We start from the raw sequence: 143,279 nt of genomic DNA, 5'->3' as shown, positions 1-143,279 counted from the left end.
GTCCAATCTAGGGAACAGCACTAGTCCCAAGAACCAGCAGCTCAGACAAGTATCCAGCCACTTGGACACGTCTAGCCCGATTCCTGCAGCAGGCACTTCACTCAACCACCTGTTGCCAAATCACTGAAAGCATTTGTTTGACTCACTCGTGGTGTGAGATCTCTGAGATCATTCAGATCACTGCAGATCTGAGAGCCGACATCAGCAGATGATGAGGATGCAGCGGCACTCGCACATCTTTCCAGCCCTTATCCTTGCGGTCTTCATCTTTAGGATAGCTCTGTCTGGTCCTTCTGTGGTCAGAGGTAGGTGGTCTTTGCATTTGTCTTACTGTCTTGCGCTTAAAAATCAGCGACGGGGAAAACTACTGATTGCATTACAAGTGAGGTATTTGTTACATATTTTAATGAGTGGTCATTGTGGGTTTTCTTCATTGTAGTTCTCCTTCTATAGTTTAAGATCCATGCAAGTGAAAATGACTGTAACTCTTTCTGTGTTAGTTGGACTGTTGTCTTTTTCCAATTGCATGCTGAGAAAGGCTTAGAAAGACAATTTGATTTTGTTAGGAAGATGGATATTTGTTTCAAGGATGAATGACAGAAGGACTTATAACAATACTGAGTCAACCTCTCACTGCAAATCACCCTAAGTGATAGATACTCCTGTTTAAAGTGCCATGATAGTTTTTGAATAACAATTAAAGAAACTAACAAAAAAGGGTGAAGCTGATAAGTGATAAATTAGATAAGAGTTTTAAAATGCTGTTGAACCCTAGCTCTAGATTGGGAACATAAATCAACCTGTCATGTAAACTGATTAGATGCTGTGTGTGCCTTTTTTAGGTCTGTGGTTTGTCCACATTCTTAATATAATGTGTCCAAGTTTGGGGTCATGGTTACACTTGTAGAAAAACTAAGCACATCTCAGTAGTGCAGAAATTGCCCAGTTACTTGCATACATTGTCCCTGGCAAAAGATTTTTTTAAATTAATTTTTTCTCATTAGAGGATTATTACCAGCCTCCCTGAAGACACCACTTAAAATTAAATATATACAAACTCTTCAGATTTAAAAAACCTGCTGATAAAAATATTTTTGCTAAAGTGCTTCCACTCTGACATCTACAAAAATCAGTTTGAGGTCTCCAACTCGTCAACACCACCCCGTGTATTGAGTCTTATGTCTGATTGGATTCTTGCAACATTCTTGGAAAAACACGCAAATGTTTTACATGTTATGTAATTATCCAGAAACCAAAGTACACACACAAAGTAAAGCAACAACTTTGAGTCCGTGCTTCATAGCCTTGATGTATTTTGTGACTAAAACTTGGGTGAAGATTTGGATGGTACTAAAAGTGATTTGGGGTGAGAGGGCTGGAGTTGGTGAAAAAAAGGGGCTGCTTCCAGTGTGTAATCTGCTCACTGAAGTTGGCTTACAGACAAATCTCAGTGTGCAGCTTTGGCAGCTAGATGAAAGGGGCTGTGTGTATTGATGCTATGGGAAGAGAGGGGTAAATGTCTGTATCGCTGTTCTGCTTGGACCAAAGATAAAACCTGGTTTGCTGCAAAATTAGTTTGCTTTATTGTCTGACAGATAGAGCAAAATATATGGATGTCAGTCTACTTTCCAGTGCTTTTAATTCTTAGTTATGCATTTGTGCTCTTAAACATTTTTTCCATCTGTATCTGAACAAGTGAAATCTCTGCTAATGCTAAAATTATTTACCACTATCCCACTCGAGGACAATATATTGTATAGGATGCTAACTGCAGCTGTGCCAGACCAAACATGGCCTGGTGCCATGTGGAGATTAATGAGAGAGAAATATGGCAGGAGAGAGGAAAGTGGACGAGATTCGAAGACAAGACAGATGAATTCAAAGCACTTTAGGAAGTTAAAAAGAAGATGGAAAGATGGCTGTTGAGTCATGCAGGATGGCAGAGATGGAGAAAAGGCGGTGAAGGACGAGATGGAGCAATGCCATAGGAACAAGGGAAAACAGCTGTTCCTTGCAGTTGAATCTGACAGGGGGGGATATTAAATGTGAGCGCGGCGAGACCTGCATGGAAGCCAAAGTTGGGGTAAAAAGCAGGAGTCAAATTCCAGGCACAATGATCTGCTGCTAGGCCGCAAGGTACGGTCTCCTGCTGATTGACAGTGGATATTCTCTGGGCTGAATTACGCTGGTCTGGAGTGATTCTCATTAGAGCCATTATAGGTCAGTTTTTCAAACCCCTGCTGCTTTGGCTGGCACAGGGCTCTGAGAAATGTTAACACTCCATTTTGTTAAATGAAAGTGACTGTTGTACCAAGCTCCATAAAACATCTGTCTGTCCTCACAGGAAAAGGAAGCCAAGTCTCTCTACGTCTTTACTTCCAGGACAGAAACCTGAGAGGCCAAAATACTCTACACCAGATTAGAGCATATTGGGAAGGATAACATGTTTGTCTATATAGTTAATGTGGGCTTCAGAGCAATAATCATAAGCATTGTATTGAAATTTGGTTAGCTGTGGTGTTCGGCTGCTCCGACTCAAGACAAACTAACATGAAACCACTGTTCTGTGTCACTTCCATCCACCAAAACTACCACATTAATTCAAACAAAAAGAGCAACATTTCTTTTCCATTGCATTTTGAAAACAAAACAAGCCTCGTAGCCTCCTTCAGATTTGTTTTAATGGGGAGGTTGTGTTGGGTTTTGCATCTGTATTTATCATCCATTGGTTCTCAAATCAGCATGAGTGGAAAAATCAGTCTATTTGTTCTCATTTAGTACAATCTACTACATCAAGAGAGGGCTGCTCATGGTGAAGATTTGTGGTTTGATCATGTCAGACATTTAATCATAATGTTTTAAAGCCAACAAGCCACATGTTATGCAAATCCATGTCGCAATGTTTAATTTTAATGACCAAACATAAAAATATCACGTTGCACTCAGGTTGAAACTTAGGAGAGCAACTGACAACCCAATTAACCTACTCTCTTCACTGCAGGATCATCCATCAGTGATCCAACACGGCCTCTCTGCAGAGCCAAGATTAAGTTTCCCATTTGAGGGTGTTTCTCTATATCCAGCCAGCAGGATTACGTTGTCTTGATATCGGTCCAGGGTGACTACGAGCCGAATTGTTTGTTGTGTGATGTGGCAAAGTTTATTGCATAATCCGACAAGTTTATTGGCCAACTCCCAGTGTTATGATTGATGTGCTTATACAGTATTCAGTGATGAATGGGCTTCACCCCCCAGTGCGTGTTTGTGTGTGTGTGCAACATACAGATGAAACTGATTAAAACAGGTTGGCAGAGTAGCAGTTTTTTTAAACAGTTTTCTTTCATTCTTTTTGCAATTATGACATTTTCTCTTCTTCTCAGCATTGATCGTTATCATTTTCAGACTCTTATCCTTCCTCAGAACATGGATTTTTCTTTTTAACATCACGATCTTTTCTTCAACGTTTCCTTAAGTCTTTCTGCCATAATCTCCACCATACTCCTAGCTGGTGTAGCATGCTCTGCGTGTGTTGGTCTGCTCCTTCAGCTAAGGCAAACTAATCATTGCTCGCTGAAGTGAAATACCTACTGGCGTACCAGCACAGAAATGATACTTTAACACTCTAGGATATTGCCAAGAGATTTACTCAGTGCTGGATTAATCAACATCGGGTTAACTTATTTGGCAAAAGGTTCATGTTCATACAAAAGTCCCACTCTCCTGCTTTAATATGGACCGATTATGTGACTCTTATTATTGATCCCCTGGGCAGAGCTGCAAAAGCTCCTCCAGCCCGCTTATGTAACAGGTCACAGATCTAAACAGGAAAAAATGAATTTGTTGTTTTAGTTCCCTTTTTTGACCCTCCTTTTGGCCTGTTCAGTACTCCCTCCTTGGTTATTAGGGGTGAGATTTTAATTTCAGCTCTGAACTCTTCTAGGTGCATCTGAGAACACTAATGTCTCACACTGTTTGACATTAAATGGTCCATAACTTGCCAGCTCTCTGTGTGATGATGGTTTGCGCTGATTTAAGAGAAGCACAGGTAATGATGGTCTGCTGTATTCAGAGCTTATGAGTGGCTGTCCTGTGTCCCGCCCCCCTCTGCTTTATTCGGGCTACACCCTTGCCTAAATCAAAACAAGTATTTTACAGCAGCAAACGTAAAAGTAAAAGTAAAAGTTACATTTCATGTGTAAAAACAGCTTGAACATCAGTGCGTTTCCTTTTCACTGTACTTGATTTATTGTCAGCACTTTGACTGGATTCATTCCTAAACCTTTATTCATTTTTCTCTGGAAATACAGATAAGCCTTAACAGTGTGTAAGCGTTGCATGGGCCAGATGACCGGGCTTTGGGCAGGTTGTCATGGGGCAGATTCGATGTTTGCTTGTTCTGGAGTTTAAAATGCGTTGCCAGAAGTTTCCTAATATTTTATGCACTCTGAGCCCATCTCCCCCTGCGCCAGTTTCTTGTTTTTATCGGAAATACTGATGTGAGAATCGAAATAAATGCAGATTTGATAGGAAACACATCGCTGGAAAAGCATAAGGGTATTTTTCAAATCCAGGGCTTCCCCCTCTTTCACTGTCAGTGTCTCTTTTGGCGTTTGGCTGCTTCCTGGCAGTATTCCTCCTGCAAAGTTCCACTATTTCATTCAGCACTGAAATATGAGCCAAGGACATGTGCTGTGGAGACTATGATACAAGTGGTAATCCAAGCAGAAAGTCCATTGTTTCAAACCTTGTAGACTACGAGCAATTTAGTGCATGTAGGCTCATTTGTGAGATCCACTGCAAAAACATATTTAAAGATGCAGAGGATAACGTCACTGAATTAAAGCAGACTGGCAGCCTTTCCATCATTATGCTCACAGCGTATTATCCAAGTGTGCACTGGTTTTTTTGCTTTACATGTGCATCAGGCAGGATCAGTCACACTCCCAGAGCAGCTGCACTTGTCTCAGTTCTCTGATGTTTATTAGTATTCCTATTGTAAATTGGCTAATTGTTAGCATTCCTAGTTATTGGCTAGTGTGATGGGCCACATGAGAGAGGTAAATAATGAGAAAAGGTAAACAAACTTTTCCACATATTGTGTTTGAAGACACGGAGATTTCCTTTTCCACTGACTTTATGATGACGCCAACTTTTTCATGAATTTATGACACCATTTAATATAGATAAGCAGATTGTTTTAAAGTCAACACAGATCATTTTCCATGGGACGTGTCAACCCCGAAGGTTTGTTCTAGGTCACCATGAAAATACAGCCATGGTATGCATTCTGGGGAAGCTCTCCTCCTCTCTAGTGCCTGTTCTCATCTAACATTTGTCCTAACTGACTTGGACTGTATTCTTTGTGTTTGCCAGTTTTCATTTCAATACAAGCATGTTCCAGCTATGCTGATCTTCTTTTTGATATCTGAAATGATCAAAGATTGGATATGCACTGTTGTTTTTAAAAGCCGCTTCAGAGCACTTCAAAGTCCTTGATCACTGCAACAAGCTGCAACAAGCTGCAGTATATACAGTTTATGATGTTTATAGTTTGCAGAAAACAATAATGTTCTTATCAATTTGGAAAGCAAGCAGACGTGTGCCTGCTTATGAAATCACAACTATTGGCTTGTACCTCGGTTGAACTCCAACCAGACAAATGTCTGCTTTTACTGTACTTACTACTTTGTTGCTTTTGAAGTAGTGGACAGCAGAAAAGTCTGAGAAGGTGTAGGTACTGAAAATGACAGTTTTTGGACCCTTTGCAGAATAAAATAAATAAATAAATAAAATAAAATAAAATGCATAAATCTTATGCTGCTTCCTCAGTGAGACGCCAAAACATGAAAGTCCGCATCAGCACCACAGGAGACACCATTGTGATGAAGTTCTTGCGTCCCAACACTGACACCAGGCTGGAGGGATACATCCTGGGATACGGTGGCAGCATGTTCTCCAAACAGTTCATTCAGCTGCCAGAAGATGGACAACCATATGAGACAGAGTTTGGTAAGAAAGCCTGGTGATGTGCCCTGCAGGACCAGGTGTTTATCAATACATTGTGTTTGCTGCTGAGGCTCAGAGGAAATATAACCTGGAGTTTGTTCTTCTGCTTTTAGATGCTGAGCCCAAGTACCTCATAGCTGTCCAGCCTATTCCTGCTAACGAGGTGAAGAAGCAGTGCACAGGTATATCTGCTTAAAGCAAAAGAAGTTATCACCAATGTGACTTGCTGTAAGTGTTTTTTGCACATTTAGTAAGATGCAAACCTTTTCTCAGGTAAAGTGGAATTGCAGAAGCCGCTGCACCTGGTCATTGGGTCGGTGACGCCCACCTCAGTTCTTCTGTCCTGGGGGACGCTGCTGAAAACCCCTTATGAAGGCAACGTCATGAATGACTGTCTAGAGGATGGGTGAGTTTAAATGTGTCATTGCGCAAAGCAGGTTTTTCTTTAAAAAATGAGACAGAATCGTTAGACCTTTATGGACACAGTGAAGCTTATTCTTTGTCTGGCTTTCATTTAGGAGATAAACATGTGTTGGAACAGCTCTCTGTGACTTTGGTAATATAAACACAATATAATGTTAATATCTTGTCGTTTAGTTTTGTTGAATGTTTATATCATGTGGACATCAGAAATATCCATATTTGGGAGGTATTAGTTGGAGTGATTTTAAAAATGTGTTAAGTTTGCCAGTTCACAGGCTTTGAAGACAGAAAAAGTAGATGTTTTTAAGCAAATTGGAGCAATCAGTTGAGCTTTGTGCAGTTATTGCTATCAATCCCACTGACCCACCCCCTCAGAGGTGAATGAGGGCATTTGTTATTCTAAGGATATAATATGCACCTGTCCCTTTTCCCATTTGCAATATATTTACTGCTTACCGGTGACATAGCTGTCACTGCAGCCAAACGAGACTAAATGCTCATACTTTTTTCCTAAAGTACCAGTCTAGTGTTTTGAGATTTTTTTGTGCCAATGCTGTACTGTTGTTACGATGAGCTCAGTAACAGCTGGTGGAATAAATCTTTCTCTGTCCAATCTCTATCCTCACACACACACACACACACACACACACACACACACACACACACACACACACACACACACACACACACACACACACACACATTTGCTGCAGAGAGTCTGGAATAAGTGCATAAACAGTAAATGAGTCCCTGAAGCCTCTCATGTTACTTAGCAGTGGATCCAGGGCAGCCTGTGCACACAGGTGTTTAGGAGTCAACCCACACAACAGTGTGACACAGATTTTGTTTGATGAAGTACTACTTTTTTTTTAAGTGACGGTTCTGTTGTTTGCAACAAATCTTCCAGTGGTTAAATATTATTTTCATATGTGTGTCTTATATAAAGATTAATAACCATGTGTTTGTTGGTTCTGTTAAAGGAAAGAAACTAAGTTGTGCCACAGACTCAAGTCAAGTCAAATCACGACCTCACTGTGCAGTTCAGATGATGGCAGTGATACACAGCAATAAATTTGATTGAACCATTTTCAGAGGGATTTCTGATTTTGACTTTTAAGAAGATGGGTTCAAGGCGCCCCGTGTAGCCGAGGGAAATCCAAGAGAAATGGAAACGTGGCATGGAAAGATTCATTTGTCACTTTGTTTAATAAAACGGAATTAATTGACAGCATTGTTAGCACATGAGGTTTCGCTAAAGAGAAAATGAAAAAAGATTACGACAGTAGCATCGTATTCTTCTTGTACTTCTTGCATCATGCCTCCAGATGTGCTCATTAGTGGATGCATTGTGTGTGAGTTGTTCTGTCTATTCTGTGTCTTGTTCTCAGACACTACACAGTGCGTTACCGTGAGAAGAACAGGAGGTGGAACTACCAGACCTGTCCAACAAGCGATACAGTCATTGACAAACTGAAGCCAAACACAGTCTATGAGTTTGGTGTCCAGCCAAACTCCAAGGATGGCACCGGTATGTGGAGCAGGCCGGTTGTTCACAACATCAGCCTGCCAGGAATTGAAGGCAAGTTTGACTTCTTTGCTTAGCCGTAATATCACCTTCTGTAGCAAATACCTCAAATCTGACTATAATTATTTTAACATCCTAATAAAAACATGGATTGACAGGTAGTGCTAGGAAAAAGGTAGAAATTGCTGGGACAAATGCAACAACTCATTTTCACACAAGAACAGTGTCGTAAGAATCTGGTTGAGAGCAGGTTAAAGACAATTCAGCATTCAGTCTGACATGTGCAATCCCAAAATCTGCTCTGTTAAAGACTAGAGGATTTCAGGGCTGCAGTGCATGTGTAGATAGGGCTTCAGTCTTTACCGATTATGTGAGCATGACAAGGCTACACTGCAGTATTGCATTTCCAGTTACTGAATCGAACCATTTTTTTCTTTTACATTCTTTCTTCCACTGAAGTCACTTATTTACTGATTCTTCTCTTGTGTTTCTAGAGAAGGTCATCAGGAAAATCTTTAGGCCTCCAGTCAGCCCTCCGGTATGTAATGGATACAGCCAGTTTGTTATTGAAACAAACCTAAATATTCAGTGTTTTATTCTATTATTATGTGGATACACGTGCTACTAGAGGTCGAATATGCTCAGTATTGCAGTAAACAAGTGTATGTAATGAAATGGCACAGGTATACTTCCATTTATCAAAGAAAACAAAAAGAAACTGGCTGTGCATTTGGAACGGGCAATCTGCTTTAGAGTCCTTGTACACTTTGGTGAGCTTATGCTATTCTCAGGGTTGTTTGCCTCATTAATTTTCCATCCAACTGCTGAATGGAAACGGCATCGATGCAGCCAGGACTGAGAGAGCAGTCAAGCCAAAGAGAGCAGTCTGCAGCTACAGCTAACTTGAGTGGGGATTAAAAAAAAAGAAGATGAGTTGGAGGCACAAGGGAGGAGGGATAATAATGCTGAAAAGAGTTCAGAGAAGAAAAGTGGCACAAATTTTCTAACAGCGCAGCTCTGCTCTGTCATGCCGACCTCATAAAACAGCACAGCTGTTGAGATTTAGCCTCAGGACTTGCCCTTAAAGGAAAGCTTTGAATAACAAGAGTCTCACTAGGGACTTTACCAACTTGACATGGTGTAAAGAGGCTATAGGTTATAGGTTATGCAACAAAGGAAAAGACATGGTACAGCCCAAATACTAATTCTTTTCACCTGTTATGATAGTCATAGACTAACACCCACTTTTTCTTCATGTCTTTTTTGCCTTTCACCCATCAGAAACCTGTACCTTCAGGTCCACATTCCCTGCCCTTATTTCCTCACCCCGCTTCCTCAGGTAAGCAAACAAAGAGACACTGCTGAGTTGAATTTGATACAGAAGGCAGAATCTATTGCTGCTTAGAGATCTCTGTTTGAATTCCTTTCCACTGACCCCTACCTTAAGATTTAACACTGGAAATATTAATAAAGCCATAATTTATTGTTCTGCAGACAGGATTTCCCCATATACCTCCAGCTTCTAAAATAATTTTACTTAGCTGGACATGCAAAGTACAGTTTTTAACAGTACTCAGCACTGTAGTGTATTCCAAACACCTACAAAAACTTTCCACGGGTTTTCCATCTCTTCTAGCTCTTCTGTCTCTTCAAGTAATGCCTGAGTGACTCAATAAAGTTATGAAGAATTTTCTGTGGGGGTGATATCATCCGTTGGACTTTGTGTTCCTTAAAGTGATTTGTCTTTAATGTGATTATATGTTTGAGGTTGTTGTCATACCACAGGATGAATTAATCTCTCTGATAATAAACAAGATACTCAAATGCTTAACACAATTCCACTGAATCCAAAAAGATTAGTTTGGATTTGGTAAATCAACTATTTGTACTTTCTAAAGCAATTATGATGGTGTTGTTAGGCGGTGTACAGTAATGTCAAAAGGGTTGCTATTCGCTTCTACATTTTAAAAGACGGTAAAGAGCATTAATACGACAGAGGGATGAAACGTCAGCATTGCATTTACAAATTGTTTCTGTTGACATCAAAATCAATTAATGCACATTTGAATTATTTCCTGATTTTAGCCTTCAGATACCACGTTTGACATTGGAGGACTAAACCAGCGCTAAACATTTTTGTGCAAAACATTTAGTGAACTGACTCTTTCAAAACACATTTTGCTGTTCTTAAATGACTGACTAATCATGATCATTTACCGCTTTTCAGAAGTGAAAATGAAGCCATTGTAAGTTTTCTCTCCTTGACTTTAATCTCTGCTTTGTCCTTGTCAGTCCAAAACAAGACCAGGGGCAGACTGCCCCTCTCCAGGAACATAGCCCCACAGACGACTCTTGGTAATGATTTTTGTGACCTAAAATTGAGTTCAGAGGTCAGAAAGATCTCTGGACCTCATGTCTGACACTGACTTCTTTATCACTGTCGTGAAAGCTAATTTTTATTATACAAACAATATTGCCCTGTACATTCTACAGCAGGGGTCCCCAATCCCAGTCCGCGAGGGCCGGTGTCCCTGCAGGTTTTAGATCTCACCCTGGGTCAACACACCTGAATCACATGATTAGTTCATTACCAGACCTCTGGAGAACTTCAAGACATGTTGAGAAGGTAATTTATCCATTTAAATCAGCTGTGATGGATCAAGGACACATCTAAAACCTGCAGGACACCGGCTCTTGTGGACTGGGATTGGGGACCCCTGTTCTACAGGATGTAGACCCATACCTTTTCTCTTGCTTATACTAACGTACACTATTTTTCTTAGCTCCAACCACAACCACAACCACAACCACAACCAAAACCACAACTACTACTAAGGAAACCCTGTCTACTCCTGGACCTGCACCTGCTGTGATCAACAAACAGCCAATTGGTAAACAGAGAATCATGGTTCTTTTTGAACAGCTTCATGGCTCTCATTTCAGCTGTGTAAAATGATGGACTAAATTGCACTAGTTGCATGAGCAGCTGTTTGGGTTGCAATAATGTGGGTGATCTTGGATGCATGGGATTTTAGGAAAACAACAAAGCTTGCATAGATTGTTGATGATGTTCTCAGGGTTCAGTTGTTGAAAGTTAGTTGAACAAGCCTGCAAGCCAAAATGATTTTATATTCCTGAGACATTAGTGACTTTTAATGAGCTCTGAGAACCTCATTAACTGCTGCTCATTCAAAAAAATTGATTTCAGGCATATCACACAGATTCCAAATTATATCTCAGATATATCCACTGTATTTTATTTTATTTTTTGTATTTCCATGTCTAGCATTTTTTTTGTTGGTATGTTAAACTCTTTATTTTTATTTCAGGATTTACAGTGTGGTTATTACCATTTTTGGATGATTAGAGGCTTTTGCTTTTAATGCAGTGGAGTTGGTGGCAGTGGAAATCTGCATGAATAAACTGCATGATGGAATTGTTTCTCTTCTTCCAACAGGAACTTCAACAAACTATGTTATTCCTTTTACTTCCCTGTATTTCACTGTCGTCTGTCCCCCCTCTTTTACATTTATCTTCTCAAACACAGGGATCTGCAGAAACACAGTGCTGGATATGTATTTTGAAACCATGAAGGTAGACACTGAAACACAAAATGGAATATAGTCAGTTCCTCTAGTAAATGGAGTTCATTCCAAAATTTTGGCCATGTACGCCACCATAGTTTAAAATTGGATAAAATTAATCTGTTACTGAAGTTGTGCTCTTGTAGCTTTAATTCAAGGGGCTAACTATAATTCGAAATTACATCCATTTTCTACACAGCTCCCTGTGTTTTCAGGATATGCCAAATGTTAATGGGAGCAGTACAGAGCAAAAGAGCAGAGACTTAGGTGTATGACCAAATAACTGTTTTTTGTTGTTTGTTTTGTTTAAATCCATGAATCAAAGCTGAACGGCATTAACATCACTGTTTGTGCTGAGATCCACTGAGGTGGTGTATTGATTTAAAGCTGTGAAAATGGTTTAAGTACATGGTACTTAAAATGAAATGATGAAATGACTGATTCTTTTTGGGGGGGATACGTCCTAACATTTAACTTTAAAACAATACTATTGTTTTCTTCGTTTCCTTCTCTTATTTTTTGACTTCCTCTTTTTCTTCATTCTCGTTCATTGATGGGAACATCTCATTAGATTGAACAACCAGGTTAGAATGGTCTATCAAACTTCCACACTAAGTCATCATAACCAGTGAATTTAGATGCTCATCACACTTAACCACAATAGCCTTTCCTGTCATAACACATAATACCTGCACAAGCTCTATCTGCCATTGAAATGGCACTTGGCCTATGAGACAAACATAGGGCAGTGTTGCTTGTTTTTTTTCAATAATTGCTCTGAGTAGCACATCAGTGGGTCTAAACTGTTGGCTCTCTTGCTTTTATGTCTTTCCTGGATGATGAAAAAAATATATATGTATATATTTTTTTTACATTTTGTAAATGGAACAGAAGATTATATTTGAAATTTTACAGTACACAACTGTGGCTTCATGGCCATCTTTTCTTTTTCTCACATAACCCAGGAGGAGGAGACCTCTCCAGATCTGAGGTCCCATTAACTCCCAAGCTCCATCCTTTACTACATATAACAACCACCATGGTACCTGTGCCAGTAGTCCAGGCAAATGTGGAGAATCATGGAGGGCATGTACAACCTCAACCTAACTTGAAGCTCCAGCATCAGTATTCAGTACTACCAAAGCCCAAACCCCAACAGTCTCAAGTGAAGCCCAGAGTTAATGCTCAACGTCCAAAGCCCCATGACCAAACTGTGACACAACCCCACAGAACCTCCCAGCCCAAAATCCAGACGCAACCACAACCCCGGACAACACCCCAGTCCATAATTCAGATCCAACCACAACCCCACACAACACCCCAATTCGAAGTCCAAACCAAACCAAAACTCCACACAACACCCCAGTCGAAAATTCAGACACAACCCCACACAACACCCCAATTCATAGTCCAAACCAAACCACAACCCCACACAATGCCCCAGTCCAAAATTCAAATGCAACCACAACCCCACACAACACCCCAATTCAAAGTCCAAACCAAACCACAACCCCACACAACACCCCAGTCGAAAATTCAGTTGCAACCACAACCCCACACAACACCCCAATTCAAAGTCCAAACCAAACCACAACCCCACACAACACCCCAGTCGAAAATTCAGTTGCAACCACAACCCCACACAACACCCCAATTCAAAGTCCAAACCAAACCACAACCCCACACAATGCCCCAGTCCAAAATTCAAATGCAACCACAACCCCACACAACACCCCAATTCATAGTCCAAACCAAACCACAACCCCACACAACACCCCGGTCGAAAATTCAGTTGCAACCACAACCCCACACAACACCCCAGCAGAAAGTCCCGATCCAACTACAACCCCACACAACAGCCCGTACTAAGCTCCATGCACAGCCAAAACCCCTATCAACAGCCCAGCCTATATTTCAAACAAAACCTCAACTGCAAATCCAAACAACAGTCCAGCCCAAACTCCACACCCAACCTCAACAACACCTGGCAGTATCCCAGCCTACAGAGCATACCCATCCCCATTCACTGCCTCAGACAAAACCAAAACCCCAATCACATCTTCAAACCACACCACATCTTGAATCAGAACCACAGCCTCAGCCAACACCCTACACCAAACACCAGGGCCAACCTCTAACACAAGAGCAACATAAGACCCAGACACAGCCTCAGAGACAAGATCAACCAAGTTCCCAAACTACTCCTGTGTCATCCATTCAGCCCACTTATCCAACACCCCAGCACATTCCCTATACCAAGAAAAGACCACTAAAGACTCATACTCAACCTCAACCTCATCCACAAAATAAATCTCCAAATTCACCACATAAACAAAAACAGATTAAACCAAAGACACCACAACAACAGCCAGGTGTAAGTACCAAGCCCAATTCTGGAATCCAACCAGCATCAAAACCAAGCATAATTTCTTCCCATTCCAAACCCTCAACACAACCCAAACCCAAGAACCAGACCAAGCCCCAACCACTCTCTCAACCAATAAGGCAGCCCAAGCTTCACCCATCAACTCAACTGAAAAAGCTTCCAAAAAGTCCTTCAAAGCCAATAATTAGGGATAAGCAAAACTCTACACCAAAAATTCTGCCACAGTTAAAATTACAACCTCCAAAAAATACCCAGGACCATGTTGTACCTCAACCCATTACCAAGCCACAGTTTCCTTCAAAGGCCCAGTCACAACGTAAACCTAACCCCCAACTTCCATCTAAGCCCCAACCTAAACCTCAAGCTGGGCTTCAGCCTCATTCCAGGACCTACTCTGATCCCACCAAGGTCACCTCAAAGCAGGCAGTCCGTACGGGTAAAGACCCTACTTTTCAATCCACAATTTGTAATCCGCAATTTAAGCATTAAAACCTTAGCTATTAATTGTTATTATTTAATTTTTAATGGGGGCATAAGTTTAGAATTAGTTTATGAAGAAACTGTTTTAAAGAAAGAGTTCTACATCTCTTATCTCAGAAGTAGCTAGAATGTATCTTTTAGTAAGCTACATATTTTGATGGTAATCCATACCTTAGTTAAACCCAAGAGGATGACTGAATGACATGTGTATGAGTTAATTCTTAAATATCATGATCACAACAACTTTTGTCAATGCATTCATTTTTGAAACCAACAATTGGCAAATAGTAGTAGGGTAAGCCCCCTTTAAAAAAAAAAAACAACTAAAAAACTAAAACTATGTTCACAAGCATCTTATACCAGATATAAAGTGAGTTTTCTTTCACACAGCTCCTAGTCCACAAGAAGAGGGCAAGCCTCTACCAAGACCTGCCCTGGCTACAGAGAAGGCTGGTAGATACAATCATGGTAAACACCATGACAAGTTTGTCCCATTACCATCTCTGCTTTTTTGTCAAGCCACACAGAGAATGGTGCTTTGAGTTGTATTTCAAACCATTTGACAATGTCACTGCTTCCCCATCTCCATCTCCATCCAATCACCCCACACACCCTGTCCTGTTGTTGTTCCTGTCTCCATGTGTGGCTCCATCTTCAGTGCAGCACACTTCACCTCACCCCTGCCCATTCGCAAACCAATTAGTCTGGCTAGCTTTGGATCTCATTTATGGCACTCTGTCATTTCATCCAGTGTCTGCTCCTCTGCATTCTTTTTCACGTACATGCTTTACCATTTATCCCAACTAGGTCAAACCTTCCAGCTCCCAACTAACTAACTTCCAGTTGCCTCTCTACTCATCTAGGTCCTGGTGTTCTCGAGTCCTCTGAAGTTCCTCGTTCTCCCATTAGCTCATCTGTTCCTACAGCAGGAAGAAACACCACCCTGCATCGCACATGGGTTCCTTCTCATTCCACTAATCATGTTGCCAGACCATTCTCACCATCCAGGACAGTCACTTCCTCTCACAGTTCCAGCACACCTGGCGGTAATGGAGTACTCACTTTCCCTTCACTTATTTCTTTTTCCAAGCAGCTACCTCAGGTTATTACCTTCTCTTAGCACGCTTACACACACTACAGCTACAGAAGACAAACAAACTCATGACTAGTGATTTTAGCTACACGATATGTGGTGAGAGCATACCGTAGTCAATCAATTTTGTCCTCTCCACATTCTGCCACATGTGCTTGGTGTGTATTTAACACTTTTACCATGAGCAGCAGTGGCGTCTATGGTGTAAGGATCGTTAACATGATTCACGGTCCCTCTCCCTGGCCAGGTGGGAAGTCTGGCCACAGCACTGGCCAGGACACATCACATTTTACACCACCAATGCCAAGCCAAGTGCTGTGCCGACAGCACAGCCACCACAGTCCTTCTTTCTCTTTCTGTATCTCTTTCTCTTTTAAACATACGCTCCTGTTCACTACCCAGATATCTTGGCTTTCTTCTTATTTGGTACTGGTATGTTTTTCCTCAGTGGCACAAAACATTATATAACAGACCTTTCTCTCCCTCCAGCAGCCAGTGGGGCGCATCATAGGGGCAATACTCTTCCTAGACGTAAGGTGTGGCCCAAAGAAAAACCCGGTAAAGACAAACCAAGATAATTGCCTTCCAGTGTTCCTAACTCACTAACCTCAGAGGCACTGTCACGCCCCATCCCACTTCATCACACTGATCTGTGCTTTTTGTCACAATGCACTTCCGCTCTGTGACTTTCAGCTTACCCGTCAATGTGACACGGTCTGTGTTGTCCAATGTGTCCAGTCCCAGAGGCTTTCACTTGACTGAGACTGAAGCCACATATTATGAAATCTATTATACAACTGTCTTCATATTATCAAGTCTACAGCACATATGGACTGGTTTACGTTAGTCTGAGAGTGCTAGCTGGGAAAGGTGAATGTGGGTTGCCCCTTTTTTTGGTGATTCACATTGTTTCCATTCTGCCAGGCAGGCTCAGTTAATTAGAATAATTGAATCCATCTCAAATAGTAATGCAAACCACGTCTGGACCGCATGTATTAATGGTGGCGCTCTGCTCACTCCTTGTTGTCGGGAGTTGTGTAGAGCGGTTCAATGCTTCAGTCCCATGTCACAGCTGTTATGTGTTATTTCTGGAAACTTGGACAGTTTCAGAGGTCTTCAAGGAGTCGCAAGGCTCTCTGGAAGCAACTCTACAAAAAAAGGGACATTTATTTTGCCTGCTGCTCTGCTCATCTAAGTAGAAATCTCCCACTGACTTTGTTTAAAGGACAGCATCTACACATAGTTCACCTTCCTGCCTTTATAAAGTAACTAAGTTGTTCATGTTGATATCAAAAGCTTTGCATACTACACTAGCAGCTGGTACAGAGTGTGTGCTTTTAATGAAACTAAGAATTAGAGCGTGTCCACAATAGCTTTATAGAGCCGAGTTTCACACTGGCACTTAAACTTGAAATTGTTTTTGAAAGCTGTGCTTATAGTTGGATGCACGTGTCCGTTATTGAATCACATCCATGAAACCCATGAAATCTGAGTGTGTGTTGCAAAAGTAATAACCCCGGTGTTGTGAGACGCTGGTATGTACTTCACTGGGAATATTTGTCTGGCCTGACCGTAAATCTTGGTGTTTTGGTTGCATATATTTTCACATTCTAACCTCAAAGAAGATAAAGTTATCTGACAGAAACCAGCGCTCACACCGCTGTTGCTGTTTTAAATCACAGATCTGAGTCAGATGTTTTTGGCATATTACAGGCTCAATGTGGTGTTTTAGTGGTTTTATTGTGAAACATCAAACCAAACTCACCTGCTGTAGAAACTGTAGAGCAGCTCTCATCATGTCATACACTTTGCAGACATATTCTTGACTTTCCACTTTACACCTTGATGGCTCATTTCTTGTTCAGTTAACCATGACAGCGCCGTCAGAGCTGTCAGTTCTTCATATTACACATACCCAATCGACATAATTTGTGATTTTATGAGCTATTTTTGGTAATAGTTGGACAACTATAGTCATTGTAAAAACAAAATATGCCCTCTTTCAGTTCCAGGATTTTATGTGTCAGGAAAAACCTGGTACAAGCCAATTTCTAATAGTCCTGAAATACAACCTCAGATGAACAACAACACATGGCATATTACACTGTGTCATTATTAATTTAACAGAAACTGTGCCAAAATTCAGAAGCAGTTTGCGAAATACTAACTGCATAATTTAGTAGCTTGCAGAATCACCTTTAGCAGTAGTAAGTTACTGTAGGAAGTAATCATTTCCTGTATGACTTGTAAGTTGTAGAAGTTTGTCCTGCTCTTCTTTACAACATTACTTCAGTCCATTGAGGTTTGCAGGCATTGGTTTATGAGGAGGTTGAGGTCTGGACTTTGACTAGGTCATTGCATTGTTGTAGATTTCCTGCCGTGTTTGGTATCATTGTCCTGTTGCATGAACCAGTTTTGCCCAAGCTTTAACTGTTGGACAGGTGGCCTCATATTTGACTCTATAATACTTTGGTATGCAGAGGAGTCCAGGTGTGGCTGCAAAACAAGCCCAAATCATCACCTCTCCACCACCATGCCTGACAGTTGGTATCAGCTGATTGTGCTGCCATGTTCTTTTTAAAGAGTTATTTTCCGGCAACCTTTTGGAACCAGTCACATTTGTTCAGTCTTTTTTTAATTGTACTATCATGGACTTTAACATTTAACATGTTAACCAAGACCTGTAGAGGTGCTCAGCTCTTTGGTTTTTTGCAGTTTATCTAAGCATTGCACGGTCTGACCTTGCGCTGTATTTGCTGGGACATCTACTCCTGGGAAGATTGGCCAGTGTTTGGAATCTTTTCTACTATTGAATAATTTTTCTCCTTGTAGAGTAATGGAATTCACATTATTTGGAAATGGCCTTATAATCCAGCCTGCAAACCACTAAAATGTCTGCTTTTATGGAGGCGCACATATGCTGATGATCAGTTAATCAAGTGAATATGATTAGCAGCACTGGGCTGCCACTGGCCCTCTTAATTCCTATGGAACCAGTAAGGGTGTACTTAGTTTTTTACACACTGGGTTTTGTTAAATAAATCATGACATGGTCTAATATGTCATATGTTGTTGTACTGAAATAATCTTAAAACCTTCTAAGGACCAGATTATTTTTCATTATGTCCTTATATGTAAAATCTTAGAATTGATGAAAGTGTACTTTCTTTTTACCATGGCTGTACACTACATGTGAGTCAGATGTCCTCCTAGATTATATTTTCAGTGTTAATCATATTGATTCAGTTTGTTTTGCCTCGCTGATTCATACTGACCATGGAGAAGTCAACTCCAGACAAACCCAAATTAAATGTTTTTTTGGCCTCTATATATAGACAATTATTTTTTTATCTTGTTGCCAGAGCGACCATTAATGAATATCCAAGATAAGAGATGACAAATGGCTCTGGAAATGAAACACAAACTTTAAAGCAGGTTTTCTTTAAAGAAGTCAAATATGAAACACGTAAAGGCATTTTTATGTGTCAAGCCTCCCAGAGTTTCTCTACCTCCTCTGTGATACAACGACATTAATCAAGGATGATTTTGCTTTTTGCAAAAGCATAAAGTCAGAGCAGAATCTTCCCGATAAGAAAACTGAGTTTGACAGTTTGTAGCTGAGGTGTTTTCGTTACAGAACCTTACACTTCTTTGTGATCACTTATCCAAAACCACAAAAGCCAGTTCATTCCTCGTGTTCATTTAAGCAGCTCAGACTGAAATGATGCGATACTGATTTCACTGTTTGGTCCGATTGTTACTATTATTATTATTTATTTATTTTGCATTCTTTGTGGAACATTTTTATGGTCGATCAACATCAAATCCCAAACATTTTTCTAGTGGAAATGAGTCAAAAAATGCTTCATTACCCCAGAATTTGGCCTGCCTTGGTTTAAGTATTGGCTTTATTTTTTTCGTTTCCTCACTTCTCAGTTCTGTAGATTTTAGGATGAGTGGTTCAAACTTTTATTTCCAGTTTTCACACCGACTTTACATAAGCTACAGTTCGTGGTACTCCTCTGTGGCAGGATTTTACCAAGGAGCTTTTAGGCATGTCACATGCAACCTGTCTGGCTGCTGCATTGTTGCTTTTATTATGTTTATGTTGTATTATGTGTCTGTGCTCTTTTTATTTTCTTTTAGTGCAAGTATTTCTGCGTACGTCTGCTCTGATCCATCTCCCCTTTGAAATTTGACATTCTTCATTATTTTTGCACTCTTACATTAATCAACAATTGTTTTCAGTTTAGTATCTGTTCTCCAGTGCTGACCACATTCTGCTTTGCTTCTCTTGTGAATTTTATTCTGAAAGAGACTCTGTTTCCCACAATTCCTTGCAGTTCTGCGTCCCTCTGTTTCTGGCAACAAGAAGCCCAACCTGGTGGGAAAGCCTAGCAGTCATGGTGAGGGCAACAGATGAGTGAATGCAACTGCACCTCACCCAGTGTACACACACACACACACACACACACACACACACACACACACACACACACACACACACATTCAGAGTCTCCCGAGTGTTAAAAAAGAGTATGGCAGAAAAATAATTCTATTCAAGTTTAAGTACTAGTTTGTCATAGGTAAACAAGCTGATGTTTTTCTAACATATCAAGTTTTGAGTTAGAGGGAGAGGTTCTGGAAGACCGTTTCGTCCAGTCTTTATGTCTTTATCCTGCGTTTCATGCTGAGCAGACAGATATCAGTCTTTTTATCTGTCAGTACGAACATCTCCAAATCTGTTTCCAAAGATATCCAAACTATTGCTTTAAACTTCTTCCAGAGTGCCAAAGTTTGAAGTCTGCTTAACTGCTACATCTCCTGCACGAGCATCACTTGCTATCCTCTCTTCCCTGTAAAATAATCTCTTGTTCAGTGTCTGCGTAATGCTTTCAGAACTAAATTTCAATAGGCTTGCAAGTGTGAAAGCATTTTTTTAAAGTACACTTTTTCCTGCTACACCCACCATATGTTTTACTTAAATTCATGATTTTTATTTTTTATTTTTCTGAGTCAGTCACAGCTGTTATGCTTTTATGTCCTTTACAGTTTGAGAACCACCATCTTAAGCCATCTATTATATTACTAACGCACAAAACTGCAATTATGCTGTATTCATCTCACCTTTTACATCTCAGCTGTCTCCCTGCTTAGTTTCTCTCACCGATTTCATATAAATGCACTTATGAGCATTAAGTAAGTGTTTTTGTGTGCATGTGAGTGCATCTGGGCACCCTCGGTCTCAGCAGTATGCATTCTGGCAGCGCTCTTTCCCCTTTAAAGAACACTAGAGAGATTACTCGACGATCAATCTCTGAACTTTCAGCAGCCAGGAAAAGGCCACTGAGTTGCTCGGTGAGGATGGCCAGAGCAGATGGATTGCAACTGTGTGTGACTGTGAGTCAGACAATGAGGGAGAAGAACTGAACTCTTCTCCTGCTGTTTTGTCCTCAGATAAACTCATGGATCTGAAACAAGGAGAAAAGGCGTCTATCTTGAAGCCGTTCCCGCTGGTCACAGCCAGACCCAAGCAACAGCCCAAACAGCAGACGACCACCACAGCCCCTGCGCTAAACAGTACGAGCAGCACATTTTTGCAGTGTTTCTTCTGAGGAACATCATCACATGCATGCAAAATCACCTCCCTATAAAAGGATAGAGACTGAATGAGCTTTGCAGACATTGCGTTAACAAAGACAATGCGTCGGTGATGCAGCTGGCAGATGTGTATAGTGGGGAGATAAAGAGAAAAGCAAACTTAAAAAGCAGCAAGAAGCAGACAAAGAGTCTGAATGCAGGCCAGAGCAGGTGCTGGGCTAGCTGGTCACTGACCTGGGCCAAAGCTGTAAAACTAAAAGAGGGAGAGCTGCCAGGGACTCCTGGCTCATCAAACTAACCCCATCTCCTCTAAACTGTTTCCTTTCCAGCCAGCCGTTTTGACATATATGAAAACTCCTCCATATTCAGGCCCCTGCCTAAGTCAGAGGTAGACAGCATGGGCAACCCGCGCTTTATAGGTAAGATTTTAAAGTATTTGTCGTCAATGATTTAATCAGTTCTCTAGCAGCACCAATTAGGGTCTTAATGTGACATGAATAAAATAAATTCTTAACATACCCACATACAGCTCCCCACGTCATCTACAAGACGGATAAGCCGCCAGAAGAGCCGTGCTCTATCACCTCCTCCCTTGCTTACTTCCCCGATGAGGAAGGCAGCGATCAGAATGTGACCGGTCCTCCCCGCCTACCTCCATCCAACCTCACTGTGGTCACCGTGGAAGGTTGCCCGTCCTTTGTCATTCTTGACTGGCAGAAAACCGACAACGAAACCAGAGGTATGCAGAGAAAAGGCTGACATTTACGAATGACTGGACGGAGGTTGAAACTGCCTCCCGGTGGCCTGAGTTGTTTGAGTTGGCTGGATTTCATTATAGTTGTTTGCAAGTCTTGATTAAGAGTTTAGGTTGACTAAGTTGTAAACTCTTTTTATTAACCACGTGTGGCCTTGTGGATATTACCCTAGATCATTCTATAAAATATTAAGATGGTTTCTTAAGCTGTCTTATAAAGACGTGCAACAAGTGAATCCAAGGTCTGCGTCCAGTGACACATCACAACAACAAAAAGACGTGCTCTGCCTCCGGTTCTCATGTGTCTCTTATTAAGATATGTCACTGTTTTCGGAACGATTTCATGAATAGATGGAGGTGAAATGTTTTGATAAAAAGCACTACGTGAGTTCTCCCTTTCCTCTTTTTCTCAGAGTATGAAGTTGTGTCCACCACCACAGGCCCGAACGGAAGGGAGACGTCAGTACTGACAACCAACCAGACCCACACAGCTGTGGAGAATCTCAAACCAGAGAGCAGGTCCGCACCCCACAGACGTCCTGATATAATCCTTAATCTCGTTTGGGATCGAACACCAGATTTGTTCATATAAATCTGTAGATGAACAAATACAGCCCGGCTGAACTAAAATGACTGACTGCATTAATAAAGTTCACCGCTGATGGTATTAAGAAAGGCGTATTAAATTGCACTGAAGTGCTCCGAGTTTGCGTCACTTAAAGTTAATTCCAGATTCTCCTGAACTCCTGCGCTCGTGCAGTGAGTCACATTTGGTTTTGCTCACACAAAATGGCCAAAGTGACACCAAAAAAAAACAAGACAAAAAACTGAGGAAATCTGGGTGGAGTGGGTCACTGAGTTTTCAATTAGATCTCAGCATCTGGAGTCTCAAGGCTCACCAGAACCCTCCCTGGGGCTGGGTTTGCTGCATGAACAATTGCCAGCACATCTGAGCACACCAGAGCACACCACGTGGAAGAACCATCAGCTCTGTGTGTGTTATTCTAAGTGTGAACCCAAACTCAGCTGTCAAACACTGCTGTTTATTTTCATCTTTCAGCGTATAATTATTATTATTGTTGCCCTTAATATGCATTTCTTTTCAGTTATGAATTCACAGTAACACCGAGGAATGAGCTGGGAACGGGACCCTCCTCCGATCCTGTAACTTTTAGCACAGAGTCAGGCAAGTTTTACAGACCATCTAATGCAGGTCAAATCCACCATAAACCCTCACAGAAGAAACTCATTACTTGCATGTAAATGCCACTGTACATGTTACTTTCCAAGCTGTGATTAGCATTAATTCTCTTGTACTATTAGGCGGTTGCTAGTCTAATCATTTCAGCATGGCACTGGGGAGCAAGCTGATTAAGGATCAAATCTTGAGTCTTGTCAAGCTCACCAGATGTCCTCTGAGGCTCATTTCTAACACATCATGCACCTGGTGATCACAGCGTTAAGCTGAATTTGCTCCATCCATTAAGCAGCTGAAATGTGTCCTCGCATTGATCAGCTCTTATGTTTTTAATTCAAAATGACAACGCAGAGGGCTGAGTGGTTAGCTTAATTGGCCTCCTGCCCTTCTGCAATCAAAGCCCATCCTGTTGGGGTTGTACACTGTAAATAATATGCTAGACACTCTGATGCAAGTCTGGATTTGTTTAACACAGTGTTTCAGGACATCTCATGGCTGCCTGTTATATCTGAAATGTCTTAATGATGTTGTTCATTACAACTTTCCCTCCTGTCTGCAGCGGACCCTCGAGTGAGCGAGTATGTTTCAGGTGATTTGTTTCCCCCCTCTCTTCACAATATTTTAGCCAGCTCGACAAGTCGTGAATCAATATTTCAGATTCTCTTGATATTTTGAACAAACCCCACAGGCAAAGATGCCATCTGGACTCAGTTTCCGTTTAAATCTGATGCCTACTCTGAATGCAATGGAAAGCAGTTCGTGAAGAGAACCTGGTACCGAAAGTTTGTGGGCATCCAGCTCTGCAACTCCTTAAGATACAAGATCTACCTGAGCGATTCTCTCAATGGTAATTACGCAAACAAATCAGTGAACAGGAACAGCCACAAGCACATTACAAATCACTTGCAAACACAATGTTATCCTTAACAGGCTTGACTGGACAGCAGTACAGCCTTTTCTTTATCGTAAAAGCATAAAATTGGCCTCAACACCTAATTATTGATTTTTTTTTTTAATTTAATGTGTCTGTTAATAAATTTGAAGCAGTAGATTAGATTAGTTTAAAAGTTGATGCATGGAAATGAAACGTTTCCTCATAATTCTAAGAGGACATTGACTTGGGAGCTGAACAGGAGCTGTTTGTATGACTGTGTAATGAGAAAAGGTGAACCAAAACTGATTTCCAAAAAAAACCCAGCAATAAATGTGAAACAAGAAATGGAAATAATGTAAAAGAAAGTAGTACTGTCTATATCCAAGAAAACATGTATGGAACATGAAAAAGCTCAAAAGATTCGATCTGCAAAGCGTCTTAGCATCGCACACCACTCAAACACCAAAGAAGAGAACGATGGTTCACATGCTTCTCTTGGTTCTTTCAAATTCATTTGCAATGAACTGGGAGTTAACTCGTTATGCGGTAACTAAACAATGACTTCTGTTCTCCCCACTGTAGGGAAGTTTTACAACATAGGGGATCAGACGGGATACGGCGAGGACCACTGTCAGTTTGTGGATTCTTTCTTGGATGGCAGGACTGGCAGCCATTTTCTGGCTGACCAGCTTCCAAGCAGACAAGGTATTTTGGTTAGCTGTAAACAACCGCTGATTATTTAATGCCTTGAATTTAGCAGAGTCTCATCTTTCCTCCGTTTGTTGCCAGGCTTCTACAGAGCACTGAGACAAGAGCCCGTTTCCTTTGGAGAGATCGGAGGAAAGTCGCACGCGACTTACGTAGGCTGGTATGAGTGTGGCACGCCCATACCTGGAAAGTGGTAAGGACCCACAGGACTGTCCAGGAGGATGGACTTATCATGGACTGAGTAGTGAGGAAGAAGATGGACATCAAAGACGCCTGAGTGAACCTGAAGGGAGGTGGGCTTTTCTTTCGTGGACTCTGTAGACGGCTCTATCTGTTTAAAATCACACTTCTGTCCTGGACGTGGACTTCTACAGAACTATTAGGCGTCACAAAACTCTCTAGAGTGCATTTCTTGATCAAAAATGTCCCTAGGGACAAAAGAATGCAGAAGTTGGAGTGATCCAAAATGTTGAACATACAATTAATCACAATGGAAAATGTTGGGAAGCTGGCTCCCAAAGTGTAATAACTTGATATAAAGTATGATAATATTTATCAAGAATATTGAATTGTGTGTGTTCGGGCTTTTGAGATAAACTAAAAACACGTGCCCAGTATTTGTATTGAGTGCCCGCACTGGTCATGTGTATACAGACAGGTGCCAATCATATGTTCATTGTACAGGTGGACTGTAAAATACACAAACACACAGAGATGCAGAAGTGACCTTCTGCTGGCTCTAAGGGATTATTAACAGTTGCAGTTTGCACAGTATTAAACATCTGCTCATATATGTATATGGTGTCAAATACAGTTTATTAAGTGTCTGACAGATGGTGGCACATTTCAGGTAAAAGAGAATAATCAGTGGTTCAGGCCAGCATTTCTATGGGAGCATTTAGAAACGAGGCTTGATGCCATTAATGTCACCTTGTCCTGTATTTTACAGAGTAAAAATATAATACGAGCTTCAAAGTGGAAACTCCACAAGTAGAATGTGTTCTCTAGTCTTAGCTGTGCAAAAGGTTATTCGATGCATTGTGTATAATTCCAGCAACCGAAACGAAGGAACAGAAGATGCCAACCTTTTATTCTTATTGGCAAACAGACAGAGAAAGTCGGCATAGTTAGGGATATTATCTCCCTCGAGCACCACAGACTGACTGATGTGTGTGTAAATATATATATTATAGAGACATGGCTGAATAAATGGCATTAAAAAAAGACTTTAGATTTGCAATTAAACCATTAACTCATTATGAGAGTGTTCAAGTGAGGTCAAAGGTAAGAGAGCGTAAGTTGTTTTGTCATAGAGGTAAATGTATCCTGGGGTCTCACCCCCTGCTGGCTAACAGAAAAAAGTGCAGCCTAAAAGCACTAACACGTTGGCTTCACTTTCAGAGCCGGAAGCTCCTTACATCTTTTATGTACAGTCTTTACTTAGCACAAAAAAGTAATATAAAGGAGAAACATCTGACCTGTTACTTTCAAGCACCTTTAAATCCCACAAATCAACAGGTTATGTGATTTAACTTGTACAAAAATATATAAATTTAAAAAAAAGATAAGACCATTCACAATTTAAGGTTATGTGTACAGTTAACTACACCGTAACAGGTTGTAACAAGTCATTGCCTCTCAACCTGAGAAGACTGAAGTAAAGTTACCAGTCCTATCGGGAAATGGTCTGGTATAATATATATGTTACATATATGTATGTATCTTTGTAATAAATGTGCAAACCAATGAAAACAGTTGTTTCTTTTTGCAGACTTGATGAATTTCAATCCCTTGCTTTTTCTTGTTAAATGAATGCTAATGCATTACGCTTTAAATGGCGTGATCTTGCCAGCCCTCTTTCAGTAAGAAAGCAACTCATTGCAACATCAGCTTTGCACACATGAGCACGCTTGGCATCATTGCTATAACAGAGGCACACACAAAACCCTAACACTGTGCTATCAATAACTGCGGATCATTTACAGTGGACAAAGACATCTAGAAAGCAATCTCCTCTGGCACGCAGCAGGTGGTGAGAAATATTACACACCCTTGTCTAAATGTTATTAGCTCGGTGCGCTCAGTTCCTCTCACTCGCTGAGACAGTTTGACATGAAAGGCTAACCACATCCCACATGCAGGAAAATGAAATGGGAATACCAGCATTACCACGGTTTTCCAAATCCGGGCAGGGGAGAAGAATAAGAGACGAGCCAAACTTAAGAGAGACATGAACTCATAAAAACCACAGACAGTCAGTGTGTTGAAGAAAAGACTGCAAGACATCACAGGACCAAGAGTACCACAACCAAAACATTAAAAAAAAAAAGGGGACTCCAAATGGGTCTCAATCATTTATTAGGTCAAAGAAATAAATGTTACAGTTTATACATAAACAACTAATCTCACTTGAAGGAGCAATTTGATTTGATATTAGTAAAAACCAGTGATAAGAGAAAGAGAAAGGAATAGCTAGCTTTACTGGAGGTGATATTAGAAGCTAAACAAAAAAAAAGTCCTCTTCATGACACAGGGATCTATACCTCCCATAGGCCATCACTTAGCTAGTGTTCCCCACCATCACTGACACATCATTAATACCGACAAGGTGGTGAAATTGATCAAAAAGAATAAAATAAAACATGACTAAGGGGTAACTTTTCATCAAGATAGTGTTTTATGAACGCATCTATGTTGAGGAAATTCAAGACAAATGTGGAGACTTTTGCTGTAAATGCAGACTGAATGCTGATCTTTCTCTCGAAATGAAGCGTTACCATGGAAAGGACAAACAGTTTGTGCAACAGCCTGTTTTGGTTTTCCATGTGTGTGCATACAGACTGGTTACATTTTTTACCATGGCAGACACAAGAGGGCCGAGCAGACAGCGGAACTGGAGGGAAAAGACGGGAAAAATAACACAAGGAGCATACACCGGGGCCAGAACAGAGTGGTGTGTTGGAGCGACAGCGTACAAACACTAACCATCAGACTCGGGATGGGGGTGCTTTTTTAAATTTGGATTTGATATTTGTACAAGGGTAGGGGAAGAGGGAAGGTGCAGGGCAGTAAACCAGATTTCTGCACCCACTTCAAACAGTTGGAGCCACATTTAGGATGATGATGGGATCAGTAACATCTGCTATCTTATTTTACCGGTACCCAGGCCCCGGTTGAGTGTAGCCCTGGCCATAAGGGGGGCGGTTTCGGGCATAGGGGTTGGCAGCTCCAGGTGGAGGGGTGACAGTGTTGCCTGGAGGCGGGGTATATCCTGGGCGTGGCTGGAACCCTGAGCCGGGCTGGGAGTTGGGCGGCATGGTGTAGTTAGCAGGTTGGGAGGCCTGGGAGGTGTAGTTTTGTGGTGGGAATGCTCCTGGTGGGTACTGCTGGGCTCCCTGAGATGGATGGGTCTGCTGCTGCTGCCCACCCTGGAATCCTGGTGCTGGCGCTGCACCAGGAGCTGGAGCCTGCGAGGAGGGAGGAGCGTAGTTCTGGAACTGCTGCTGCGGCTGTGGAGGGGCTCCGGGCTGAGGGCTGTATCCAGCTGCGAGAGGGGAGAGAGAATCTTTAATTCTCTCCAGACATAAAAGAAATCGGCTACACAGAACAGCAGCTACCCGTTTGTCTGCTAGCATCACTTTTATTCTTACCAGGGTACTGCATACCATACTGCTGCTGAGGTGGGGCACCTGGCTGCTGAGGAGGGTATCCACCTGGAGCTTGGTATTGCTGGTACACTTGACCTGAAAAGGTGGGGACGATCATGATCAGTGCCAAAGAATTTAATTTTGTCCAACAGCAATATGACCACTGCCTATTGGATTTGTATCCTCATCACCAGCAAGCGTGGAGAAAATATTGGACTGAACAGTGATGTTTAACCTTTATACTACGAACACTGCAAGCTGGCTTTCAAATCAGCTTCATGTTTTTTTAAGAGCATCTTTTCAACAGCTAATTTTGGTGTAATAGTGTAATTCTAACCACCATTATCACCAGGATACCTCCACAGACATTTGGGAGGATTAAAGATTACGATAGACCTCAGATAATTGGATGCATTTACAACAGCTCGAAAGCCCCTTGGTTGCATTTACACTTGGCTTTTTTTTTTTTTTTTTTGAGATCCAATATTATCTGATCCACCCCAGACACATGTGGGACTATCTTCACGGAAACACCTGTGCATTGGGATAGAATAACACTCAACTCCTTTAATGAAAACAGCTGGAACCACTTTGATAGAAGTATCTGTTGTTAATCTACCACAGAGATTGCTCTGTGGCACATTACAGTAAAATCTGGCTTCGAGCGAGAGAGAGAAGCATGCACGTGCAGGAGCAGGCATAAAATAAATAAATAAATAACACTGCAGGCTTGCAGACATAACCCTGGATTTTTTTTTGCAAGAAAGAAGACGTGTCTGTGTTTGCAGACAGTGACTTCATCAGTTTGCACCGCCTACGGACAAATGAGGAGAATGATCAAGTCTAAAGGTCCAATCATCCCAATACTTTACTTTAAATAGTAATTCTTACGAGGCCTTTAAACCTGGAGCATCGTCATGCTACACCATTTAATACAGTCAGTAATCAGGAGTATATCTTTCATGACAGGGAAAGGTCTTTTTGTTATTGTTACTTTCATTTGCTCATTACATTTTCCATCGAATGCCTTAGAGTTCAGCAAACGTGCAAAGACTTGGCGAACTGTTCTCTCCCTTAACAAGGCCTAAATACTACCCCCAAATCTTTGGCCTGGCAAATAAGTAGGGTGACGATGCATGAAAAGCACAGAGAGAGAAGGCATAATGAAAGAGGGCTGGGTTCACTGGATTATTAAGTGCTGGTAAAAACTGGTGCTTATTTTCCACAGTTCTTAGAGAATCTACACTAAAGGAAAGCTCACAGGAGATTTTAAGCACCTATCAGATTGTTCTGTACTGTCTGCATTCAAAAGTAAATCCATATATAACGACATGCTCCAGGCGAATCACTCCACAAAAAACACATTCCATACAGTACAAAGTAATGTCTGCTGGAATATTCAGCCTGAAAACTTTGGACTGGTTTGGGAGACACCTGACAGCTAAATGCTTAGAAAGACTACCTCTTTGATGTCTCTGTAAACACCTCAGTGGTGTGGCAACCATGTGTTATCTTCTTACATGAATCTTACATGTGTGGCGAGGCATGTGTGTGAAATTGGCTTCTCCTGTTCTCCTCGCCTGTAATCCATCATCAGAGTTATGTAACAGAGATGGAAAGATGCATGCCTGTCTGACCTCTCTTGCCTGGAAGTTCATTTCACTCCAGTGTAGCCAAGAGGTCAACCATCAGGGGTGAAAGATGTGATAGGTAGGCTGAAGAATGACTTTCACTTTGGCTGCAGGCCTGCTGACCTCTCCACTTGTCTTTAGGAGGAATAATGAGGTCCTATTTTTAAATAAACATTTCACATTGAACACACATCTGCCCATCTGATTAAGAGTCTCGTGTAACTGTTCTGAGTCACTGTTACATGCGCACGTGTTTACAGTTTCTTTCTTTCTTGCAAAGATGTAAAAAAATTTTGCCAAGTGTCCATCAGAGGATAGCGTAAAATCTTTACCATCTGCTTATGGATCTTGTTAGCAGAATTCTTATGGTAACAAGTAACCTAAGCTTGCATTAAAAGTGAGCTTGAGGCTACTTTTAAAAAGGCCACACATGCTCAGTTGGCATCTAGTCTCACAGATCACCGTTTTACAAACTCTTGTGCATTGACAGGCTGCTCTGATTTGCCTTGAGGCTTTCATACTAGTCTGCAACCGAGGACAGGAATAGCGTGAGAGAAAGGGTCAACCGAAGGAAAAGAACCTGCTGCACGCTGGGCATAAAGACAGGGTTTGGAAGATCATTTCTGCAGCTGTTTAACAGTTATTCTTTACTGATCTATGGAAGCTTTCTCCCTGCACAGCAAAGTTAGAGTGCAGCATGGTTAAAGTTTGCTTAACTACGTGTGACGTGGTGAATGAATCTCTTATAACTACCTACATCCAGTATATAGCTACACAACATCTAAAACATTTTTGTTTGATGCACTTCAGTGACAGGCCTTCAGTGACACAACAATACACTAAAGCCCCATCCTTGCGTTTGCTTTGGTCACTAGTAGATTACTCATAGTATGTATGGAAGATTCTGACTTTAAAAAGTTTGAACCAAACTAGAAACGGAGAACGACTTCAAAGGAAAAGTCGTGGCTTGTTCTGAAACCAGGACCTTTTGTATGCATGCTATTGGCGACCAAAGCACTTGACTCCTCTCTTAATCTTCCTTTGACAAAAGGACAAAGAAATCCTGATCTTTCTGTTCGGTCTTCTGAATAAAACATAGTGTGCTGCTGCTGCTGCTGGCTAACCATCCCCACTCTCTCTCTTTTGGACCAGCTAAACTCTTATTATGCCCTCTGGATAGGTTCTGGTGCTCTAACCAGGCCAAACCGCAAACCACCAGCTAAATGGAAGTCATACAACTCGTGTGCTGATCTTCAGCGTAGCAGGTGTGGTCAGGAGTCTGTGGAGTGACTGTTCAGAGTGAAAGTTACAGCTCTCACAGGGTGCAACATGACGCTATTTCGCTGCTCTACTGGCCTGCACATTCAGCTGAGCCAAACCACAAGCTAAAAAACAACCCAGCACACTCACAGCAATAAGTGAAACGATACAAAATGCTTGACCTCTGTGGCTGCACCTGTCTGGCTGCCTTTTATAACAAAAAATAGGCCAGAAAGTGTTAAGTGAAAAGTTTGAATATGGCGTGTCAATGAGAACAAGACAGATTGGCATGTAAAACCAAATCCCCGAGAGCTTGATGCTAGAATGCAGTTCTGTTAACAAAATACTTTTCCCCCCAAACAAACTGCCTGGTATGTTTTGTTCATTTGTCTTTATCAAGGATGATTCAGAGTTAAAGACTGCACCCAAGGGAAAGCTACGATAAGGCGTGTTGAAAGATGAATATTAATTACATGGGGATGCTCATTGTTACACTGTGTTTAAGATTACACTAAATGTTAATTAGTCATTATAAAAAATACGCTATTTCAACTGCAGAATGGGTCTGATTGCCAAAAAAAACAAGGTCAGAGTACACGCAATAATGGAGAAAATGTATTATATGTCAATGTGAAGCACACCTAAGGCACAGTACAGTCAACCTATGCAATGAAATCAGTGGGGCTCATTCACTAATGTGAGTGCAAAAAAAGATATAATAGTGTTATAGGCCCTATACTCCTTGTATAGGGCAAACAATAGTGATGCCCTATACAAGGCATGCTTTTATTCTTGCCCAAGATCAGCTACATATGCAATACATGTGTGTAACCCTGCTCCAGCCCAGCCCTGAAATAGATAAGTGGTTAGGAGCTTCAGGCTGCTAACTGGGCTAGTGTATGCTCCATCACCCGAGACAGTGAAAGCAGTTTTAACAAAGTACGCCTTTAAATTTGATCCATGATCACAAATGTGCACCAAGTGTCAAGAAAGTTTCTGGTTTCTATTTAGCCTGAACTGGTGACATGTAGGCAAAACCGTTGCTTATTAGAAGATGTTTAAAGAAAACAGCACATTAAAGGCTTTTCTTGGCTAAATATATTTCTTTTTTTATGTGCCTGTTTTTTGGTTTGTGTTGGAAAACTGTTAAATATGACAGAAATTAAATTACTTGTCATTTGTGCCTGCAGTGCATGTTGCTGCACTGTTGGATGTTATTGTAATCACCCACACTGCAGGGCCTCTGACACCCTGTGCTCTGAGGTCATTTTTGCTTTGTACAAACAAATTTGTGAAAGGAAAAGTCTGATGAATTCCACATTTGTGTGTGAAACGCTCCTACATGCAGTTTAAAGACAAATTTGTGCACACACACTGTGAATGAGGCCCAGTGTGCTCTTTTAAATTCAATCATATTTCTCTCCATTTGATCTGTTCTGATCCAAACAATCTTCCTCAATTCCATAAATTTCCACTAGCTCTGGTCTACTGCGTTTCTCTGGCAGGATGAAAGATAAAAGCTTAGTGAGCCACAACGGCAGCAGTAACAGCTGGTGCATCCTTCCTACTCTACAGCTTTACTTATTGGTAGATTACACACACATAACTCAAATCAATGAAGGTAGACTAAAAAGTAGTTCAACACCACAAAGTGGGATTGGGAGGACTTTTGTATTTAAACAAAGCAGTTAAAACACAATGTACATAATAAACTGACAACTGTGTGCATTTCCTTTTGCTTGGAAAACCTGCTATATCCTTTCTTCAGTTTCATATTTTAGTCAGAACTACTCTTTGGAAAAGAAATACTCCTGGATGAGCTTTTGTCAACATAGTGGCTCAGCAGGCAGTCACATTTTTGTAACGCTACTTTGGTGGCAAATTTGGAAAAACATTCTGTTTAACAGCACCACTGTAAAAACTAATTGCTTAATCCGCCACACTGCAGGGCCTCTGACACCCCTGTGCTTATAAAGACATTATGTAACTGTGTTTACTTTTTTGGAGGACACATATCTCCGTCAAAGGATGTGTATACTTTTTTTATTTGTGTATTTTCTACAGTAAGTGTGTGTGCACACATCTCACCATCCATGCCCGCTGGGGGTGCCTGCTGGACTCCATATGGAGCCTGTGGCTGAGGGGGCACTCCTGGCTGAGGCGCTGCAGATGAGGAAGAAGCAATGCTGTCAGGGGTTCCTGAACGCTCCTCTGCTGCAACCGCTGGGGGAGCTAAACAAACGGCACAGAAATGCACAGACGATCAGAAGAGACACAGATGCCTGATAAAGATTTATTTAATTGTCTAGTTTCTATTTTAAAAGACAGCATTTGCACTTCAGCTCTACCTGGGGCCTGGTCCTCGCTCAGGCCAAAAGAGGAGATGACATTCTTGTTGACCTCATCCTGGTTTTTTAATGGATCAAAGGCTGACATACTGGCTGCACTGACTGGAGTGGCCTGTTTCACTGTGGGGTCAGCTGTCACAACTTTTCCTTCGCGCCCATCCACTGATTCTGGAAAGGGAAGAGGAAATGTGATGCTAAGACAACATTTTAGCTTGTTAAGATGCCATGGAGACAAAAGTGTAATAAAACAAATAAGGGTCTGGGTGTTTCTGACAAACTGCAAGTTTTCCAGATTACCCTTTTATATTTAACTCAGTTGATCCTTAAAGGCCAAAAATTATATGAGCATATTTGTTAAGAAGTAATGAGAAATATTTTAAAAACTTTTAATGTAACAGCTACAATATCAAAGCTTTGGTCACAGCTATGATTAGTAAGAAAGACCTTGTTTTTGCTCAACATGTGCGCATATGTGGGTGCGAGTGACCACACTCGAGCTGGACTGATCTAGCGTGTAACAAATTTAGAGTCAAACTGCAGACAAATATTTGTTTTTTAAAAAAAAAAATGCGTTCAATTAATCCAACAGTTACTGACTCCAGTAAACCGTCTCAGTTTGGTGCCAATGTCTTTGCGGGATACAGCTCTTATAACTCCAACTACAATACTGTGGACTATGAACCAGTTTTATTAGTTAAGGAGGTCAAGCAGTCCACATTACCAAGATTATAGTGAGTCCCAGAGATCTAAAAGTAGAAACTATAACAAAAAGAATCACAGAACCACCCGGCTGTAGAGTTGCTAACGACCCAGTGAATTGTTCATAATATGAATTCGTGTACATGTTTAATTGTTTTTTCTATGACTACATTATACTGCATTTGGCAAAAAGCTTATATTGAATAATAAGCTTATATATAGTCTAGTGTGTGAGTGAGTGTGCTTACCACTGTCTGGGGCTGTAGCAGCCAGACCAGGCTCCGTCGGGGGCTCCAGGGTATCAAGGAGGTTGTTGACTTTATTCCTGAGCTCAATGAGCTCCCTGCGCAGGTACTTTACCTGACTGGACTCCAAAGGCCGCGGCTGACCATTAACTGCAGGTAATAAGATGAAGAGAGGAATCCCATGAACGCAAATCAGAAAACGGTAAAATCTTCTCAATCCGCACTCCTGTGGAGCACTTTTAAACTACAAAACTCCCATCGATTTTGTAAACTACTGGAACTGCATCTCATTCATTGTGATATCTTACTGTCTAGAACTGCTTGGTCACATAAATCATGGCTTGGCTGATAATCGAGAGTAGAATATCTGGGTCAGAGTGGACTCTGATGCAGCAGCTGAATCAAACAGTATTGGCTCACACTCTCAGAAACACCTCAGTTCCTCCAGACTTATTAATAAAACTGTTTATAGGGATTGACGCCTGACAATAAACTCATGTGGTGAACTTCACATTATGCACTGGACAGAAAATCACACTGGAAATAAATAATTAAAAAATGCCTGGCAGCTAAGAGGCCGGTCAAAATAGCTCAGCACATAATGGTAAATTTAAAACTAACTGGCTTCTGCACTCCAGTTGTTTGGAAGCCAATAAGGTATCTGCATGTTGTGAGTGATGATCTGTTGGCTCCATAATCTAAATACCTGGGATTACTGGGATCATCTATCACATGGTTACTTCCACAAAAGCCATTCACAACGGCTGCTGAGCCGAGCAGGAATCGCTGTCACCGCGCCCTGACAGCCAAGTATTTAACTAAGAATGGAGCCGGGTTGTTGGCAATAAACTGAAACCTGCTAATCTGCAGGAAACATGTGACAAACCTCTTCAAAATAGTCAACTCTATATGCCCTGTACCACATCTTCTCACTGACCAAAGAGTGAAATTTCCACTGCAAAAGGAATGAAATGGAGGTCGCTCCACATTCCTCTCTCACACAAGTTTCCCTGTCTGACTGAATAATGCTGAACAGAGACGGATGGGCTCACGAGGCACTGTGCTGAGACGCAGGCTGTCATGGGATTCCAGCTCCTCTCCCTGCCTCTGAATATCAACACATGTTGGACGGTGTAATTTCCACGTGAGGTCAAGACATGCGATTACGAGCCAGGGCTCTGTTTTGATTTGTAGGAAGTTAAACAACTTTTTTCTCTTTTTTTTGAGAAGAAAAAAAAATCTTTCAGCCTCCAGCCTAATAACAGAGGCTACAGCAGGAGTGACTGAGAGCAGAGCACAGGAAACAACATCATGTTGTTAATACAGTTTAGACAGTAGAGAATGTGTTTTTTAATGACAGATTTGATGCTGGTTTGCTATGGTTACGAGTCACACTTCTTCGTAGCTGTAGGTAATGTTCTACCTACTAAACAGCCTAAAGTTGGACTGTGACTTAAAGCATGCTTAAGGTGGTACCCAATCATAACTATTCCAATATTTTCATTGGATTTTTAAAACACTTCAGTTCACAGCACTACTGAAAACTTACTGACTTTTCATTGCCCTTGAGCAACTTTTTCACAAAAAAAGTACTTATCGCAAAAACATAGACAGTACTGCTATACAGTCCACTGAGATGAGACATGCCTTCCTGTCTACAATTCAGTTAGCGAGCAGGCAGTTAGACACTGAAGCACAATCAGGTGCTCCAAGCTTCAAATATTTGCTGGTTGTTACAGTCCAATCTCCAGAGCCCAAAAATGGTATTGGTATGCTATCTGTTTCTAAACTGACAGAACTCCAACACTATTTAGTTACAGCCAGGAAAGACAATCCTCTAAAACACAAGCCAAACACTGGACACAGTCTCAGCTGTTGTGTTAACAGAATAACAAAACACCTGTACTGTAAAAATGGCCTCCCAGAAAGTTTGATTAGTGAAAGAATCAACTTAAAATTTCACAGGCTCAGAATATTTCTTCTCTTACCACCTAGCATTAATATACAGCTTTGCTGTGACTGAAAGAAAAATAAATCTGAAAATGTGGTATATCTGATCATATATATTTCAGTCAGCAAGGATTATCAATACACTTCAGTGTAAGCAAAAGTGTACCTTTTTCCTTAGACATAAGAATAATTAACTGATGGCCTATTTAAAAATAATGCATTTTTATATGTAGTGTTTCATTATGGCTTTAAAAACATTTTTTCCATGCATTCATCGGTTTTCTACTACTAATCCGGGTTAACGGTCTAAGACCTCTCTATCCAGTTCTCCAAGGAGGCACTGAGGTGTTCTCAAGCAAAGCAAGGGCCATCATCTCTTCAGCATGTCCTAGGATCTTCTACCAGTTGGGCATGCTGGAAACACCTCACTTAGAGGCATCCTAAAAAGAGACAGCTCCTCACCCCACCACTAAGGGAGGGAACCCATTTTGAACACTTCTATCTTCAGTCTCATTCTTTCAGTCACTATCCAAAGCAAGTGGCAATAGGAGAATATAGATCGACTATTATGATTGTAAAATATTAAATATTACAAATAAAATGTATAATTTAAATGTTAAGCCTCCTATTAACCACAAACCTGTAAACAATGAGGCTAAAACGTGTACAGCAAAAGCATGGTTGACACAGCCAGGCTTTCTTAACCCTAAAACTCCAATCCTTCTGCTTCAGAGAGGAATAACAGCCAAATCATACTCTGAGCTTGATTCTTGGGAAAAAAATACTTAGGAAAATTATGATCCTTACAGCTGATTTGAAATTTAGAACTCTGAACATAACCTGCTTAAGGTTATGTGTTCAGCATATTCACTATAGTGATATATTATAGCGAAATAGCCAAGGGCCCTGTGATAGGCTGGCAACATGTCCAGGGTGAACCCTGCCTGTTACCTACTTGTAACCCCGCACTGAAAAAAGGATGGATGGATGTAGCCCAGTCACAAACAAAACAAACTTGCCTAAGCCCATTAATCTCAATGTTGAGTACACCTCTTTGATCAAAGTCCACTTTTTTACCATTTCATTTATCTTAATCATACTTTAGGAAAACTAACATACTAAGTCCTATGAAATCCCAGAAATTTCATCACGATGTTTTTACTACCGACAGCAACAAGGCTCGAATAACATGTTAGGGTGAGGCATATTGGCTGGTCAGGTAACTGATTATTCAGCGAGTTACACCTGCTGAGCTATTGAATGACTGTGGAATTATCTGGGCGGTGCAATGGTTTAGCCCAAGAGGTTGAGGTGGCGACCCATAAGCTCTAAGGTCTTTGCAGAGGTTCTGGTTCGAACCTGCTCCAAGCTTTTTTCTGTCCTGAATGTCCAGAATAACTGGTACAAAATACACACATCTACTACCTGTCATAGTGTTTGTTTGTTAAATTGGTGCTAAGAAACAGCGAATCCAAAACAAATTAGTCAGAAGGGAGTGTAGATCATTTTCATTTGGACAGTAACGATGTTTGCTCTGTGGAAAATTAAGCTAGACTGCCCTCCAGTGACTGGCTGCTGTAACAGCTGAAATAAGAGACTAAACATCTACAGCAGGGGTCCCCAATCTCAGTCCACGAGGGCCGGTGTCCCTGCAGGTTTTAGATGTGTCCTTGATCCATCACAGCTGATTTAAATGGATAAATTACCTTCTCAACATGTCTTGAAGTTCTCCAGAGGCCTGGTAATGAGCTAATCATGTGATTCAGGTGTGTTGACCCAGGGTGAGATCTAAAACCTGCAGGGACACCGGCCCTCGTGGACTGAGATTGGGGACCCCTGATCTACAGCCTTGAATTCATCAAGGCAAAAACATGCATACAGTCCGTAAGAGGAAATGTGTTAATTTCTTACCAAACAAAGTCAGTTTGAGTATTCTACTACACTGGATGGCGAATGAGAGGTCAGAGCTGTCAAAAATGGTAATGAGGTCATCATCTGTAAACAGGAAACGGGGACAAAAGATGATTAACTGTACAGCAAATTGCCACTTTCAAAGAAAATATGCTGAGATTACCATCATGAAGTACACTTGTCACCAGAGGACAACCGGACCCTCACAGGCCTTTTCTGTGTCCTGACTCACCTTCATCCTTGTATTTGATAGTGACCTCGTCGTTACTCTGCAGCTTTCCCCTGAAGACACGCTGCATCATGAGCACCAGCTCATCATAGGTAATGTCTTCATTATGGATGGGAATGCGTCGGATGTCGTCACCCAACTGGGCTTTGATGATCAGCTTCCCGCTCAGGTCCAGCTGGCCGTTCATGGTGCCGTCTGACCTCTTCTGCTCCCAGCACTTGACAAAGGTAGAAGAGAGGTGTTCACAATTTCAGTGCAGCCCTGAACTCTTCTAGGCATTACCCAACAGGGGGTGACACACAGTCACACTGAACACTGGCCACTCTTTAACCTTCCAGCTCCTTAGTACCAAGTAGGGTTGTATAATTACTCAAGTTTGATTTGCAATTACGATTTCTTCTACAGTTTTTAGTGATTATCAAAGGCTAATTCAGATAAAATAATTATTATTACTACTTAGGAGGTATGCATACTGCAGTGCCAGGGCACCACTAGTCAGCAAAATGACAGTTAAAAGAACAGCAATAAGTGTGCATGGCATTCAAAGCGACATGTATGTCTATCTTACAGAACAGAATATATAATTATTAAATTAAGCCCCTTTTAAAACAGTGGAAAATGCTAGGTCAGAATAAGTAGGTCAACAGGTCAGCTGCTGTGAGAACAGTCCTATGATTACATTAATATGCCGAAATTAACAGCTTGTCTTCACTGTCACAAAGCTCTCATAATGTTGACTGAAGCCTGTATGGGATTACACACAGAACAGGAGCGCTCCTCCCTTGACTTAAATTATTTAATCAAACACAGCAACGAAACCATGTCACTCCAGAGTCTAAGGGTCAAACATCTTCATGTGAGGTGGCACAGGCTATAGAATAACAGACCTCCTTGTAGACTTTGACCCAAAATATCATCTCTTCTGATAGGAGAAAAACGCTTTCAAAGCCATTTGGCGAATCATATAAATGATTACAAAGTAATCGCAAATTAAAACCCATTTTACTCAGATCATACCGGTAAAACGGATATTTCTTTGGGGGGAGGGGGGTATGTAATAACAGGCCTGCACTCATCAAACAAGGTGGGGTTAACATACTGTGTTAAGTTAACGTAAACCTCATCGTTCGTGTACAGTCACGAGTTGGATTAACTCTGACGTTACCTCCTGATGTTGTAAGCTCAGCAATATACTCTTTCTGTCCGGGCCAGATGAGTAATTGGCTGGATGCTAGGGATTGGGTGGTAGCTAACGTTTAGCGTACAGTAACATTCAATGATTACGACTGGGAAAAAAAATTAAACCGAAACGGAGTCTAACAAGTTAATTTCTAGAGCTCTGGAAACAAATCTTAAAATATCACAGAAGCGAAAGTAAAACTTTTATATAATAGCAAAAGTCGCAGTCATTCATCAGTGGCCCATCAACAAACAGAACTGACTGCTAACGCTTGTTAGGCCGTTTCACCACTGCCATTGCAGTGTTTACTGTATACGTTACATACACTTAAAAAAATGAATAATCTGTTTAATTTCCTGATGTATATCTGAAAAATCTGGAATAATAACACTTAGCTTTTACTTTATGACAATGAGTCGTCAACAAGCTGTTTCCTGTGTAACTTATAACAGCTCTACCTATAATAGAGCTACGTAAGAAGGTATAAACTGATCATTTCCCTACTTCACCTTACATAGACTCGATCAGATCAGTTAATTGACGAATCTTTTGTTAAACAACTCCCTCTGTATCACTCTCGACACCTGTTTGGACGAGCTAGCGTAGCGTTAGCTCCCTGCGTAGCTAGCTAGCACCACAACAGTACGTAATAGCATAGAAACTGCTTTGTAGTTAAATTATAACATAACTCGAAGTAATGTTTATACCTGAACCAGACGACTTGACCACGATGTATTTCACGGGTTTCCCCAAACCGTGAAAATCTAATCTATTAGCTAGCCTAGCTAGACCCGGGCAGCAGCATCAGGAAGTGTCCTCCAGACTGTCAACGTCAACCAGTACGTGGCATTCAGTGTGCGCAGCCGCAGACCGACTGGAACAAAGTGCGTTGAGAGCGTTCACAGAATTTCAGCCATCATGTTGAATAGCGTTTATTTATTTATCTTTTGAACACTGGATAGCTAAGCACGCACAGAGTCTGCAGTAAAGCGAAGCTGGTGTTCTCGTGCTGCAAGAGAATATCTTAAAAACAGCAGTGCATGCAGATACTGTGAATGCGCCCATTACAAAAACCAAACAAATATCATAAGAGGTAGACTTAACATACTGAACAAATAAACACATGGCAAAGCATATAGTTTAACAGTTTGTAAGTGTGTGTGTGTATGAATAATTGCTTCAATACTGTAAGTATGAACTTCACATTTTCTTTAAATCATAGGAAGACTTTTTGAGAGAGACACCAACATTATTCTTTTTTCTTTGATTGGAGAAGGGCTGAATTCACAGTGACTGGACTCCATTTTTATCGCTGGTGCTTTGGATCCCAATCCCAACCTAACTGTGTGTGCAAGAAATCAATCTGCTGCTTTAAATAAATAAGTTTATTGAAATGAACAATCATTAGCTTTAAATTAAAATCAGGGATGCAGGATGAATCATATTACATAATCATGAAGACTAAGGAGACAGAACTCACGTATAAAAGAAAAGAAAATGAAAAACAAGAGTTTTGTCCATTCACAGATTAAAAAAAAAAACCTCCATTATTTGTTCTTCTTCTCTTGAGTAGCATCAAACCATGAATCCAGCAGTTTTTTCATGTAGTACAACTGCCAGCCATGCACTTGAGCAGCAACCACTATAACGATGTACGCAGCAGTCACTGCAGAGCAGCCAAAAATGAAGCGGAAGGCTTTTCCTTGACGGAAGAGCTGCTTTGCTACAGGAAACATCTCCATGCCACCATATATAAGAGGTGCAAAAGAGAAGAGCCCTGCACTGATCATTGACAGGACCAGGTAGCTGATGTTGTTCTTTGGGAGGGACAGGCTGCTGAAGAGCAGAGGGAAGATGCTGAGCAAGTAGGGGTACTCCCACTGGTACGGCATGGACACAGTGTCCTGTGACACAATGTTGAAGTGGCTGACGGTCACTTGCGCGGCCACCAGCAGCCAGATGAGAAAGTGGACCACATTTAACTTCCGTATCTCTGACTTCAGAGAAGCGCTGCAAAACAGAAAAACAGACCATCAGACTGCAACTCAGAGACAATGTTCATATTTATTGACAAATGCCAAACATAGATACTTGCTTCATCTGGTACTGTGGGGCCATCCTTAGTTTGTTTTTCATGTTTGGAGAAACCTGTTAATGCACAAGACAAATAATGTAACATGCAAATGACTGCAACCAAAGAGCATACACTGCTAAAAAAAATTGTGATTTCATCAAATTTCATTGGAATATTTAAAATCCAGAAGACAATCAGGGTATTAAAAGACATTTAATATTTAAAGCTGCAAAAGGACAGTTTCTTACATTCGAAAGCTGGAACTAACTGGTCAACCAAGCAATATGACAGATTTAACCTGCTAATGTCCCAGTGTGCGAAGAATCAGCCTGGTAAATGCAAGGACACCGTGAGGAGAGAGATAATAGAGGATACAGATTCAGCCATAGTAATATTAAACGTCACCGTTTCCCAGCTGTCACAACATGATGCAAACAGCGATTTAAACAGAAAACGGCCGTTTTCGCGCAGACTAGTCGTGCTGGGATTTGAAGCATTAGCTGCTACTGGCTAACCTAGTTTAGCGTTTACTTTGGACAGATACGTTTTGTACGTTAGTCTAGCATTTTTATTTATTTCTTTGTTATCGCCAGTAACGATAGTAGCAGAGTGAACTTGGCTTACCAATGATGTTTACACCTGACTTTTTCAACGTTTGGCCGAGCTCCTTGTTTAAATTTCAATCCAAAGGAGATGTGCTGAGTGAACATCAACGACAGCTTTAAGCATGCGCACTGACGACCGACATCCCTCGGCAGCATCAGCATCTTCTTTTCACATCACAATCAATAGTTCTGTTATCGTATACTGTTTATTTGGTAGTATTAATTAAGTTGATTAAGCATGGTTGTCACACTCTACAGGGCTAAAATGCCAATTTTTAATGTTTTTCTGCAAAAACGAAAAAGATGCTGACTTTAAGAAATTTGATTACATGTAAAGTTTTTAGGTAATTTTGTTACATAAGTACAATTGAAAACGTCAAATTAAATGGAAATTGGTCAAATGAAATGTACTTGATTAGTATAGGTTCATTTAATTCATTTTAAGCATATAATGATTGATTATCTAAATATAAATTGTTTAATATAAATGTAAACAAATATTTACAGACTGGAAACCTGTCTAGAGTGTACCCTGCCTCTGTGTTTTTGTTTGTCTGTTTGTTTTATTGTTTTTAAATCACACTATTAGATCGAAATTCAGTGCTACAAAGCATACTTAATATCGATATTGATTTTCAGGCAACAGTTCTTGATGAATACACTTAAGGCATCCTGATATATGTTTATTAAACCATGAGGGTCAAGTGGGTCAGATATGTTAAGCCTATAAAACCAGATCTCATGGAGGTGTTAAGTGAATGGCAGTGTGATTTTTTTTTTACTCATTCTTCTCTTCAAACTCCCTCTGATCTCTTCCAAAAAAAATACAAATTTTAAAGGATAGACAAAGGATATGACACTCTTGTTGTTCATTCGTCCTTTTAAATATAAACTGCTTTCTGAAAACAAAGAATTAAGAAATGTTTCATGACATATGTTGTCTTGGGTTAATGAATAAATACTGCTACTATGGCTAGTGCTTACTGCTATTCACCTGCTTTGCATAATGGAATATTATCAAGTTGGTGGATTTAACATTATTTAACAGGAGTTTAATAAGACATGTGTGACAATCCTATCAAAATTTTTACTAAGTAGTCTTCCAGTGCTTTCTTATTGTTTGCTCTTTAAAAGTGCCATAACAGCTTTAGTCAAATGGGTTTCAGCGAAGCTCAAAATGATATCTGTGGCAATTCTTTTAATCAAACAATTTTTATTTAGAAAAACATCACAAACAATAACAACAAACTTGAAACATTGATACACATAATTTGATTACAATGACAATATTGGCACCACAGTCATTTTCTTTTCCCATGGTTTTTTGCTCTTTATTGCATGCAAGTCATCAGCAGTAAAAATTACAATAACAACAATAATAATAATAAATTAATGACATAACTGTTAATCATTCGCCACAGCATTCAACACTTGCTTTAAGTCCATTAATGAATACAGAAAAACATTTAAAGGAAACACACTGCAGATACAGGAAACTTAATTTGGTTATCGCTCTTTTAAACATCTATAAACTGTGTTCCACATATTATGCCATCAACTGTAATGCACTGTGATATGCTTCTGTGGAAAAAAAAAAAGGCCTGCAAAACAGTCAAAGAATATAATCAGTTGATTGTTATGTAAAAGAAGTAAATAAAAATATTAACGGGTAACACTGGTTTTGACTTTAAAGGAAGACTCAGCGACTTGTAGTTCGGAGACTTGTTACCTATCAGTGGGACTGGTTCTGGAGTATTGTTTTGCACTATAAACCATCTGTAAACATGCAACTTTGTGTTTGTTTTCAAATAACACTGACATATAATTCAACTGTTTAGTTGGTGATAAAGAATTTTTGTTAAGTGTGAAATTTAAGATGATAATGTACCAATATTTATTAGAATATACTGAGTGGTTTTAATAGATCAGAGCAAAATTGTGTCCTATTTCCAATTCTAATACAGCACAATAACCACAAACCTACCTCAAAAAATAAAACATAAAACTTATGATACATTCTTAAACTTTAAACCTCACTCAAGACCAATAATAAGCCAGCAACACACTCAGGTTATTGACTTAATTTTGACAATCTATGCCTTATGTAGCATCTTTCTAAAGAAGAGTACACTTACTGCTGTTTCAGCTCACCAACCAGTACCAGTCGTCCCTTATACATACCATTCCTTCACTGAAGTCTTGTTCATAACAGTCCAGTCTACTGAAAATTAGAATTAAAATGATCTTTACCCCCAAGTTTAGTCCTCTGCAACCCAACGTAGATACCAACACAAATAGAAATATATTTATCTAAAAAACAAAAACAAAAATAAAAAATGGCAATGTGCAGACTGCTGTAATGCAAACTTTGCTCCAGTCTGCACTCTCATTTGAAAGAGATTTTTTTTCATACTAGAGAAAAGTCATTGATTATACAAATATATGCATGCAAAAAAATATATTTCCTGTTGAAATGAATGCTATCTTACTATTTTATACTTTCACATTATATGTTGCCACATGGGGTAGCTACCAATTTTAAAGACATACAGGGACCAAATCTGACACAGCTGCAACAGTGTGACTATCATTATACCATCTCTTTTACCCTCATTTACTTATACTTCCCTTCTATGTTTATACTAATAACTTCCACTCTTAAAAGTCGTGTATGAAAGTACCTTTGTAGCCATTTCTAAATTCTGTTTTTTCTTTTTTACATTCTTTTATACTATCCAGTGCTGTAAAAGAAAGATTTTTGCTCTCCCAATTAAACCATCTCTTTGGCTTCGTACAGATTTAATTCACCAGATTAAATATCTTCTTTAAAATATTTTATCTTGTCTTGTCTGTTGACGAGACTATTTGCTTGCTGACTTTGTATTAAAAGTACGCTTAGTGTAAGGTAATCTGTGTTTTATGTCATACAAAAATAAGCTCTTGTGTTCTTCTTACCAAAGCCTCTCTCTCTCTGCAGTTTGTGGTTTTACATTGGATATAACAAGTACCCAGTGAAGGAGGAATGCACATACTGTTCAGCATAAAGTCCTGAAGCCTGATCTGAGGGCAGCTGAATATACACAGTGTCCCCTAGCTGTAGAGGTAATACTGCACTCCCTGATGCTTGGTCTAGGAAACCCTTTTTGTATTCATCGTATGTATACATTACAGGCTCGTTGTTTCTCATCAAAGCGACCCAAACATTAGTTCCTTTGCAATGAATGTGGTAGGCAAAGTAATAAATGCCAGGTACTTCACAAGTGAAAATTCCTGTCTGGGGGTTGTAGTTTTGGCGACCATTGTACAAAAGCTTGTCAAAGATGACTGGAGTGCCGACAGGTGGAAAAGGAGTCATTGCTACAGCTGTGAATGCTGGCATTTCCAGCCCACTGGGACCCATTACTTCTGCCCCATTGCCTCCATACTTGCCCTTCTTGCCATAACTTCCAGCTTTAACACCGTCTAGTCCTGGGCCCATCTCAGAAAGCACTCCTGCCATTTCAGGTGACACACTAGGTATTCCAGGTGGACCTGGTGGTCCAGGAGGGCCAGGCAGACCTCGTTGCCCAGGGGGTCCTGATGGGCCCTCTTTTCCTGGGGGTCCTATGGGACCAGGTAGACCTGGACTTCCTTCAACTGCAATGCCTGGTGGACCAGGAGGACCATAATCTCCTTTTGATCCTTGAAGACCAGGGGGCCCAATTGGTCCTGCTGCACCATCCATTCCTGGGATTCCTTTAGGGCCTTGGGGTCCCACTTCACCTGGTTCACCTCTTTCTCCTTTGGGACCAGGAGGTCCTGAAGAACCAGGAACACCAGGTACACCTTCAGGTCCAATGTCTCCTTTGGCACCAATTGGTCCTGGTGGGCCTCTTGGTCCTGGCTCGCCCTGGTCTCCTGGCAGGCCATCCTTTCCAGGTAACCCTTGAGGACCAGGCTCACCCTGGGCTCCATCAAAACCTTTAGGTCCTTCTTCTCCACAGTCTCCTTTAGGACCAGGTGCACCCATAGGCCCTGGGGGTCCAGTAGGGCCTGGATGACCTTCAGGACCTTTTGGTCCAGAAGGTCCAGGCATACCAGGTGGACCGCTGTAACCCTTATCTCCCTTTGGTCCAGGTGATCCAGGTGGCCCGCTCATACCTTTATCACCCTTTGGTCCTGGGAGTCCCGGTTTACCAAATCCTGGCAATCCTGGCTTTCCTGGCAAACCTGGTGGTCCTGGATGACCTTTCGCACCTGGTGTGCCTGGTTGTCCTGGTAGACCATTTTGACCTGGCTTCCCTTGACCAGGTAGACCTGCTGGGCCAGGCTGTCCTTTTTCACCTGGTGGTCCAGCTGGCCCTTGATGTCCTGGATGTCCCTTTTCACCTGGTGGTCCCTGTGGTCCTGGTGTGCCATTCAATCCAGGTTTACCAAAACCAGGCAATCCTCTTGGACCAGCAGGCCCAGGGAGCCCTGGAAGCCCTTTGTGTCCAGGTGGTCCTGGCAGCCCCATCCCTTTGTCTCCTTTGGGTCCCGGCAGTCCTGGTAAACCTGGAAGACCTTTGTGACCTGGCTCACCTTTGGGCCCCACTTGACCTGGTAAACCTTGAACACCTGGTTTACCTATTCCTGGAAGTCCAGGTGGTCCTGGGGGTCCTTGAGGCCCTGACTGTCCTGGTGGTCCTTCTTCACCCCTAGGGCCAATTTCTCCTTGAGGGCCAGCAATACCAGTTCCTCCAGGTTTTCCAGGAAGCCCAGGAAAGCCTGGTTTTCCAACTCCTGGAATTCCAGGTGGACCAGGAGGTCCAGGGCGTCCTGCAGGTCCTGGCAACCCATTCCCCGGAGGCCCAGGAGGTCCTGGAGGTCCCTGTGGTCCAGGTGGCCCAGGTGGCCCAGCAGGGCCTGGCTCTCCTTGGGGAATTCCCTCAGCACCACTAGGAATTGTCTGGCCTGTGAGAAATTAGTACATTATCCACAGAGAAATTATAAATCTAAAAATTTACAGACACATATTGTTTATGAAGTTTTAAAATGACACATACAAATGAATATTTGTTTCAATTTCTTTAGTTTAATATAAAAAATGCCAATGATGACAGGTTGGCAGATATAAAATAATATTTTTGCAGCAACAAGTTGATTCCCAAAGGCCTGAAAACTTGGCTGAAAACTTGGTGTGGTGTGCAGTGTGTCCCTTAAAGTTTTGAGGAAACTGGAAAAGTGAAGGACAAAAAGGTAAAAAGGTGTGATATCATCTTGACAGAGAACAGATCAAAAGGCAGCCAACATACAAAGAAGAGCTTTAAATGTCCTTCAAGAATCCTGGAGAACTATTCCTGCAGATTACGTAGAGAAATTACAAGAAATCTTTTTTGAGAGAGTTGAGGCTGTGTTGAAAAATAAAGGAGGCCAAATACTGACTTTCATCCTCTTTATAAATGTACAAACTCTGTTTTTGCCTTATATAGTGTATTTCGATTTATGACTGTACATGCTTTAATAAACTGCTGCACCTGTTTCCATTTTCATAGCAAAATGTAAAGAAATAAGGGTGACTCAGGACCTTTTCATAGTACCGTGTAACTAAGCACTTATAATATAAACTTAAGAGACATTTGTTTACTGGTCATTCTTTAGCTCGATAGTAGGGGTTCAAAATCCACATTTATGTATTGCTAAAGTTGGTGGTATAGGTCATTAAAACTGTTTTCTTACCTTTGTCTTTGCCACCATTGTAGCTTCCCCCCTTATGAGCATTTTCCTTTCCCTTGTGCATGGGCATTGGTGGGAGCTCCTTGCTGTAATGGGGATACTGCACATAGGGCATGTCTTTGCCCAGGTACTGCTGCTGAGGAAAGCCACCTTTACCCATGCCAATATGTTGGATATGCTGCATCGGTTGGTATGGCTGAGGATGCTGCTTGTGACCGTAGTATGCTCCTCCACTCACAAAGGTAAGAACTACAAGCTGTAGCAGGAAGAGGGGGGCAAGAAGGGGAGGCATGGCCAAGGCCTGTATGGTGGGTAGAGAAGACAAGATTTGATGAAGCTCCAGATGTTTTTACAACTTTTTTTTTTGATGGTATGCAGCTAAGTATTTCTTGCAATATCATGAAGCTCAAGTGGATAGCTCTATCTGCAAAGTGGAGGCAGTGTACAACCACACTCTGTCTCCCTCTGCTGGATATACAGGGACAATAGACTTGAACCTGATGTGAGTCTCAGTACCTCAGATATAACATTGTTATTGGCAGACAAAAAGTTTGAGTTTTTAATTTGTTTTCAGGATCATCTTGATAAGTAGAAACACAATAGATTAGGGAAGTGAGCTTGGCAAAAAGCTAGGTTATTTTATTCCTTTTGCAGCTCAGCAGTTAGCAACCAAGCCTAACATTAAAAAAGTGATTAGGTTTGACAATTTTACTTAGGATATTTTAGAAAAGCACAATCATTATTATGACCCTCTAGAAACATTTTTTTCATTAAACAAAAAATGATAAATGCCTTCAATGTCCTAATATTACAATTGATCTTCAAATCTCTTATTTTTACCCTCTTATAAGAAAGCTTTTACATTAGCAAACAGGTTTTATGAAGAAAAAAGCACAAATGAAATATAACAATCAAATGGAAAATTTTAAGATGATATATGTCCTTTTGATTCATAAAAATGCTTAACATTAATATGATTTTAATATGATTTTCTAAATATTTTTCTTTGATTTCCCTTCACTTGTGCTTTTTGCAGTTTAAATCTGACACTCAAATTTACAATTTTTACATAAAAACCACATATTTTTTAAAAAGTATTGATACAAGTTGTCTGGATTTCTGCAGCAAAGAATCTCAGTTTTTCAGAGTTCATGTCCTGGAAATGATCATAATTAAGCAGTAACACAGAAGTACCTTGGATATTTGCAGAGGTGACATGTGCAATACTATAGCATTATTATTATTATTGTTATTATTATTATTATTATTGTGATGATGATGTAGATTTATACAGCCTGAATGAACTAGTAGATTGTTAAGAGGAAGTAACACTTGTGCGAACATTTGTTTTTTATCTTGTTTTTAGAAGTGGGTGAAGTATTTCTGCCACCTCTAAGCTAACTCACTGGTATGCACACCCCTCCTGTTGGTGTTAATGAAATCATTCCTGTCGTTCCAGCATCACAGAATTTTCAGCCTTTTTTTAACAGTGCCTCGGACTGTTAAACAAGGCTGAAAATTCTCAATAATGATGCAAAAATGGCAGAGAGAAAGATTCTGCCATCTGTGTTTGACATAAGTTGACTTGCGTTGCCATTATATTGGGTTTTGTCCTCTCAGACTGAGTGTGCTGAGGTAGGATCTGTTCATTTTACACTCAGGTCCAACAAGTACATCTTTCAGCAAATAAAGTTGAAGCCCAACTGTGCAGCTTTTACCACCTTTTAATGTCCTACAGTATATCCATTATTTCAACCTTAAACTGCTTTAAACAGATAACTAAAAAAAAGCAAGTAAAAGTAACTTTTCTTGGCTCCACTGAATATAAAAATGGTTTTAAGCTGCTCCTCTGAGTATATACTTATCTGATTCAGTCTTTCTTACGAGTATCTTTTTCATCTCAGGCTCAGTCCTCTTCCCTACTCCATGCACAGCTTCAAACACAGTCCTGGTCCAAATTTTATTGCAGCCAACTCATCTCTAGCTTCACATCCTAAACCACATCCTTTATGTCCTCTTCATCACCGGCACTTTGGATCTTTCCTGCACTTTGACCTTTTCTCAGCTGTCTGGTGATTTTGACATGGCAATGCCACTGTCTCCCCCAATGAGAGCTTGCCTTTGAACAGAGCCCACCAAGTTTCTGCGGTGACAGAGGCCAGACGTGGCGAAGAGTCCACAGGGATGCCACTGACGTCTCTCAACAGGAACTGGGACTCTTTCTTTTTTTTCCACATGCGATTTGGAAGCTGTTCAGTATTTCCATTATTCTTATCGGTGGCATGAAGCCTGAAGACGTTACACACAATTATAAATGTAATGACTGAAAGGTGTGATTGGGTGAGTGGGTTAGAAAAAAGACATTAACTGATCCTAAAATATTTCTTAGATTAAAATATTCAGATGCATTTTTGCAGTGGTGATATCAGTGATGGGTATTTAATACTGTGTAATGATTTTGACCAAACACCATATATGTGTGAAACAAGCAAAGAAAGCAAATGTGGCAGTTTTACTGCCTTTCAGGTACGTCCCAGCTCACTGTTGGTATGTGGGTATATGTGCGTGTGTGTGTCTGTATAGATGCTTTTAAAGTGGTGGAAATATTCTGACAAAACTTGCAGATCAGAGGCACCACACAACGAAGGTCTGTTCAGTGTCACATAGCAACACTAAAGAGTTGTTATGGTGCCTGCAGAGAGATGGAAATACCTCCTGTCTTTACCTCGCGTGCTTTTCTCCAGCACATTATTCTACATAGGTGTTGCCTCCCTACAGACTTATTCATACACCAAGGCCACTTTCAGACTTTGACATAAACATTAGGCAGCAATTTCCATGTGTCAACTTGTTATTAGAGAAAACAGAAAGAGAGAACCCTGGGTTTATAACAAAGTGCCTCTAAAGGATTCTGTTATACAGACTAAGTGCTAATATCATTCTTCTGTGTCCACACAGATGGCAGACATGGAGTCCCGTATAAATGTGGCACAGATGTGAGAAGACACGATGGCGTGAGTAACGTGTTGTGCCGTTTCTCACACCTTTAGGATTTACAGTTTAATTCTTCAAGTGCTGGTGTAAAACAATCCGACTACCTCAGTGATGACTCTCTGACAGGCAATCATTTGTAACAGGAACAGCAACCATGTTTTTCATTTCCATGCCAGGCAGATGCCACCCGTGTGTCATTCGGTTCACACTCCTCTCACAGATATTTGTTTCAAAGACAGTGAAGAAAAATTAGATTTTCTATATTAATATTAGTATCATAAATTGGAATCGCAATTGTGTGGTTGCATTTTCCTTTGCAATTGTATTTTCTACACTGCATACGCAGACGTTTATGGTCATTCAAGCGGCTTTGGGAGAGTGTACTTTGACGCAGAAAGGTTTGAGTGGCAATCTTAAAACAATTAGCTTGGTGGGAACACTCAGTAAAAGACACCAACACTATAGTCAACCATGCATTTATCTCCAAAGCCCCTCTGCATTGAGCAAAAACATGTTGATGTTTAGCCGCTACCTTTGCATGGGTAGTCGAAGTCATGAATGTCAAATTCATCACAAACCAAATTTTAAAAATGTAAGCTGGTTATGGAGCTAGACACAAGCTTCATCTTGTATATTTTATGAGATGGAAACAGTCTCTGAATCTAGGCAATGAAAGCCACGCACAAGCGCTTTCATCTTGCATTCTTTCTCATGGCCAGCAGGGGGTGACTTCTTTGACCATGAGAAGTGAGACTGCATTTAAGCTTATGAGAGAATAACTGTAATGCTCACTTAATATATGTCCAAAGTAAATACTTTCCAGATAACTTAATGGTCTCAATTACTGGATTGAAGTCCTAATTAATACAGTATGATGTTAATTTTGTGAATTATGTTTCCATTTAGAAAAAAGTAGATGATAAATCAGGGTGTGTTTTAGGGTGTGGCTAAAGTGATTCACAATATTCTACTGTTTAATCTCTTCTTTTCTCGGTCAGATCCATCTCTGATTTGATAACCCTATCTTCAAAATAGTAAGACATCCATCCATCCATCCATCCATCCATCCTCTTCCACTCCAGGATCATAGGAAGGATGGACTCTGTCTGTGGTGTCATAGTGAGAGTGAGAGTAGGGTGCACTCAAGATAGCAGCAAATCAGCAATAATCAAAATATTTCACACAGTCTGTCATTGAGAAAACACCACAAACAGTTACCTCAGGACAGCATTAAAAGAGATTTATTTCTAAAGCTGTGTCATTAGCTATAACAAAAGCTTATCCAAACACATTTGTTGAAATTTCTCTCAGGAATTCTCAGGTGTTACAGAATGAGTATTATATTCTATCAACCTGGCTCCTATAGTTGGATAATTAATCTTCATTGAGCATTACTTAAAATGAGACGTCAGCCTTTGGAGACAAGGAGTTACAAATGTCTGCTTTAACAACCCTGTTTGTTCAGCATCTGCTGCCAAGCTCATATGTGGCTCGTCACACACTACTGGGCTCTCTGCATGAGCTGCTGCTCAGGCACTTCTAAAAATAAGCAGGCAAAAGTAGTCTACCTTGTACGCCCATCTGTCATGTAGGTATTTGAATTAGTATCTGTCTGTTGAGTGTGAATCCTCTTCCTTAAATACTTCCAGATGTCCATCTTCTTGACATTTTACACAAGCGAAACACAGTAAATTCATCAGGGGTGGGGAAAAAAAAGAAAGGACTCGTGGTCATCATATGGGTGTAACATGTCAGTTTTGCTTAGTCAACCCACACTTGGTGCACATCGAGGTGTGGGCTAGTGCAGGTCATACAAGTGGCAATCATTGGAATCTCATTAAAATTACAACAGCTGCACAAATCCCTGTAGACAAATATGTAAAGAAAAAGGCAGGCTGCCACTAAACTGCAGTGGGTCTAAATGACCTTACATCTTGAGTTTACCTTCAGATGTCATTGATTAGAATCAGATTAGATCAGTTTTTGTCAGTGATAGAGAAGCAGTTAGGAAGCGATGTGAGGACAAAAAGTGTCCTTATATATAAATAATATAGAAGTCTGCATCATCAGTTTCAATACAAAACAACTGGAAAGAATTACACAGATGACCACGACTAGTCACAGCTGATCGACTACTCTGGCACATGTGCACATAACGATTGAGGCTGATGGATGAGACAGCCAACTAGGCGGTGTGGCACATTTTTACACAAACGCACGTTCTTCTTTTGCTTTACACTGAGATGGAAATATTAGCACTGTCTCCCACCCTCACAGCTTCAGACACATCTGTCTCTGACATCTGTCTGTCTACCCTGTCTGACAGACTTTTCTCACTGTCTCCCTTTCTCTCTGTGCCTGCACAGAGACACGTCTGTTCTTCAGCATCAGTCGCGTTTCTTTCCTTGATGTCTTCTCCTGTCCGTTTGCTCCTACTGACCTTTTTCCTCCCTTTGGAAACATACAGGCTCAGCGACCTGAGACCACTCAGTCACCTCCCAGACTGTGGTGGAGGTCAGAGGACAAGACAGCATGTTTCAGGAAACCACAGCGGGGAAAGTTTAGTGCACACAATATTCACTTAGAATGTGAATGTGACAAAAACAGTTTAATCCCCACTGAAATTGCTTGACAAACCACACTGCCTTCCTCTCTTCACCGCAAACCAGCTGCAGATTCATACTTAATGCCAGCAGTACCCTTGCACTCAATCTTGGTAACTGCCCTGGTGTTGGTTGTGGTTTCTCGGCGAAAGGGAAAGACATTTGCAGCTCCTCGGCTCCCTAAATGCAGCTTTTATCACAAAGCACACCTTGTAAAATTAACACCTCCTAGAGTCAAGCTGCAAAAGTCCTCATTCAAACAAACCCTATACACAAACCACAGCAACACAGCTACACACACACTGCCACAGCTGTGCAGCTAAATGACCAAACTGTTTACCTCTTTCCCTCTGCTTTACTCAACCATCATTCTGGGTTTTCACAGCATTCTTTTGTCTCTTTGTCCAATGCATTCCTGAAGTTTGGTGTTGTGGGGTACAGCTATGCTGTGCCTGCACACACTCACTGTTTAAAAAAGTTTTGTTTTGTGCACAAGGCTGACTGAATCTGTTGCACAGTAAGGTCACAGGCCACACACCGATTCTATACTACGATGTCACATGCAAGTCAATAAAGAAGGACGAGAGAGGATCACTGAAACATTGGAGGCCTTCAGAAAAATCTCGTAACACTTGAAATAATTGCATAAAAATTCAAATTTTTTGAAAATGTAGTGTTTATTTAACCTTCTAATGAAATACTTAATCACACTGATCAAAAACTCACAAAAATGCATGTGTCAAATATGATACACTTGGCTTTAAAGGCTTAATAAATTATGTTCCCCTGAACATCATGTGCAAAAACAAAACATATGTACAAACCAATGTAAATGGTTAGTGTTAGATTATTAATTTAAAAGTGTTTACTGCTGTTGTTGTTATTATTTTATGTTGAAACTGTATGTGATGTGGTTTCCACTGAATGTGTGACCAAGAACAGTTTTAAGGTTTAGTTGCCAAAGAGCCACCATCACTCAGACTTTATAGAGTTTATCTAAATCGTTCATCTTTAGGTTAGTTGCTGAAATGTTTAATACAACAGCCTTTGCTAACTGGGTAACGCAAGCAATGAGAATTCTGATGTGCCATACTTTAGCAATATAAATGTTATTTTTCACAGTAATATAGAACTGTATTTTTTTTTATTATAAGAAAATAGTGACACTGTTGCATTTTTGTATTGCTGTGCTGTTTTAATTAAAAGTCACACAGCTTAAAAAAATGTTGTCTCTTCAGTGTGCTGTTCACTGGAAGTAGCCTACCAGCTATTGTACATAGTCATAATCACAGACTTTAAGTGAGAATATAAATTTATCATTGCTTAGACTCAACCTTTCCTCAGTTTGGACTCTCCTCCTACATGTCTGATCAGGTGGTTTGATCCTAATAGGAAATAGCCAAATCACGATCCTCTTACTGACAATGAGCCAAACCAAACTATGGAGAAACGTCAGAGATAGAAAGCATTACAAAGCAAATCGGACCGCAGAGACAGAGCTGCTGTGGACCAAAGGCGGTGTTTGCTCCACAGTCTCTTCTCACCAAACTGCTGCTCTTACCCCCATCACATGCGTCTGCAAGTTTGGCTTCAGCCTTTCTGCACACAAGCATGCACACAAAGCATTTGAATGGATATTTGCGTTCGGCGCTGGGTTTACTGAGAAGCTCAGAGTGATGCCATCCATCTAACTTAAGGGATGCTCAGCTTCTCAGCAGGATAATGGTGTGTCACAATATTAATTATATTAATTACAATATTAATTACACAACACATAAGTTAGACAACAACATAATGGAAGATTAATATTTCTGGAACTTTAAAAAAATTTTTTTATCTGTAATATAATTTTATTCCTTAATAAAAGGATGCTTAAAAAATCACAGACAGAAGTGGATACCTTAAAATGAATGTCATTTCTAGTGTTATTAAAAAATATGCCGTAAACAAACAAAAACAAACAAGAAGAAAAAAGTATTTAAAAGATAAGATACAAAATTTCAATAATTCCTTACCTTTGTGAATAACTTTACTGGGAAAAAATCAGACTCTCAGACAGAATAGCAGACAGCCACGCAAAGAGAACTCTAGCAAGTGAGCTCATAACACATGCACACCTTGAGGACTCAGCTTTTTATCTGCTGCAGGGTGGAGTCACTGGGGTGAGAGAGAAAGAGGAAAAGGGAGAGAGAAAGGGGAAGGGTGGGATGGAGGAAGCAATGGAGCGACTGAGATTTGACTGAGAGTAAATATCACTTTGCAAAAGGTTATGCCAGAATTCATAGTGGCAAAACATCCTCACATCCCCCTGCTGAGTGTCAGCAGTGGATGACAATGATGAAACAGGAATGTTTCCCTCATTAATGCTGTGATATGCTTGATGCAGTAACAAGCAGAGTAATTAATTAATCTATGTGAGCTCAGACACGGTGCAGCTGGCTGTTTGCAACCACCTGTTCTGGTACACACCTGGGAAAAAAACACCTTTAAAACAGTTGAGCCTATATATAAGTTAAACATTACTGTACCTGCAAATTAATGAACTTCTAAGGAAATTGGAACTGGTATTGTCCTCTTTACGTTTAATGTACTTTTAATCTATGATCTGCACCTACATTAGTATTTAAAATAGTGTTTTTTGTACATAGAAAGTTTTTCTGATTAGGTAGATCTGCTTCCACTATTTGACTGTATTTCAGTGGTAATACCTTCCAACCCCATGTGCAGTTCACTGAAACACATCCTATGTTGCCAGGAGCTTTGGTTTTACTCATGACGATCGCATTTCATCATCAGTGTTTATTCAACATTTGTCCAAAACAGAGGGGAAAAATAACATCCTGGTGTGAATGCCTGTGCGTGCAAAAGTGTGAACACGTAAGTCAGCATCGAGTGCGGTGGAAAGCTTGCTGATGAGTACCTGGAGGGAGCATTCAGTCACAGCCTCACACTAAAAATACTCTTTTTCTCAGAGTTTCTTTGTCCGTCTGTGACGACAGATGCTTTCCAGGACAGTTTTGACACGTGTGTTCGACAAGTTTCTTATAACAACCCAGTAACTCTGACGTGTCTCGCCACCTAAATATATACAGCATGTACACAAAGTGTGACTCTGTTCTTCAGCTCTGACTGCGCGTTGGCATTTATTTCCTTTGCGTAAACTGCCGTGCTCTTTGCTCGTGAGATTTTAGATGCTGAACAGAGACCAGCAGTGTGTCTTTCCTGAGGGTAAATTGAAAGCATCTGTATATAAGGGACAGCTCGTGTGTGCGGTTCCAAAGTGACACAGTGGTGTAAAAGGGTGGATGTCCTGTTGAATCTCCAACAGCCAAGTGTCAGTTAAGTCAGCTTACTGGTTCAGGGCTGATTTGGTTGCCAAGGACTGTTAATGTGGATGATGTTCTCATTGGTATCAAATATTTATGGCAAATATGTAACACAGTAAAAAGAAAAATGCTCTAATTGCTCTAAAAAGGTTATCCTTCATTAAAGAGATTATCAGCTCAAACCATCTTTTTTTAAAAAAAAAATAAACACTGCTGTGATGTTTGTAGATGTTGTGTAGGCCTGGTCTTAAGTCTAAACACCTCATGGCAGTTTTGATCTCTAAGGACCTTTGCTTGTAATTGTTCTCTTCCCTCCCACACAAACAGATAACTCATATAAATGCAATAAATGCGCCACGCACACACGCACGCACAGACACGGACACACACTTTGAGTTGCAGTGTGAACCGTACACGATAGCCAGGGGGTAATGAGTTGTGTGTGTGTTTGCCCTCGTGCTTTAACTCTCTTCCTGTTCCATTAATGAAGCCTCAATGGGCCCTCCTGACTGCTGCTCACTGTCCGAACTCCTCCTTTTTGCATCCTGCAGCAAGTGAAAGTAGGCTCGGTGTCTTTGGCTAGTGCAACCAAATAGCCAAAGAAAACATTGTTGAAGCTTTAACAGATAGATACTATAGTCTCTTTCAAAAGAGAAAAAAATAAATTATTCCTGGTTACTTGCTCTGTTTCATTTGAAGTAGGTAGTCGGAAGAGCTGGGCTCCGAGCCATAATGTTCAGCTGGAACGCCCCCCATAGGTGGACTCCACGCTCAGAAAGACAGACTAGTCACATGAACCCCAACTTTGCTATTCAAGATGGCAGCAGTGTGCATAAACAGCAGTAAAACTCAAGAATGTGTACTTTATGCTACCAGTGTTGTGTATTATTAATTTACTAAATAATCCACACAGGAAACTTTAAATAAGTCCCAGTACATTCATAAACTGCTCACGTATATGTTTCATATTTTGAAACTCACACTCAACTTGCCACGTGAAAGCCATAAAAGATAAGAGATGAGACTAAAGTAAATCTGGATGTTTTGCACATAATATATAATAAGTTAATAAAAAACCTGAATTTTGCAGAGTGAGCTATTAGGAGACTCACTGCTCAGACAAACACTGACTTGCATGCAGTATATATGATAGAGTGGCTTTGTTTTTCCACCAGCTGGCAAGCTCCCTCTGTGCTCTGAGAAAGTTTATGATGCATATTATGCACGCCATAGAAAAAAAAGCCCCTGATGAGAGTTACACTGAGTATTTGTGTTTCTGCCTAAAAGAGTTCCAGAGGGATGAGCACCTAGACAATTAATTAAAAGACTCATTTGGTCCAAATATAGGATATAGTTTATGAACAGTCTAAGCGAGTAGATTGCACATAGAATGGTAGCTAGACAGAAGACACAGTAGTATTGTGTGGAAATGTGCTGTCCTTAAATATTAGATGTAACCAATGTATGCCCATTCTGCCATTCATTCTCACTTCTTGTCTATTATGTGTGACCTCTACTCTTCAAATCGTGAATAGTTGTGTTTAGTTCATGCACAGTGCAAATACATCCCACCAACTGAGTTCAACATGGCAACTGTCGATGCATTTTTAAATATTTGAAGGGCTGCAAGTGTACCTTTTACAGTTATAAAGCCCATCACCATAGGAACTGACTGTTAAAAAGCTGCTTTTAACAGTTTAACAGTTGCCGTCCCATAGCTTGGTCACAATTTTAGATGAGTTTATGGCATCTGAGTTTGTAAGGCAGCCACATTCTTTACTCCTTCCCTCTTCACCATGAGGCAATCTTGGAATTTGCAGTGCAAACAGGAGTAAACATCTGAAAGTGTCCATGTCACCTCATCCATTGGGACAAAGAGTTGTGGAATTTAGACCTGCTAGAAGCACCCCAAAATACTTGTGATCACTAGGCATCACCAACATGTGATCAGCAAGCTATGTTTATCAATCTTGTTGGCATGGAACCAGTTCTATGCTTTCTATGAAAAAAAGTTCCTCCGCGATTACACTTAGATACCCTAATATAGACCTAAAGTCTTAAAACACATGGCCCTTTGCTGATTCTGATCTCACAGTAAGCTAATATTTACCTCTTTGTGATGTCACCGGGCTACCGAGGGATTCTTTAAGAGGTCAGCATGTAAATCAAGGTGATACAAAGCTTTTCAGCAAGCGTGTGAGCCTCTTTCATTTTAGACTTTTATTATTTTGACCCTTTGCCCTCAGTGGCCAGAGCTTTGAACCTTTACCATCCTTTCCTCACACTGAACATTCCCTGGAGATATTTTAGGACACATTGCTTGAGAACCTAAACTATGTCAGGAATAACCATCACTATAGTACATGAGGCAGTTAGGTCTTGACTGATTGCTATACATTTATTTACAGACCTGTTGCATCACAGCTACTTTGGTTAGTGATAAAGACCAACACCAATGACATCACTATTAGCTTCAGCAGTACTGTGTGCTGTGCTGATTACATCTCCTAAACGTCAGTGCTTTAACATCATTGGCTTGAGCATGTAGCAAGCACGGTGTAAGTTGTGGTCTTATCTGTTAGTGGGCTGTTAAATCTAATTTTTTTTTTAACAATTAAAAAAAAGACATGTCAGCTTTGTGAGTTTATTTCTCAAAATCTACTTGCTTTAGAAACTTTTTGGATACTAGTGACACAATATTGCTTTATTCATTCTTCTTTTAAGCTAAAAACCTTAATGTCTACATGTGTTTGGAAGAAACACAAGGTTTTTGTTGATGGCCTTAAAGAGCTTCCAATGCCCTAAAGTCAGAAAGCAGCTATCACGTTAGCACCTAGTGCTTATGGCTCCTTATTGCATTGTGGGTTGGGCAAAGTTATTATATGGTGGCCCCGAGAGGTCAAATGGACTGTAACTAGCAAATACAAAAATGCTGGAAAAACTAAAAAAGTATGAAAAAAAAATCATGAAGTCAATTCAATTCAATTCAATTCAATTTTATTTATATAGCGCCAAATCACAACAAAAGTCGCCTCAAGGCGCTTTATATTGTACAGTAGATAGCACAATAATAAATACAGAGAAAAACCCAACAATCATATGACCCCTATGAGCAAGCACTTTGGCGACAGTGGGAAGAAAAACTCCCTTTAACAGGAAGAAACCTCCGGCAGAACCAGGCTCAGGGAGGGGCGGCCATCTGCTGCGACGGTTGGGGTGAAAGAAGGAAAACAGGATGAAAGACATGCTGTGGAAGAGAGACAGAGATTAATAACAGATATGATTCGATGCAGAGAGGTCTATTAGCACATAGTGAGTGAGAAAGGTGACTGGAAGGAAAAACTCAATGCATCATGGGAATCCCCGGCAGCCTACGTCTATTGCAGCATAACTAAGGGAGGATTCAGGGTCACCTGGTCCAGCCCTAACTATATGCTTTAGCAAAAGGAAAGTTTTAAGCCTAATCTTGAAAGTAGAGATAGTGTCTGTCTCCGAATCCAAACTGGAAGTTGGTTCCACAGAAGAGGGGCCTGAAAACTGAAGGCTCTGCCTCCCATTCTACTTTTAAATACTCTAGGAACAACAAGTAGGCCTGCAGTGCAAGAGCGAAGTGCTCTAATAGGGTGATATGGTACTACAAGGTCATTAAGATAAGATGGGGCCTGATTATTTAAGACCTTGTATGTGAGGAGCAGGATTTTGAAATCAATTCTGGATTTAACAGGAAGCCAATGAAGGAAGCCAAAACAGGAGAAATATGCTCTCTCTTTCTAGTCCCTGTCAGGACTCTTGCTGCAGCATTTTGGATTAGCTGAAGGCTTCTCAGCGAGTTTTAGGACTTCCTGATAATAGTGAATTACAGTAGTCCAGCCTGGAAGTAATAAATGCATGAACTAGTTTTTCAGCATCACTCTGAGACAGGATATTTCTAATTTTAGAGATGTTGCGCAAATGGAAGAAAGCAGTCTTACATATTTGTTTAATATGTGCATTGAAGGACATGTCCTGGTCAAAAATGACTCAAGGTTTCTCACAGTGTTACTGGAGGCCAAGGTAATGCCATCCAGAGTAAGAATCTGCTTAGATACCATATTTCTAAGATTTTCAGGGCCGAGTACAATAACCTCAGTTTTATCTGAATTAAGAAGCAGAAAGTTAGCGGCCATCCAGGTCTTTATGTCTTTAAGACATTCCTGCAGTTTAACTAATTGGTGTGTGTTACCTGGCTTCATGGATAGATAGAGCTGCGTGTCATCTGCATAGCAGTGAAAATTTATGCTATGTCTTCTAATGATGTTGCCTAGGGAAGCATGTATAATGTAAATAGAATTGGTCCTAGCACTGAACCCTGTGGAACACCATAATTGACCTTAGTGTCTGAAGAGGACTCTCCATTTACATGTACAAACTGGAGTCTATTAGATAGATATGATACAAACCACTGCAGTGCAGTACCTGTAATACCTACAGCATGTTCTAATCGCTCTAATAGGATATTATGGTCAACAGTATCGAACGCAGCACTGAGGTCTAGCAGGACAAGCACAGAGATGAGTCCACTGTCAGAGGCCATAAGAAGATCATTTGTAACCTTCACTAAAGCTGTTTCTGTGCTGTGATGAGCTCTGAAACCTGACTGAAACGCTTCAAATAAGCCATTCCTCTGCAGATGATCAGTTAGCTGTTTGACAACTACTCTTTCAAGGATTTTTGATATGAAAGGAAGGTTGGAGATTGGCCTATAATTAGCTAAGACAGCTGGGTCTAGAGATGGCTTTTTAAGTAAAGGTTTAACTACAGCCAGCTTGAAGGCCTGTGGTACATAGCCGATTATTAGAGATAGGTTGATCATATTTAAGATTGAAGAATTAATTAATGGCAGGACTTCTTTGAGCAGTTTTGTAGGAATGGGGTCTAAAAGACACGTTGATGGTTTGGAGGAAGTAATTATTGAAGTTAACTCAGAAAGATCAATTGGAGAAAAAGAGTCTAACTTAACATCGATGGTACTAAGAGTAGCTGTAGATAATATTACATCTGTGGGATGATTATTGGTAATTTTTTCTCTAATGATAAAAATTTTATTTGTGAAGAAGTTCATGAAGTCATTACTAGTTAACGTTAAAGGGATGGTTGGCTCAGTAGAGCTCTGACTTTTTGTCAGCCTGGCTACAGTGCTGAAGAGAAACCTGGGGTTGTTCTTATTTTCTTCAATCAGTGACGAATAGTAAGATGTTCTGGCTTTTATGGAGGGCTTTCTTATAAAGCAGCAAACTATTTCTCCAGGCTAAATGATGATCCTCTAAATTTGTGACACGCCATTTCCTCTCCAGCTTACGAGTTATCTGCTTTAGGCTACGTGTTTGAGAATTATACCACGGAGTCAGGGACTTTGGATTTGAGGCCTTAGTTTTCACAGGAGCTACAGTATCCAGAGTCGCACGTAGTGAGGAGGTAAAATTATTAACAAGATAATCGACCTCTGTTGGAGTAGCGTTCAGATAGCTGCTCTGCTCTATGTTGGTACAGGGCATTGAAGATGATAACAGTGGGTGGATTATATTCTTAAACTTAGTTACAGCACTTTCAGAAAGACATCTACTTTGATAAAGTCTACTCTCCACTGCTGTGTAATCAATTATTGTAAATGTAAATGTTATCAGGAAATGATCAGACAGCAGAGGGTTTTCAGGAAACACTGTTAAATATTCAGTTTCTATGCCATATGTTAAAACAAGATCTAGAGTGTGATTAAAGTGGTGGGTGGGTTCTTTTACATTTTGAGAGAAGCCAATTGAGTCTAGTAACAACAAGTCAAAGTTGAGTATTTAGGACTACGTAAAAGGATGGACGACAGAAGCGACAGAAACCAAAACATGCAAAGAAATGCACTATGACACGTTACTGTGTTTTAATCACACACATCATATGTATATAATTTTAATCATTATATGATTCATATAAAGCTGCAGATACATGTTTGCTATTAGCTGTTTACTGTTAGCTTGTCACTTCTGCTCCATCACATTATTGTGCCTCCAGAAACACAGAAACACTATCAATGTGAAGCGACCACACCTGGAAACAATAGTGGAGAAGTTATCAACTAAGTTAGCTTGTTACCTGCTAATCACTATTTCAGCAAACTTCATTTTTTCACCTTCAGAATTTGTTGCCAGGTTTTCTCCCAGGCAATGTTGTAAATGTCAACTAAAGAGCGTACTGAAAATGAACCACTGCATTATATTTTCATTAGGTTTAATTTCCCGACAGGCAATTAGTGTAATATGGTTTTTCCATCTGTATATCATTAGCATTTTAACAGTTAACAAAACTATAGATTCAGCCAGTTAAATACAAGGTATCCCTGCACAGCCTGCTGGTTTCCACATTTACTATACATCCACAGTTGCCACAGTTAAATCCCTTCCCCCCCCATCCTTGCTTGTGATGATCGAACTGTTGAAGCCTTTCATCCCACACCTGCCATGCTCAGAACATACTTCTTCTTTCTTGCCCCCTACCATGTGTTCTAGCAATGAATCATTGACTTTAGGAGCCCCCTGTGCCATTTAAAACCACCCCTCTCGCCACCAACAAGGTTAGAGGTTTGTTATTGAGTTTTTTAAGAAAACAAGCTTGTCTCTCACAAATTTTAGGCTGCCAGGGCTTGTACTGCCACATCCCTCGCACACAGAGTTCAATCTCATCACTGGTGATAAAGAGAGAGCCATTCTAACAAGGTCAAAACTCTTTAACCTTGTTTTGTTACTTGAGCTGGTAGCACCAGGCATCTGTCATGTGTACAGTGTACACATGTACACACAGGAAAGCATTTTTTTTCACCGTGGAACTAAATGTGTAATGTATCACAGGCCTGACCACCATAGCCATTCATCATCACCTCAAACAACAGAGTCTCCACTCAGTCTGGTAGACTGACCAGGCTAATGGTACAAGCAATACAAACCATTTGGTAACAGTCCAGCTATACCTGTACCTGTGCCTGTAATGTTTAGCTTTGGGAGTTTGCTGTGAATGTACAGGAGGCCCACAGGCTCCCCCACTCACAGCTGGCATTCACCGTCTTCACACAGCAGTGTCGCAGCAAAGCCTCATACATGATATTTAAAGGTAAAAAACACACACATACAGCATCTGTCCCACAAACCTTTGCGTCAATCAGCAGACTGTAACATTGTAACTCTCACCAAGGACTATCCAATTATCACTGTGCCAAAAGAGACGTTTACAATGCATGAGGTATTTTTTGGGGAGTCAACAGTTATACAAAAGGCTTTTTCCCCATTAAAATAGATTAGATATCTTAGAGGAAGCACCTGAATGACTCACATGTGCACTTAATATGCAAAACAACATGTTTTTAAGGCATTTTGTGCTCTTATAAAGAGGTTAGTACAGCAAAAATGTAAAACTGACACTTGAGCAATTTTTTTGGGGGGGGGATACAATTTTTAAAAAACAAAGCCTGTATATAAAAGACAGATGCACCCATTGGGCCTGAACAGTTAAGCCACAGAGAAAGTGTCTCAAGTTGACACTTCTTTCAAATGGCCAACAAAGGGTGGCACCCTATGAATGCTGAGTGCTGACATGATTTATTTTTGCTCATATTATTTGTCCCAGTTTCTGTTTTTTCTGTCCTGTGGTTTCACTGCCGCGTTCCTATTCAGCATCCACAACTTGACAAACAGACGGCGTCTCATGAGCGTTACGTTGTATGACATGTCAGACGGAGACAGGCAGTCTGCAGATTTCTGCCATGCTTGGTGTTCTTCAAGATATTTTAGGTGGGTGGGAAAAACAAGTGAGTGATAGATAAAAATATTTGCATCTGAATACGGGATTATAATACAGGTCTGAAAAATATGAGAATAGAGGGTCAGAATATTTCACTCTTCAATTACATGTTCTTAAATTCTGGTCTGCTTTCTTTTCCTTTAATATCATTCTTGCCTTTTCTTTTCCCACAGGTTTCCCACACGCTTCAGATATTTGATGAGTTTTACTCACTTGTTTTACCTTTGACATGACACTGGGTTATTTTCTTTAACTTTCTTTATTAATTTTGGATAATAAAGAGATTTATAGCATGGAGCCAGTCAGACACACATAATCAAATGGACGTCACAACTGCATTTTTTTTTTAAACGTTGGCCTCATGTGATTAATGCGTTTCATAGCTTTGTGCGAATTCTTACACACTGTTTTTACCTCTAACCCACAATCTGATTTATTAACTGCTTGTGTGAGTGTGTTTCTCCTGCTGAAGAAGAATTTAAAACCAAAAGGCTGCCTTTAAATGACATCTATTATCTATGAGGAGACTTTTTTTTTTCTCAGTTGACAGGCAGGCAAACTACCTTTTTAACGACAATATTCTCAGTCTACTCTGTAAACAGGTATTGTTCATGTGTATTCCTCCCCCCCCCCCAAAAAAAAGGCATAAGTGACTTTGTGGCTTGCTTTTACAGACTGATAATTCATAATAAACAGCTGCATTGCAATCAGGAGTTAGGGCTGCACAGTGATGTAGAATAAGGCATCTCTTAGCAACAAAGCTAATTCAAGTGTGATCAGAAACAGGATGATTGCCCTGGTGACTGATTTTGATGTAATTATAGTGGACTGCAACTTCATGATGCATCAGTGAGCATCAGGGTGATTAAGGTGGTAGTGCAGGGGAAAAACAGATTCTACAATCTTGGGATTTTGCATTTTTTATCTTCAATTTGTGAAAGTTAAGACAAATACAACATGAAGGAGAGGGCTATAGTGTCAGATATATGCAGTTATGGTCAGAGGTTTAGGCATAAGGCTCATGGTAAGTTTGGGCTTTTAATGATTTCTTTGAACGCTTCTTTTTCCACGCCTGACTGACTGCACAGCATGCATCTTCAACTGACTTTAAAAAAATAAAAACAAGAATTGGGTGCACAAGATCAGGATTTACGAAAACCAGTAGATAAAATGTAGATTTCTATAAAATGGCCTGTATTTATATAGCGCCTTTCTGGTCCCTAAGGACCCCAAAGCGCTTTACATATCCAGTCACTCACCCATTCACACACTGGTGATGGCAAGCTACGTTGTAGCCACAGCCACCCTGGGGCGCACTGACAGAGGCGAGGCTGCCGGACACTGGCGCCACCAGGCCCTCTGACCACCACCAGTAGGCAACGGGTGAAGTGTCTTGCCCAAGGACACAACAACCGAGACTGTCCGAGCCGGGGCTCGAACCGGTAACCTTCCAATTACAAGGCGAACTCCCAACTCTTGAGCCACGATCGCCCGATATAAAGTTATGTTTATGTTTGACTGATGTGTGAAAATAAAACACAGAGTCATTCAGGAAGGAAAAGAATGGAAATACAAAAGGGGAACCAGACAACCATGGTGACATGACTGGGGAACGGGATAACTGAATATTACAAAACCGGGAGGACGAACTAGAATATAAACAGGGACTATAGAGGGTATAATAAATGCTCAAGGAAACTATCAACCAAACAAATATACATAAAGAGCCAAACTAAAACACAAGAAATCACGTAACTCATAGAAAAACACAAACCGACCCTGACGACTATGACATGTTATGGGAGGATGTACGGCTGCCAGTGGAACAGGGCTACTAGTGTTTACAGATGATGTCACTGCTAACAGAATCAGCAGGACGAATTCTGGATCTGCTCAGATTCAGCCAAACGCTGACACATAATTTAGATTCATCTTGCACACACTCACATACACCCTTAATCTTACTGCCTGCACTTGCTTTCGACCTTTATTTTAGTCCTGTATTTATCTGTGTGCAAAAATAGCACTACATTCACCTCCAGGTTAATTGGTTTGGTATTGTGCCATAAACACATGCTTTCTGAAATGCATTATAGGGTATTCTGCAGTGAGGTGTTAGTATGTGTGGAATGCTCATAGGACTCAGTGTTGACTCGGGACAAACACAGAGCAATCTGAGATACAGCATGTGGGTAGACAGTTGGCCCAGCCTCCCATGTGGTAACTAAAGTGAAGCCTGAATCATAGTTAAAGAGAGTGTGCTTACTGCACACTGAACAAAAAAGTTTTTATGCATCTGTTGCACTCAAAACAAGAGGAAATTTCAAAAGGAGGAGAAAATATGTGCAAAAATATTTATGTAATTAAAATGTGCCCCTGAAGCAACATTCAGCTTTAGTGCATAATAAAAAACAAGAAGATATCATAAATCAGTTTTTATATTCTACTCGTCTCTGCTAACGAGTCAGGAGCAGTGCCACATGCAGACAACACGTAATTAATGAGTTTGCAGTCTGCTTCACTTTATTTCAAGCATTTTATGCTCTACAATCAAAGTCAATCAGGGCTCAGCACACACAAAAGAACTATTTAATATCTGCCCATGTGAGTGACAACACACTGGAATAATCTCTATAATAACTATGAATGTTGGCACTGATCAGGTAGCCTATATAGCTAATGTGGAGTCCACACAGTCCCAAAGGGCCTATATGTTAGGCAGCCAGCTACACTACTCTGTGTTATTCCTCCAAACACAGCTACCATTATTAAATATTACATTTCTGACATGGCAGGTCAGATATGTGTTAAACATAAATGACATCAGCCAAAACTTGTAGATATAAACTGAAGGTTTCTTTCTACCAAAATTACCACATATGTTCTCAGAGCATTTGCACTGCCAAGACAGAAATTTCTTCTGAAACCACTGACAGATTATCCTTGATCTCCCTGAAAGAAACTCAAAACAACCAAAAGAGATGCAAATGAGAAGAAATTAAAGAGACATAAAATGAAGGGAAGAGTAATGAACATAATATCTTAAAGAGGCATCAAACAAAGAGAGGCTTAGCAACCAAGATGAGATGAAAAAGACACACGCAGAGATACAAACATACAACAAAAAGATGCAGATTTGTCAAAATGAAATCCAGAACGACCAGAATGAAATGCAACCGCCCACAAAGCGATGCTAAAATGACCAGTATGTGATACAAGACAAAAAAACAAGCGTATAGAGACCTGCTTTATGGTTGTTTCTGTCTTGCTTCTCACTGGCTTAAGTTGGGAGGGCTTAACACACTTGAGCCCATGGCCCATTTTTCTATAATCTATCCATGACCAAATGCATTAACTTTGTATCTCCAATCATACATGTTGACAAATGTGGATCAGGAATGTATCATCACCAGGAGCAGGAGGCTACTGTCTGATTCACCTCTGTATTGTTCCTCAGCAGGAAGATGATTACAAATGTCTTCTTGTGCTGCATAGTTGCTACTTTAAAATAATACCTGTCATGTAAACAGGATGGTCTGGAGCCTATGTGAAATGCAAATGCAAACATTAGACCACACACATACACACAAATATGCTCCATATACTGTACAAGGAAGTTGCCTGTGGTTATAGGGACCTCCTACAAGTTGACCTTTGAACCCCAGAATACGGTATCTACTGCAGTTTATTTATCTTGTCTTGGAAGATAAAATATCTATAAAATTCATTTTTTTTCCACCATTTAAAACTGCCACAACATCCTATAGTCTCTAAAAATGGTACTCTGGTAACATCAGGGAAAAACATATAATATTTATTTTCTTGTTTCCTCTGAAACAGGGTAAATGAGCAGAGGGTTTTACGGGAATATCTTAACAAGATAAATTTAAGGGCTCATCGGCAAAGAGATTAAACTTCTTTTATTGCGTGCTTCATTAATGAATGAATTTGGCCAGGGATGGTTTACATGGAGGGCTCATGAAGAATAAAAAGAAAATACACAGCACATGGACAAGGAATGTGTTCTGACACCCAACAAAGCATTCTGGGTAGTGAACAAGCTAGCCCAATTCAGCTCCAGCCACATTTCAGCCACAAGACAAGCTCCAGGCCTTCAACCAAGACTACATATTACTGAACGCTTGCATTAGAACATCACAAGCCTTAATGAGGGCCACAAAACTGAAGCCTCACTGCTCCAGGACACTGTTAATAACAAGCTAAAATCATACGCAGTCACTGTAAAAGGAAAGCACACCTACTTTCATTTCTACGATTTGATATATCTGGAGATAATAAAAATAGGTCAAGCAGCAGCTAGGTGCTGCTAATCAAATGAACTTGATTAAATGATCATCAGGAAGTGTGAGCACCTCTATAAAGGTTTAGGAAGTTAACACATTCAGGTGTGTTAACACAAGGATCAATTGTTTCTCTCTGTTAATCTGGGAATTGTTATGAGGCCATTTCCAAACAATCTTGAGTCCTTTAATCTACAGTGAGTAAGATTCACAGATTGGAAACATTCAAGACAGTCAACAGTCCTCCCGGGAGTGGACATCTCAGAAAATTCACCCAAACTTTAGACCCATTCAATCCTTAGAGAAACTGGAGAAAAGCGAAGAGCTGCATCTCTACAGGCCTGAGTTAGTAGTTTAAGTGTTCATGACAATATCATTTGAAAAATACTGAACAAATATGTTTTGTTTGGAAGGGTTGACAGGAAAAAGTCTCTTTTCTCTAAAACGAACATGTCGGCATGACTTAGTTTTACAAATATGCATCTGAACAAACCAGAGACTTCTGGAGCACTGTTCTTTGTATAGATGAGGCCAAAGTAGAGATTCTTGTCTATAACGCACAGTGACACAACACAACATCTCATTTAACTTCATTTTTGTTAAATAAAAAAGGACACAGTATAATATGTTGTGTGTGCTGTTCATCTGTGTTTTTATTATTATGTCTTATTATGTATACAATTATGCGTTGCAGAGGGTGTACTTTCTTTTTACCATGGCTGTACTTAACGAACCATTTATTTTTATGAAAAGGTGTTTCTATTATTTTGAGCACTGTTGTTATGTTAGTAATATACAGAGTTTGACAATAACATATATGGCAACGTGATTGGAGCCCTGATGCCTCTTGTTTACACTCCGTACAATGATTTACTGGGACACTTAGCATAAATATGAATAATTGGCAGCAGGAAACAGTTGAAGGCTGAAATAAATGACATAAATCACCACATATGAGAACCAGATTACATGTGGTATTGATATTAAATGAAACAAACACAACGCAACACATGAATATTCCCCTTGTTTCAGTAAGAGCAAACAAATGAAAAGAGGCATCAGAGGTCATGCAGGGATTATACACCCCGTGCATGAGTCACGAATCATTTTACTAATTATACAAACTGTTTCTTATAGTTGCATTTTCATCTGCTTTAAAAAAACTCCAGGAGGAAATAAAAAACACTTGTAGAATAACGGAAGGAACAGGTTTGGGTTTTATGATTGACAAAAAAGACTTTGCCTGGGGTGACATTTTTCGCTGCTATGTTGTGGACTGAGCAGTTGATTTGTGTATTTGGATTCTTCTTGGTTGAAAAGGCAGCAGTGTATATAACCCTGATGAACAAACGCAATTTGTCTATGCCGGCAATAAATAGTAGGGGACAACCAGAGGTCAGAAAAGCAACTAAAGAAGGGGAGAAAGAGAGGGAGGAAGCCAAAAATGAAAGTAATAAAAACTGATATTAAGTAAAGAAATACAGAAAACAAAGTTCAAGATAGGCAGATGTGTATTATAGGATGTCTTAGTTTCAGTCATTATTCTAGCTAGATCATTCTAAACCATTTGGCAATTAGTATCATATAATACAAAACAAAGCCACGATGAGTTCCGTATTAGCAGAAAAAGATGTGTGTGATCCATTAAATAAAAATGGAAAAAAGTTCATCTTTAAAACACCGTGCTTTCAAACGTCATACCATTGTTCATAGCAACCTAAACAAATATTCAGAGTTCCTGGTATCTATGTGACTGAGGAGAGCCTAGATTTTATTAATTTCAGAATTAGGTACAAAAAATTATTATTAAAAAAGAGTATTATCAGAGGAGTAATAGAAACGTATCACATTTTTGTATTATTTTTACTAAGAAGTTAAATAGGCCAAGAACAGAGCCTTGATGTACTCCTTATTGCACATCGCAATATTGAGGGTGAGAATCAAGTGATATATACTATCAAAAGGATCAGAGACTGAATGCCGCTAAGAGTATCTACATATACAAGGAAAGGTTAGACAGATAAATAATTATTAAGAGAGAATGAACCAAGTTTAATTATATGAATGTGGATGTGGACAGCACTTAATAGGAAGTAGCCAATGATTACACACAAGTAATAAGTAATAAAGTGATCCAACCAAACCATATCTCCTGCATGTACCTGATAAATCGTTATAGGATATTTTATTATTTCTGTGCATGAATGAGTGAGCTCCTTGTTCAGGTGTTTAATGTGTTATTCTTCCAGTAAATATGTGACCCATGTGGAGGCAAAGGACACCCCTCAGTTACACTCATCTCTGGTTTGGTTTGGAAGTCCTGGAATTATTTAGTCAAAGAATTTGTTTCCAAGGTTCCCATAAAAAAACTACAGCGAATTCGTCAAGCTAAAGACAGCCATCTGTGCACTGGGTCTTATTACCACTGTTGGTTTGTCTGCCATAAACTGTCTGTTTGAATGAGGAGGCATGTAGGAAGCTCAGTATGTGATGCATGTATTTGTGTTGAGTGTCCCTGGAGGGTGCTGTGGTGTGAGCAGACACCGGTCATACATAGGTGGACCACCAGCCATGACGCCCATAAGACCATAGACAGGATACTGACTCATCAGGTCATGTATGTTTGTTTAATGGAAGAAAAAATATTAGTAGAAACCACGTTTCCTTCCACAAAACCACGAACCCTCGGATACTTAAGCTGTCCTGTTCTTCTGCCCAACATCTGTAATGATGGATGAAGAAAGACATATCATGCACATGAACACACAAACACAAGTGCAAACACACTGAAAACACTGAAGAATTAAATAAATTAAACCTCAGGTGTCTTTCAAAGCTACATTTATTTTGGTGAACATAAATCTGAAGGAAACAAAATTTATTTGAATATTGAAACTAAAGCATGTTTAGCGTGGTCATAATACATCACCCAATAGCCTTTTAAGTCTCTTAATAAGTCTTTTAGCACTTCACCGTACAATTATTTTGTACATCTACAATGACACTAAAGGGCTATTCTATTCTATTCTAGTGATCAGATTAATATGGCTCTTAATGACATTTGAAATAATCTTCTCTTATCATCTAATGACAAAAATCCATAAAATGTCATGTCACACAAACACCAGATCTACACAATAGCAAGAAATGTATAAGACTCAAAAATATCACTATAATTTCCCTTTATAGTTTTATAAAAGGGTTTAATAATGTAGTTTTCATTTCCCAAACAATAGTAATACAAGTATTATTTGCTAAACATGTTTTACATATCTTCAGAACATATATCTGTATATATAAAATAATATGGTGTCATTGCGTATGTCCCACAGGTTGGATGTTCGTAAAAGAGGAAAAAGAATTCTGGAGTTGGATGAAGTTGTAGAGTGGATTGGACTTGGGTTAAGGGAACACGGGTGATGCCAGTAATTGTTGGGTAGATATTATGTTAAGGAGAGGAATGCAGAAGGACGCACGTTAGTGGATTTTGAGAAAATGATGAAAATGGCTGTGGTGAACACATATTTCAAGGATAAGGAGAAACGTAAACTTAGGATGACGTACAAGAGTGGAGGAAGGTACACATGTAGACTACATCTTATGCAACCTGAAGGAGATGGGAAACTGGAAGACAGCAGGGGAGAATGAAGCTAAGCAGCACTGGACGATAGTCTATAGGACGACTTTGGAAATCAAGAATTTCATGGGTGAATTGTGGCAGAAGGATAGCAGCAACGGATTGCAGTGAAAGGGAATGGTAGTGAGACCTGCACAGTTGAAGATGTTAAGCTATTGGATGTTGGGAGTGACCAGAATGATAGTGTATATATGGGTCAAAGGATGCTGAATATGGAAGTGCCAGGCAGGAGGAGAAGGAGGAGGAGAAGATAAAGAAAAAGATGGCTTTATTTGTCAGGACGAACAGAGAAATGAGAATGAAAATGAGTAAAGGCCAAACCATCTGAACTCTCTGCTTATTATATTTTAACCCATACCACTCCATAGGATATCAACCTTCAGGTCACACTTAAATTTAATTTTACTGCTTTTGTCAGAATGGATTTTAACTTCACAAGCTGTAACACTGTGTGAATACAAATGTCCCATTTTATCTTGTACTTATATTTTTATGTCACACGTGATGCTGTAACCTTATAATATCTTCTAATTAACACAGTGAGAAAATGTATCTTTTTTCTTCACATAGCTGCATTCATGCAACATTTAACAGCTCTAAGTCTAATTTGTATTCCTTGTAGTCAAAAATTATGAAGCATTGCTGATAAATTGTCACTTTGGAACATAACAACATAAGTATGCTATTAATAAATATCTTTATATTTCCAGCACGTTTTAACATGTTTGTAGCATAGTATGCTAAAACACGTCTCGTGCCCTATGCTGACTCCCAGTGGAGATGTTATGAAGTGCATGGAACTTCATGTAAAGCACAGGTGTCGAACTCCAGGCCTCGAGGACCAGTGTCCTGCAGGTTTTAGATGTATCCTTGATCCAACACAGCTGATTTAAATGGCTAAATGACCTCCTAAACATGTCTTGATATTCTCCAGAGGCCTGGTAATGAACTAATAATTTGATTCAGGTGTGTTGGCCCAGGGTGAGCTCTAAAACCTGCAGGACACCGGCCCTTGAGGCCTGGAGTTCGACGCCCCTGATAGGGACTGAAACAGATAACTTTAGACAGGAAGGTTTGTCAACACAAAGGACTAAATAAAATGAATTTCTTATTATGGATTTCATATACCAATGTGATTTTTACTGGTGGTTTATCATGACATTTCTATGTAAACCTATAAGCTTTGCATCACAGTGCCCTGAGGCTAGGGTCACTGGAAACATGTGACCCTGTGGTCAGTATAGCTTCCTGGTTGAATTCTTTAAAATTCAAAGCCTCCTTTTACAGCTGAGTGTGTTAGAACACCATCAGGTTTCTACTGCATCTGCTGACATTTTTCAGCTCAGTGGGCGAGAATGGCAACATGCTGAGACTTCAAATATCTGGAGGGAATTCCATGAACTTCCCTCAACAAATAGATCAATATCACATAGAAACATGCAGACATGAATTGACTTGAATACAACAGCAAACATATTAGTTTTACAATATAAGTAAAACGACTTACTATGCAGAATAACCTTATAAGTTATCTTTAAGCACTGAAAATGTAGAAATATTATATTAACTGAATGTGTGAATTATGCTAGTTCTCAGCTTCTGATTCTAACATTTATATACTTACAGTATTTGCTCAGTTTTGATAATAAAACATTTTAATCTTAGTGTTGGCAATTCTGATCATGAGCTTTCTTTTCAAACAGACAGCCTGTACAGACAGGAGCCTTACATGTGATGACTCACTTCCTTGTGAACTGGTTTCCCCCCCTCAATAATGGCTTGCCAAGGCCTCATTACATTGTCTGACATGGAAAAGAAAAGAAAGAAAAGAAAAGAAAAGAAAAAGAAGGATCAAACTTCCACAGAACTCTATCATTATATTCACAGGCTATTTCTAGGCTAGGTAAACAAAATCATCTGCTTGTTGTCCAAATATCTAATCAGACATTCAGATGGAAGCAACTCTGTGGTTTTGGGCCTGTAGACATTGGTCAAGATGATGGTGAAGAAAGGTGACTTAATGTGGCATTGATTGTAGGTGTCATACGGCCTGAGTATTTCAGAAACTGCTGACCTACTGGGATTTTCCTGCACAAGCATCTTAGAGTTTCCAGAGAACGATCTAAAAAACAGAAAATACTCAGAGAGCGGCAGTTCTCTGAGTGAAAATGCATTGTCCAGACTGCTTTGAGCTGAAAAGAAGGCAATAATAACTCAAATCACCATTTATTACAACCAAGATATAAAAGCATCTGAATGCACACAACACATCAAACCTTGAAGCAGATGTGCAACAGCAGCAGAAGACCACATCGGATATTATGGACTCATCAAACATGTGGGTGATGTCAAGGTGGCTACTGTCATGTTTTATGCACAGTCTGAACATCCTGTATGGCATACAGCTGGCTGTATAAGTATTTGGATACTTCAAATATATCCTGATTGTTCAGATTGTTGTGATTTTAAATGTACTGTGGTCGTTTACAGAGGTAACATAGTACAAAATTGTTATTCAGAAAAGTTTTTGTTTTTTGTGTTTTTGCCCCTGTGCACTGTCATTGCTGTATTTATAAATGTATCAGTTTAAATTCTGCATTTATAGATTTTAATTCTTAACAACCACCTACTGGCTTGCTCTTTTGGATAAAGTACTATTCAGTGATGAGTAAATGTCATGTGATGTGATGACAGGATATCATCCTATACCAATATGATATAGAGCAGTAAAAGAATTAGCCAGAGAAATATCACCGAAAATGTAACTTTTCCACAGGGAAAAATCCAAACACAAAAAGGCAACTGTTGCCAACTTGTTATAATACTATGTGACCACAAGGTGGCGCAATCATTTCAGTAGTTGGACTGTGGATGAGCCTTCTCTCAAAATATGCAGTTTTCCAGCAGGGGTCCTCTCCGTAGCAGTTTATCAGTGTTTTTATAATACCAGCCGGTTAAAATAACTAATGTTTGATGGCTCTTTAAACAAGCTCAGCAGTGCAGAAATCCAGGAAACACTAGTGCAGCTCCAAGGAACAGAAAGTACCATGCATGTTTACTTCCAGTCGAGTAAATCATATACTTAGCAATCTCTGGTCTACAGAAAGATGACATTTTGTCCATACAGAACTACATATTTACATCAAGTGTGGAAACAAGCTATCATTAATTTTATTGATATATAAAATGTTATGAACGGTAATGTGTACAATAAATACCACCAAAACTCTGGACCAGAAATCACCAGACTGCACAGTTAAGTCAACACGTGTCACACTTCTCACCCCTGTTATATTGCTTTATTCGGGATACTTCCTGACTTCTGCTAAGCTTATGCAAATAAACATGATTTTGAGAAGATAACACAATGCAGGGAGAGGGAAAAAAAGACGCATTGCATAGGGTGCTGTTAAAGTCACATTTTAATTAGATTGCTGTGCCAATAATCTATTTGTATATTTGTTGTTGGACTTTTGAATTTGCTTGTCAGATGCTGAAAATGGAGTTTGTTTCTCTTTTTTTTCTGTGAAAGACATTTTTAAAGCAACAAAAGTAACGCACACTTAGTGAGATTTTTAGAAGACATGCCAGCAAACTACCACAACCCAATACAAGAACTCAAATATCCAACCTATAGAGAAAAAATAAAGTTCAGTGATGTTATGTGATGTGAGAGGTGTTGCTTTTAGGCTCACTGTTGGTTATTTAGTAGTGGTGTTGAACTGGACTGCCTATTATTAGAAAAATTGTAGAAACACATTTCAGTATCATATCCAGCAAACCCTCTGTAATGGTATTAAAGGGCTGCTGCACCTCACAGTCAATTATACATGTTTATTTTTCCCCCTCTGGCCAATGAATCCATTTAGACTGTACCGATGTTGGTGACCCAATTTTTTTAGACTAAATTGGACTAAATTGCTCTCTCGCTGTGACGCTCAAAGAGTAAAACAACACAAAACATTTGAGCAATTTCATGTAGAAATTATTTTCTTTCCGTACATCTGCCAACCAAAAGGAGTACGCAGCTAGGCAACATTACAGTGGGGTGAATTAAAAATCAGAAGTGCACTGAGGTTTATGAAGCCCAAGTATGAATCATGGGTTAAAATCTATTTTCTATAAATATGCTGTTTGCTGCATGGATATTCTACTGGTTTGAATTATTCACCTTCCAGCCTCAATCTTCATATAGCATGTAATCTATATTGAGCTTTTAGGGAAATTTGTAAGCATGTCCCTCTAAGGGACAGCTCGATAAGTCTGCCACCGAGAATATACTGGAATTCCCCCTTGTGCACAAATGTCTCACAGAAAAACAGATAAGGAATGCAAAGGAGAAAGCGGGTGGGCCATGTGTAGAAGAAATGGACATAGAAGTCCACTTCATTTACCCACAGAAATGAATAATTTCAGCGTAAGGGTCTATCTAGCTATTGTATACTTTTATACGCCCTCAATGATATCTGCCTGTGGTCTACGGCACACACAGACACCCACATGGGCCCATCCAGCCAGAGGGGGAAGAAATAATTCTGAATCATCCAACATATTACTCACATGCTACAGGCTAAAAACTGTGTTTGTTGCTAAATGTAACTATTGGTTACTCTGACAATTGCTTCACATTTGAGCTCTCTGCCAAGTGAGGGTGTATTGGAGAACAATGATAAGTGGATATTTCTTAATTCTCTGCAGTGTCCAGCCAAAGCCTGGGCGTATGATACAGTATGTGCTACCCACCCATTAATCAACCTTAATCAGTGTCTTTCTATAAAGTCTCCTTGATAATCGGATTTCCCATTATGTAAATTATCGTGTGGGATCTGGGTTTTCAGACAATACACTAATGGTGTAATAAATAATGGGTAAATGGGTAAAAAGACAGTAAGGTCATTTGCTCACACAGATCCAGGAAAACACAGGACCCCTTAAGTCCCAGAAATTGCATCAAAGGTTAGATTACTTCTGATTCACCAGCAATGCATATTCAGTGGAGTGCTTTATTATTTTCTTTGTTTACATTGTGCATAAAAATGCAGTTTAACTTCCTTGTAATTATGTCAATTGTAGTGTTTAGTTTATGGAAAAGGAAAAAAACAGGAAGTGTGAGGCACCCTGTATTAGTTTCATAGCAAAAATACATAAAATTTACCATTATGTCATTTTGAATTTCCATCTGCTAATTCTACTATTTTGTGTTATTGCATATACATGAGGTATAATATGCTTCCTAGAAGGTGGACCCCTTCTTTGCTGCATTCCCCCATTTTTATTTATTTATTTTTATTATTTCTTTCACCACCACCATAAGGATAGACGGTGATTTTTTAATTAATTGGACAACAGATTTAGTGATATAGAATTGATATTACATTAATGTATGTACAGGTGTACAGTCACATGCAGTCACCTGTACATCCCCATTTTGCTAGCAAATTGTGCTAATTGACTGCATTTTACTAATTCATTGTCACTGAATGTTGCCATCTCACTGAAAGCAGAAGTTCTCACAGTTTGGTGGTCTCGAGCTTTCAGGTGTGTGTTAACACAATACTGCAATCTTTGCAGGAGTTGACATCCCAGCAAGGTCAAACCGAGCAACACTCAGAGAAACTGCAAATAACCAAGACATATATCTCTGACTTTAGGGGCCTCAGCTAACATGTTAAATACTAAAGTTCACAGCAGTAAAATTAGAAAAAAGCTGAATATGTATACTGTTATATTTAGAAGGGTTGCCAAGAGAAAGCCTGTTTTCTTTAAAAACAACATGGCAGGACAGCTGACTTTTGTTCAAATGCAAACTTGCATTTGAGCAAACCACGAGACTGCTGTAACAAAGTCAATAACACACAGTGTCGTGATTGGTGATAACCAAACATAACATATTAACACAAACACCTGATACGAACTGTCAAGCATGGCGGTGGAGGGATGATGAGTAGGGGCTGTTTTGCATTGACAGGACCTGGACGCCTTGCTGTCACTGAGTCGACCATGAACTCCGACAGCTTAAACTCCATTTCCAAGCATTATTACTTTGTTTTCATTTAGATTATTAGTATTGTCATATATACTGCTTTATTGCAGTTACAATCACAGTATCCTAAACATTAGTATTATTTACTCTGTAAAAAGAAGACTAAGATGAACGGGGAGACTAAAAAATAAAATCACAGTGAGATGTGAAATAAAAAGCGTGTAAAAAATGAATAAAATGTTAAAAGCAGTAAATTCTACCATTTCATTGTCTATCTTTTTTTTTTTTTTTTTTAAATAGCACCTTCTTTGTGTTGAACTCTTTAATCCGTAAAACCCAGCATGATTTGGTCCTGTTTCAACTTTAAAATCCTATTCAGTGTTTTAATAATGGAATAGAACAATATGGCTTTATACGGCAGATCCTCTGACTTGCCCTTGCAGGATGTGATCAGTTATTATTGACACCTGTGCTGTTCCTGCTCTGACATGTCCAGACGTGTGCGAAAAAGAGATTCTCACAAAGACAGCTTTTGTTTTTGAAACATGAGTAGACTACTCTCTGCAGGACTTTTACCTGAATAAAGGATTTCATTTCGCATTGACTAAGACTGGGAGAGTGTGGTTTAAGAAGCAAACAGAAGCACGGATTGTGGGGTCTGCAGGGTGCTGTTTAAGTGTTTCCTTTTGGTGACCAGGTGGATTTTTTGGGGGTGGACGTTTTTATTATATGAGTGTAGCAGGTGCTGAAGGTTGGGGTGGGGGGTGCTTGCGGGCAGTACAGGACCATTTAGACCACTTGGGGGACTCGGGTATCCCAGTCCAGGAGGAGGAGCCTCGGTGGAGTGGAGGAAGTAGCTCCACAGATTGGATATGTGTGTGTGCGAGTGGAGCGTTTACCTCCATAGTGTGTTTGTCGCAAACCACTGGACTGTTGAGCGATAAGCCAAAAGAAAAGAGAAGAAAAGAAGAAAAAATCCTCAGGAAGACACCACCCGCGGACTGTATCTCGAAGAGATGAAGGGTTGCCTTTCTTTTTATTTCCACGGTACAGGTTGAAGCAGCCGGCCAGGAAGCGAGCATTATGCATTCAGACTGCAGGCTGCTATGGGCAGAGCGGTAATGGTGGGCAGGGGACCGACAGGGGCCGGGGTTCTCGTCCTGTCGATACTCATCATTCTCACCACGGAGAGCTGTGGAGGGCAGAAAGGTTTGTACCAGTCGGCAGTGCAGTGACAACTGGACGGGCTGTGTGTGACCGCGGAAACCCGCGGCCATGCCGATTTAAAGTGTAAACACAGACGTGTCGATGTTTCGTGGGATGTTTAAAGTGTGTTGTCATGGTCAACCAAACTTAAACCTACCTTACATGGCCCTGTGTGTGCGCGTGTACGTGGAGTTGAGCACAGCTCGCCACCGCCCGTCGTGATGTTTTTCTTTTTTGGTGGGAGACGGTTGTAGTAAAACCAGGCAAACCGGTTCCTAAAAAACTGATACTGTTGGGAAATAACTGCCGCCTTATAAAATGGGTGCTTACTGAATTAACGTGCTGCTTGAAATGTTTTGCCTAACGTTGAAGCAACAGTATGTTGCTTATGTGCTTTCCCCTGTGCCCCTGTTCTCTTTAAATTGACAGATTTTTTAATGGAGTCTGGTTTTTGAGGTCTCTGTACGAGAGGATAGCACGTTTGGGTGCTTGTGGCCTTGTTGCCTTTTTCAGGTAGCCCAATTTTTACTTTAAAGCTAGCATAACAACCCCGGGTAACAATATATTTTGGTTGGAGAATGCTAACCTGACGCTATATTATAGCTAAATACAAATATATAAGTATATATATTTTAAAGTCAACAGTCCTCAGGTGGCCACAGATTGGGGGTGGGGTAGCAGTGGGGGTAATGCTGTAAACACGTGGACATGGTGTGTCATAACTTGCATTTCACGTTAACTAACATTCACATTAATAGATGGGTGTGATGATAGACATTTGCTTTTAGTATTGTTTCTTGAGCCTGAGAGCTCTCCTTTTATGAAGGTAATCTGCACTCCTGTTAAACACCATACAGTTGCTCGGTAACTTTTGTGAGTCAGGGTGAGGGAAGCTGCTTTGTTTTTGTCCTGTTCATCTGGATAATGTCCACTGAGAGGCTCTTACGTAACTGCAGGTCCACAGAACATCGAGTTAGCACCATGAAGCGTGACTGCTTAGTGTTATCTCAGAGCCACACACAACATCCACAGACTCAGTCTTTGCTTTCTCTCTCTCACACACGCTCTATTAAAACACAGCTTTTAATTTTTGAAAAAGTCTCTAAATCATCTCACATGTAATCGTTAACTTTCAGGTTCATGTGTTGCTCTCTGGAGAACAGCCAACGTTTTGTTTTATTGTCTATAAAAACTAAACAAGAAGTAATACTTAGCCCTTCACTGAACACCATTACTGCATTGGATTACATAATTTAACAGGCACTGTTATTAAAAGTATGGCAGCATCAAACATTTTGTTTTTGTCGTTGTCCAAATGCTATAATTTTTCTAGATTAATGAAAAGTGTGTAAACTTTACTGCTAGTTTTCAAAAAGTAAGAAGTTCAAGTGTCATTACATCTGAATTTCTTGTGTATAGATTTTGCATAAAGTATGGCAGATATGTTAAAGTGAGAAACTGGTCATTCCATAAGTGTTTCACAAGCTAGTGGGCGACTTACTGTGAAATCCCTGCTGGACTCAGCAGCACTGGACACTTCTGCATGTGCCAGAAAGGTCATTATAAACAACAGGAATCAGTCGCTCTGGAAAGCAAGCTGCATATGTGAGGACACCCTCACTAAATTAGCCAAACATCTTTTTCTGTATTATGCTCTGCTTAAAAAAGAAAAAAAAGATACTAGTGCATATCGGTCAACATACACTCACCAGCCACAACATTTAGTTACAGCTTGCACTAAGTACTCGATTAGACCCCTGGCTTAATTCTTTATGGCATAGCTAAACCAAGGAAGCATTCCTGAGAGATCTTGGTCCATATTGACATGATTGAGATCTATCAACTGTTCAGCCTGTTTGAGTACAGTGAACTCATTGTCATGTTATAGAGTCCAGTATGAGATGATTTGAGCTTTGCGACATGGCGGTTTATCTTGCTGGAGGAAGCCATCAGCAGATGGCTACACTGTCACTGATGTCATAGGTAGTACTCAGGTAGACTGTGGTATTTACATGATGCTCAGTTGGCGCTGAGGTGGCAGTGAACAAAAAAAACATCCCCCACACCATTACACCACCAACAGCCTGAACTGTTGATACAAGGCAGGATGGATCATTTATTTCCTGACGTTTAGGCCAAATTCTGATCCTACCTCTTATCAAGACTCATCAGACCAGGCATAATTTTGTGAGTCTGTGAGTTGTAGCCTCAGTTTCCTGCCCCTAGCTGATAGCTGTGGCATTCAGTGTGGTCTTCTGCTTCTGTAGCCCAGCTACTTCAAGGTTTCATGTGTCATGCATTCAGAGATGCTCTTCTGTACATCTTGGTTGTAATAAGTGGTTATTTGAATTACTGTTGCTTTCCTGTCAGGTCAAACCTCTGACATCATCTGGGCATTTTTGCCCACAGAACTGCCACCCACTGGATAATTTTCTCTTTTACTGGTCATTCTCTATATTCCCAAGAAATGGATCTCAGGAAAATTGGAGTACATCAGAAGTTTCTGAAATATTCAATTCAGTCCAGTCCATCTGGCAACAAAAAGAACAAAAAGTCACTAAAATCACGTTTCTTCCTCATTATGATTCTTGGCTTGGTCAACTTTACAATTTCTATATGTCTAAATGCACTGAGCTGCAGTCAAGTGATTGCCTGATAATGGCGTTATCGATATGTTGAACAGGACCGCTTTTGACATTTTACATGGTTCACATGCATTGTCATTGTTAGACCCTTTTAAAGGCGACGCTTGCTTCGAGTTCTTCACCTTTTTCTCAAAGACACCCTTTGAAGGAAGCTCATTTGCATTGCTTGTATGCAACCTCATTGTTTCAGTCACTACCCACTGTTTGTGTCCATACCACAAGGTAGGAATGTAGACAGACAAGCAAATCAACAGTTTTGCTGTCGCATCTACATTACTGAGTTCTTCCGTTTCGTGCTGCACAACGCCCCAGTGTGAGGTCGAGGGCATCACCTGACGAAGTCAAGAGAGCCATATTGTGAGGTGATCCTGAGACCAGCAAAGTCGAGCCTTCCCTACTTGGCTGCTCCTAGAAATTCTGTCCATAAAAATCAGAGAATCGCCTCAGGACTTTTCTGACCAGTTTATGATGTCATTGTGGTTAGACCGTATTTAAAAGATGTCTCTATGGATGTAAACATTTTATGTATAACAACTATTTTGTTTCCTTATTCAAAATGCTAATTCAGTTTGAGCAGACTGAAGGTAAAGCCCCAGCCAGATGTGAAGCAATAAACTGCTAGCTCGTTGCCTGTTTATACTTGTATTGGGGATCATTTTGAACTGCGGGGTGACTCAGCAGGACAGTGCAAGTTGAATTGACTTAAAATAAACCTTAAATATCTTTGCTTATTTTAAGTGAAACTGAGTAACTCTATCCTCTATTGCTAAAAGATCTCAGCGACCATGAACACAAAATGAACACAAAATCAACAAAAGCTAGTGTTTGCCCAATAACCAAGAGATGTGGTGTTACTTTTATACTTTACATGGTGTAAATCACACCCACTCTTTGCTTGCGTTTCCTGAAACTGTGTGTTTTTGTTGTTCCACAGGTGATGGCTGTGGCCCCAGTGTACTTGGCCCCGAGAGTGGGACTCTGTCCTCTCTGGGGTACCCAAGGACGTACCCGAACAACACTGTGTGCGAGTGGGAGATCAGTGTGCCGCGTGACAAGAGGATCCATTTTCTCTTTGCTTTATTGGACATAGAAGACAGCGACTGCCAGGTCAACTACCTCCGCCTGTACAACGGCATCGGACCAAACAGGAGCGAGATTGGTGAGGGTGACAGGCGGATGTTAAACTGGACTTAATGTTTTGTAGAGGGCAAATCCATGTCGTTGTTAATAATAAACATGCAGTAAACGATACAGAGTAAGGGAATCATGCTTGTTTCAATATAAAGCAGCAGATCAGTCTGTGATAGGTTTTTGTCAGGTTTTGGACTGATCTCTGGAAAGCCCTTCTCTGTGCGTCATTCTAACACTGCCTATTGGGTGTCAGAGTCTAACAATTTTCTGAAATCGACAGTTCAACATTCACACCCACTCTGTGTCATGATTGGCCGGTGTTCAAAGATGAGAGCGACTGTACCCACAGTTTGATTATTTTTTTCTCTAGCTTTCCTTTCTTCTGTCACTCTTCTTACAAATAATTAACTACCACACTACTGAAGAGACTGTGTTGTTGTTATTAACCCATTATCTTCATTCTGTTGCATCTTCCTTTTCTTGATGATGTCTGGCTTTTCACTTCAGTGTTGTGTGCAGACGTTTGAAATGCCTGCAAACGCCTCTTCTTTCAGATGAGCTTGGAAAGCGTGTCTTATGAGCAGATAATGAACATTATCTGTTTATAGGCACAGGAGAAATGTGGTTATTACATTAAAGGAGTTAAATGTCAGGAAATTGGAGGACATATTGTCTTTCACTGTTATAACCTCGCCGTTGTAAGTTATTAGGCAGATTTCGCCCTGATCTCAGCCAAGGGTGGATTATTTTAAGCTATGGGTGTTTTTGGGCAGTTTAATACGCTAAAGCTAGAGTCACTGCATGATGCATAGTGAATATAAAGCCTGCTAAGGTCATGTGTATGTTTCCAACATTTGTCTTTGCTAATACAAGGTGCTAATACATACTACTAATACAGATTATGCACAGCAGCCTCTCTGAGCCTTTTTATTGTGAAGTTTCTCATATTTTTGCAGTCAGACGTCTAGTTTTGGTACATCAGAAGCTATCAGAGCAATAAGAAAAATTTGACCTATTATTACAAGTGTTATATTTAGTATAAACTGAGCAAAATTCATTTTCATTGCCAAAACCATCCACCTAACTTCCAGAATCTAGGTCAAGATTTTTTACTTTCCTATTTTTGAAAAGGTTAGAACACTGTATATCTTATTATAATGATTGGAGTGTATGTATGTACAAGTACGTACACATGCAGCGATTATAAACATCTATACGTTTAAAAAATATTTATTGTAAATACCAATTCTTTGGGTTTTTTTGTATATATTTTACTTTCATCACTCCCATCTGAATGCGATGTTACGTTTGTGATGTTTGTATCACGTGTCATGTTGTGCGTACGTCGCCCGTACGTAACTTAACAGTTGTGAAAATTTCTATCTGCGACAGAATTTTGTTTGAATTGTGTCGCTATATCAGAGTTAAAGTAACATCTGCTTAAAATACTCAGTTGTAACATTTCTTATGATGTCTTTGTGCTATTTCCAATTAAATATTGGCTTTAAATGATTTACAAAATACTGCACTCTGCTTTCATCTCACACAGCCTTAGCAACAAGTTTATGCCTCCTAGAATATTGGTCAAATTCTAGTGAAATGTGCACATGTAGATGTTGAATAGGTCTTTACCTGAACTGCGCTCACGGTCAAGGTCACATTTGTCATTTTACGTGCAATAACCTGTGAATTGAGCCGGACGAGCTGCTGCCTGATTGTCAATCTGGTTATTGAAAATTTTCAATAACCAGATTGACAATGCCCCAAGGTTTTTTGGAAACAATGTTGCCTTATATCAATCTAAAATATTGCTATGTGTGGATGTAAAGCATTGGAAAGTGTATTATAATAAATGATGGTGCACATTAATATTTCAACAAATATCAGTCTGTGGCTGATGACTCTGCATCATATTTATATTATCATTTAGGCCCTTATGACCATGAAGGAGGTGTTAGGTTGCTCTTTATCAGAAGGTTCTTATAAAGACCTGCATTTAACTTGGTGAATCCTGCAGAAAGAAAATTAGATTGACTTTTCCCAGAATATATCCGAAACACTCCTCTAGTCCATCTTACTTAATGAAACTGATGAAATCTTGTTTTTGTGGTTTTATGTTGGGTTTTTTTGTTTTGTTTTTTGGGGCATTAATTTGTGTAACTGACCGGCCTCTTTGTGTCCCTGTTCTTGCTTAACAGTCAAGCTCTGCGGGTTGGGTCTGAAGGTTGAACATCTGATCAATTCCACTGGCAACGAGGCCACTGTGCAGTTTATGAGTGGGACCCACCATACTGGACGTGGTTTCTACCTGTCCTACTCCACCACTGAACACGCAGGTAACGGCAGACTCTCAGCTCACCCACGCGCAAAGTCTCTCATCGTCGTCTTATCATCCCAGCCTGCAGTAACGGTCGTGTGGTTCAGAAATCTCAAGTTTGAGCTTGTGTGCATGTCTGCTTCGGCCCCGGGGGTGGGGGAATAGGACTTGATTCAGCGATTGTGAGTTTGGGTTAATCACAGCTATTTCGTTCTGCACCTTCACATTATTTTAACAGCTCTGAAGTAATCTGGGTGTTCTGGAAAAGTCTTGCACGCAGATCAGTAACACATGGGTTTGTCTAAAAGCTGGCAACCTGTTACTGTTGGTGTGTGAGAACTGCATATCTCCCTCCTGTTGGGTCATCCAGTTTTCTCCATGTTTGTCAAAAAATCCTGCCGGTGTTAGTGGATGAAAACGTCAGTCGATCAGTCTGGGCAAAAGTGATACACCTAACACCTAATTGGCCAACACTGCAACCTCTAGACCGGTCTGTCTAAGTTTTCTGTTTCTTATGGGTAAAGTTGGAACAGGTCTGACTTTCTAGGGCTGCCTTAAACATCTTTTTGAGGATTGTGCATGCAGTTTTTCCACTGGGCCGATTCAGATTGTGTCCAAACACTTGGAACCAAGAGAATCTTTAATGGGGCTGGGCAGGGAGGGTGACTTGTCATTTTATTTTGCTAATTTAATCATCTGCCTCTTAAAGAATTCAGTTTGGTAAATAACAAACTGATGTAATGGAGTTGAAAGCACGCGCTAATAAATAGATATTCGGCCATTGTGCACATTCTTGCTGCTAGTTTCTGGGAAATAACCCTTCTTCAATGTTCACTATGCTTAAAAACAATGTCACTCTAAGTCATATTTGAAAACTAGTGCTTTTGTGTCGCCTGGATATTTAATATCATATATTAGTTGCAACAAATTAGTCAATTAGAAGCTGCAGAACATCCTTTCATCTGATTGCTCGATTTAGATCCTTTGGCTTTTTTCCCCCCGGTTTAAAACGAAAATGGTTCTAAATATTTGTGTGTTTGTGCAAAAAGCCCCTTCACACACAACGGCTAATATGTTCTCATACTGACAGTGTTATATGTATGTTGAATGTTTTTATGCTCAGGACCAATGTAGATGACATGCATGCCTCATTATCCTATAAGCAAACGATATCCATGGTAATAAAAAGACCAAAAAAAACCCCCAGAAAGGTGGGAGTTGAATAGAGAACTGTGTGTTCACTTCTGTGGCGACGACGCTCGAGGCCGCATGAGAGGCTTTTTACGATGTGGTGTTTGCTCACCGCTGAATACGAATTTAAACACGCAGCAAAGATAAGGAGCTGCTCTGCTGTGAATGTGATGTTCTCATCAGCCACATGTCTGGAATTCCAGCTGCTGTATGTGCAGGGCGATCATGCTAGTGGGCATAGTTTCAAATGGTTGTTTTTCTTACATAAATGCGAGAACAGCGAGGGGTGGCATGAGCAGATGAATGTGCACAATTTTGGGTTTAGTCAGATTGAAAATTAGCAGCATACCATGACTGGGGAAAAAAGTAAATCTACTGTTTTCTTACTGGATGCGTTCCCACTGGGCTCTGATGGTTAAAGTTGAGTGTAGTAATGAAAGTAGCAGGGAGGGGGGTGAAGGAAAATCCAGACTTTTTGGGAAGTGGAAAAGGGGCAAAGCCACAGTGAAGCCACAATGGCAATGAGGGGTGAGAGGAAGTGAGAGTAATTGAAAAAATATTCATGGTTTGTGGTTTTATTGTAAGACTTGCATCCTGTGAGAAAGTCCTAATTGAGCTCAACTGTGATATATTACACAGTAGTGAGGTTGCAGGATTAGATGAATTCTGACGGACATGAGAAACAGCCGGTGGCAGCTCGATCCAAGGCACTCATGTTGGAGTTCTGCACAGGGACAATGGGGACAAAGCTGTACGTTAGCTTAATTACCAAGGATTTAAAATGAGAGATTTGTTTCCTTAGTAAGCATGTCCCTTGTTTCTGAAGACGTGCCTCGTCATGTGGATGCTTTGGAGATAAATGGATAATTGGAGCCACAAGAAGAAAGCCGCAGCAGTGACGTGTGTGCAGCGCAGTAATATTTTTGTCTTGGCGGTTATCTCAGCTCGACTGAATCACACTGCAAGGCAAACAAGGCCATCAGCCACTTTTTCCACAAAGGCGCTGATGTGCGTGATGTCGTCTTGTAACTGATGCGTGCAGATGAGCGTGGGCGGACAGTTTGCACAGCTAAGTAACCGAGTAACCATGGTGACCTGTGGCGATTGGGGGTGTTTGTCATTTTTTTGACTCATTGGTTGGTCTGCCAGATAAAGGGGTTTTTCTTCTCTTTGTAATGTGGTGAAGACTCCCACACACTGACCATCTCCACGAGGTTTATTTACACTTCTCAGTAGCCCACATCATCCTGTTGGACTTCACGTCCACACCCAGCTCACATACCCCTCCAATAACACACATCCTTCACCGGATGACTTTAACGTGTTCGACCTGGATGTGAAAAACAACCAAAATTGCCCCAAAATGAACTGATTCCAGCTACTCAATGCGATTACTTTACTGTGTTTATTTGTCTGCTGTGATCCGGTGAGAGTGAACTGAACATCTGCTCGCTTGAACAACACAAAATAAATAAAAAAACATTTCAACCTGAGTGCTCTGGATGGTTGCTTTTAGCCATTCTAGCAGCGGTGCACTCTGTTGAATGGTCCATCTCACCACTTTGCTCCACAGCTGTTTAATGTTTAATGTACCCACCCTCATGGCACTCCGAGGAATCCCAGTGGGGCCAAATTGAGTCCGAATGTTGGATTTGTCGAACTTTATGTTTAACATTAATCAGCGATTACGATTATGATTAGCTGGATATGGTAAACTGTTCAAAAGGTAAAGAAACCGAAAGGGTGGATTTTTTTTTTAAAGTGGGTGATAGTTTATCAAGAACATGCAGAGAAACCAGTTCTGACGGTGTTTATTTGCCTTTGCAGATCTAATCACCTGCGTGGACAAGGGAATGAACTTCACCGAGGCAGCGTACAGGTAAACAGAGTTTGCTTTTTGTGGATGCCGGCGCACTGATTACACTGGTGGATATAAATTGTACACGTGTCACTCTCTTTTTAGGAAATACTGTCCGGCAGGCTGCTTGACATCTACAGAGGAGATTTCTGGAACTATACCCAATGGTTACAGAGAGGTGGGTACGCGCCCCGTGTATGCACAGACATACACGTGCATCGCTTTTATTTATGTTTTCTTAGCTACAAGTTATCTTTGTGAAGGAGGCAAAAGGAGCAGTGGCTCAAACGTGTCTTGGATTGATGACCTCACAGCACCCCTGCTGCGTGTGAGGTCACAGGCACTAAGTCTCTGGTTGATGACCTCATGTTTAGAGCTTGAGGATGTCTCATAAAGAGGGAAGGGAGGAAGGGAGCGAGAGAGGGAGTGGTGTTGCTGGCCGACGGGAGGATAGGGAGGAGCGTGGGGTTGAGCTTCAGGGAACGAGGCGCCCCACAGGAACAGAGGAGGGGCAGGGTCAGCGGGTGAAAGGGAGGTGAGATAATAGTTTGGCCGAAAATAATAACCTTGTAATCCAGTCCAGCTGCAGGAGGGTGCTGAGCAGGGCTGTGTGTGTGTATGTGGAGTGTTTGTGGAGAGCAAAAAGTCTGAAGAGTGAATCAGTGTGATTAGAAGTTGGAGAAAACCTTTGTGTGCGTGCATGCCTGAGCCGCTTTTGCTTGTGTGCGTGTGATTCATTCATGATTGTGTCTTTGTGTGTGGAATATGATGGTGAGTGTGTGTGTGTCTCTCACAAGGATCAGTTTCTACACCCAGATCGTAATCCTGCAGCTAACTTTAGTTTTTTAAAATAATTTTACTTCAGATTTATTCGGTGATCCATGTTCTACTATTTATTTATTTATTAAAATTTCCATCTTCCACTTATAACACGTGTTAGTCTTGTGTGTTAGTGTGGTTTCCTCTGCTGGAGGCAGGGAACTGTGGTTTGGAGCATTACTTTGTGTTTGTGTTAGTGGTTTTGGCTGGCTCTCTTAAGGATGCGGTATGTGTTTTTGTGGAAGTTTAAGAGTCACAGGGAAAGTGTTGATTGCTTGTGGCAGCCTCTAACTGCTGTGCATGTGCGTGTTTGTGAATACATGCGTGGGCTTGTCACTATTTTTTTTTATTTTTTTTATTTTTTTTTTCCCCCCCCACAATGCCAGCGTGGGTCTTTCCCGTAAGACGATTTTCCCCCCTCGCACCACCAGCTGCTCATCGGAAGGAGCTCGTGGCCAGAGCGGGATCAGGTTTTGTCAGTTTCTCAGTGATGTGGCACCAGGTTTTGACAGGAATGCAGCCGGGAGGGAATCATTACCTTCAATGCCACTTATTATCCTCTGTGCACAGAAGTGACATCATCCTGACTCATCAGCCTTTATCTCCCTCGGTTTGAAGGTTAAGCGATTATGCTGCAAAGCGGTACTGCCTGTTTCCACTCAGCAACTTGAAAATAGAGCAAATTTGCAACGGCACAACATGTGTGCCACATAGGAACGCCACTACTACTCAGATTTTCTTTCCTTTCCCAAAACTTCATGATTCCAAAAAGTTTAACTTTTCAAAGTCTGTGTTTGTGAGGTAGTAAAGATATGGCTTTCAATCTTTTTAGCAAAGACACATAAAATGAAGCATTTTTCTTTCTTCTTGTGGGTTCTCTGTTTGGGGGGGGGGGCATCCATTCTCTACCTATTCAACTAAGTATCACGGGGGGCTGGAACCTGTCCCAGCTATCACAGGGGGAGAGGCGGGGTACATCTAAAAGCCTTTTTCTAGTCTGTTTCTACTCTATATTCAGACTTCTTCAGAAAATCTATGCAAACTAATATGACCAGTCGTACATTAACAACATCAGTGACAATGGCCCAACACACTACAAGTCACAAGACTACAACATGTGGTCAGCATTCATGCAGACAGGAACGACTGGTAGAAAACAGAAATATCAAGACTGGATGTTTCTCTTGTGACCTGCCGGGTCTGATAAGGTGAAAGAAGTGGACTTTTTAGGTGATTTGAAGTGATTACTGTAGTTTAAATTTTTCTTCTTAACTGATTTAGAAAGAACAACAGTTTTTTTTCTTATCTCGTGAAAAAAGTGCAGTTCAGACAGTAGTTGTACCTTTTATTTTGGTGAATCAGGTCTGATTCACCTACTCTTTAGTTAATCAGATCTGGTTTGTAACAACAACAGGACATATTGATAAGAATATATCAGTTTAATCCTTTGTTCCTTTCGTTCTACAGTCTTCCCCTCTGTGTGTGGCAGCAATCCATGCAGGTGTGGTGTCCAATGCAGCAGGCGGGAATATCAGTGTGGTCAACAGCAAAGGCATCTCTCACTATGAGGGCACACTGGCTAACAATGTCACTTCCACTGTGTAAGACATTCACCACAGTACACACATGTTCTTCTTCTCTGTTTGCTCCTCTTATTAAACCAACTGTACTTGGTCTCTGTCCTAGAGAAGGTTAAATATATATGTAAATCTAAACGATTCTGACAGTTTGGTAAATAATATTTGCTGGATCTTCTTTCTTACTCCTCAGAGGAACTCGGTCAGACAGCCTGTTCACCTTCACGACCAACGGTGAGTCATCCAGGGTCTTTGCTGTATTGTTTTTCCTATTAAGGACGTGATTTTCAGATTCTGTTCACTTGCTGTCGATGACATGTTTTTGTGACAAATACAAGATACAATTTAAAATTGATTTGTTAATAAGTTGCTTAAATGATTTATAGGTTGCTTAAGAAACATCCTCAGTTTATCAAACGGGGGAAAAACAAGGAAAGAGACACTTGTTTAAAGAATTATGATGAATTTCGCTTCCTTACTGTCATTATTTTTGACCCCTACCATCATTCATTGAATGATAGTAGGGGTGTTTTTAGGTGTTTATATGGCATTATTTTGTCAGGGGGCTTGATGTGATTACAGACAATCACATTGTCTGTAAAGAAAATATCAATGTCCGAGCTGGAAAATTCTAATTCTCCAAATCTAATGCCAGAGACTGGACATCCAAATATTTTGGGGGACTTTAAGCATCCATCATTCTGAGAGCCCACATTCATAAAGCCATATTACTTGGTATTCACTGGGAAAAACACCCCTGACTGCCTTATTATTGAGAAGTTTCTTCCCCCTGGAATTTCTCAGGCAAACCTGTGATGTTCACTGCTGTCATTCATCAAAGATGCTTCTATGTTAACTGAAAAGGGAGCCAAAGTTAACTGGTTAACTGATGACGGGCTGCACATTTCAGACTGTCAGTTACTCCAAAATGGGCCACTTCCTGGGTTTAACGTATACTCCATTATTAAAACAGCCTTTGCTTTTCCCATCAGTTGCTGCAGGCGTCATCAACTACGTAAATCTTGAAGATTACCTTTTAATGAAATGCAATCCAAGCTTTATTTCATGTCTTAAATGAGTTTCTATTCTTATTAATGAAGCTAAGGGTCTGTTTGTGCTTTCAGGCTGCTATGGAACGCTGGGTTTGGCATCGGGGGGCGTTGCTGATACTCAGCTCAGTGCTTCGTCTGCGTTGGACTGGAGCACTCGTGTGTGGGCACCATCAGGGGCACGGCTCAAAAAGGAGGGACTGCCATGGGCCCCTTCTCAGAGTGACCAGCTGCAGTGGCTGCAGGTAGATCTCAAGAAGGAGAAGCGGATCACAGGTAAACAAAATTCTAATAACAAAGTTATGTTCATTCAATAAACACAACACATACACAGGCTGGTGATTCTCTGACGTTGTGTCTTGTGACACCTTCCTTTACACAAACGTCGACGTCATCCTCAGGTTAAACTGCGACCACATACTTAATCTGTACCTTTACAAAACAAGGTCACCTTCAGGCGAGCTGATAAAGTTCGCAAACCTTTATGAGCAGTGGCTTCAGTGTTAAAGGAAGTTTGGCAGCTTTTGAGTTACATATCTGTAAATTTCTCTTTTCTTATATGCCATGCATTGTTGCTTTGTAATATTATCACAAGTCAGTTAGATCAGTTTATTTCAAACATTTAACAGACTAAAGTACAGTTGACATATACGGACATTCAACAAAATAAAACACCAACTATTTTAATCAACTGTATACAAGTAACTCAGATTTAATGTTTGAGTAGAAAGAAGTATTAACATATTCGATCCTTCCCCCTCCTGTCTAGTGAACGATCACAATAATATCTTAATTTCAAATCGCATACCCGTGAGCCATATACACATACAGGTGCATTTATACCTACCGATTGATATATGCATGTAAAGAGTGAACGTATTAATATATTCATATACACATATGTACATACACTCACATGCATATGTGCATATACACCTTCGAATGCCTATATGGACATTCAGATACCACTCGGACCTTCCTCATCAGTATTTTAGGAAGATGTTTGAACATTTCTGTGTATATGTAGTGTGCATGTCATGGGCACAGTTATAGCCCCTTCCAGACATTTGTGTTATGAGTCATTATTGTTTTTCTGAATTCAGAAGACAGTTGTTTCCCTCTGAGCCTCTATAAAAGGGGCGGGGCAGTTGCACCACTGGCAGGCCACAAGTGTTTGGTTGATGCTTAAAAAAAATCATTCAAAAAATTTATATCAAAAATAGAATTCAAACTGGTCGTAGCAAATGGCTGCACTTCCCTGAACCGTTGGGTTCTTCCTGTAAAAAGGGAGTTTTTCCTCCCCACTGTTGCAAAGCGCTAACTCAAAGGGGATCGTCTGATTGTTGGCCTTTCTCTTTATTATTTTACGGCTTTTACCTTACAATATAAAGTGCCTTGAGGAAGTGTTGTTGTGATTTGGCACTATATACATAGGATAGAGTAAAATCAAAAACCTTTTACAAATGGATGAAACCAACAATTTTACAATATCCATGAGATTTTACTACTTATGTTATAATATAATTTCTATATAGTGAGGTGAGGTACGCCATCTCATTTACAACAGAGGCACAGACTTGATCATAGCTGAGATGATGGTTGCATAAAAACAGATCTAAGAGATACCAGAGCTCAAGCTTCAAAACCAGTGCATTCCATGTAAACCATTTACTGTGTGTGGCGCTTGAGAATGCCTGATGCAAGACTGTGGTTTCCATATAGCTCAGTATCTCTTCTCATCTCTGATAAACACGGCAGACGGTAAATACAGGATGTAGTAAATGGGGAGTGATTCTGGACACAGCCGCAGTCCTGAGCTTTCAGTCGAGTCAGCTGTACGTCATCTTCCTGTTTCCTCTCTCTGTGCATGCATCCAGGAATCATCACCACTGGTTCTGCCCTCAGCGAGGAAAAGTGCTATGTTTCAGCGTACCGGGTCCTGTACAGTAACGACGGCAAACAGTGGTCCGGCTACAAAGAATCAAATTCTGTACAAGACAAGGTAATCAATAAACCCTGCTCGCTCAACAGTTACAAAAAAAAAAAGAGAGTGCAAAGCAAAATGACGTAACCCCCTTCTTCAAATTGGTGCAGATGGACCAAAATATCACTTTAGAAGTCTGCAGAGACACTTATATGGATTGTTACCAGAGCAGCTACTATTGACTAAGAGATGTTTATGGCAGGAAATTGGAGCAGTCAGTGGTTTCAGTTAAGTGCTGTGGTAGACAAGTCTGGACACTCGGGCATTAATAATGGATGGATATAGATTTAGTGGCAGAGTTCTTGGGCTGAAACTGCTGTCTCCCAGTTCCTTTCTACTGGGATTCTCACAGTCTCATATTGTGTTGGAGGAAAGTAATTATTAGCTTGCCAAGTTGGAAAGTAATCAGCTTATAGTGCATTTGTCCTCAAAGTGAATTGTTCCTGCAGCTGTTACTACAGTTGGGTTCAAACCTCTGACACAAATAAGAGAGCTTGTTATTATTTTGTGTTAGATTTTCCAAGGCAACAACAACTACGGAGACGAGGTGAGGAATAACTTCATTCCACCAATCGTGGCCCGGTTTGTGAGGATCAATCCCATCTCGTGGTACAAGAGAATTGCACTCAAGTTGGAGCTGCTTGGCTGCCAAGTTCCTTCAGGTAAATGGAGTGTTTACTGGCAGGTCAGCAAAGTGAGCTGATCAACACAGATGTATGTATTGTGCAAAAGTTTTGAGACATTTCTTTATATTTTGCTCCTCTGGAGCCAGGCTTTCTCTCCAAAGTTTTTCTTGTACCTGATTATTATTCAACTACTTAACACTGACCTATGAATCATTCAAGCAACCCCCGCCAAAACAAAACAAAACAAAAAAAACCGGCACCAAACTCGGATGAACTAGGATTGTCTCCCCATGTAACAGACAAACTAAGCAAAGAGCCAACTTTCAATTTAGATTTAAATTTTAAATCTTTGTTACTAGTTACTAGATGGTCTCAGTGGAAGAGTGGTTGGCACGAAACCAGTCTTAAAGAAGGGAAACATGGAGAAAAGAGATGCCAAATTACAGAATAACAAAACTAAAAAAATCAGTGGGAGGGGAGGTCAAAAAACAGTGAGCATGTACAGCTACATGTAAAACATGGTGGAGGTGCTTTCATGGTTTGGGGCTGTATTTCAGCCAGTGGTGTTGTCAAAGTTGGTGCAGTACCATCTGGAAAGCAGTAAAAACATATCTGAATAGGAAAAAAACACAATGAAACGCCTCTCAGTCATGGATTGGGCTCCCAGGGCTTGGATCTCAACATTACTGAAGGAGTGTTGAATCATCTTGACATGGAACAGAACAAAAGGCAGCCAACATCCAAAGAAGAGGTTTGAATGTCTTTTAAGATGGAGAACTATGCTCCTTAAATAGAGTGCTCAAATAAAGAAATGCAGGGTGGCTTGAGGCATTTGCACCGTGCTGGAAGTACATTTGTATTCATGTATTTGCAGAAAGGCGAACGTCAGATTTGAGGCCAAGGATGTCCCCTCCCCGTCATACTCCAGGAGCTGCCGGCACAAAACATCCACCTCACCTTGGCCAAACAACACCTACCCCGAACATCAGAAACACCACCATGCCTCCCCACACTGGTAAAGGTGCGTGCAGTTTTTAACAACAACACACACACACAAAAAGTATTTTATATTATAATAACTTTGTGCATTTTCCCCCATTTTAGATGTGACTCTGGCAGCAGTCCTGGTTCCCGTGTTGGTCATGGTCCTGACTCTCATCCTGATTGTGGTTTGTGCTTGTCACTGGAAGAACAGGTATTCATCTTCTTCTTTCTTCAAGTTTTTGTTTCGTTTTTGGGTTTTTTGCCCATTTGACTTTACTCGTCTCTGACAGGAAAAAGACTTCTGAAGGAACGTATGATCTTCCTCACTTGGATGGCACAGGTATGTCATCGCCGTGCAGGACAGCTCAGTTTACCTGGATGTGTTTTGTGGACTTGCTGTTGCATCTCTGTGCATCTGTAGCAGACTGGTGGAAAAGCATGAAGCAGCTACTGCCCTCCAAGATGGTGGAGACGGAGGATTCGGTGCGATACAGCAGCAGTGAAGTCAGCCGGCTAACGGGGAGGGGTGTCGTACCAGGGCTACATGCTGAGCCTGCAGGTAAATGCTGTCGCCTGCAGTAGCTGCTGAAGTAACCGGGCGTTCTTAGTACAGGGTACTGTGTTGATCTGTTTGCATATTAACCTACACTTGAAAGATGCCTCCAGTATGTTAACATAAAACATAAAACGCATCTGCAGCCATCCTGATTTCTTTTTTTAAAATATTGATTTTATGCATATTTCTTACACTTATACATTTCAGATCATTAACCTAATTTTAATATTAGACAAAGAAAACCAGACTAAACACACAGTGCAGATTTTAAATGATGATTTCTTTTATTGAGGGGGGAAAAAGTGATTCAGACCTACCTGGCCCTGCGCGAAAATGTAATTGCCCCCTAAACCTAATAACAGGTTGTGCCACCCTTGGCAGCAAAAACTGTAATCAAATGTTTGCAGTAACACAACGATGAATCTTTGACATCACTGCAGAGGAATTTAGGACCGCTCTTCTTTGCAGAATTGTTTTAATTTAGACACATTGGAAGCTTTTCCCAGCATGAACAGCTTGTTTAAGGTCTCCTCATTGTCCTGCTGCGTAACCCAGGTGTGCTTGAGCTTCAAGGACTTCAGGGTTTTCTGGAAAAGAGCAGAATTCAGGATTCCACCAGTTATTGCAATTAAGTTATCTTGAAGCAGCAAAGCAGCCCTAGGTCATGACACTACCACCACCATGTTTGACCTCCTGGATGAGTTGTCGATTTGCCCGTGGGGTGATTCTGGTAGGCCGTCCACTCCAGGGAAGGTTCACCACTAAGTTTTCTCCTATTGTGGACTGTGTGGTTCACTTGAACCTTAGAAATGGTTTTGTAGCCATTTTCTACTTTAGCTCCAGACTGATAGGTGTCAGTGACTTTGTTTCACAGCTGTTTCTTTAGCTTGTAGCATGATGTGTCACTTTTGAGATGCTTTAGCCTGCTTCAGGTTTGACAGGTACAACGGGTTCTATTTGAGTGATTTATTGATTTAACAGGTCTTACAGTAATCAGGTCTGGGTGTGGAGAGGGACATTTACCACACGTTTCCAAAAAATGTCATTAATCACAGTTAAGAGGGGGAAATAGTATTTTTTTTTCCCCACTTAATGAATGAAATAATTTAAAAACTTCAAATTTTGTGCTTACTTGGGTTAACCGTGTCTAATATTAAAACTGGCTATGTCTGAACCATTTAGGCGTGACAAATATGCAAAAAAAATAACAATTAGATATCCAATTAGTTTTCCACTAATTGCAGGGTTAGCGGTTTGATTCCCCACATCCTGGATTGCTGCTATAAACCTCTGTGCAGCTGCAGATTGCTTCTATAAAATTATAAAGTTATAGGCTTTTGTAACATAGAAATCCAATTGTTAATCAGTTTTCTTAGTTGCTTAGCATTCTAGAAACAGGACTTCTAGAGAATTTGGGAGCAATTTCAAGAGGTAAACTGGTATCTGTAAGATGCCCTTGATTTTTAATATTTCTTTACTGTACACTTTCCTTTCAGAATATGCCCAACCGCTCGTAAGTGGCGTAACAACGCTAGGAGCAAGGTCAACCTTTAAACCAGATGATGGGCCTTCCCCAGGATACTCTGATCCAGACCTGTATGACGCCCCCATCTCTTCAGGTTTATGCCACGCCTACGCCGAACCCCTGCCATCTTCAGGATCTGAATACGCTACGCCCATTGTGGTTGACATGGGTTTGAAGCAGCCCTCGACTTTGTGTAATTTCATGGGCGCCAGGCCTGGCTCACTGAATCCATGGACAGACAGTGGCCAGTCAGGGAGCATGGCATACGATAGACCCAAAACTTCCACTGAACTTGCCACGCCCACTGAGGATCTGACTTATCAGGTACCTCAAAAAAGCACTCAAAAGCCAACAGGACAGGGCTGAAAAGCTTGAATGCACATGGCCTTAATCTGCCCCTCACTACCAACACGACCCAGAGGATAAAGATGGGGTTGAGTTGAGAGCCGTTGAGCTTTGGGCTGGAGTCTTGAATGAACGCTACCTTCGCTTTAGATTCATCCGGAGATGTTTGTTTCCTAATTGTTTCTGCATGGCCACAAACAGCTTGTGTAGTGCCATTAGAGTCCTATCACTGAAATCACAAAGATGAATGTGCTCGTGCCAGGCGTGAGTCGGAAATGGATGAACGGAAAGCGTGGAGGGTGAAAAAGAAGAAAGCTGACTACTATTTGATAAAGACTTTGTCCCTGTTTTGTGATTTTTATTTTTTTTCTCTTTTTAAAGGTCCTGCATCCTGTGAAACTGTGATTTCCATTCTGCCGCTGTCTGTTACACACTAAACTAGATCCAACTGAAATGTACCCGATGATTTACATCCATCGAATCTGAGGGTTTTCGTACTGAATTAATTGCATGTTGAGGAGTTCCTCGTTTGCAGCGAGACTCTTGCTTTCCACGGTACGTCGTTGTCTTATTTTGTTTTAAAAGCATGACTTGAAATTGTGTATAGTTCTAGTAATTCCATTACTGCAATCCTGTTTAAAAACTCAAATGATTTATGAATATTTATTTTTTATTTCACATCCTGCTGATAAGGAGAGAGTCTTTTAATAGTAAGCATCCCGCCACTCAGTAACGCGCTATTGTGGATACCTGACTGACAGTAAATTTTGTTTTATAGACGTATAAAAGAAAAGGTCAGGAGAATCAACCCAGTGAACTTCCAAAAATCCTTTGAAAATACTCGTTTTGTATTGGGAGACCAAATGTTGCCTTTTCTGTGTTTATGCAATGTTGACTCAAAACAGAGCCGACTTTCACAATCGTGCCAACATCCCAAGTTTAGCCAAATAAACATTTGCGCAGTCTTAAAACTGATTTTTTTTTTTTTTTCCTGTTTTCTACATTGTTGGATGAAACAAAAAAGGTACAAGTAAAAAGCGGTAGATGAGCAAACATGTTACAGCTGTGATAACTTTATAGATTGTGTGTTTCTTAGATCGTGTTTTGTGGATCGTGGTGATTGTCTGGTGATGAAATTGGGTGTTGTGACTTGTTCCATTATTCGTATCTCTGTGCATCAGTGTCTGTACGTGCGTAAAGCTGTCGTCATATTTCGGCCTTGTGGGTTTTTGGACAATTTACAGTGTGGCTTATAGTAGGACGTCGTCTGTAGCACCAATAGACCTGCGCTCCTCTCCTTCGCCTGTGCTACTCATGTAGAGGTGGAGGACAAATGCAGAACAAGCTGCTTCATATCTTTTACAAGAACAGCAACCTGATCCTAAAGGTGTTGTTCCAACAGCTGTGCCACTGTCACGCTTTGATCGTGCTCAGTAACCAGTTTTCCAGAGCTCCAGGTGCTCCCTGGTCACAGAAGGGTTGAGTTTATGTGGCTCTCACTGATTGTATATAGAAATAAAGAGTTTTTAAAAGAAATTGTTGAGTACTTAGTATTTTTCAAGATTAACTAATTATTTTTCTGTTTCTGATTAATGTGGGTTTGGTGAAGAAGGTTCTGGGTTGAATCCAGCCTGGCGGCCTTTCTGTGGAGTTCGGATGTTCTCGTTGTCTGTGTGGGTTCTCTGGGTTTTTCTGCAGCTATTCCAACTTCTTCCCACAGTGCAAAGACATGCATGAGGTTAGGTTAATTGGTAACTCTGAATTGACCATAGGTGTGAATGTGGGTGTTGGAGGGTTAACCCTCCAACAGATTGGTGGCCTGTCCTGGGTGTTCTCTCCCTCTTGCCCTATGACAGCTTGGATTGCCTCTAGCCCACCTATAACCCTGAGTTAGATAAGTGGAAGAGAATGGATGGATGTTTTTCTTTTTTTTGTGAAAGCTTTTTAACTTGACAACCCCTTACCATAAAAGATGCCTACCCCTTTATTCTGGACTGTGAGCTATCAACTTGCTAATTACTGCCACGTTTTATGTTCATGTTCTCTCCCCACCCCAGAAAGAATAACATGGGTATCAAACTACTTCCTCAGGATTTGCTTGTCCAGTGTGTTGGACTGCCAGTGTAGTAGTTAACACATGGAAGACTGGCAGGAGACAAAATCCCAGTCTCAGAAGCTAGAGTACTCCCAGCCCCAAGCCTGGATAAACGGGATTGTGTAAAATGATCTACAATCAAATGTGGCTCAATCTGCTGTGGTGACCCGTTGGGAAATAAGAGAGGGGCCAAAGTACCTTCAGTACTTCTATTTGACTAAAACTGCAAAACTACACCCACTTCCTTCAACCACGCCCAGTCTTAATTTGCAACTTAGTATAGCAAAAAACTGAACCTTTAAATGTTTGCATTTAGCTAGGCTGCAGATTCTTAGTACTGTCAAATGATGGTGTGGTGTGAAGTAGCTATAGCCAAGACATAGAAACACTCGATTCAACAGGTCATCTTAATTACAATCCTTTATTCAATTGTAAGATGTGGCACTTTGACGGTTTTTGCACACAAGGATGCAAGAATACGCTTTGCATTAGAAATGTTAATGTAATAATTCTAATAAATATACATATTAACAGTACATGAGAAATGGTGTGTGTATTATAAAAGCAAACTTCAGCAAGTAAAAATCAAGTAAACACAGCTCAGATGTGTAAACACACCAGCTTTCACGGCAGCACCACAATAAACCCGTCACACACGTGGATCTGAAAAAGCAGCTTTTCCAGTTTTCCTGCACATGCTGCTGTGAAATCGAACACAATTAACATTCCTTTTTAAACCATTTTCCCCATTCATCATTTACTCACAAATGTTCGTCATTTAGCATTTGTTGTCCCTTTTTAAAAAAAAAAAAAAAAACAAAAAAAAAACCTCCATATCAACCCAGCAATAATCTCTTTTAATCTGCTTGTAAGTTTTTTCCCAGCATTCCTCTGTTTCCTCAAGCACCTCTTCCTCTTCACTCCTTCATGTTCTTCCCATCTTTTCCAAACTTCCACCAGACCACCGTGAGGACGACGGCTGTCAGGAGGATCAGGCTGCTGGTTACGAGGTAAGCAATAGGCAGGAAATGGTTCTGACCTCCAAACCAGGTCACCGTTGTCAGCACCACTTCCTTTCTGCCTCGAAAATACTGCACGGGAAAGTCTGAAAGAGCAGGAGGTCAAGGCCAAAAATATCTGATCAAAGAGAAGCTCAAAGGAAAACGGTCAGCCTGTAGTCTGTATGCATGTTTAAATTGAATAACAAAATATGGAGGGAACGTGCATTTGGGAGTTAAGACACCTCTAATACGGTGAAAGGATACTGTAGGATATATCGATGCTGTAATTGCCTGCTGGAAGCCCCTTCGTGAAGGGGTTGTCGTTTCGGAATAAGATTCCATAAAGTTTCTTGAAGTTGGGGAAAGCTGCCTCCCTCATCCATACAATGAAATCGTCATTGATGAAACCGTTGTTCATGGGATTGGAAGGATCGAGCTTGTACACGGGTTTCTGCCAGTATGGAGGTGGCGCCGTTCCTGTGGAGAAAGCATTTAAAACGTGACACAAAATGATTTCTGAGGGGGGAAAAAAAAAAGACATTCCTTCTTTACCTTCAAACACTTGCGCTAGAGTCAAGTTGTCAGTTGTTGGGTTGCGGAATTTGATGTATTTGTCCGTGTACCACGTGAGGCCTTCCCGCAACAAAGGAACCTCACCTATGCCGTTGGAATAATGATACCGCAGGGTGAAGGAGTCTGGGAAAACACATGCAAGTTAAGAGCGACAGGAAGGGTAGAGCAGCTATCTGCTAACTAATGCTGTGTGTTTTGAGTTGTGTTTACCGTTGAAGATGCTATTGGCCACAGCGCCACAGGGAGCAATCGGGCGTCCGCTGGGATCTTTCAAAAATGGCTCACAATATGAACTTGGGTCCTAGGGAAGATGTGATATTTAATCAAGTCGAGTATTCAAGTAAAATTCAAGCTTCTTCAGCTTTAAACACTACAGCGCATGTCTGGTAGCTGAAGATTCATGCATGTGGGCTCCCAAAACACATGAAACACACTAAAATAAGGTCTATTATCATAGATGAAACTACCAAAGGTTAATTTTAACTCCACCAACAACATGAAAACGCTGCTTACAGTAATCACCCAGCATTATCAGGGGTGTGGCTCATCTGTACTTCAGTTTTTTTAATCTTCACAAACCAAGTACAACAGATGGCATGACTTAGCCTTAGTGACCATAAAAGTCAAAGTTTCTGCATGATTAGTGTGGCCTTTTTTCTATAACGGCTCTTTGGAGCTGAAAATCTCAGAAGCCGTGTTTGGGAGGAGATGAGATTCTCCTAATGCTGCCCAGCTTCTTCTTTAACCTCTGGAATTAGAGAGATACATCCCTTTACTCAGAACTGTCACTCCATGCATAAGGTGACCCAGCAGCTTTATGCATCACACACTGGGGGGAAAAAAAAAAAAAAAAAGTGGGCACGTCTTTTTTTTCTTCTTTTCCTGAATTCTGAGAAAAAAAGTCAGAATCCTGACTTTTTTCTCAGAATTCTGGAAAAGAAAAAAAAGATGTGCACTTTTTTTTCCCCCCCAGTGGCCCTAATCCTCTTCCGTATCAGAGTGTCAAATGAAGTTGGCCACTGAAATAAAACAGCAGGTAGTGCCCAGTGCACGCTGTCAGATTTATATACAGGCAGTACTCTTTACACCCAAAATAACTTCAACTTCAACTTTTTTCAACTACGCCCATCAGGATGCAGCTGATTTAAAAAATTTAAAAAAAGGAGAAATGATGTGCTTTTTCCCCACATGAACAAGTATGGAATTAATACTCTAAGAGTCCAAGAAGAAAACTACTGGTGACTAAAAAGAACACACAGGCTCGTCTCACATTTGCCAAAAATCGTCTTGAAGATCCCCAGAACTTTTGGGAAAATACTCTGTGGACTGACGAGACAAAAGTTGAACTTTTTGGAAGGCTTGAGTCCCGTTACATCTGGTGTAAAACTAACACGTTTCATAAAAGATCACACCAACAGTGGTGGTTGCCTGCTGGTCTGCAGCTGCTTCAGGACAATAGTGAAATGCTGTAGTTGATGAAAACTGGTGTCAAGACAACCATCTCACCCTCAACGTCGCAAAGACAAAGGAGCTGATAGTGGACTTCCGGAGGTGCAGAGGAGTACACACCCCCATCACCATCAACGGCGCCGCTGTGGAGAGAGTGAGCAGCTTCCGCTTCCTTGGTGTACATCTGGCTGAGGATCTTACGTGGTCAGTACACATAAACAAGACAGTGAAGAAGGCGCAGCAGCGCCTCTTCTTTCTCAGGAGACTGAAAAGATTCGGCATGAGCCCCCGCATCCTCAGGACCTTCTATCGCTGTGCCATTGAGAGCATCCTCACCGGATGCATCACCACCTGGTATGGCAACAGCACCGCTTACAACCGCAAAGCTCTCCAGAGAGTAGTGCGGTGTGCTGAACGGATAATTGAGGTGAGCTTCCCTCCTCCAAGACATCTTCAGGAAGCGGTGCCTGAGGAAAGCGGGAGGATCATCAAGGACTCCAGTCACCCCAGCCATAAACTCTTCAGACTACTTCCATCAGGAAGGAGGTTCTGCAGCATCCGGTCCCGAACCAGCAGACTGAGAGACAGCTTTTTCCACCAGGCCATCAGACTGCTGAACACGTCATAGACACCTCACCCTCACTACTGGAACTTCAACATTATGCACTCCATACTGTACATTAATGCCACTGTTTTGCACATACCAACCTCTGTATATTTTATATTTTATATATCTTATTTTATTGTTTACTCTATTTCATTTGTAAAACATGTATATACACACACACACACACACACACGTGAAAAAACATATTTAGTACACACATTCAGTAATGTATATACCTTTATATATGGTACATATATTTATTACTTTTTAGATTAACCATTTTTATATTTTGCTTGTTGCACGTTATTGTATTTTGCACAACTCTGTTGCTTGTGAAGCTTGCACACAAGAATTTCACTCGCATGTACTGTACCAGTGTACCTGCACATGTGACGTGACAATAAAGGTGATTTGATTTGATTTTGATTTGAAACATGATTTCTGCTCTCTACCAGAAAATCCCAAAGGAGAATGTCCTGCGATCACTAAAGCTCCAGCGTACTTGGTTATGCAGCAGGACAATGATCCGAAACTTATCAGAAAGTCACCTCTGAATGACTCCAGATAAATTCAAATGAATGTTTTGGAGTGGCCTAATCAAAGTCCACACTTAAGGCATGACCTTAAACAGGTCATTCATGCTAGAAAACCCTCGAGTGAGGCTGAATCAAAACAATTCTGCAAAAAAAAAAGTGGTTCAAAATTCATCGAGTTATGTGAAACATTCAACGCCAGTCACAAAAACTTGACTACAGTTCCTGCTGCCATCACCATTTATTAGGTTTAGGGGGCAATTACTTTTTCCACAGATGATATTTGATCTGAAACATGCATGTGTGACAAATATGGAGAAAAATAAGATATGAGGAAGAGGGCAAATACTTATTTCTTGGCATCGTCAGCATTTCTGATGACATGACGAAGATACCTTTAAATTTTTCTTCCTTCCAACTGTCTGCCCATCATCTCTGGAGTCCATGTATCTGCGAAGGTTCTGATGAAAGTTACGGAGTCCGTAGTAGAAAAAGACATCTCCCTGGGACACACACACACACACACACACACACACACACACACAATCATCATCAAGTGGATGAGTGTAGAACCACAAATCCTAAGCTGAATTTAAGCTTTAAGCCTCAAAGCACGGACAACAAACGCATGCACTGACAGTGGGGCCTGTTAGATACAGAGTGTGAGAGTAATAATCTTCACACGAGACCCACTTCCAAGCTGTTTCAGAGCTTTGTGCCATACTTAGCATGTGCTACTGAGGCCTCTGGAGTAAGATTATAAGTGGCCCTCAAGTTAGGATTATGTTGTCACTCTGTGCTGAGAGGTTCTTACCTCAAATGGTTTGTCAATCCTAAAATTCACTGTGCAGATGCAGGTCTCGTTTGCGTTGCTCACATTTTTACGCATTTCAAAACACTTGTTGCAGGTTTCGGCCTCTGTGTAGTCCAGCTGAAAAGACAAAGAGAGAGAGGGGGGAAAAGAGCAGATAGTGAACTTGATCTTAAACTTTTTCAAACATAACCTTCGACCTTTCCTCACGTTGTCACACCCGGTTTTTATTGCACACAGAGGCATTGGGGCCTCTCTGACATGAACAAAGACAAACACATAGCGCTCTTACGCCATCAAATTTCTAGAACTGAAAGTGAGTGTTTAGAAGCAAATGTGGTTTTCACTCACCTTCATTTCCTGGGTGTTCTGCACAGTGAGAAGCAGCCATACTCCCAACAGCAGACAAATCAAAGCCATAAAGTAGAAAAAAGGCAGCACGGTGTTAGCAGTTAGCATTGGAGACCAGGCAGGTAACCGCTGCTGTTTGAAAGCGGAGTTGTCGGGTCTCCGAGCCAAGGGCCCGGGCTTGCCTTTCACCTTCCCCATGAGAGGGAGAGCTTTGGCTTCAGAAGAAGAACTTGATTGACAGCTGGAGACTCAAAAACTGCGTATAAACCAGCCCTCCTCTTGTCTTCCTGTTTTTTTTTTCAGCGATATCTCTCTGCGCGCACACACACTCACACACTCCTCTGCTTGCCAAGGGATTTTCCCAGCAGGCTTTGCATCGTGGGGGCAACCGTTGTGTCCTGTTACTTATTAACCGCAATTCTTTACTCAACTACCTCTTTCTGTTACTTCCACTTTACCACAAGATTGTGTACTTCCGTCCTACAACACACAGACTCGTACAGAACAGCATTTATATCGTCACTGACTGCGGGAGATATCGGGGTGGTTCTGGGCCCCTTTGTATCTGTAGGATGCTGAATGGGGCTCCCCGGTGGTTTAAGTAAACTCATGACCTCACATTGTCAGTAGGAGGGACTTTCCAAGGTCAGAGTAAACAAAAAAAAAAAGGATGTGGCTTTAATTTGGAGTCTGTTTATTCATTCATCACACTCCCTGACATTGTGTTGGTCACAAAAGTGAACAAACAATGCCGTACATTTCACACAGGCTCTGGAAATATTAAAGGCTCGGGACAGGATCAGCACAAGGAATAGCAAAGACAAAGTCTCTTTAAATGTCAAGCAGTCAGTTAAAATAGTCCAATTTTGACTTTGTCTTCTTTACAGCGAGCCAAGACGCCACTCTCCAACAGCTTCATAAGATCCTGTTTGATCTGGAAAAAAGAGGCAAATATGAAGTGAAATTAAAAGGGAAAGAAAAACTAAAAGATTACTCTGCAATGCAAATAGGGTTCAATATTGAATAACTTTTAGCTCTTTTTCACTCATTAAAGGGAACCCTGACTACAAAGGCATGCATGCTTTACTACATAAACAGTAACATAAGATTTTCAGTGTTTTCTGTCTAATATTGTAGGTTCTCCTTGAGATTTGGCGCTATGTAAATGAAACTAAAATGAACTGAATTTCAATGTAAACTCTTTTCTTACTATAATAATTGTAGCATATGCATATCTATATGTCAACTTGTACCACCTCTGCTCTTTAACAGGTGCGTCAATCTGAATGAAACTTTGCATAAACATCACTTATAACCAGGAGCATCTGTGACTTCTTTTAGTTAACCAAAAGTATCAAATGCATCAGGTGAGAAGAGCAGACAACACAGCTATGGCTCTTCTGGAAGTTCCCCCACAGCCATTTTCTTGCTCCTCTACCCACACTCTGTGCCATGATTGCTTCATCTTTGACATATTCTGGATTATTACACCTCCACAGTGTCACCAGCTTACAGCATACACCCAGTGCATTGCACACACAAAATAATGGAAGGTTAAAATATTAATTCAGGATAAATATTTAGGATATTTAAAATAATGGAAACATTTGATACGATTCACATTTTAACGCTGTTTTTGCAGGAGATGGGATTTCCAGGATAACAAAACATAAGTCAGGGTTCATTTGAAAGCATGCAGAATCTACGACTAAACAAATATGTCCAGTTTTTAAGCTGAAAAAAAGTCATAATGTTAAAAACGTTGCACCTTCATAAATATATGTTCAATTAAGAGTTTTCCAATCGTTTCTTCCTCGTTTCTTGTAGACCAACAAGCAAGATCTAAAATAAAAGTGCATCACAAATATTTAAACTCATTTTCTTCATAATGTAATTTTAAAAGGTAAGTTTTACACAGGGGTGAAATATTTAAAGGTTTTTCTGTTTTAATGTTGATGATTATGGCTTACAGATCATAAAAATCAGGAATCCAGTTATTCAAATTATTACAAGATTTGATTTTAAATTTGAGTAATGTGCTGATACATAAAAATGTAACTTTTTGACAACAATATTTTTTTTAATCTTAGCATTTCATTTTTTTTTTTACTTAAAAAAAGACTCATTTTTTCAAGTGATCTCTTTTCTTTTTCCTTGTTAATTAACTAAAGGATTAAGTTTCTAATCTTAAGTGCAACTTTAAGGTGAGTAAAGAGAAACAATGATCATGGAAAATTTGCATGTTAATTATTATAAACAAAAGAAAAAGAAGCTCCAAGTCAAAGTGGAGTAACAGCAATAAAAACATTATTTTTCTAGCCCAGCAGGGGGCAGTAGCTCACCTCAGGAATGTCCACCATCCTTCTGAGCTTCTGATCCCTCCAGTTCCAGTCCAGAACCAGGTATCTCAATGCCTGCAAGCTCAAACCCTCTGGGGAACAAAATCAGAGTGAGAAGACTTCAAATGCTTTGGAGTTAAACGAAAGAGGCCAATCACAAACACACACCTCTCTCAATGAGAGCACTGATCCTCCCTGGTGTCCCCACTCCTATGTGGGAGATGCCTTTCTGCAGCAGCTTCACCTGCTCTTCTATCTATGCAAAAGAATGACACAGATAATCATTCTATGAAATCATTCACGGTTCACAATCTGCACACACCGCCTGTGATTAACGGTCATCTCCACTACCTTGATATGTTTTGCAAAAAGCTTCACTGCTTTGGCTTCACCCTTGAAACTAGTCAGCTGCCTGTGAATGACACAAACAAACATCATTCCTGTCACTTTAATTTGAAAGTGGTAACTGGAGAAATGCGACAAACATCAGTGGTCTGTCACTTACTTGATGAGCTCGATGGTTCGGAGAGCAGAGCTGCAGACGACAAGCAGAACCACAGAACTTTTTTCTGTGTGCTGCTTTTGAATCTTTGCCCACTTGGGAGCAACTAAGAGGAAAAAAAGAAGAGCAATTAAAGTGATGGGTGTTTATAAGTGGAATCTAATGAAAAACTTGGTCAAAGTTTGCAACGGCACTCACTCTGTTTCAGATAAGAAGAGAGGGTGTGTGTCAAGTCATTACTAGACAGGAAAAAGGAGTCTGGAGGATGGGAGAGGACACAGTGTGATCTCTGTGAGTCAACATTTCAGCAGATATCGCCTGAATGTGAAAGCTTAGGGTGATTTGGCTCGACTCACCCTGCACTTTGAGCTCCTCCTGCTCAATTACAGACCGCTTGTCTTTAAAGTACTGTGTAACCAGATCCTGCAGGTCAGCTGGACAGCCTGGTTTTGGCTCAGAGGTGGCCAAGACATCTGTTATCGTTTTCTTTTTCTAAAACAAAACCAAAACAAACAAACACACAAGTAAGAACCCCAGAAGCAGCCAAATGATAGCCCCACTTTAGCCAGTGCACACTGTTGTAGTTGAGATTTGCAACACCAGGTGTCGCCACACCCACCTTTCTCTTTTTGGGGGGTTTAGCGGACTTTTCATCCCGAGTCTCCTTCCTTGGAGGGATCGTCTGCTCGTTCTGTGACAACAGTGCATGCAAAACACACAGTTCAGGCAATTTATGTTAATGAACATTTTAAATTCTAAATACAAATTAAATTAAAACCTAATAATCCTCTGAGGTAAAGAGCACATTTTATAATGAAATTTAAATGTGTCAAATTATATTATATTACATTAAAAGTACATCAGAATATCCAAATGCTGGGACAAAATCAAAGGATTTCCATTTCCGTCATCAGTTAATATGATAATTGTTTTTAACACTCTGGTTTATTCACTGTCTCAAAGAATGAGGGTGTATGTATAAGTATGTGGTGGACATTTATTTTGAAGGTATTCTATTCATCTATCCTGACTTCTTTCTTCTTCCTTGTAATGACTGTTGGAATTACCGTTTCTGCCTGAGAACTGGTTGATTACAAAATGACAAGGAGAGGCTCAGTCTTTTGCCCTATTAATATGATACGTTTTCTTACACACTTTATACTGTATAAACATCTAATAGGCAGCCTTTGTAGAGAAAGGACATAACAACCTGCTCATTATTTTTCTTCTTCTTGGCTTTAGCAGGCTTCTCTGTTACAATCTTCCTCTTCTCTGGTTTTGTCTTTGTTTTTTCTGCTGGCTTTTTCTTTTGTTCCGTCTCCTCCTCCTCCACCTCAGATGCATCTGGGAAACAGAGGGAGAATTTCCTCATTAAACTGGCAAAAGAGCAAATGCGTCCACACCTCAAACTATATTTAGTTCAGGTGAGGAACAGGAGAGACCCTGTCAGCAGAGTAAAATGAGCACATTTAATGCAAAGGATTTGCAAATCGCTCTTTACAAATTTTGGTTTTATGGGTTAACTTGTAACTGTGCGCACTATGAAGAGAAGAAAATTGCTAAGAAGGGCCAACACCACGCTTGTTTAGTTTGATCCTTGGGCCAGTGATCTGCAAAGTGTGTTCAAGTCTGGGTTATTCATCAGGTGTGGCTGTGAGTGCACATTTCAGTCAGAACTACACAACTAAATGCTACCTGAGGTAACAACAATGCAGCAATCTCAAACAACGCATCTGGTTATATTTAGCCTCCCTGTTGCTACCACTTCTCTGTGCATTCCTCACATCTCATGCTGCGGGGTCACGCTTAGATCTTTTGGCATTTCTGGTTTCTTGGTGAAAAGCCTTTAAAACAGCTGTCGGAGTGAAATCAGCAGTAAATCAGAGCATTTTCCTGCAGTGTCCATCCTAAATGTGCTGTTTTATAACACTGGTGCCATTGCACTTCTTCCTCTGGATCTGTAATGTCGAAAACGTTTTTGAGCCAAAGCTTTTACATGGCAGTGTTTCATTACTGAAAACTTCAGATTACTTGGACTGTGTGGATGATAAATAAGCACATCCCATCTCTGCCAAATCCTGATCATTACCCTCAAAACTGCTTTTACCATTAACCATTAACGTGAAAACGAGAACTCTGATGTGTATGTAAGCTGACCTCAAAGTGATTTTTCATTGAACAGTTTGTGGAACTATGGTCAGCATTTTCCAGCACTAACCAGTATATGTACTTGCATCCTGTCATCTTCCTATAGAGTACTTTCAAAGTTAGTGATATTACTGGATTCAAGGTGCTTCACATGTACAAAGGATTCAAAGGAAATAACAGAGCTTGCTGTCCGATGTATATTTTCTTTACTTGATATATACATTTATGTTTACTGTTCATTCTCTTCACTGCTGCTGGGAGGCTTTTATGATGAAGCATTTACAGAAAACACATTGAATTTGTTGCCAAGGTTACAGATTTTTAAGCATTCCAACTTTTACCAATTCGGAGCTATAATGCTCTTTGAAGCTGAAATGAAAGAAGGGGCGTGTGGATATGCTCATATAATATGGCTGAGACACTTGAGCATGTCTCTGATCTGCCACAGCGGGTTTCCGCTCCGGGCCACGAGAACTGACAAAAGGCACACCGCATGCGAACAGTTGACCAAATTTTCTGCCTTGTTCTCTGATTTCCCATTTTACAATCAATTTTGCAATGGTTACTATTAACTCCTTCCTTACTAGTGTGTGTGTGTGGGTGTGTTTTAAACACAATAAATATTTTCAAGGATCATTTAAAAAGGAAACTCTACACGGCCTCAATGATCCATCTTGCTCTTCCTTTCTCTCAAGGGTCTCTCTCAATCATTCAAACACCACACCCATTTACATGGTATCCCTCACAAGACCTTCATTCATCCTTGTTTTGTGCATTCATCTGTCCAGCAATGCACTCCTCTGTCTGAAAGACCACTCCCACTATTAATGGACCAAGCCAATCATTCCCCACTCCTACTCTTCTTGGCTCTCATCCTGTTCTCACACTTGCTCTGGACAGTTGTAAGGACAATGCCGGAGGATGAGGGGAAAGACAATTAAAGGCAAGGTTAATTACAGAGGCAAGGAAGCCTTTATGACAAAATGCTGGATGTAAATGGACCATAAATACAGCAAAATCCAGGCCTATATATGAAAAGGGGACGCTCTACCTGTCCCATAACAAGTAAGTGTTGTGCTTCTTTTTGGTACAGCTAACAGCAATCTGAATCTGGCACTGTGTTAGTTGTGTTTACTAAGGAATAAAACAGGATTTAAACTTACTGCTACTCATTATTTGTTTTTATGATCACTGGGAAAAAATATATAATTATATATATATATATATATATATATATATATATATATATATATATATATATATATATATATATATATATATATATATATATGTGCACAAAATTTTTTACAGTAAAAATCTTAAACTAGTGATGAAGGTACTTGTGGTCACCACATTAAATGTTTGCGCATGCTGAATTGACACCTATTTCAGGGCTAGGAGGGGGACTGGAAGTATACTAGCTTGTGGTCACTTGAGACTGGGTTTGTATCTCTTCCTGGTTTCATGTCTAAGATGAATATAATAACTACCGAGTCCTAATGCGGGGCAGCTAAACTGAGCTACAAAACACACCATTGAAACCAGCTGTAGCTTAAGTAGGTCCCCCTTGTGCCACCGAAATACCCCCGATCCACCAAGGCATGGATACCATAGGACCTCTGATAATGTCCTCAAGTATCAGCTGCCAGGACTTTAGCAGAAGATCCTTGTAAGTACTAGGATAGAGGCTCAGGATGGTGTGATCAAACTGAGATCTGAGGGATGTGGAGACTGAGTCAACTTCTTGAATTCTTTGTTATGTCAAAACAAACAGGATATACTGTCACCATGAAGACTAGTTCATGGTGTATGATTTTCATGTGGGTGATGTATGTCAGAGTAACATGAATTCTATGACCCAAGGTCTACAGCAAAACATCACATAGATCATTATATTGTTCAGTTCTGACACTTGCATGTCCACTTAAAGCAACCGAGGTGGTTGGTGACAGCCAACAAGAGTACTCTGTACTTTCTGTGGGTGAAAACTATGATGCTCTGTGTGAGCTGGCTGTGATATGCTCTGTATATCACAGCCAGCCTTCACTTCCTACACATATTTTGAAACCTTGAGCCTCTGTCGTCAGTTCAGCAGTCATCTTTTCTTGTATTAATTTTAGTAGTACTTGTGGAGATGCCCTGACCATGTTTTCAATAATTTTATCCCTGGTCAAAGTCATTCAGACCATTAAGCGTGCATATTTGTTTCTGCTTCAAGAACTGATGATGAACATTTTCAAACTTGTCAAGCATTTTAATGTGCAAGGTCATTTTGTTCATCTTGTGAGAACAAATCTTGCAATTATGTTTCTTTTCAATTGCTATTATTTTCCAATATTTGCACCGTCCACAAACAAGATTTATGTGCTTACATTGACTTAAAAAATGTAGCTACTTATTATCGATGCTAGAAGTTAACCAAACCCATAAATGAGCAAAATAGTTCTGACATGGTCATTAAAAAAAAAAAAAAACCCTAAAAAGAAAAAACTATTTCCCAATCCAACAAACATTAGTATTTACAAAAAGCCATCTATGCAGTAATTTCTGATTTGGCTCATCCTTCATGAACTTTACTTTTAACGTTTTCTCTCTCTCTCTCCCTCCCTAGCAATTGATCCCTTTAACTTTTTTTTTTCCTTTCACAAGACGACTTAACATTTCTACATTTCAATTCATTCTTAATGAAATGCAAGACATGACCGCGAGCACGAAGATATGTTGAGATTGTTATCAGAAAGTTGAAAATTAGCTAGCTTCCTAAATATGCAGAACATTCAAAGTGTTTAGGTAATCTTTCCCATCTTTATAGTGCATTGGTTTTCACAGACAGTGCTACACTAAAAAACTTAATTCCGTACCTTAACTCTTTCCCCTTTGAATGCGTTCTAGAGGTAACCCTTATTTCCCTTTTCTGAACTGAGCTGTTTCTGTCATATTTCAGGCCTGCTTTCAGAACAAAATGACTGGGTGTGTATCAAAATTTAGTGAGGGTGATCTCTGACTATACAGCTTATTAGGGATACCCCTGGAAAAACCTGGAACCTGTTCCAATGGTTGTCAAACAAGGTCTTTATTGATATATATTGAGGTGTCAAAACTTGTCATTAACGGTGCAGATGAGGTCGTCAAATGTTAGGAAAGAGTTAGGAGTAATATTGAATTCATAGTTTGTTTCCAAATGAAACAACTTAGAAAAAGATGTCGGACATAAAAATTTAGTGGTCTACATAAATTAATTTCAGGGTCACATGAAATTCTTAAACTCCAGAAGTTCAAGAAAAGATCCCGGAAAGGAATATATACCTCAAGTGAATTCAGTGAATGAAGGGAGGCTGTGAGGCCACTGCCATCTACACCAGATCAGTACAAAAAATGATTATTGAATGTAAAACTTCCTATAAAATGAATGAGGAAAATAAAAAAGCCCTCAGTCTCAATCATCATCTGAAAGAGGTAATTATCTTGAGGAACCCCCAACTCTCAATTGCCTTCTTGCCACAGTCAAACAATATGGTGGAGTAACGAGGAAAACGCATGCTTTCAAATGAATAGAGCACAGTAAGGTTACAGCTCAGATAACCAGAGATCAGTGAAAGCTAATGCCTGTGGAGCAGAATCACATGCAGGGGAAATGGGGCTGCCTGGTAATCTTTAACGCCCGATCAATATGGATGACTGGTCTTAAAGGGTGGTCAATGGCGCTGGCTGGATGTAATGAGGATCAATTGACTAGCTCCAGGAAACAGTTGATTGTTTCAATTCCAGACAAATGGCACCCAGAATTCCTGTTTAAGGCTAAAATGCTCACTTGAGTAAAGCACCCTGCCAACAGAACTGCATAAAACCGAGTTGGCCATGAACCCAGAAATGCTCAGTTTTTATATGTTTGAATAAAAACAGCACTTTGGATTAGGAAGAGGGATCAGAAAAAGTATTTACTCTTTTCACCATACTCCAAACCCGATATTTCCATTACACGGTAGAACTTCCATCCCCACCACCAAAGATACTTTGAGGCAATTTTCTTGTAATGTTCATGTTTCTAGAAAAACAATAAGATACTTTCCTTAAAATCAATTCGGGACATGTTGAAGTAATCAATAAGTCATTTCAAGGCTGCTTGTTTGGTGTTGGGAGTTGTGTGGTTCAGTGGGTGAGCGGGCACAGCAGTTATTGGTTTTGAAAGCCAACAACTTCCTCTTTAAAGCCACAGTTTAAATATATGTTACCATTAAATCAATGGGGACTTTAGACAGAAGGCTAAAAATGAAGTGGACTGGTCAAAGACAGCAAATACCGAACAGGGACTGGTGTTCTGTCTCAAACACTTCTGGCCTGTTCAATCAGTGCATTATCCCAACACGCGAAGGTTTGGGTACATGCTGACATTTTGTTTGTAAGTAAAAGATTGGATTGTAGAACTAACTAAAACATGCAGACATATGTCTTGAAGGGGTTTGTTAGTACATTTAACCTTTTGTCAGTGGCAGGAATTAAATATCGCCAAGAGGAGGAGTAATGGGTGCACAGTAAGGTTGACAAAGAAAATTTCTCCAGAAATTTTTACAGTTGTTTAGTTCTACAAAGCAAGACATGCTTCACAACCACACACATACACACACACACTCCTATTAGCTCACGAAATCTGGATCAGTAAATGAAAGAACAGCTACACACACAATCTGGTATTTATTGCCTTCAGAGGGAACAGATGTTCACCAGCATTCAAGGCAGCTCGACTTGACCTTTACATAAAACCAGGCTTAATGTTAAGAGAACTTGGTCACCAGTATGTGGGATGTGTGTGTTTGTGTGTGTAGGAACGATCACTGTCATGTCTTATCTGACTCAATTACAGAAAAAAATCAAGTGTCTAATTCATTAAAGAGTCTTTACTGTGACCTCTACTGTCTCTTGTCCTAGAAGAGTGGTCAGTCATGAAAAATGTTTAATTACCTCATGTCAGCGAGGCTTCATTTTCAGTGCTGGCAATTGACTGATTGAACATTAAACTACACAGATCAAAGTTATACTGAAAGACCAACGTGCACGTGTTTGAGTGAAGCCAGTCCTGGCTGGCAGAGAGTGATTGTAGCTCCAGAGGACATTGCTAATCAGAGATAGGAAGGGTATGTAAATAAGGCAAAGCTTTTAAGCTTTTACAAGAACCAAATGAGAAAACCTCTTCTGAACCAGGACCACATACTGCAACCTGTACTGGTACCTGGTACTGTACTTAGTTAAAAATCATTTATTGCTTCTAGATACCTCAGTGGCAGGTATCACATGGCTGATCTTTACATTTATTCTATATTAATAATCACCAATAAAATACTCATTCAATGTATGAGGAATCTAGCATCTGATCTCAGAATGAGGGTAGGGGGCTGTCTGTCTGTCTGTCTGAACAATCCTGCACTACCACAGAGTCTCGTTGAACAAAAATGACTCCAGAAGGACACGGCTTACGTCACAACAAAATAATGTACACTGTATTTTATGAAACCACTGGCTACTAAATGGCTGTTGTTTTGCTCTCCGCAATTATGGTTACCATTTGATTTATTGACCGTTTACTGTTATGTAAGAAAGACCACCCACAAGAGCTAAACCATAAAACAACACAACTCAAAACAACGATTTGGAAAGAAGACTAACACCATTAACATTATTTAGGACAGTAAGTGTAAAATGTGAACTCACAGCACAGTACTGCATTACCTCATGGCCCTAGAAGGGTCTACTACACTCTCTCATTTTAGTTGACCAGCATCACAATAATTAAACTGACTTAAATACAGTCAGATATCAAATGGCATATAAAATGTATATAAAAGTGAAGAACTATGATAAAGCTTATGTCCAAAAGCATTTTAAATTAACAGTAATTCAAATCAGTCACAAAACAAAACATTAAACGCACTTTATGCTTGAAACATTTAGCATATGTAGCCTAACCACACTCATAATCATAAAGCACAACAGTTGCATTACTTGTGACAAAACTGATTTACAGACTCTTCAGCACTCCGCACCCCTCTATCTAGCTGGCTTGCAAACTGTATAATTTCTCAGTTATACCACTCTTGAAGTACTGTGCTCTAGCCAAAACACACATCAACCATACCGAATATGAATTATAGAGTGCTGTGCCAGCTTGACCCTGAAAACTGAAGGCCAAAGAGGACTCCAGCACTCAGACTGATCCAGCCTCCCATGACAGGTGGATATAAAATGGATGTGAGCTGCCTGGTGAGAGTGAGCAGCTGAAGCAAGGGCGTCAAAATTAAATTACCCGGGGGCCATGGACCAAGTTGTATTGCCAAAAACTGTAGTCATGTAGGCTTCCATTATAAAAGAGCTGTCTGTAAAACTAGCTGCTCAATATGACTGTGCAGGGTAAAAATGGATGATTTTAACTGTGACCACTAAACCAACTTATAAGTTAAGAATCATCAGCCAGAGAAAAAGTTAGAGAACAGACAATTTGTTGCTTCTCATGCGGCACTCATCCTCTGTCTGGGTAACAAACCCCTCTCCATATATAGAAATGGGGCAGTACTGAATGTTAACACTGAAAACCATATTTTTAATCCAACAAACAAATACCTGCGACTTTTACTGAAAAATGATCAGGGTACAGGGATGGGACAGACATGACAAATTGCCTCCAGATAAATGGAAAGAAGATGAATGTCCAGAATCTCAAAAGATGTGCTAAAAAACTAAACTGTGTGTCTGAAATAAAGTTAAAGCAGTCCACTCAGAGTTTCATTAAAAGTGGCATATATGTGACAAACCTCACCCTTAAGGAATTTTTAACACATGAATGGAACATGCTTTCGCTCATTTTCCTTCTCGCCTCGGCAAGGTAATGTCTAGAACAGTCCAGGGCTGTGCCGCATGTGTGAATGCAGCTCTAGTTTGGAGGCCAATTACACAGCTGGTTGGATAATACCAAGGAACAGGTGAACGGTCGTTGTTGTTGGTCTGTGGACAAATTTACTGCAAAGATACTGCCCGTATCTGCCTGTGACCACTTGTGGCTAGGACAAGGTGTTGTGAATAAGATTAATTTTAGGAAATGGTAGTGGTTTATTCTGAGGGCAGCCAGTGCCCTCTTGGGTAGAAAGGAGCGGGCAGGAGGGGTGCAGGCATGTTGCCCCCGGTGGTGTTCGGATAAACAAACAGAGGCACAGCCACATGTGAGGCTGCCAACTTGCCTGCCAGCGGACTGTCCTCAACAGGGCAGACCTGGCAACCATTATTAAGGCTGACTTTGGCTCTGAGCCACAACTGAAGTACCGAGGTATTTTCACATGCCTGGCATTGTGTGCGAGTGTGCTTAGACATCAGTAAGCATGTGCAGGTCTAGACACTGTGTGGGCACTAAAGAAAGCACAGCCTGGCTCGTGTCCGTGTGTGTGTGAAAGCGAGAGAGTGAGAGCAAGAGAGAGCAAGTGAGGCGTTCCGGCCCCATCGCTATTAATCAATTGAGTGCCAAGGGCAAGGAAACAGCAGCACGTGTCATGACTCGACTTGCACACATTAAAAGCACCGTCGGACGGGACGACAAAAGGAACAAGAAATATGTTAATGCTCATGTTCAAGGAACACAGACCCCAGGCCACTACAGAAAATGTGTGCCAAAGCTCACTAACTCACATCAGACCCTCTGCATTTATCTGAACCTATTCAAGATGAGTTATAAACTTTCCCTTTAGTGCACAAACTCAATTCCTTCCATCATTCAAATCTGGGCCTCAGGACAAATAATATCAAATTATAATAGGATATGATAACTTTGTAGTCATGTATATTGCAGCACTCAGCTTTCCAATTTTTATCTACACTCCCAAACAGCTGTGCTGAGTTTTTATTGTCCTTTTCTGTAGCTAAATGTCAAGGGAAGTACAAAAGAAATGCATCGACAGCCCAGACAGCTTCATCTGTCTTCCTAATTGATACAGAGAAGGCATCAAGAGGAGGGGAGAGAGTTTGAGATTGTCACTCACTCTCTTTCCAGACCAAGGGCAAGAGAGAAATACCTCAATGTGGACACCTTCCTTTAAGTGAGCCAGCACTCTCACAGTGATTTAGTATCTGAAAGATGTTATTGGCTAAAGTCTGCACTAGTTAAAGGTTGTCTTTTTTTCTGTTTGGTTTGTTTCTTCTTGCACAATGTTTGTCTCTTATGTACCAGTGCTCACCTTGTTTAGAGCCTCAAAGTTGCTCTCGGGCCTTGATGAAAACAAGCAGATGCTGCCTGTCTGTGTGCTTGTGTAAGAGGAAGAGCTACTGAGAAAAATAAAGACTCTTACTGCTTTTCTGTTCAATATCAGACTTTCTAACATGCACCAAAGAAAGGTATGAGAAGGTATAGCTGTCTTTAAACAGACATACTGAAAAAAACAGAACAAATCTGTGGGCACTTTAAATTTTTAATTACTTACTTTTTCTTAAGACACAAGGACCTTCAGTTATTCATCTAAAAAAGAAATGACCAAATACTATAGAATAAGGACTGTTCTTGCCCACAGGGAGAACTTGGGCCTGAAAAGCAGAGCTGAAGAGTAGCGAGATGACATCATCTTTCACTAATATGAACCTGATTGCTTTCTGTGTCTCGGGTGAGAACATACAGAAAGTTGGCCGGCAAACAATGTTTAACTTATGTGATTAGCTTTAATAACACACACACACACACAAACATATGCACGCACACACACACAAAGTATCTAGATATATGGTCAGTAATCACTGTCCTACTTTATGGAAACATTTAGTCCATTTTATCAGCCAAACTAACAGCAGTTGCTGTAAATGTGCTAAGAGTAAGACTATGAGATGACATAAGCTGCACGCAAAGTAATGCCAGGCGCGGGCCTATCTATTTCAGTAACACTAACTGTTATGACAAGAGACCCCTTTGACTTTGGATTAGCTCATCAAAGCTTATATGATCTGCATCACTTACAACAGCCACACAATAACCACTTGTACTGTAAAAACAACTCATGACCTTGTTTAACTTCTTTCATGCCAAGCATATATTTTTCTTTTTCACCAATGTTCAGCTTTCACCTCCAATCATTTCCTATTTCTCAACTTTTCCAGCTCCACGACAGACTTCACATACCCCATTGGTAAAAGCAGCAACATTTCTTCCCATCTTCAAGGTTATATAAAGAAATACCTAAACGTCTGTCTTTTAACCTAACCAGGCTCTGAAAATCATAATTGAAAAGGACAATATGCAAGAGAAGAGAGACAGGTGGAAGGGAAGACACACAAGAGAAGGCCTGTCCTGTGATGACTTGCTGTTTCTGCTCAGCATTTTGGAAGGGGAACTACAGGTAGGATGATTTACTTCATATTGGATTTGCATTTATTTTGTAGTTCAGTCTAGCTCTTGTGAACTCATGAGAAGAAACTGAAATTAAAGCCACCGTTCTTCTGCTGTGTTTGTTGAACCAGGCAAGGGATGAGGTAATTGCTGTTTTGAAATCAGAGAAGACAGATTCAGGTCTACTGAGGACCCACTATGGTTTCAGCAGACAGAAGATGGTGCTTCATGCCCTGCGGATAGACTCCCTCTGGGCCCAGCAGGACCACTTGCAGGATGTGTACGAAAGACCTAATGCTGAGGTACTAACTGCCAACAGAAAGAAAGTAGACACCATCTGGAGCAGATAATCAAATTTAATGAGATGAATGCATTACTGTCTGACAAAAGAGTGTCTATTACTGCTGCATCATTGCACACATTTGTTAAATTGCAGTACAGGTGTTGCATGTTGTGAATCTATCCTTCTGCCATGGTTACAAATCTGTAAGTGAGCACTTTTTCGATTAATTTCTACCACAGCGAAGTGGACTGGGTGGCAGCAAAAATCTTGAAAGAAGCTCATCAAAAAATGCCTACTATTATAATGTGGGCAGAATAATTCTTGTTGCTTTTACATAATAACAGCTTTACTCATCAGATTTACATACTATGTTGCATTTTGTAAGCGCGGATGTTTGTATTGTGGATTTGGTCTTGGTTTCAGAACGGCAACAGGAGAGAACTTTCTCCCTGTGGTTAACTCGACAGCAAGTCAAGGTAAACTAAAGTTTTACTCTTCATACCCATTTTGTTTTCCCTTCCCCCCCTCTTAGCTCAAACACTTGGTGGAAGCCCACGAGCATTCCTCAAAACAGATGATGAAGCAGCTTCAGGAGGTTACCCGCTCTCATTCTGACGCCCTGCACAGGCTGGAGGAAGAAGAAAAAAGCCACAGGGCTTTGATCCACAAGAGCAACAGCCTTACCACTCTGCTGAAGCAGGACAGAGAGAGGTTTGTGCAGCAAACCCAACACATGTAAATGGATGCCCAAGCAAAGACAACACTGATATTTTATATTTATACTCCCATGCTGGCCTATATTGAGGCTAGGCTTATAAAAATATCCACCAATTCCTTTCAGGAAGGGAATGTTACAGCAAGCTAGGAAAGGCTAAGGGATTAAAGTATTTCAGTACATTGGAATAAGACCTGATGGGACAGACCTGAGCTCTGATGTACACTTGTGAAGGCTTAAATTCTTTTAGTCTATGTTGGTCTGTAAAGCTCTTCATGGCAGAGTGAGTGGCTGCTCCATCTCAGCATTTATATATACACACACATATGACCTTAAGACAGTACTTAGGAGTTACTCCACTCAGACACAGTCCATTGCGTTCTGGACTTGGTTAGACTTTGTGGCCAACCTGGCTCAGCTCACTCCCCCTTGTAAACACATAAACATGCACTCACTTGCAATTACATGTAGAGGCTAAATTGGCACTCTCATGCCCCATTCAACAGCACAACACAGTATAGGCTAAAGGTTTCTTCTAAACTAAGGAAATGTGCTGAGGGTTTGTTGGTGGGTAGAAATGTTCCCTTACCAAATAGAGACCGCATTTAGATGTGGCCTACGGGTGAAGCTAGGTCTAACATGAAGGTGGTGACTGGTTCTCCTATGCAATTTAAAGGTCGTTTTGTCGAAGTTCCCGGTTGTCTCGGTTCATGTACCACCAGCGTCCACTCTGTAATCTAGCTGTGTAGAGACTGGACCCGCACTGGGCTTGCAGCCTTGGAAGGAGACTAGTTGTCTGCTTCTGCAAGCCAAACTGAAAAAAGGCTTTTACTGATCCACCACAAGCATATATGCAATTAAAGACCAAAAATAGTCATACCAGTAGAGTGATTAAGTTCACTAGAATTCTCTCTCTTCAAATACAATGTGGAAAGCTAAAACATATTCACTTAAAGAGTCTGTGGTTCATCTTGGCCTAATGATGATTAATACATGAGTAGATGGCATGTCTGTGGTCTGTCTGTAGCCCCGTGTGACGCATTTATTCCTGAGTGTTCATAACGTACAGGTTCTTTCATCTCTTTGCCCGCTCTCCTTTCTAAATATCTAAAACATCATTCTTTATTAAATAATCTAAAGCATAATCCGACTGAACACACACCTACGCTTTCTTAAAAGAATGATCTTAAAAGAAGGAGACCATAAAAAAGGAGCAATATCTAGCTGCCTCTCCAGTGAGTCCCTCGTGGCCTGGTCAAGTCTCCAAATTCCACTGTCATGAGGAGCAGCTAGTGCTTGTAGTCCTTGTTCTGATCTGCAGCCTCTGTGAGACGGTGGAGCTTGAGCTCATTCATCTGCAGGATCAGACTCTGGAGAAGTAGGCGAATGATGGTGGAGGGCCACGACAACAGTGAGATGGGTCAGCAAGCCAGTTGGCAGGGAATGACGTGATGGAAATTATGAGTCTGAGTCACCAAATGTTCTTGGCCAGGAATTAAAATACCTGGATACACTGTCCAACTAAAGTCTGTGTGGGAAACACTGGTTATTGACTGGTTCACTTCCTACCCTTTCTTTTAGGCTCTATTTGTCAGTTAAAAGAATACTTAACCGTTTTGATAATCGGTTAAGTGTTTCAGTCTGCTTTTAGGCAAAATACCAAACTCTACCTTGTAAAATCTTCTGATTTTGTAGCATTTTACAGCATTAAAATTTGCTCTACTCTTAAATCACAGTGGTGAATCACAGCGGATGGAGCCAGATATTTGATTTAATGCAGATTTTATGCTGGTTCTTGACGCAACCCTGCCATTTATCCAGACTTGGAACTGGCACTAGGAGTACACCAGTTTCAGACTCCCTGAGGATGGGTTTTCTGTCTCTGGCTGGTCTCAAACTAGGGATGTTTAACGTGTTGGGTATCGGTCCAACTGCTGAATTAAAGAAATTAAAAAAAAAATAAAATGCACGACTAAGATTATTTTCAAAATAAATGTATTCCAAAGGTATAGTTTGTCTAAAGTGCACAGGTTTCTATTGCCCTTCTTTACATTCCTGACTGCACTTCAGCTTCTTTGAGCTTGGCTTAAATAGGTTTGAGCCGAGTTAAATCTTGCATTTATCCCCTGGGTAAACAACATAAGGCACATGGTGATACGCTTGTCCCTTTCATCTCTTTCCCAGTCCTGTCTGTTTTTTTCTTTGCTTCTTACTTTGCAGATGCCTAAATATTTAAACGAGAATTTCCACTCTTACTTCAAATCCTCTTCAACTATCTTTCAATCTCACTCTGTTTCTTCTCAAAGTATATGCTCCAGGCCAAGAAAGCCACACAGCCTGGCTAAAAATCGGCACCCCTCACTTTTTTTTCCCCCCTCGTTTCCCTGGAAAAGTAGCTCCACCAGGTGCCATATGCTGAACAGATGACTTGTTTTAGCCATAATTTAATACAGAAAATTCAACACACATCGTATCACCACTTTGCGCAACAGTATGTGTCAAAGGATGATTAGATCTTCACGTCACTATGCCATTGCAGCAATCTGGCTGTTCCAACCTCAGCTATCAGAACATGCTCTAAGACTGTGTGTGTTTCTATGGTTTATTACTGGGCTGACAGCATCTCAGCATTAACCGCACACACATGTTCAACATACAAGGGACATCAATGCTCTCATCTGTCCATTTCAGTTCAGAATCATAAACTCTTCATAGACTTTACTCAAAACCCACAAAGCACTCTTAGAGCTATCATGTTTTCACTTTACAACTGATGTGGCTTTCTCATCAATACATCATCAGTGAGCACTACAGATGCAGGAAAGGAATGCACATGATCTAAAAAGGATTATTTAAAACAGCTCTATGAGGCTGTACACTTGAGTCCTTTGGGTTAAATTCTCAAGTTAGCTAAAATACTTTCATCCTAACATGTTCATTTCATATGCTCAAAGGGACAATGCATACATATAACTGTTCCATGTTTATCACCTTAGTTTAGGGTGTTAGCTTATATTGTTTGCCAATTAGCACTACAGTCCCCCCCCCGATATTTCTTTTCCTGTGTTGAAATGCCAAAGGAGGAGGAGACTAACCAGAAGAGCGAGGTGGACAGCCTCTGTAAAGTCAAATTAGCATATCAACAAGAATTAAAGTCAACCTGAGTATCTGGTACAGTTTTGGTTTTCTTCCTTCATTCTTTGTTTTTCTAATCATTTAGTCCATTTTAGCATCATAATAACATCCGTTACCAAGTGAAAACTGTGGCCTCGGGTTTAAAGACGCTGATGTGTTTTCCAGCTGCAGCACATTCAGCTGCAAACTGTTTAAGTGAGTACTGGGAGTCCTCCTGGGATGGTGGCTCTTTATCACCTGCCCGATGCCTGCCTTCCTCGCAGCTTCTATGCCTTCAAATCTGGCTACAAAATTTACAAAAAGTAATAGAGGCAAGATCAAGCCTAGACCAAAGTTTAACACACACAATAAACAGGTCCAAATTATTGCAAAGAAAGTAAACACGCCTTTCAGTTCAAGGGTTCAGGCAATGTATAGCAAGGAGAGGCAAACCCTGGTTTTCTCTGTGGAAAGCCCTGCAGAAACCCTTGGGGAATCTGCATTGTTAGTCTACATACCACATGTAGACTTATTTAGTAAACTCAAGGCTCCTCAACGCAACAAAAGCCGCAGGAAGGTAAAACATTGGTCTGCTGCACTATAGCCTAGATGAAACCAGCCATTCAGCCTAAAACCGAGGCTCAACTATCATGTCTGAACCCCTTTTTCAGGACTCTGGCAGAGAAAATAAAAGGCAGACGGGAAGGGTGATATCCATGTAATTGGCACACACTGTCCAGTCCCTTTTCTTAAACAGCTTGACTCCAGACGGTGAAACTGTGATCCCATTAGGGCTAGCATCAGAGCAGAGCCTTGGTGCCCATTCAAAACAATGCATCTTAGCTGGTTAATCCAGCATCAGCCTCATGTGTAAAATGTCTGTAGACAAAAGGAGTTGTTTGATAAATTACTATTAAACACAACTGGAAAGGAACTGAATAGCCTCTTCTGTTTTTTATTTTATTAATTTAACACTGGCTAAATGCACTGGCTGCCAACTCAACACAAAGACTTGAAGTTTTCACAAAGAGAAGAAGAGGAATCTTTGTATTTCACATTTGCTTTCAAGCCAAGTTTTTCAGGTCATAATGAAAAGTCTTTAACTAATGAGGTATTGTATTACATGGTTAATAAACAAAACATTTTCAGAACTTCATATCACATACATGCAACAGATGTGCTGTTGCAAATGAGACCCGCGGCAATCCTTGTACAACTTTTTATAGTTGTATGAAGAACTGAAAATGTTATTCCTGTATTACCTGAATTACTAGAGAACCAGGAGAAAAGCAACACAATAACATGGCTGTGCCAAAGCAGAAACCCGCAGATGTTCTGTTTGTCCCTCATTCAAACGCATTCGCCATCTGCCTGCTCAGCCAATGAAGTGTCAGAAGATGTTCATAAATTATCAGGATCTGGCAGTGAATCAACTCAGAGAAGAAGCACTACCCCGATCACAAGCTGTTGGGCCCATTTATTAGCTATAGTGAGCAGATGAGGTCAGTTTAGTCATACTTTCAATTTTATTAAACATTTAGATAAATGAAGGGAAGAAAGCCAAGAGCGACTGACTAAGCAGCTGCTTTTCTTTCTGTACTTTCAATGTGCCATTTATATGACCGCTCTTAGAAAAAAGAAGGATTTGTCAAATGTGACAGCCTTAAAAAAAATGAAGAAAAAGAAAAGTGTCCCTCTGCATGAAAATAGGAGCTACGAAAACAGAGGAGAGTGCTACACTCGGATAACAGACATATTACATATCGGCATTTCTTGGGTGTGTGTGTGCTCTTTTTTCCCCCCTTTCCCCCAAATATGAGTTTTCAAGAACTGGATGAAATGCCAACTCCTCCTCTATGTAAAAGAGGACCTCATGAACTCTGATATGGGAGTTGGTATGTGCATAGATATTCAAAGGAATGAGGAGGATTTCTTTCTCACTAGAGAAATATCTCAAATCTCTCTTTCCTGGCAAAATAATCATGGCAAAAAGCAAGTTTGAATCTTATAGTATTTATTATAAAGTATATAATTAAGATAGAGTCATTGTCTTCCATGGAGGTAGAAGTAGTAGAAATGGTTTTACTGATAAAAATCTTCTTAAAATAAATGCAAAACACAAGCAATGCAACTTGGCTTGGCTTTTAATCATTTCAATATTACTTTGATCTAAAGTTGAAAAAGTTCTTTTAAGTGTCGTAATTTCCAAAGCATAAAAGGCCACTTTTGATAGTGAACATATTCTAAGAAGGCCTGGCCTGTAAATGGCCTGTATTTGTATAACGCTTTACTAGTCCCTAAGGACCCCAAAGCTTTACACAACCAGTCATCCACCCATTCACACACTGGTGATGGCAAGCTACACAGCCACCCTGGGGACACTGGCGCCACCGGGCCCTCTGACCACCACCAGTAGGCAACGGGTGAAGTGTCTTGCCCAAGGACACAACGACCGAGACTGTCCAAGCCGGGGCTCGAACCTTCCGATTACAAGGCGAACTCCCAACTCTTGAGCCACGATCGCCCCCAGTGATGGCAAAGGTACTTTAAATAGCCAATAATAAATCATCATAGGTGCCTAGACTTTTATCAACCAAGTCCTGTGACTCCACTTTGGGTATCCTCCCAGTTGGGCAAGACCTGTTTTCTACTAAGGGGCTTCAAGTAAGGTGTGAAGTTTTAAAACTTGGAAAATTGACTTTCAACTTTAACTTTCTGCATTTTGGTTATCAAATTAACACTAAAATCCCAAATGAGAACAAAGGAAAATAACTGTAAATCTCAGATCCAGAAATAAAGCAAAAAACAACAAGGCTGTGTGTGTCTTAGGTGGCTACTTCATGGAATTTTTTAAATTAAAATTCTGCTTGTGTCGTGTTAATTACCCAGTGGCACAGTACAATTTATAATGACCACTGAAGACCAAACAAGTCTGATGACTCATGAACTACCTGTGCTTAGCTGCTGCCATTTTGTCAGCTAGACTTTATTAAAACAGAGCCTAAGACAAGAGGTCTATTGATCCTGCACTAAAAAAAACAGAAGAAAAAAGTTACAATTTATGCAATTAAGGGCAAGCTAAATATTATAAATGCCACTCAGTGTTTTAATAAAACATGATAATCTTCTTCAACAATAAGTAATCACCATTACAAACCAAAAACAATTAGAAATGAAATGTTATCAACCACAGCTATCTATGCCTTTAGAACAGGCAGCCACAGTTGCCATGAAGCAATTAAGGGATTAAAGCAAATACCAACCAGGCACAGAATACCGCCTTACATCACCAAGTTATGCAACTTGTAGAGTCTGTTATGAAGAGGAGGTTGTGTCTCTAAATGGAAGACGTTCACATGTTAAACTATGACACAAATGATTTGGGATGGATTCTCTGCTGACAGAAACAGCTTAAATAATTTTTGTCCATTGCACACACATTGCATGTGTGATTTCTTGTTTCTATACCTGACCTGTATCTAAGTAGTTTTAGTGGGGTTTAATTTGGCATGCCTCATATGAAAAGGCTTGTGAACATAAATGTCTAAAAAGTGAAGTTTAAGTGCACCTTTTTGGCTGTTTTCTAAATTCTTGTGAGACTGCGACATGCCTCGTGGGGAAAAGGCCTCTTTTATTTGAGGCCTACACGAGTTTGCTCGACAGATGGAAAAAAGAAAGTACCACCAGAGGTTTATTTAGCAGTGAAAAATTGCAAATAAATGGAGGAGCAAAACCTATATTTTTTGTTTTTGTTTAGCACTTTCAGCACAATCATTTATAAAGCTTAAATATTAACACCTATTTATGATCTTTGTCATTCCTGTGACAGATGAGACTAACTGCAAGAATAAAGGAGTATAACCACACTATACTGAGCATGCAGTTCATGACTTGAGTAATCAAAAAGAAGACATAGATAAAGTGAAAGTTGATGATGGGATGAGAAAGGGAAAAAAAGATTGGCATTTTCATAACTAGAAGTAAAAATGTAGAAAGAGAAAATAACTCACAAAAGAGAAAATGTGGTGAGGAGAGAGAAAGAGAGGAAAGAAGAGGGACATATGGATGCAATTGAGGGCTGATGAACTGATGATGTCATCTCCCAGTCAGGTTATCGGGCCCCAGGCAAAGCTGCTACAACTCACAAAACATGTTTTTTCCTCTTGAAGCATATTCAAACTCCAAGCACACAACATATAAACTGGTCTGCATGCTTCTGGGACACGCCAAGGCAGGTTAAGCATTTATGTAGCATGGTTAACATGTTCAGTTAAACTAATCCTGCAAACTGAGGGTGTTATCCTTGCAGATTGAATGGTGATTGAAGATTTTTCTTTGCGCGCGCACACATACACACACACACACACACTCCTTCCCATTAGCCTCTTTGGCATTGCTATACAATGACCTCATCTGCAGTGGGCTGAACTCCAGAAAAAAAGACACACACACACACACAAACACACATGTTCACACACACAGAAGTAGAGCCTGTACAGTCCCATATATGGACTTGCTGATGATGTAATGGGCGCCACTGACTGCAAGAGAGTCTCAGTGTGCGGAGCACTTCTCATAATGTTTGGTTTTCCGGATGGAACGTTCACATCACTGGGATCTCTGGGAAAGGGAGAGGTAAAAGAGTGGAGGCAATTTATTCTTTGAGGATTTTTTTTTTCCAAAAAGAAAAAAAAAAAAAAAGGACACGGGCCAGCTGAACTGCACAGGTAGGAACGAAAAAAATTTGTTCTACAGCGAAAAGATGCAGACATGCATTTAGAAACGTTTCCCCACTTTAAAACCAGATTTACAACTGCTAGATAAGCTGATAAGGATAACGTCTCTATTGGCTAATTCTACACAGATTAAACAAAGAGATTGCTTTGCAACAGAGTTGTTCAAAAGGTATCCAAGCTGTTGATTTAGACGTAGAAAATGATTTTGAAGATTTTGCTTTTTGCAATTTTCTGCATTTGAGTAATGTGTTGATTCCTTTTAAAGTCAAGAGAAACAATATAACAACTCATCTTACAGTAAAAGTGAATGATCTTATTAATAACAGAAATACTTAACAGCGAGTTCATAACCATCTATTTGTTCCACTTACAACTATTTAAATTGTACTAATTAAACTCACTCAAACCACACTCCAAGATTAAAGTTGTAAGAGAAACATCTTAATTAACAGCGCGCTTGATTCTTTTCACTAACACAATGTTCAGTCTCATATTTTAGACTTAACACATTAGTAGCCTAATATTTAAAAAGAATTAAACAAAAAAACTCATTAGTTTAAAGACAATATAGAGGATCTGGAATTATACACAAGTAGAGCTAAATGCCTGGACTACACTGTCACTGTTTTTATGTTTGCTTGTTTTAAAAGATTCTGCTATGTGAACTGTGGATATACCTCTAGAGTGCAAAATAACATGACACAAAAAGTCCAAACTCTCCGATTCCAAACAGTAAAAATACACCGGTGACAGATCACATTGGAGTATATCCCTCATGCACTAAGATGACAAAATACACAGTATGAATTAATGCTTGTACAGAACTCGTGCGCATCTGGGGGAATGTGAGGAGTGACAGCACTTGGTAAAAGTAGCCAGTCTGTAATTACTTTAAGAACAGAGGGGAATTCCTGACTCTTAGCTTAAAATGGGGTTTACATTTGAGGTGCACAGAAGGAGGGTGATTGGATGCAGCATTGAGGGTACTCAAGGGTAAAGAAACTTCTTAATTAACAAATACTCCCTGCCAAGGGACCATCTGCCATGTGAGTCAAAACATCCCACAGAATGGCTGTTGCTTTGAAAGAAACACACAAACATAAAGAAATATACACACATGTCCCTCATGTTGTACATTTCACAGGAATACACAGATGTGCAAAAAAAAAATCCTCCTTTGCTTCTGAGGGAAACTGAGTGGGCAAGAAACTGTTATTCAGATTCTTCTGAAAAACAAAATAAATGTTTATGCTGGAAATACACAACTTAGGACATTTTGTGAGTTCAAGAGGTTAGCTGTAAACAAAAAAGTGCCCTTTGGGGGCTGAAATGAGTCAGTTACACAATGAAACTTGGCCGCATTATTCTGTTTGACAATACATTTCAATTCTTTTCCTCTGCAGACTCAAGCTGTTGCTTATAAAGGAAAGAGAGTACCAGGAAATTAAAGAGAAGAAAAATGAAAGAGAAGTATCCATTCTAAAAAAGGAGCTGACCGAGCTGAAGGCTTTTGCACTGCTAGTTGTAAAGGAGCAAGAGAGACTGAGCAAGCTGCTGGAGAAGCAGAAACGCTGTACCAAACAACTGACGGCTATCACTGACCATATCAAGCAGAGGCTTAGTGCTCCTAGACGAAGAGCAAAGGTGGGGGAGGAACTGAAATCGCTGCATATCGGGGTTGAGCTCCACAATCAAGTTTCCCTCTTCCACGAAAGCCAGAACAACATGACAGCCCTAAGCCTCCTGTCAGAGGTCGAGGTACTGAGGAGAAGGGTGGTGCAAATGGAGGGGAAAGATGAAGAGCTGATACGCATGGCGGACCAATGTCGAGACCTGGACAGCAGACTAGCGAAGGAGACCAGCAACTGCCGTAGCCTGAAAGCTGAAGTGGATAAACTCAACAGCAGAATTAGTGAACTGGACAGGATGGAGGAGGCTTTAGGCAAGAGCAAACAGGACTGCAGCATCCTAAAAAACAGCTTGGAGCAAGAGAGACAGGTCAGCAAAATGCTTTCTGATGAACTTGACACTTTAAGGCTAAAGGTAAGAGATCTAGAGGCTGTTGAGAGCCAACTGGAGAAGAGTGAAATGGTCATCAGACAGGATCTTGGCAAGCTGAGGTCACTGACTGTAGCGTTGGTGGAGGACAGAAAAGCTATGGCTGAGAGGCTCCGACAGGCTGAGGAAAAACTACATAGGAAGGAGGGCAAAAGAAATGAGCATGGCAATTTGGCCACAATGACAGAAAAGCTGAGAGAGGACCGGCTGCAGGCACTGAGGTCTCAAGTGGACTTGGAAGAAACAATAAAGAGCATAGCAAAGGAAAAAGATGATCTCCTGGACAGTCTGAACAAAGAGGAGGAAAGAAACAGAGAACTACAGAATAAGGTAACCATAATGAAGAAGAAGTTACAGGTCTTGGAGAACAGGAAAGAAAAAGAGGACAAATACTCATACAGCTCTATCCCAAATAACACTGCCTATTACTGCCAAACTGAAGACAACAAAGTTAAAGAACTGACCCGTGAGTTAGAAAAGCTGCAAAAGAGACTCCAGGATAAGGAAGTGCTGGAGGGAGAACTGATGAAACTGGAAGAGGACTTTGAGTGTCTTGAAAAGAGGCTCCATGAGGAACAGACGAGGACCCAAGCTCTAACAGAGGAGCTGGAGGTGACAAAGAGAGAGCTTTCGAGGTACGAGCAGGCAGAGAAGCAGGAGGTCAACCAGGAGCACCTTCTCCTTTGCCGCCTTCAGAAGGAGCAGGTTAAATCTAGACTCTTAACCAGAGAAGTAGACAGCCTGAAAGAAAAACTCCAGAAGCTGATGGGAACAGAAGAATCCATTTGCAGGATGCAAGTGGACCAATCCACACTGCAAAGAAAACTGAGCCAGCAAGAAGCCAAGAACAAAGAGCTGGCCAGAGAAATGAAGGATCTTACTGGTGAGCTAGACAGATACAGACACATCAATAGTGTGAAACCCAGTGCCAGCAAACACACTGCAGTCCATGATCAGACCACCAGAGGGGTACAAACTGAACCTGCACAGAGCCTGCCTTCTGACTATCGGAGACACAGCAAGAAACTAGATGAACAAAATGGTGACACAGACCCAAACCATAATGTAGAGATCATCAACAAAAGGAGCTCTCCTGTCAACAGCCTTAACAGCTTAAACAGTTCGAATAACAACCTAAGCCAGGACAGCAGCCACTCAGGGGCAGAAATGCACCCAACAATTAATGGAGAAGTTATGATGTTAACACACACACCAGGTCAGCCACTGCACATCAAAGTAACACCGCATCATGTCCTCAACACAGCGATGCTCGAGATCAGTAGCCCAACTGGAGAGACAGCATCATCGTACACCAGCACAGCCCTAATCCCGACGAGTGGAGCTTCACCCAAGCAGAGAATTACCATCATCCAGAACCCTAAGACCCCCACTTCCAGCCCTGACCGTGCCATCTCCCCCCTCGACGGAGCAAACATGTCTCGGATGTTGAGCCCAAATTCCTCACGCTCTGTCACACCCGACCACAACAGCTCTCCTATTCAGATCGTAACTGTCAGGAGTTGCTCTCCGGAGCCAGCAGAGGTTACAGATCAGACCATTTTCTGCAAGACACCTGAACAGCAGAACGGCTGGCACCATTCGAGGTCCAGTACCCCTGACTCAAGTCCCAGTATCATCACAACAGAGGACAGTAAGATCCACATCCATCTGGGGAGCCCATATTTCCAGCCCCGACATGGTATGACCCACAACTTCCCACAGCCCATTGGGCCATACTATGTTCGACATGAACAAAGAACTCAAGTACTCACTAACGGCTGTCATGTAAAAGGTGTTGGAAAGATTACAAGTAGTATCACTATATCCCCTGCTAGCTCGCCAGGATCATAATCCTCAAATGTTACAACAAGCGGCCTTTGTATTTAGGTGAAATACAAATATATAATATGTATTTTGCAAAAAATATGTCCTCAGTCATCATTTTAAACTCTACACAACCAAAATAATTCTGCAAATGAAAAGTATTTTGATGTATTTGAATGTTTCGTCATGTTTGTTTAATGTGAGCCTTTGTAAAGCTTACTTTATTTGATTACTGTCTCAAGATTTATTGACTTTAACAACCCTTCATTGTATGTCAAGTGCCTGTCTAAGACATAAGTGAGATGTCAGTGTTTCATTAACATTCCTTTTTTTCCCTTGTTCATTAAAAGTTATCTTGTTTTCTATGTATTCATACTGAATACTTCTCAGAGGAACTGGGTCGCTTGCCAGTTTAAATGCAAAACAGCTGGATTTGGGAAAAAGTGAGTGCAAAACAGTGCTTTGATGTTTGATGAATTACTGGAAGAAAAAAAAAAAAAGCTTTATATGTTTGCTGAGCTGGGTTCGACTCAAAAACCTTTTTTCCCCCTAATGCAAGGAAACTTGGAACACTTGGTGATGGAGGAGGTGTCCCGGTTTAATTGTGAATTGACCACTAATTTACTTTTCAGTAAATATTGTGAACTGTAATTGTTATTATTAGCATTTAACTCATTTCAAAGTGACAAGTGATCCAATTAAATCGTTTAAAAAAGGTTTAATAGATACATTTCCACGGCTTTCCTGTACTGTGAAAATAAGCAAGACCCCCAAAGTATTCAGCATGTGTCTCCTCCTGTCACACAAATATCCCAATGTATAGATTAATGAGGCATTGTGACACCATACTGATGTGCTTACTTTATGATTCTACAGCCTGTATGATGTAGACAAAAAGTAGTTTTGGTTCTCAAAGCTCCACTTAAATTCAGCTAAACAATAATTCTGTTGTTTTCAAGACACCTATTTAAGATTCAGATGAAGCATACTAAAAAAAAGCAAGTGTACTGTTGAAAAAAGTAATGGAAAATTAAATCCGTTATGAAAGAAGAATATCCACACGAATAAGAAATTACTGTTTATCTTGGAGAAAACACAGTTTACTGCCTTAGTTTCCGAAATAGCACAGATAATCCTCACACATGAGGCGCAGTGATAACTTCTGCAAAAGCTCAATAAGGCTGGAAAAACACACAAGTTAAACAACAGCAATCAATTTATTATCTGTAATTAGGTCAGCCGATTCCTTTAAATAAGCCCGCATCAACCCTGAAACCATAACGGCAGCCTTTGCTGTTTTAAGTGAACACAACACTTATTAGATATTTTTAAGTGCAACATGACAAAATGAACAGTTACACAGTGTGGCAGAAATAAATAGCCTAAGACACTTGAGTAAATTAAATCTAGTTACCAAGTCATGATGAGCTGTGCCTTCTAAATAGGAAACTAGCTGACAACACTGGGGGATACCATTACATGTCCTGTGGGGAGAGACGCTGGCAGCAAGCCTACAAATAGTGTGTATCTAACAACAGTTGCAGAGAAATATTAATGTGCAACTTGACAGGGGCTCTCGTGAGAATCTTTATTATTGGTTTGAGAATTTGGCCACGAGACACATCATCACAAAAAAGGAGAAAAAAAATAGAAAAAAAGCAGGAAAAAGTTGTACTGCTTCTTGCAAATTGCTGCTTTATTCTTAAGACTTCAAAGTCAATCCCATCCTCCGTCTAACAGACTTCAACTCTCCTTTACAGCCCTGTCAATTTTCTGTCAGCCTTGCAGCCATTTCTGTCAAGCAGCTCTGTGATATGAACGCACGTAAGGACGGTTATGCCAGGGGCAAACCTACAAAAAGAAAGCGCTGCACAAATCACTGGACATAAAAACACACATGGGTTTACATAAGTAATAGCATGAAAGGTTGGAGAGTATCACCTGTGCAGATAATACATTCTGCTGAAGCGTTTCAAGGTGATCACAGCTCATTGCCCAGGACACATGGAGAACAGGCAACTTGCAGAACCGTTCTCACTGCCTGGTCATGACTTTCATCATGAACAAATCCTAACTTTTATGAAAGAATACAGATTTTACAGAAGTGGCCAATCAGCCCCAAGAGGAAACTGTAGTAAACAAATAGGCAAACACTAATAAATTAATACATGAGTAAAATATATGTAATATGTAAGTAATAGATCAACTAATCAATTAAAGACTGTGGCTGATCTGTAAACACATAGATGTTTATTATTTTAAAGCAATCTGAACACCTGTATAATATTAAAGGGCGGTATATTGCATTATATAAATAACGTAATAGGGATCAGAAATTGAACCGAGGCTGGTATGGCTCAATTCAATGTATTTTACTGACACATGCACTAACTCCTGGAATATTGAGTTTCGTTTCTGCGTGCATGTTCGGAGACAACAAATGCAGAAAACGTGAATGAACATATTCAGCTGAAAAATCACTAATGACTCTCGAAAATACAGCATCATGCTCACATTCCAACATGATCGCTACACAATCAGGTCGTTCGTCCTAAAACAGCACGACTGCCCTCTTTTGGTATGCAGAGTGCATGAAGCTGTTCCAGAAGTAGCCGCAGGGAACTTCCTGTGTTGATATGTGGCAAGAAACGTGGGTACAGCCCACTGAATGCTTAAACCTATGTGTGTAAGACAGTTAACTTTTAAGTTGAAAGAAAGCGAAGGGCACGATAGGAGACACTAGAGCAACTTTACCGGTCCTATAACCTCGTTTTCTGCAGTGACCCACAGATAAAAAACACAGAGGTGAAAAAAAAAAAACACGTGTTAATACACCCCCTGCTAATAACTACTGCGACCAAGGCGGATAATAACTAACCAGCCGTAAGTCACACTTAGCACTGCTTTGTCTTTACACTTGCCGCTAAGTGTACTTTAGGTTAATGTTGCAAAAATGTACCCAGAGGTTAACAGTAACTCAGACTGCTGTGATTGTTGCTAGCTAGCGTTAGCTTACTATAGCCGACAATTTTTTGCAACAGCTCCAAGCTAGCGTTGTGTTTCCTTAGAATACACCAGGACCTCCAATACAACAAGAGAAGTCAAATGTACAGGGTTAAGCCAAATACCTGATTTGTACTCGTGTTGCCACCACTCGTCACCCAAGTCGTCACCCATTTTCTTTAGCTAATACTCCGTCCAATCCAAATATACCGCTAAGAGAGCAAGCTAGGGTTGCGTTCACAGTCAGTAGGATTTTTAAATGTAACAAAGTGATACAATACTGACAAAAAGACTCGCTGACACGCTTTATACTGCAGGCATACATGTGTGTTTATGCCACATACAAGTTCAGTATTTATAAATTTTTCGAAGTTACAGTTGTTGGCACCTTTTTTCCTTTGTGGAACGCCCATTGAAATGTTACAGTATTTCAATTTATGCTAAGAGTTTTTCTCTCACCACAAGATTACTAAGTGGTTCATTGTTAAATAATCTCTGGGACTCTTAAATAAAGGTGGTTAATATACAACAACCAGGTAAACAAAACTGGTCTCTACTTGTGCACACATGGCCAGTGAAGGGGCCTCGGCCTCAGGATCCCTAACTATCAGAGAGCGCATAAAAATGAACAAGATCTTATGATGTGTCTGGGAGCCACCCCATGCAGTGACAGTCAATGTATTAAGCAAGTTGCTATTCCTTTTTTAATGAACAAGTGCGATTTAATAATAAAATTACTGTAATTCACTGTAATATTATAATAACTAGCCTAAAAAGATAGATATAAATATGAAATAAAAATGAGGTCAAGTTAAAGATGAGTAAAAAGTAAGACTGTGCAAGCAAGTAGTGCAAACTGCATTAATAAATTATATGTACACTATAAATCTGAGAAACAGCTGCAAGAAGAAATCAGTGCAGTATTTTCTGATTAAACACTGCAACATTTTTTGGCGCTTTAGATACATCACACAGTAGCATGAGAGAGGCATGTGACTGGCCTCAAATTTATTCTCCAGCACAAATAAAAACAAGCCTAAATTTGCAGCAATGCAAAAACATAAAGAATCCTATCAGCCACAAGAAGAAGGGGTTATAGCAACAGATGGTGTTGGGCCACAATTTCAAAATTCTGGACTCATTCTAGAATAAACTTTAAATGAGGCAGAAGCAGCTGAGACAGCCTTGCCACAGGACAGTGGGAAGTTCTTCAAGATGCTTTGAGCAACCTACCTGGCAGGCACCTTAAAAACAGTGCACAACACCCAACTTTCATTTGGTTTGTTTTTTTTTTTCTGCTTCTTCTTTTTCTTTTCACTGCTTCCTTTAGGGGTCGCCACAGTGGGTCATCTGCCCCTTGAACATCCTCCTCTGTCAAACCAACACTCTCTTCATCCTCCTTTGCTGCATCCACAAATCTTCTCTGTGATCTTCCTCTTTTCCTGTGAGCAATAAAAACAAAAAAGCACTAACTTCCCAGATGCTGACTTTCTTATCTGGGTGATAATAACAATCTGTTTATCATGCATTTAATAGTAAAGATTTGCTTAAGCACTTAACAAAAGCTCCAAAATAAAAAACAAATTCTCTCCTTTCTTGCACTGAGGGCAATCACTCATGCCTCACTCGGCATACGTTTGTCCTTTGCTCTTCAGTTATCAAAAACAGCTTTTCTTTTTAGGGCTGTTATCCTTTCAGTAGGTAGTACTTTACCATTTCGAGATGACGGATGTTTTGTTGGATGGGAGAACAACAAACATGACAAATAGGTTTGCGAAATAAATTTTACAAATGACGAATGCAATTACAGGATAAACCCTCATTATTAATCACACAGTGACGTTTCTCTTGAGGACGAGAGCGCCGTCTTACTGTTCTTTTACTTTGTGTACATTACAAAACACGTCTTTACATCCTCTGTCATTATTGTTTGGAGGAGATGGAGTTTCAGCACAGAGAAGAAGTGAAAGGAAAAAGGAGGAGGATGCGTTTGGAATAGTGCCCTCGTTCCTGCAGCTGTAGTGGAGAGGAGGGACGGCTCCTCTGGGAGTAATTGCATGCTTTTTTGTTTTTCTGTCAGAATAACACATTTCTGGCTGGTATAGGGTATGAGATGTTTGATTAAAGCTTTACTGCAAAAAAAAAGAAAAGGAAAAAAAGAAAAAGAACAGACTGATTACTGTGGAAATTATGGAGGGTTTAGAATGGCTGTGCTGTGTAACCCTCAAATGGGGGGAGAAAAACAAATAAAGACAGAGAAAGGAAGGATGCAGTGAACACATTGTGCTAATGTCTGCCAACTTTCAGGCAGGACAATAGGCTCTAAATGGCAGCTATGTATGTAATTAAGAATCATTCCTGTAAAACACAGGGCTCGTCCTCATTTGTCATTCTTTCTGTTCATTGTTTGGCTGCGTTTTCAAGGGAAACAATGCTGTAAAAAAAAAAGAAAGAACACACACAATCCAATCTTTTCTAGGCCATTGGGGAACCTGTATGACTTTAAAAATTTTCCTGTGTTAATCAGCCAACTTGTCTGAGATGAGATGCATTTTAAAAGGGAAAATTCACGACGTTGAAGAACTTAAAAGTGGAGCTTTCGTTTTTCTTTTTTTTTTGCACGAGTCATTTCGAATGCATGAGTGCTCATGCATTCGAAATGACTCTGAGGAGGTTGTTTGAATAAACACAGTTGAAATGTTTTTAATAAAATATAGATAGGTATATTTTATCCAAATTTAGCTAGACTTTGTTTTAAACTTTAGAAGCAAAATGGTGTGTTGTTTGATACCACCCTTAATCTCCAGGTACACATTAAAGGGACATTTCCACTTTAAACTTGAAGGAGAAAAAGAGCAATGACAGAAAAACACTGCTAAGGCCTTTTTAATGTATCTCAAGATTTCAGAAATTTTATATTTGAACTTATGGACTTAAAGCATTATCTTATTTATATATAAGTAAATGTATATATTTCCAGATGGGCCTAGTATCTCAGAAGCTACAGATAACTTGGGATTTACTGAGAATTTTCAAAAAAGAGAAAATGTCCAGTGAGCGGCAGTTCTCTGGGTAAACGCAAAATAGCTAAAGCCAAAATCTCCCTTAAAATGGATCTAAAATTAGCATAATTGGTCAATAATTAGACAAACACAACAAGAGGCTGGTCACTAAGAAACATTTGTATTTCCCCGCCTGGTTGGGGAGTGGTTTTCTGGAGATTGCTGGCAGTTGCTAGGTGAAATTTATTTTAAAGAGCTATAAGGTGCTGCACTGAAAATCTTGCAATTATTTTATTGGCTAGCCTATAGCGGCGATCGCCTGTAACTTGTATACGAGACACTAACTTGTCTAAAACTCTGCAACTGTTCGCTAAGTGGTAGTGAAACTGTGAAAAGTGTGATGCAAAACACATACAGAAATAATTTGCCTTCAAAATAAAAGTGGCACCTTTTAGAATGTATTAGTTTCAGTGTTCAGGCAAAACTCTTACATTAGAGTGCGTGCAGACAAGTAGGTGTCCTCCATGCAAACTATGGCCAATTTGCTAGCAATCTGCAATTTGCTGCAGCATCCTCTTTATGAGTACAGTGACAGGCAGTAACCACTTGGCAAGTGGTTAAAAAAATACACATTTTCCCCTAGCAACTAGTGGTAGCCGTGGGGACTGGTCTCTAGCCATGTAAGACTGAGGTGTAAAGCAAGTCAATTTAGCTCCTCTTTAAGTCTGGTTACACCTGAGATCTACATATTAAGGATATCAATCCTGTTTGACAGCACATGGAGCCAAGAATAGAAAAAACTGTAGACATTACTTGCAAAAACATTGATTCTTCAATATATTTACATATACAGACATGACAGAAAATAAAGAAACTTATTAAAAGTCCACATAAAGTTAATTATTCTGAACTTAGAAGCTTTTTAACCTTTATGCCTTTCTACTCAGTTTGACCACTCAAAGCTCAAAGCGCTTTCATTCATGCAGTGCTTTTATCTATACATAAGGCCTTTTTATCCAGCATTCACACTCCGATGGTTGCATCTTGGCCACTTAGGGAATAGTATCTTACTCAAGGATGAGGAGCCAGGGATCAATCCAACCTTTCAATTGGTAGATGGCCTGCTCTACCACCCCAACCACATAACCTCTGACATCATGTAGAGTTCAAAATCTCTTACTTAAATCTCTCTCTCTGGCCAAGGGAGCAGCCATATGACCTCCTAACAAGACCTGATCAAGCTCTCGGTGGAGGAAAGAATCTGTGTTTGAACAATTTCGTTGTAGCATAGGGAAGAACTGGGATGCAACAAGATCAAAAATAAAGACAATAAAAGTTTGAAAAGTTGTCAAAATAAAAAAAAACAACAGCAGAATAGAAGATAAACGTCAGGCTAGTGTAATTAAAAGCGGGCAGCTGTCTCTTCGGGCCTGTGTGATTGCACACTGTGGAACATTGGTGTTAATGTGTTTATTTTGTTCTGAGCAGCTGTTCCTCCTTTTTTTCATTTTAATGATCACAAGAGGATGTGTTTTTGGTTGTATTTTCTTTGGCTGCCTCTCTTTTTTTCCCCCTTCTGAACACAGCGGAGGAGAGGTAGGACAAAACAAGAATTGACACAGACTAATTATGTCTTTGAAAAGTTCAGAGCTAATTACTACACAAAAGCCATCATGCCATGTGATTTCAGTGATAAACACACTCTTCTTTACCTGAGACTTGTGCTCATTCTTGATTTCCCTTTCTTTGTTTTGCCCACTGAGGAATATGCAGTTCAATTTGATGTTCTAACAGTTAAACAATGAGATGACATTCAGTAAATAAGTTTGTTGCTTAATTGTGCAGTAACCTTGTGTAAACAGTGGTCAGTAATTCGAAGAGAATCATATATTTAGAAAAGTACAACAGTGCTGTCAAAGTGAGGGGAAAAAAAGGGATGAATTAAACGAATATGAAATTAAATACAGTAACTGTCATGTCGGTATGCCACAGTTTGGGGGGGGGACAGAAAAGCGGTCAGTGCCTTGACAGCAAGTTTGTGACCAGAAGAACAGCAAGTGACCTTGAGCTTTCGAAAACTTCACAACACGCAACCCGTGCTGGTCTGCGACTTACAACTGTATTCATGAGCATCTGGCTGAGCCTGACCTGCATGGAGATGGGCTGCATTTTAAGCAACTGGTACGTTTGAATCTGTTTTATTTGTTTGTTTGCTTTGATTTTCCTTTTTGTCCTTTATGTGTGTTTGAGGCAGCAGTAAAATCTGAAAAACAATAACGATACATATCAGTTAGAGACATCTGAAAATCTCATTTTCAAAGCAAAGTTTTAGTGGAATCCTGCAAGGAGAGTGATGGTATGTGACAGGGTTTGTAAGTGTTTGGTCACATGTATACACGTCTGCCTGTGACCATGGATAGGATTAGCAAGCAAATGCCCTCCTGTAGAAGTGTCAGGGGGTTAAAGGTAAGACAGTAGGTATCTCAGTGCAGATGACATTATCCAAAAGGTCCCAGTTACTGTCAACCTCGCCAAATGTCCGACCGCATGCTCTGCAAAGCGTACTGGAAGACCACGGACTAGAAGTTACAGCATTACATGACATCCAACTTTTTTTATTTGCTGGCATTTCAAAACAGGGCTGTAGGATTTTGGAAAGTCATGTTTGTCTGCCACCAGGCCCTGCATGTCAAGTTATAATGAGTTCAAACTTAAACTTTTTTCTCTTTTAAAAGATATTTAAGGGCCATGTCACTGATTGTAGATTAGTATTCATTTACAAGTCCAGAGTAGTTCTACTACAAATACTGCTTGTTAATGTAAAAGAATATAATCACCAATTACATGGCAGCAACCTGATGCATTTATGCATGTAGACAGGGTCGTGAAAATCTGCTCAAGTTCAAATCAACCATCAGATTTGGAATTAAAATGTGATTTAAGTGATTTGAACATGTGATGCTGTTTTTGTGTCGTCTTGGTGTTTCATAAACTGCTGATCTTGAGTAATTTTCTCACACATCCATATCTAGAGTTGAAAAAATGATTCAAAAAAGGGAAAATATCCAGCAGTAGTTCTCTGGGCAAAAAATGCCTTGCTGAAGCCAAAGGTCAGAGGAGAATGGCCAGGCTGCTTTGTGCTGACTGAAAGGCAACAGTAATTCAACCACTTTTTACAACCAAGGTATGCAGAAGGGCATCTCTGAATGCACAACATAGAGAACCTCGAAGCAGATGGGCTACAGCAGCAGAACACCAGGTGTGACTCCTCTCATCTAAGAACAGAGAATTTAAGCTACAGTTAACACAAACTCACCAAAATTGCACAACAGAATATTGAAAAAGGGAAAATCATTGCCCGATCTGATGAACATCTTGTTTCTGGTATGATATTTGTATGGTAGGGTCAGAATTTGGCATAAACAACACGACAGAATGGATCAACTTTGGACCTCTTAGTACCAAATGAGCATTATTTAAATATCACAGCTTACCTGAGTATCATTGTTGACTAACCCCCCTAACAATGGAAGCCAACCCAGTACTAGCAAACTGTAAGTAATAAGGTGTTTGCTGCCTGTAATATGTTGAAAACGTTATAAAGTCATTTGTCGCTCCAGAGCAAGCTATTTAAAATTCATATTGTTCCAAGTGATCTCACTTAAGTAAACCTTGGTTGGGGTGAAGACCAAAAGTTGGAAAAAATGTGGGCGTAGAATTAGAGAAGTGAGCTCACACAATCTGTTTAAGCCTACTCCTAAACTCAGCTTGAGGCGTGTTAGCTGCTAATAGCATTAAACACCCAACTGTTATACTTCTGCAAATGTCCCCTGCCTGTTTAAAATGTTATTTCAATTATTTCTGTGCACTGTTAGATGAATAGTTTCAGCCGAGAGATGTCTCTATATTTAGCTATATATATATCCATATCTTCAAATTTAATTTGTATCACAATGATCAGTACAGCCCCTGGAATAAGCACAGGCTGTAGTTATTACACTACCGCAGTAACATCAAGTATTATGCGAGTTGAAATGAGTGTTATGTCATACTTATTTTGAATTTGGTCTGTTAATGCATCTCCAGATGATGAAAGTAAATGAATAAAACAAATGTGCTGTCAAAACTTTCAGCTGTCTGGTGCAATTGTTATCAAATGAGTCTTTGTTCTGCTGGATTTGTCTTCTCATTCATGCCAGGGTT

General features: G+C 40.3%; 8 protein-coding genes across 14 annotated transcripts; 3 read left to right on the top strand and 5 right to left on the bottom strand.

The window, feature by feature from the left end:
* Positions 1–16: 16 nt before the first annotated feature.
* On the top strand, positions 17–26,384 carry LOC116316008 (target of Nesh-SH3). 4 transcript variants are annotated; one of them, XM_039600556.1, is made up of 23 exons: positions 17–305; positions 5,830–6,009; positions 6,120–6,188; positions 6,280–6,412; positions 7,818–8,008; positions 8,449–8,492; positions 9,236–9,293; positions 10,247–10,309; positions 10,738–10,845; positions 12,504–14,360; positions 14,795–14,872; positions 15,268–15,450; positions 15,990–16,055; positions 19,841–19,903; positions 20,955–21,077; positions 21,428–21,517; positions 21,628–21,837; positions 22,266–22,371; positions 22,959–23,038; positions 23,610–23,639; positions 23,739–23,897; positions 24,507–24,629; positions 24,714–26,384. In XM_039600556.1, the coding sequence occupies exons 1-23, from the start codon at positions 209–211 to the stop codon at positions 24,827–24,829; spliced, it is 4,227 nt and encodes a 1,408-aa protein (XP_039456490.1). In that variant the 5' UTR covers positions 17–208; the 3' UTR covers positions 24,830–26,384. The 4 variants fall into 4 exon arrangements, with proteins under 4 accessions (XP_039456490.1, XP_039456489.1, XP_039456491.1 ...); XM_039600555.1 differs by having other exon boundaries at positions 15,987–16,055; XM_039600557.1 differs by lacking the exons at positions 12,504–14,360; positions 14,795–14,872 and having other exon boundaries at positions 15,987–16,055.
* Positions 26,385–26,973: 589 nt separating this feature from the next.
* On the bottom strand, positions 26,974–40,595 carry tfg (trafficking from ER to golgi regulator). The gene is made up of 8 exons (XM_031734513.2): positions 40,440–40,595; positions 38,556–38,769; positions 38,324–38,407; positions 34,466–34,612; positions 33,519–33,686; positions 33,259–33,402; positions 28,283–28,375; positions 26,974–28,176 (listed from the first exon to the last, which is right to left on the bottom strand). The coding sequence occupies exons 2-8, from the start codon at positions 38,737–38,739 to the stop codon at positions 27,785–27,787; spliced, it is 1,212 nt and encodes a 403-aa protein (XP_031590373.2). The 5' UTR covers positions 38,740–38,769; positions 40,440–40,595; the 3' UTR covers positions 26,974–27,784.
* A 149-nt stretch (positions 40,596–40,744) lies between these two features.
* jagn1a (jagunal homolog 1a) lies at positions 40,745–42,524 on the bottom strand. The gene is made up of 3 exons (XM_031734442.2): positions 42,431–42,524; positions 41,828–41,880; positions 40,745–41,742 (listed from the first exon to the last, which is right to left on the bottom strand). Exons 2-3 carry the CDS (start codon positions 41,866–41,868, stop codon positions 41,280–41,282), a joined length of 504 nt encoding a protein of 167 aa, XP_031590302.1. The 5' UTR covers positions 41,869–41,880; positions 42,431–42,524; the 3' UTR covers positions 40,745–41,279.
* Positions 42,525–45,177: 2,653 nt separating this feature from the next.
* col8a1a (collagen, type VIII, alpha 1a) lies at positions 45,178–48,402 on the bottom strand. The gene is made up of 3 exons (XM_031734460.2): positions 48,256–48,402; positions 48,109–48,222; positions 45,178–47,343 (listed from the first exon to the last, which is right to left on the bottom strand). The coding sequence occupies exons 1-3, from the start codon at positions 48,395–48,397 to the stop codon at positions 45,398–45,400; spliced, it is 2,202 nt and encodes a 733-aa protein (XP_031590320.2). The 5' UTR covers positions 48,398–48,402; the 3' UTR covers positions 45,178–45,397.
* Positions 48,403–79,848: 31,446 nt separating this feature from the next.
* Positions 79,849–100,119, top strand: dcbld2 (discoidin, CUB and LCCL domain containing 2). 4 transcript variants are annotated; one of them, XM_031734517.2, is made up of 15 exons: positions 79,849–79,979; positions 83,556–83,780; positions 85,951–86,088; positions 89,088–89,139; positions 89,224–89,296; positions 91,405–91,538; positions 91,708–91,748; positions 92,639–92,839; positions 94,441–94,565; positions 95,062–95,209; positions 96,048–96,188; positions 96,278–96,368; positions 96,448–96,497; positions 96,579–96,716; positions 98,210–100,119. In XM_031734517.2, the coding sequence occupies exons 1-15, from the start codon at positions 79,877–79,879 to the stop codon at positions 98,602–98,604; spliced, it is 2,055 nt and encodes a 684-aa protein (XP_031590377.2). In that variant the 5' UTR covers positions 79,849–79,876; the 3' UTR covers positions 98,605–100,119. The 4 variants fall into 4 exon arrangements, with proteins under 4 accessions (XP_031590377.2, XP_031590376.2, XP_031590375.2 ...); XM_031734516.2 differs by having other exon boundaries at positions 96,048–96,194; positions 96,582–96,716; XM_031734515.2 differs by having other exon boundaries at positions 96,048–96,194.
* A 961-nt stretch (positions 100,120–101,080) lies between these two features.
* On the bottom strand, positions 101,081–106,536 carry tmem30c (transmembrane protein 30C). Its single transcript, XM_031734621.2, has 7 exons — positions 106,004–106,536; positions 105,656–105,772; positions 105,237–105,344; positions 102,463–102,553; positions 102,232–102,375; positions 101,944–102,156; positions 101,081–101,783 (listed from the first exon to the last, which is right to left on the bottom strand). The coding sequence occupies exons 1-7, from the start codon at positions 106,199–106,201 to the stop codon at positions 101,596–101,598; spliced, it is 1,059 nt and encodes a 352-aa protein (XP_031590481.1). The 5' UTR covers positions 106,202–106,536; the 3' UTR covers positions 101,081–101,595.
* Positions 106,537–106,680: 144 nt separating this feature from the next.
* Positions 106,681–136,313, bottom strand: cmss1 (cms1 ribosomal small subunit homolog). The gene is made up of 10 exons (XM_031734680.2): positions 136,200–136,313; positions 110,055–110,188; positions 109,464–109,535; positions 109,201–109,336; positions 109,043–109,102; positions 108,848–108,950; positions 108,694–108,754; positions 108,511–108,598; positions 108,346–108,434; positions 106,681–106,937 (listed from the first exon to the last, which is right to left on the bottom strand). Exons 1-10 carry the CDS (start codon positions 136,246–136,248, stop codon positions 106,854–106,856), a joined length of 876 nt encoding a protein of 291 aa, XP_031590540.1. The 5' UTR covers positions 136,249–136,313; the 3' UTR covers positions 106,681–106,853.
* On the top strand, positions 129,004–133,300 carry LOC116316171 (filamin A-interacting protein 1-like). The gene is made up of 2 exons (XM_039600416.1): positions 129,004–129,180; positions 130,593–133,300. The coding sequence occupies exon 2, from the start codon at positions 130,915–130,917 to the stop codon at positions 133,096–133,098; it is 2,184 nt and encodes a 727-aa protein (XP_039456350.1). The 5' UTR covers positions 129,004–129,180; positions 130,593–130,914; the 3' UTR covers positions 133,099–133,300.
* Positions 136,314–143,279: the final 6,966 nt, after the last annotated feature.

Source organism: Oreochromis aureus, linkage group 16, assembly GCF_013358895.1.
Source record: "Oreochromis aureus strain Israel breed Guangdong linkage group 16, ZZ_aureus, whole genome shotgun sequence".
In the NCBI taxonomy this organism is placed as follows: domain Eukaryota; kingdom Metazoa; phylum Chordata; class Actinopteri; order Cichliformes; family Cichlidae; genus Oreochromis; species Oreochromis aureus.
Note: the sequence above shows the minus strand (reverse complement) of the source record. Positions and strands in the feature narration are given on the sequence as shown.

What these genes read in the sequence shown, in the direction of transcription:
- tfg (XM_031734513.2), bottom strand. Translation starts at nt 38,739, where the DNA reads ATGAACGGCCAGCTGGACCTGAGCGGGAAGCTGATCATCAAAGCCCAG. An exon ending in GAGCGAGGACCAGGCCCCAG is followed by an intron (nt 33,403 to 33,518) that starts GTAGAGCTGAAG and finishes CCGTTTGTTTAG; the next exon opens with CTCCCCCAGCGGTTGCAGCA. An exon ending in ACCCCCAGCGGGCATGGATG is followed by an intron (nt 28,376 to 33,258) that starts GTGAGATGTGTG and finishes CCACCTTTTCAG; the next exon opens with GTCAAGTGTACCAGCAATAC.
- jagn1a (XM_031734442.2), bottom strand. Translation starts at nt 41,868, where the DNA reads ATGAAAAACAAACTAAGGATGGCCCCACAGTACCAGATGAA. An exon ending in GCCCCACAGTACCAGATGAA is followed by an intron (nt 41,743 to 41,827) that starts GCAAGTATCTAT and finishes TCTGTTTTGCAG; the next exon opens with CGCTTCTCTGAAGTCAGAGA.
- LOC116316008 (XM_039600555.1), top strand. Translation starts at nt 209, where the DNA reads ATGATGAGGATGCAGCGGCACTCGCACATCTTTCCAGCCCTTATCCTT. An exon ending in GTGGCCCAAAGAAAAACCCG is followed by an intron (nt 16,056 to 19,840) that starts GTAAAGACAAAC and finishes AATTCCTTGCAG; the next exon opens with TTCTGCGTCCCTCTGTTTCT. An exon ending in GGGAAAGCCTAGCAGTCATG is followed by an intron (nt 19,904 to 20,954) that starts GTGAGGGCAACA and finishes TTTTGTCCTCAG; the next exon opens with ATAAACTCATGGATCTGAAA.
- col8a1a (XM_031734460.2), bottom strand. Translation starts at nt 48,397, where the DNA reads ATGCCTCCCCTTCTTGCCCCCCTCTTCCTGCTACAGCTTGTAGTTCTT. An exon ending in ACATATTGGCATGGGTAAAG is followed by an intron (nt 48,223 to 48,255) that starts GTGGCTTTCCTC and finishes ACCTGGGCAAAG; the next exon opens with ACATGCCCTATGTGCAGTAT. An exon ending in CAATGGTGGCAAAGACAAAG is followed by an intron (nt 47,344 to 48,108) that starts GTAAGAAAACAG and finishes AATTTCTCACAG; the next exon opens with GCCAGACAATTCCTAGTGGT.
- dcbld2 (XM_031734514.2), top strand. Translation starts at nt 79,877, where the DNA reads ATGGGCAGAGCGGTAATGGTGGGCAGGGGACCGACAGGGGCCGGGGTT. An exon ending in CTCCACCACTGAACACGCAG is followed by an intron (nt 86,089 to 89,087) that starts GTAACGGCAGAC and finishes TTGCCTTTGCAG; the next exon opens with ATCTAATCACCTGCGTGGAC. An exon ending in GCTACATGCTGAGCCTGCAG is followed by an intron (nt 96,717 to 98,209) that starts GTAAATGCTGTC and finishes CTTTCCTTTCAG; the next exon opens with AATATGCCCAACCGCTCGTA.
- LOC116316171 (XM_039600416.1), top strand. Translation starts at nt 130,915, where the DNA reads ATGACAGCCCTAAGCCTCCTGTCAGAGGTCGAGGTACTGAGGAGAAGG.
- tmem30c (XM_031734621.2), bottom strand. Translation starts at nt 106,201, where the DNA reads ATGGGGAAGGTGAAAGGCAAGCCCGGGCCCTTGGCTCGGAGACCCGAC. An exon ending in GGATTGACAAACCATTTGAG is followed by an intron (nt 105,345 to 105,655) that starts GTAAGAACCTCT and finishes TGTGTGTCCCAG; the next exon opens with GGAGATGTCTTTTTCTACTA. An exon ending in CAGCATCGATATATCCTACA is followed by an intron (nt 101,784 to 101,943) that starts GTATCCTTTCAC and finishes CTGCTCTTTCAG; the next exon opens with ACTTTCCCGTGCAGTATTTT.
- cmss1 (XM_031734680.2), bottom strand. Translation starts at nt 136,248, where the DNA reads ATGGGTGACGACTTGGGTGACGAGTGGTGGCAACACGAGTACAAATCA. An exon ending in AGAAGAAAAATAATGAGCAG is followed by an intron (nt 109,536 to 110,054) that starts GTTGTTATGTCC and finishes CTGTTGTCACAG; the next exon opens with AACGAGCAGACGATCCCTCC. An exon ending in TTTTTGCAAAACATATCAAG is followed by an intron (nt 108,599 to 108,693) that starts GTAGTGGAGATG and finishes TCTTTTGCATAG; the next exon opens with ATAGAAGAGCAGGTGAAGCT.